This window comes from Agelaius phoeniceus, chromosome 3, assembly GCF_051311805.1.
Source record: "Agelaius phoeniceus isolate bAgePho1 chromosome 3, bAgePho1.hap1, whole genome shotgun sequence".
Classification (NCBI taxonomy): domain Eukaryota; kingdom Metazoa; phylum Chordata; class Aves; order Passeriformes; family Icteridae; genus Agelaius; species Agelaius phoeniceus.
The window spans coordinates 112,675,652-112,792,120 of NC_135267.1; the positions used below are offsets into that span (position 1 = coordinate 112,675,652).

At 43.3% G+C, this 116,469-nt stretch overlaps 1 protein-coding gene across 2 annotated transcripts; it reads right to left on the minus strand.

Annotated features, from left to right (window-relative positions):
- Positions 1-11,017: 11,017 nt before the first annotated feature.
- On the minus strand, positions 11,018-57,243 carry EFEMP1 (EGF-like fibulin extracellular matrix protein 1). Of its 2 annotated transcripts, none has more exons than XM_054629707.2 (11): positions 56,887-57,243; positions 56,343-56,430; positions 53,397-53,445; positions 52,958-53,218; positions 24,300-24,422; positions 20,759-20,878; positions 18,087-18,206; positions 16,504-16,623; positions 14,958-15,081; positions 14,644-14,839; positions 11,018-12,227 (listed from the first exon to the last, which is right to left on the minus strand). In XM_054629707.2, exons 2-11 carry the CDS (start codon positions 56,421-56,423, stop codon positions 12,069-12,071), a joined length of 1,353 nt encoding a protein of 450 aa, XP_054485682.1. In that variant the 5' UTR covers positions 56,424-56,430; positions 56,887-57,243; the 3' UTR covers positions 11,018-12,068. The 2 variants fall into 2 exon arrangements, with proteins under 2 accessions (XP_054485682.1, XP_054485683.1); XM_054629708.2 differs by lacking the exon at positions 56,887-57,243 and adding an exon at positions 56,546-56,688.
- Between the last annotated feature and the right edge of the window lie 59,226 nt (positions 57,244-116,469).

Genomic DNA, 116,469 nt, shown 5'->3' on the forward strand with positions numbered 1-116,469 from the left:
TGGTTCCATGCAAGAGGGAATATGCTTTTGAGGATTGCAGTACAGCACTGCTGAGAGTGCTTTTGTGCCATTTGGGGGCTGTTCAGCACCTGCCTTTAACTGGGTGGCAGTTAATGGATGCTTCCTTGTAGGGAAGGAAGGGGGGTGGGATGGTTTGGACTGACAGAGATGAGAGATCTCTGAAGCCAGGTTGTGGAACTTGGGGTTTATTGCCGAGGGCCTGGGTGCAGGGGCCTTTGGGAACTTGGGGTTTATTGCCAAGGGCCTGGGTGCAGGGGCCTTTGGGAACTTGGGGTTTATTGCCAAGGGCCTGGGTGCAGGGGCCTGCTGGGAGCTGCCAGCCACAGCTTGGAGCAGGCCCAGGAGAAGAGAGGGGTAGAGAGGATGAGAGGGTAAGAGTAAAAGGGCAAGAGAGTGAGGTTCCTGTTACAAAACAATACATCTTCTTCTGTGTTGAATATTCTGATTCTCACTAACCAATCTAATACAATATACAGATCCTATAGCATTTCCATACAGCCTGTAAGAATCACTACATTACCATACAGTGTTACATTTTAAACCCTAAAAACTCCTCTTTGGACCCCTTTTGCCAAGCTAGTGGGGTCTGCTCTGACCCTTGGGCCTGTCTGCAAGCAGAGGGAATTGTTTCATCAAAAGGGGATTACTTTCAGCCAGCCACACCATTGTTTTCCAGTTGTTCAGTAACTGAGGTATCTCAAAGCTTGCTTTCATTTCAATCTCACTTATAGTTTCTATATTCTCAAAATCTTTTGCCAGACAATGATATTTATAAGGCTTTCCTGTTTCATCTTCTCCTACACTTCCTGAAGGGGTTTCCCTTCTATAACCTGCCCATGGCACCTCCTGGGCTGACCCTTGGAGCTTGGCATGGCCGTGCTGCCATCCCTGAATCCCTGAGGAGCCTGCCTGTGTCCCCTGCCTGCTGGGCAGAAGGGAGGGCTGGGACACCCTGTGTGCCAACTTGAGCTGCTTTTGCCTGGGACAGAGTGGGCTCAACACCAAGCAAATGTCAGAGCAAAGCCTTGCACAGATTTATTCTCATTCAGGGAAATGTGCAAATCTTGGCTACGTGTTTAGGAGCACAAATATTTGAGGGAAGGAAAATGAAGGATTAGTGCACACTCATATCATAACTGTGCCTCCAAATGGAGTTAATTATGGATTTGCTTCCTCAGCCCTCCTGCTCCCCACAGGTTTTCCTTGACTAAATGAATTGTGAATCCTGTTCCTGTTGTCCGAGTTAAGTGGAGTGAAACCTGCCCTGAGTAATACTGGGGGGAAGTTTCAGTTTTAATTTTTTTATGATGAGCTTTGCCATTTAACATCATTAAACTCAGTTATCACAATTAAGTTTGCTCTAGGGCTTTTCTTGGTGCTTTTTTTGGATGGTTATTTAGTTGTTTTACTTCAGTTTCCTGAATATATAGAGTTTTAATGTTCCTGGTTTTGTCAGCCTTTTAAAAAAATTCAGCTTAAAAAAAAATGATTTCTGAGAACTTCCCAGATCAGAAAAGCAACACTCTTGATTTCAGCATGAAGAGTCTGGAGTTGTTAGTGATTAAACTAATGAGCTGTATAATTATAGCACAGATTGAGGTGCAGAGGTTTTGCAAACCATTCTTGCCCAGTTGCTGTAAAGCCAGTGCTTTCTGCCCTGCTGTTCCAGAGACTCTTTCCATGCAGGAATTGATTACACTTGCAAAATTTTCTTGTAAAATCTTTTCCCTTGTAAATCTATTCTTTCCACACATCCAATGCTGATTCAGTTAGAAATGGGTTTGCATTTAGAGGAAACTTTTTCCCTTGTTCCAGGTAGAGCCTTTCTCACAGGTCCCAGGCTGGATCTGGTAGGCAAAACCTGTGTATAACTATTGCCATCATCATGACTCCTGGTCTCCAACCCTTGTTGTCTCTGGATCATGGCAAACAGATGGTGTTCAAGTTTTATTTGAAGATCTGACTGCATTGGAAATGAGGCAAAATTCAGCCATCACTAATAGTAACAATGTCAAACCCTCAGGAAGTTTCTTTCCTCTTCTGCTTTTCCATGGTCTTCTTTATAACTCTGTTACACAACTGTTTCATGTGGATGGTTTAACCAATGGTTTTGGAGGTGCATCTGCAAAATGTTCTGGTGTTTTGTGAGCTGAATCAAGATGATTGTGGTTCCTGTGCACACAAGTGCCCTTTAGGTCTCTCCATCTTGTTAGTGTGTACAGAAATTGGATTTCATGCTGGAAAAAAAAAATTCTCTATTAAGTAGAATTACTGTTTACAGCCTTTTAATTACATTTATCATTTGAGCCCAACCATTTGTGTATTAGTAACTGCTTTCCTCACAGAGGTAACCAGCAACAACCACAGGCATTGAGCTTTGTTTGATCTAATTTTTGGAAAAATTGTTTAGCAATCACTGCTAATAGCTGGCTGATACTTGCATAGCATCCAAGTTCAACTGTACATTTGCCTTTCACAGGGCAGACTTGCAAACATGATCTGGCACCCAAACAGGCCTGTGCTAGACTAAAATTATTCATGTGTAGTTGGATAAATAAACAAATAAGGAATTTGGAGACTTTCAAGATTATTGAATATTTTTAATTGGGTATCTGCTTTTTTAACTTGGAACCACTCAAAATGGTCTTGAAACCAAGCTTTTAGGCTTCAAACAGCATTTATTTGTTTCTAGGTTGGGTATTTGTGGTTAATTAATGGATTTCATGAGCTCTGAGTAATCTTAAGAGGGGGAAACTCTTCTCCAGGATGATGGATATATCCAAGTGAACAGGTTCTGTACTCTTTACTGTCAGGTTGATGCCCCTGAAGTGTTATCTCTATGGCACTGATGGTTCTGTCCTGCTCTTCAGAAAAATGTTATTCCCTTGATGTCTGAAAATCTCAGAAAAGGTGTGAGCCCTTAAATGGGAGCAAGTGCTTTTGCAAAAGGTGACGTGAGGTGAAGAGGGGAAGTGGCAGCACAGGGGCTGTGCCTGCTCCTGAGCTGCAGAGCATAGCAAATGCTCCAAATATCAGATGTGTAAGTTGAAATTGCCTGGAGGCAGCTTAATCTTATAGGGGAGGAATTGGCATGGTGCATAAACCAAGCAGAAATGGGCCTTGGCAGCCGCAGAGCAGCAGCTCTGGGACAAGCTGTTCTGAACACTTTATTGCTTGTGGGCTCACGCTCGCTGCACTGCTGACCTGGGCAGCGTCTCCTGCTTTGATCTCTGCCTGATAGCCCCTCAACCAGGCCATCCTGTGCCTCATCCCAGCCTGAGCCAGCTTTCCAGGGAATTCTTCCTCGCTGCTGGGATTTGTGGTGCTGGGGAGTGCTGTGAAACCACCCCGGGGTGGTGCAGGGGGATGGCTGAAGCAGCTTAGAGCTGCTTCAGAGGAGGGAAGAAAACAGTGTCATGGAAATAATGCTTTCCCAAATAAAGGCCATTCCCTGCCTTTCCCAAATATAGGCCATCCCCTTTTTTGGGGATGGGGTGGGCAGGCTCTGCAGCACCTCTGTGTTCAAATCCACTTGGGCGGTTTGCTGCCTCAGGACTCGTTTCTGCTCTGTGCTGGGACAGTCTGGAGGGGTCACTGGGGCAGAATTAAAAGCTTTTTTGTTGTTCTTCTGCATGGTTTTTGGCACTGGGAAAACCTGTAGCTCTTGCAAAACGTTCAGCATCCCTGAGCTTGAACACTATCGTAACATCAGACCTCACTGGATTTTGGCTTGGGGCTTGCATCCGGAAGTATTAAAATGCTTGTGTTAGACAGGAATGCTACCCTCGATATAAATTTCCATATAAAAACCTCGACTTGTCATTTCTCCATATATTCCCCCTGATTGTCTCACCCTGATTTCTTTTTATTGCTGTTTCTGCTTGGCAAACACCGCTGTGGTCCTAGCTGCATGTCAGCCTTCCAGGGAGCTCCTACAGGGCAACGAGGCTTTAAAAATTAACAAAAATTAATATTTTAGGCTTCCCACGTGCTCTTTAAGGCTTGTCAGTGCCTGGTGAAGGAAATGTGTGAGCAATGAGTCGAGGGTGATGCAGGGGGAAGCCCACAGACTTCTCCCAGTGCCTGGGTGGCTACAGCTGTGGGCTTTCCCTGTGGGATGGGGCACCCTGTCCCTTTCCCTGCTCTCCCCTGGTGCTGCTGTGCTGGGTGGGATGGCATTTACACCTCTGAAGCCTCCTGAGCTCTGCACTGGCGAAGGGCTGTGTGGTTGTTGGCTCCAGCCTCGGTGCTGCAGGGCATGATTTCAACCATGTCTATGGAGACCAATTTTCAACATCAAAACAAACCAGCGTAAGTGGAATTTATATTACCTTTTAAAAAAGCAAGTCAACAGAGCTGAGGGCTCTGCTTCGAGGAAGCCTCTTGGGCTTGTTCGGGGAATTACTACAAATATTTTACATCCTTTTGGGGACTCCAGGCAACCTCAGCAAGCTTCTGCCCAGGACAGCTGTTGAAATACCCCAGGTTAAATAGCTGCTCACAGGGGGTTTGGGGCCTGTGGTGTGAGGCAGCACCCCTTCATCACCAAATACCTTCCACTGCTCGAAAGCATTGTCTAATTTTCAAAGCCAGGCTGATCATTCTAAATTTGCAGAAAATATTTCCCCCCCTGAAGCACAGTATTTTCATTTTGGGTGATGGTGGCCAGGAGCAAGCAGACCAAAAGCCTTGATTCTGAGTGTGTGCAAATCCAGGTGATCCTGGGGTGAAGAAATATTCTGCTGTGCAGAGCTAAAAAAAAAATCCCTGCAGCAGTATAACAGCAGTGGAAGGGTTAAATTCAAATAAGAATATGCTTTGGTGGAGGATGTGTTGTGGTGCTGCCCAAAGCCCATTGAAGAGGCAGAGTAAAGAAGGGCTGGGGGTGTTCCACCCGTCTCCAAAATGTGCTTGAACACTCAGTGCTCAAATTCAAAATAATCTTGTAAATTCAGTAATAGAGGCTAAAAACCAGAATCTGGAGATTTTATGAGTATGTTTTATTTTTTTTTTTCCTGAGCTAGTTAATGCTTATCCCAGTCTGGGGAAGAGAAACATACCAAGCTACTGGACTTAACATTTGCAAATAGCCTGGTTTAGGGATTTTGGCCTAGGTACAAGCATCAAATCATGACAAGATGAATAGTGACTTAAGTGCTTTCTTTTGTGCCAACAAGCTGCCAGCTTAGAGATGTGTTTCCATTACCTGGGTACCTGCAGGCAGGTGGATTTGGGTGGGATGTTGGTACTGAGTGGATCTTCATTTCTTTCAGTATCTTACACCTGTAGCTGGTGTGTGAGTAATCCTTCAGGAGAGCTTTATCTGCTGTGGTGTGAGTGTGGTGCCTCTCCAGCTTTGCTTTACACTCATATGCAAACAGCCATTGTGCAAAGTACAAAGTGAAGCTTCACAGGAATGGCACTGTGGCCTGCTAAGCTCTGTCACCCCAGAGAATGCAGGTACAAAAAAATTAAAACAAGTAAGGAAACATTCCTGCAAAATGTTTGCTTGTGTTAGAACTGAGTAGCTTTCAGCCTGGTATGGTTGATTGTCCATGGAATGTCAGTGCTTTATTGGACATGTTCACTGTACAATTCAAATCTTTCCTCCTCAGCATACCAGAGCAGAGGCAGAAATCTCCTGACCCCATTAAAGTTTCATGTTACTATTTTGATCCTTGTGATTTGGTTTTTAGTACAGAATCACAGGCCTTGCAGAGAGTTCTTGGCATGTTGGTTCATGTTCCTCTGCCTACCTTCCTCTGCCAACTTGTAGAGCTCTGCTGAAACAAAACAGCCCTACTAAATATTGGGGTGCAGTCTCTGCACTGATCCTGGGTTGCAAAATTGTCTGAAACCAGGTTTACTTTGGGGAGAGAAAGCAGCAAATGCCAATCTCTGTTTTAATCACTCCAAGGATCAATTCCTGCCTAATTAGTGTGTGCAGAAACAGCTTTCCTGGAAACACCATTGTCTGCGGTGCTCTGGTTCCTGCTGTCTTCCCCCAGGTAGTGCTTTTAAGCTGGGCAGAAGTGAAATTTTTCTCCCTTGAAGGTGACTTTTTTTGCAAACATTTGCTGCTGGCTGAGTTGGCTTTGATGCAGTTGTGGCCACTGCTGTGCTGGGTGTGATATTTGGGCACCGAAGCCGGTGCTGGCAGCAGCTACACAAAACCCTCAGTAATGCAGGCATGGAGGCAGCACCAACATGCTCTGTGCAGGCTGCTCCCCTCTGCTTTTGGTGACATTTCCAGGTTTTGGGCATTTGGCATCAAAAGGGCTGGTGCTGACGGCAGAGCTCCTGGCAAGGGCGTGCAGCAGCTCTGGAGCTGCTGATGGCAAACTGGAAATGCTTCCCTGTCAGGGGAAAGGCTCCTGTCCAGGACAGCCACGTATTTAATGGCTCTTGGGAGGCTTTGCTGTGGATGTGTGCACTTAAATCTCAGCCTGGTCTGGGCTTTAACATTCCCAGCATCCTGCTGTAAGAAGGGGACAGGACCCAAGCTCCAAGCTGTGTTTATGCTGCGGTGCATTTGCACAAGTGTACAAAGGTTCAGCTTCATTCCCTGCTCTGATCCCCAGTTATTCCTGATGCTGGATTAGCTTTGTGGAGTTGTGGTTTCCTCTTTGCATGGTCTGCCATAACCCTGATGCTCTCCTGGGAGGTGGTGGTCAGTCCAGAGGCCTTTGCTGTTCAAATAAAGCTGGGATGACTTCCTGCATGTGCATCACTTTGCATTTATTCCCTTTGGTTTTATTTGGCATTTCCTGCTCAATACTCAAAGCACTGTAAGGGCTCTGTTTTCCAGAGGATGCTCATCTTTACCTGAACAACTGGATATCATTAGCAAAATGTTCTGTTCCCCTTCTTTTATCCACTTCTTACTCTGGGGCAGGTCCTTTGATATGTTGCCTGTAAGAGCAGCTCTGGCACAGTGCTGTTGTGCCAAATTCCTCCTCCAGGCATGCAACAGAAAGTTTCACTTCATTATTTTTTGCCATGGCATTATTGTTTTTGCTTGTCCCCCTGATGTGTGGCCCCATGAGCCTCCTGGGATGTTGCTTTTGCTGTGACTGGGAGAGTTGTGATTTGCCAGTGCAGGCATTTGCAAGCTGCTCCTTTGGCCTGCCGTGTTTGTTTTCACCCCTGACCTTGCAGAGCTCAGGAACATTTCCATTTGCCGTGTTCATGTACAGCCTCAGCTTCTCAGAGAATGACTTATTGATTTTAATAATGCCTTTTACCCTGCTGTTTTGGTATGTTGGCTTCCCCTCTGCAGCCCTTGCTCCCAGCTTCCAAAATTTGTTTGTTTTCCTAGTTTCCATGCCGCCTGCAGGAATTTTGCTCTTTTGACTTCCCACTTGGGTGTTTGTTGTATATATTCTGTATAGGAAACATTCCTGTATGTTGCACAGAGATACTCCAGAAACACTCCAGTGCAAGAAGAAAATGTGACCCTCCAGAGGAGGTGGTCACAGGTTCAGATGTTTCTGAAGTGGCACTGGCAGGATTTAAACCTTGAGGTGCCTGTGTAACTTCCATGGCTGTGGTTTCAGAGTTTAACAGCATAAATATGTTGCTTTTGTCAACCCAGCTGGCAGGCTGCTCCATTTGAAAGCCTTTGTGTGCTTGTTCAGGTGTATGGATGGGGATGGGCCATGTCTTTGCTTTGGGAGTTTTTGTGGACCTGGAGAAGCTTTAGTGGGTGTCTTAAGGGTTGGGGGGAGAGAAAAAAGAGAATGTTTTAGTACAGCAATGCAATGAAGTGCAGGAGAGTGTGTTTGCAGGGCAGGGGCTGCTGGAGTGCTTAGCTGAGAGCTACACCTTTTGAATGTTTATCCTGTTTGAATATAAATGTACTTTGTGGTTAGGTAGAAGTTACAAAAATATTATTAACATTAAAAAATACTAATTATCTAGATGCATTTCTGTGAGGGAGCAGGGATGCAGGGTGCTGATGTTGCTTCTGGGACCACTGGGATTCTGGATCAGAAAGCAAAATAATTTATCTCATGAGAAAGGAGGTGACTGACAGAGTGAAGGTGTTTGTAAAAAAAACCTGGAGCTCACCTGAGTGTTTTGTCTGCAGGAAGTATTGCTGTGTGTCTTGGTCCCTCAGCCATGATCAAGGTGATTGCTGAGATAGCAGAGAATAAATCAGGGGGTGCCTTCAATGCTACCATGTTTCTGTGACATGATATTTGCAGTTTTTTCTGCTGAACAAATAGAATAAGTGTGAGACTTTAAGGAGTTAATTTTGAGGTCACTTAAAAAAATTACTTGTTCAATGCATATAATCAATATAAAACAGGATTTCATATCTTTTCCCATACAAAAATTACAAAAGCTGTTGTACTGCCCTTCAAATTTGCTTTGGCAACTCTAACCCAACCCTGTTTTATTAAACAGCTCTCTTTCCTCCTAATATATACAGAAATGTTTGCTGTATAAACATCTTAACTAGACATCTGCTTTTCCCCAGATATAGAGCACAGTTAACTTTTTGCCCTATTCACTGAGGCTGATCACTTTTTTCTGCTGGCCAGATGAAATAAAGTTGGGTTTTGCAGCAGATGCAGCCCAGTTCAGCTTTGCATGACGCAGGTGTTCCCCCAGCTGGGAAGTGTGGAATTGTGCCATTTTGCTGAGATGATGGGGAGGTTTAGATATGTGAGGGCGTTAAAAATAATTCTCTGTGTTAACAGTGGGCTTTGTCCCTGGTGGGCTCCATATGCTCAACAGCTGACTGGGGCAGCAGCTGTTCTATATTTTATTAGGAGACTTATAAAGTTAGAAACACGGATGATCATGCAAAACACAAGCAACTCTTTGCAGCCATGGAAACGGGGTTCAACAACAAACTTGCATTTGTGAGCCTTCCAAGCAAAATAATCCCACTGCACTGTGTTCAGGTGGTCCTGGGGAAGTGAGTGAACTTGCATTTTGATTTCCTTAAGTTCTGTTTACTCAGTCCCACTTTTCCCCTCTCTTTTCTGCCTGTTTTCTGTTTCTGAGAAGATATTAAACTTTGCATGTGATCCTGATTTAGACTTTTCTCCAACATTGATAGATTTATATGAGAATCCTTCCTGGAGTGTGCTCTTGGTAGTGGTCATGGCAATGGGATACAGAGAAGGCTGAGCAAACACTCTGCTCTCATATAATTTTTTGGGATTTTAGTGTCCCTTAGTGTCCCTAAGTAGCTTTTCAAACTCTTGTTGCATGTTTGCTGCACTTCCCTACAAATTGTAGGGAACAGGTGAAGCTCTGCTTGCCTGGAGAACTGGAGGACCTGTAGATTTCCCACCTAAAACTGTGCAGGATTTTTGGTGTACAAAAGCTCTCCTTGTTCAGGCTCTGAACCATCTTCTCATTCTGACTGTGGGCTCCTTTCAGGCTCAGTCATGTACCCCACCCCTACCCAAAACAAAACCAGCCACCCCCTGCCAGTTTCTGCTCAGCTCAGCTCCACTCCTGTTTTGCTTTGGAGGGGCTGCTGTTATTCCAGCTCCTGGCTCTCACAGAAGTGCTGCCCACACCCAGTGACCACCTTCAGGCTCAACCAGCCTGCAGAACAGTGACACATGGCTGGATCTGCACTCCTGAGCTGTGACAACCTCTGACTCGGCCCTTTGGGCTCTCAGTGGTCTGCTGGGCACATGGATATTGCAAACAGACAGGGAGTAGGGCAGTGGTGTGTAAATCAAGTGGTCTGAGCCAAGTATCCTGCACGGTGAGGTGTGCAGGACTGTGCAGGCTGAGCATGACTTGGGCAGCTGTGTGAGGTACAGCTGCCTCTGCTGCTTCTGCCCTTTGAGAGGTGTAGAAATATTTTTATATGTAATGATCAATTTTGAGTTACTGTCAGATGAGCAGAGTTTTAAAAGGAAGGCTTAAAAGAGCTGTTGGTAAAACTGATATAAAAACTAGTAGAGTAAGTCCTTGGGGCAGAGCTTGGCAGCTTGGAGACTTCAGGGATGATTTGTGGTTCCTTAATTTGCTCCAGAGACCAGCCTGGTGCCCTTCAAGTCTGGGGTCCTAAGGAGGCAAAGCCACTTGAGCCTCCTCTGGGCATCTCTCAAGAGAGAATTGCCCATAAAAGCACCAAAACTGATTTTCTTGGAGTGGGCAATGCTGAATTGCACAATTTGGAAGTTAAAAGTTGGTGTAAAAGAACAGTGCTGATGTTGAGGGTGGAGAGGGGTGTCTGAGGGGCAGCACAGCTCATGAGGACAGCCTGCATGGAGAGACAGAGTTAGTTAAAGGACCTGTAGAGGTGAGCATGTGCCATTTGCCATGGGAGTTGCATGGAGGAGCAGGAGGCTGGAGGCATCTTGCTCAGTGCTTGTGCGGTATGAAGAGTTGCCTTTCAGACAGAGTGGATTTGTAGCCATGACTGGGGAGGAAGGAGCTCCCTACAAGCCAAACTCTGTAGCAGAGACTCTTTACCATGGCAAACCCCAGTTAAATCCCACTGCAGAGCAACTGGACTTGTCCTGGGGAGCCCCTCCCTGCTGGGAGGGATGAGGAGTGCTGGGGGTCTCACCCCACTGCTTTGGGCCCCAGGCAGAGAACGTGACCCAGCACCAGCACCGTTTCCTGGCCTGTGCTGCAGCCACGTGCTCCGAGCCTTTTGGCAGATGAAGTGTTTGTTTAAAGCCACAAATGACTTCCTGCAGGAATGATCATTGGATAATGGGGTCCTGCTCTGCACTCTGCCCGGGCAGGGGGATGTGGTTGCCCTCAGCCACAGTGGTTGTGGCCTGCTCGAAGTTTTGTTCTGGAGTGAATTTTTGCTGTCAGTAAAACTAAATCTCAGTAGGCAGCAAGCTCGTTCTTCTACAAAGGAATTGTGTTGTGAGTCTTCCAAGAACTCATCCTGTACAGGCTGAGATCTGGATCCCTCTGACTGTTCAGACCTCAAAACAACTTTGCCAACTCCCACAGTACGTGACAATAGCAGCAGAAGTAACAAACTACCTCAAAAGAGACCAAATACAATATGGTAAGAGATCTTTATTAAAAATTTTGTACATCAAAGGATTAACTACTACATTTTAAACAAGAAATAAGATTTTACATATTACAAAAGATGTTATTAGTTCTTGAATTAGAAATAAATTTTATGAACACTGTACATGATACATCTGAGTTGTAAGAGCAAGAACAGGACCGAGTGCCTGAAAATGATATAACTTAATAAGAAAATGCACTCAATTCTTAGTATACAACATAATATTTCTGGAAAATAGTATGTTAACTTCAGTCTGAAAATGCTGCCTCCCTCTGAGCAGTAACTACCAACAGTGTTCTCATGGACATTTGTGCCTTGCCTGGTGATTTCCCATTTGGAGTTTCTTTCTTTGTTGGAGACATTTTCTTCCTATGGTCTATTTTTCTTGGAGAGAGCGTAATATTATTCCATGGTATGGTTAACACAATCTACATATAAAAACCCAATGCGAAGCATTTCTCACAATGTCGCTTTACCTCCAACCCAGATTAGAAAAACCAACTGTGATAGCGCATAAATGTCTACAGAAATAGATTTTTATTTACTGTTACCTTTTGGTACAAAGTAGTTAAAAATAAGAAATATATTTTAGCTTATCAGATAACCATTACTTTGTGTATCATTCGTACTACATAATTTTTTTCTTTTTTGAGATTCAGTGTAGCTGCATTAGAATTTAAAATGAAAACAAAACAGAAGATCACTTTTAAATTGCATGACCTATTTGGCTAGGAAGGGTGTGTGAAGCTTTACAGGATAGTATGAACATACAGTTCTCATATAAAAGCATAGTATGTATCTAGTCCAAGGAAGGTAATAAAAAAAAAGATTTAAATCTTTATACAGAAAGTGACAATGCCCATGTTATACTATGGAACACATCTACTAATTTGAAATTACAGGTGTAACGTGCGAATAAGAGAGATCAACTTACTAAACAAATTCTTTTAAAAAAGAGAGCAAAATCTATAAATAAAAATAGTAAGTGCTTTGTTTTGGGTACTACTCCTTGGCGGCGGGGTTGCTGCGGGCACTAGAAGGCGTAGGGGCCCACGATGATGGTTAGCCGCAGCACCGAGCTCGTGCGGTAGTTCAGGCTGTTCACCGTCAGCATCTCCAGGTCCACGATGTGCTCCCTGGGGCCCGACAGGGACTTCACCAGCACCAGCATGGCGCTCACCGTGCTGGTTTGCTGCAACAATAACAACAGCACAGCCCGGCTCAGCCCAGCCCATGGCAACTCCCTGCTGCTGTCACTGCTGTGTCTGACTGCCCTGCCTCAGCACAGGCCTGCACCAGGCAGCACAGCCCACAGCAACTCCCTGCTGCTGTCACTGCTGTGTCTGACTGCCCTGCCTCAGCACAGGCCTGCACCAGGCAGCACAGCCCAGCTCACAGCAACTCCCTGCTGCTGTCACTGCTGTGTCTGACTGCCCTGCCTCAGCACAGGCCTGCACCAGGCAGCACAGCTCACAGCAACTCCCTGCTGCTGTCACTGCTGTGTCTGACTGCCCTGCCTCAGCACAGGCCTGCACCGGGCAGCACAGCCCAGCTCACAGCAACTCCCTGCTGCTGTCACTGCTGTGTCTGACTGCCCTGCCTCAGCACAGGCCTGCACCAGGCAGCACAGCTCACAGCAACTCCCTGCTGCTGTCACTGCTGTGTCTGACTGCCCTGCCTCAGCACAGGCCTGCACCAGGCAGCACAACCCAGCTCACAGCAACTCCCTGCTGCTGTCACTGCTGTGTCTCACTGCCCTGCCTCAGCACAGGCCTGCACCAGGCAGCACAGCACAGCCCATAGCAACTCCCTGCTGCTGTCACTGCTGTGTCTCACTGCTCTGCCTCAGCACAGGCCTGCACCATGCAAGGGTGCTTTTAACACTTCCAAAGGGCCATGGCTAATCTCACACCTGGCTGTGCTGCAGGGATAACTTCACCTGACTGAGGCTCACAGGAATAAACTGTGCTGCAAAATCTGTTCCTGGTTATGCTGACTCCCCCAGAGGATGTGGGAAGTGGTAATCTATCCCAAGATGGGTTTTTGTTTTAACCCCATCTACCAGGTTTTAAAATAGAGAGAGAATAAGTGAAACAAGAGCCCTAATGTCTTTAACAGTGAGGTGGTTTGTTCAGTGGAGGGAAACTCAAAAATCTCTCTTGTGGCTCATGCTCCAGAAGTTGTGCTGTCCTTGTAAATGCTGGGATTTTTTTGTTACTGGTGTGTGCCTACTGCTGTCCCCATCTTGTTTTGTTTCAAAGTTTCTTTCCCAGTCTGGGGTTATGCTGCTGGTTTGTCAAACAGCTTTGCCTTTTCCAGATGATGATAAAAGGGTCAGCTTTGTCTCTCCCTTTGCCTACTACAAATATTTTCTCCCCATGTCATGTGAGTTGGGTGTACAGATGAATCCAATCCATTTGCTGCATCCAGGAGCCAGCTCAGCATTTCAGTACAACAGTAGGAATAACTTCCAAGCAAGCTTTTGTTTACCACAGTCCTCTGGCAGGAATAAACACGTGCTTCCTTATTTAAGGCCTGTGATTTCTTATTGGGTGGCAACAGGAGGTGGGAACTGTAACTCCCAGGGTCAGTCTGAGGGCCACACTGGGGTCTAACCCAAGTGGGACCTGCAGTGATCTTGCTGTTATTTTAAGCAAGTAGCTGTTTGTATTTTGGGGATAGTTAGGGGGTTTTGATGTGCAACCTGTAATCCAGTATTTTCCCCTGCATTTCTTAGGTCACAACAAATGATGTATGGGTGAGTAGTTCCCTGCTCCCACCTTGGGTAAACATGGTGTAAATGGCAATACCACAGCTTGGTACACTTGCTGTACTATCAAAAGCCCATAATCTCCTGATTTGAAGGAAAATAATGAAACATGAAAACCTCCCAATTACTGTATTTCTGATAGAAGGTTTTTGTGCTGAATCTGTTTTACTGAGTGTAAAGCCACATATGAAGGGAAGGATTTCCCAGGAATTTGTAAATATTATAGGGGTTCAAGAAAATGAGATTTCTTCCCAAAAAACATCTGCTTAAAAAGCAGATGTTTTAGACACTCCCATTTATGTGTATCTACTTGAATGTATCCCACTAACAGGAAATACTGCTATCCCAAGTATTTTGAACTTCCCTGGTTTTTCCTATGGGAAATAAAGGTTTAGTTATGTCTCAACACCACTCTAAGCTGGCCTGAGCTTAGCTTGGGATGGGGCACAGATTTCTAGAATGCTGTTATTGATTTCTTCTTTTGCAAAATGAGAAATGTAATTAATGTAATTGTACAAGCAATCTTTCTATAATTGTGTCCTAAACAGATTTATCTGAGGTGTTGGTACAGAGAGGGAAAGGTAGGGAGTTATTTTGTGTGAATCTGACATGGCTGTCCCAGGATTGCTAAATATTCCTGAGAGTTGGAGTCACAGTTTAGGCTCTTCAGGTAGAGGAGTTAAGGGCTTGTTGAAAACTGAAAACCAAGCACACTTGGTAAGGAAGCACCAAAAAGCTGCCAAACTTTGGGGTGTTGTGGAAGCCTTCTGGGGACCTTTGGGGTTGTCACACGGACAGGGCAGTGTCGAGACAGGGTCTGAGTGGCCCCAGTACTCACCCTCAGGTAGAACTCTCCGTTCTCATTGCCAGACTTGATCCTGAAGGTGTTGATGGTATTGGGGTAGATGCTGGTGGCCTGGATCTGGAAGATGTCGGAGGGCACGGTCCTGTCGGAGCGGATGCTCATGTACTTGTACACCACCGAGTAGGGCAGCTCCCGGCAAATGGCGTTGGACACCGGGCACACGCAGCGGCTGCCACACACACAGGGGGAGAGCACAGCAAAAGGCATTAGAACACAATGTTCTGCTTCGTTCCTTCATGGCCCTTCTTAGGATGAGCCTAAAACACAAGATTTAGTTTTTCCCTTACTTCTCCGAGGTAAGGATGTAGGGCTCTTGACAAGGATTTCTGGGGTAACAACGGAACCCTCCGTGGTAATTCCAGCAGATTTCATCCTCTCTGCATTCATTAGTGGTCTCACACTCATTTATATCTAGGAATAAGGAGGAAGGACTGTGTCAAAGCAGATGGAAACAGGGTTGCTACAAAGGTACTACAAAAAAAACCTGCTTGTCTGTTGAAACCCATCAGCTTTCCATGTCCTTGTCTAGATTTCTAGGACCTAACTAGAAAGGGTTTCTCTGTGCAGAAGTGGAATAAACTTGCTTATTGGCTGTTAAGCAAGACTGAATGTTTTTAGCTGACAGGAGATGCACATTAATCATATATAATGCAACTGTGGAAATGCTGTCAAGTTTATAATTAGCAAAGAATGGTTTTACAGCCAAAGGTGTCCTGGAGACAGAGGAAAAAGGTCTTAAGGAAGAATTGTGATTACCTGCCTTTTGCTGCTTCTCAGTTGTTATAACCTGGGTTTCATGGTCTAAAGTGCTTCATTAATGGCCACGTTTTCACCAAAATAGCTTTAGAAGGAATAGTGAAAACTCATTTATTGTGCAAAGTAGAGCTGCTTCTGCCTGAGAAAAGAGCCCTGAAGGGAGGAGACTGTGAGCCTTGCACTGTATTAATGCTCTATTTCCTGTCAGTGCCAGAGCCCCACTGTCTACCCACATGGGTTCCTAAATTTCATACAGGCACAGAAAGGCTTTATCCAAATGTAATCTCTTGGAAGGCACAAACAGGTTTTTAGATGCTTAAATCAACCATCCTGTAATGCTCAGTGTCAGCTGCTGATCTTCAGAAGGAAAAGAAACAGGATTTTGTAAGACAAAATACTGGTAAAGAAGAGTTATTTTCTCATGTTTTCTGGCCCTAATTATCACACCTCTTTATTTCTAAAAATACATTCTGTTAAATCTGGTTCTGCATTACAGAAGCAATAGTTCTTGCACTTAGAATATTGCTAATAAGATGTAGAGACTTTTAGCATCACTGAGAAAAAACCGCAAACTTGAAAATCCTGGCATTTGGTGGCACCTGGCCAGAACATTTATTTTTCTACACACGAATTATCCAAGCTGCTGAAGGCTTGCATTTTTCTCCTTTATCAGAAGAAACATATCTTTAATTTTTACTGTGACTGGATTTAGGAATCTCTCTGAAAAGAAACATGATATAAAGCCATGTTTCATGTCTGTAAAAAATGACCTGGATTTATTCAGGGACGTTGATCTCAAATTTAGAGCCACTACCTTGACATCCAAGACAAGCTTTACCTGAGGGCTGCAAAAACTGAAATTTTTGTCTTAGGAATCCAAAGGACTTGGAGTTTGAGCTGAAGGATTCAAATGAGATTAAAAGATATTTAATGAATCATCAAGTGCTTTATCAACACATCTTCTGCTATCAGCACAGTAATCCTGTCATGCAATACAACCATTTAGCCAGCAATCACCCTTAGCCTGAAGTGGTGTAAACAATGCAGGGCTGAGCCTGCCAAGGGGAGGGCACTTACCTTGGCATGTCCTGCCTCCTACTACCTGGTACCCTTCAGGGCACACGCAGGAGAACTTTCCTGGCTCGTTGACACACTGGTACTGACATAAGTAACTTGAGGTTCTGCATTCGTCAGTGTCTGCAGAGAGCAAAAGAGCTTTGTGTTATTGGCTTGTAAAATGTACCTTGTTGCAGAACTAAATATAATAGCTAAATGCTTGGGAAAAAAAAAATATCTAAAAAGAACTATCCAAAACCTGAAATGTGTTGCTTAATACCTTGAGAATGGAAGGGTGAGCTCTGCTGGGATTTTGTTAGTAATCCTCCAAAAGAAGAAGTTTGGATTTGAGGAAGCAGAAGCTAAATTAGACTTCAGAACAGGTTTGGGAAAATAACTCTTGAAATCGTGTGTACTTGCAGTATTCCAAAATATGATGACTTTGAGGAAAAAACCCACAGCTGTGAGATTAGTTACTAAGGCAAAAATGTTGCCTTTGTACTTGTGCCCTCCACTCGTGGAGTAGCTCTCTGGAAAGAGGGAAAAGTCTTTTTTTTTTTTTTTTTTTTTTGTCTTCTAATAATAATCAGTGGATACCATTCTCCTGCTTCTTTATCGTTGCGTATCCATCAGTCCCTCGTGAGGGAGGCCTGGTGTGAAACAGAACTGAAGAGTGCATGCCATCAACAGGAAATGAATTGAAACCCATCGAGAGGAGGGCTTGGCTTGGGAAGCACAGATCTCCCTCCTCCTACCTCTGAGCTGAGCCCAGCTCTTGGGCTGGGCTCAGGGTGTCCTTGGAGGCTGCATGCTTGCTGTTCCCTGCTCTGTTCAAATGGGATTAGGTTAAGCAGCTTGGTTAACCTATTATTATTATAATTATTATTATTATTAACCTAAGATTAGGTTAAGCAGAGGGAGCATCTGTAAGAGCTCTCCCAGCTCACTGGGGAGGGCAGTGCTGAAGCAGGGACCTCTCTGCCTGCAAGGCTGGTAGAAAGGATGTGGGCTCTAAGGGTGAGGTCATCATGTGTCCAAAAGGAGATTAGGGCACCCCTGTGGAGCCTCTGGCAGAGGAAATAAAGTGTTGATTGTGTAATTGTACAGGAGGCATGCTGTTTGTGTACACAGGCTGCAAAGCACCTCAAAAGCACACTTGTGGCCCCCTTAAAATCAGGAATTGGAGGTTTTGTTTTCAGAGGAGCCTAACAACACACAAAATTGCCCTTGTTTTTGCTGTGCATTCCTTTCCAATTCATTTAATAATCATCAGCATTAGACCACCCACAATTCCAGGGAGTTTGTGCCATCAGGGTTCAGAAATCTTTCTTCCCACTTGGGATCTGAAGTGCAGCAATCTGTGTCCTGTTTTGCACTTGCTATAGAGAGACCCATTCCTACCTGTACCTGAAAGCAGCTGCAGCTACTCAGGTGTGAATTAGCCTCCTTTGTACCATAAAAAATAAATATCTTAAGGGTTTTGGCTACAACTCTACCCACAGAATGTCTCCACTTCTATTCTGTCCTTTAATTCACAGAAAGGCTTCAGTGCAAACAAAAACAACAAAAAAAATTGCTTTTCCAAGACAAAACAAAAGTCTCACCTTCACAGTTGATTCTGTCACTGCTTAGCTCAAAGCCTGGATTACACTGGCAAATGAAAGAACCCAGGATATTGTAGCACTGCTGTGCACATGGGTTGTTGGCATCACATTCATTTATGTCTGAAAGGAAAAAGGAGATATTTTTCTTGTGTAGGTGGTAATTAGGCTTGGTGGATTAGTCCTTAGGCTGGGCCTGTTGCTCAGCAGAAGCTCAGTTGGCTCTCCCAATGCAGATCTGCAGACATTGGAGCAATGTTAGAGCTGTGCTTTACATTCCATGTAAAAACCAGTATTTTTCCAGGAATGAGAGTTATTCTAATGTGTGATGAATTCTCCCAAAAATGTTTAATGTGGCTATTAAGCTCCACATTCCAGTGCCTTTTTTTCAGGTATGAAATGCCAAGTCTCTATAAATAATTGATATAAGGAACACATACTGATAAGGCCTCTTAGCATGCAGTGGTTAAGATTTATTTGAGCTATTTATTACTCTGAAAATTTGTTCTTTTAAATTCCATTGCAATTATAACATAAGCCTTTGAGGCCAGTAGAGTTCTGCAGAGCTCTAAGGCCTAGACCATATTGGGGGAAGGTATTTTTCTGTGCTACATTTTTCATGGTGTTGCCCATCCCAAGAACATTTTGAGGACACTGGTATGAGAAGAGAAGCAATTTTTAATGGGAAGTTTATATAAGTCTAATCACCTCTGGAATCTATAGCCCTTGTTTGGCACAGACTGTTGATTAACTGCTGCTCCTGTCAGTCTGTGGATTTTAGTGTTTTCCCTTGTATTTCCATCCTGCATGTTTGCAATTCATGTTTGTGTTTATCAGATATCTCCATGAGCAGAGAGCTGTGCTTGGAGAAAAACCTTTGAGTTCATGGCTTATAAATGTCAGCAACACTGTAAATTTACAGATACACCTAAAAACTAACAAAGATGAGGCACTCAGAGAACTGAAACCAATGAAGAGAATATGAATTCTCTGCATAATGAACCTCCTAGTCCTGAAAATGAATGATAACAGGGAAAACTCATCACAAAGTCTTTTTTTTTCCCTCTGAGTTCATTTCTGGCAGCAGTGCAAAGGATACACATCATTCCTCCTCCAATGCTACCAGGAGGAATAAATTTGGTGGCCAAAGCCCCATTTCTGTTCGTTCCCCAAGAAATATTGACCCATTTTCAATAGAGGCAGAAGTCGTGACACAAATGTAAGAGCTACAGCTGTAAGTGCTGCTGGGGCAGATGGGAGAGTTTGTCTTGAGGCAGCAATCATCTATTCATAAATCTCCTCCTTAAGCTTTCCTCCCCTTCACCTGGCAGAAACGTGCCTGATGATGCTGGGAGGCTGGAAAGCCAGGAAAAGGGTGTTTGGTGAAGTGCTGAAAGAATCCACCTTCCATTTGAGCCATGGAAAGGGACAAGTCAGTGACTTTTGTCACCTGGCTCTGTTGTGTCCGTGGGCCATTTTTAAAATCCTATGATTTGGTGAGAACCAAGCAATTCCTGTCTCAGTGCAGAGCTGTGCAGTGTGCCAGGGTGCTTGATGAGGGTTGGCAATGCTTGGAAGGGATGGTGGAAGCTGGAAAACACAGCCTGATTTTTCTATGTATATAATATAGATTTTATATACACAAAAGAGCTGACCATCTGCATCACCAGTCTCTTGATTTTGTAGCCATTCTTTGTGCTTCTGCAGACAGTTACCTTTTATTATCACTTTCATCCTTCTAGAACAGATGTTGTGATTTCAAACTGCACATCAGTCTTTAAAATTCTACTGTGCAGCTTCCCTTAATGTTTTATTTCTAAGGGCAACATCACAGCTGAAAGGTCACTCTTCACAACCCTTGTTTAAATTTTTAACTTTTCTAGATATTCAAATGTGACCTAAAGACTTTCTTTACCACATGCTGAGGTAAATTACTTGTGATGGTGTTCACAGGGGTCCCAGGATGAGGGAAGAGATGAGAATGTTGACTATGTTTCAGAAGGCTGATTTATTATTTTATGATATATATTATATTAAAACTGTACTAAAAGAATAGAAGAAAGGATTTCAGCAGAAGGCTGGCTAAGAATAGAAAAGGAATGATTACAAAGACCTGTGACTGACTGAGACAGTCCAGACAGCTGGACTGTGATTGGCCATTAATTAGAGACAACCATGTGAGACCAATCAAAGATGCACCTGTTGCATTCCACAGCAGCAGATAATTATTGGTTACATTTTGTTTCTAAGGCCTCTTGGCTTCTCAGAAGAAAAAGTCCTAAGGAAAGGATTTTTCATAAATTGTGTCTGTGACAATTACCCTTAGCTGCAGAGGTAGAGTATTGATTGCTTCGATTCCCAGTTCTGGCCTGTGTTGTGTGAACTGGGAATAATATCAGGAAATAATAAAGCAGAACTGAAAGAACAATTCAATCTAGGATTAAATACTGAATATAAGGCTTTAGAATGTCTTTGGAAATCTGCTATGCCAACAAAAAAATTTAGAGCTTTCTTGAATGTCTGTTATTCTGCAACCCTCCTGTAACTCTCGGCTCACTCACAGAGGAGCCTTTCAGTGCAGTCTTTTCCTGGTTGGTGTTGGTTTCATTTCAGTTTGTTCGTGGCAGGTGTGTGCTGGTGTCTGGGGGGCTGTTGGGGTCCTCAGCAGTGCTTACCTACGCAGGTGTGGTTGTTGGATGCCAGCTGGAAGCCAGCGTTGCACTGGCAGTAGTAGGAGCCGGGCGTGTTCACGCAGCGGTGGTGGCAGTACGGGGGCAGGGTGCACTCGTCGATGTCTGGGGCACCAAAAACACCAGTTAGTTCACATGGAAGCACAGCACCTCCCTGCTGTTCTCGTGTCTGAGGAAAGGTAATTGCACTTGGTTAAAAGCAGGAGGAAAGCTTATGTGAGCTGGGCACTGCTTCCTTGGATATTACAAGATACACTTGAACTTTTCCTGTAAGTGACTGTTTTGTAACAAGCTTTTATGCTCCTTGTCTTCAGTGTGCATTCAAACTTTATTTTATTGACTCAGTCCTGCAGTAGTGCTTGATCTGGTTTATTTTGTGTAGGTAAAACTCAGTGTTTTGTTCAGCTTTCCCTGATCCCTCAGGATCAGACACGGTGCTGACCAACACAGCCAATGTGGCTTGGAGCTCATTTTCCCAAAAATTTGCATGCAGCACTCCTGGCACATACTAAATCTTTTCAGCTCCATTAGGAGCAGTCCAGATTTTCTGTGCAAGTACAGGGAAATGGCAAGGATAGATTAATGGACCTGAAAAGGAAACAGGTGGTTGTGCTTCCACAGGGATCCCCAGACCTTGCCTTGCTCTCCAAGTGTTTCCCATTGCTCCCATTCCCCCGGCTGCCTGTCCTGGATCCCTTCCCACCCAGCAGCACCACACCTGGCTGTGCATCTCGGGCACTGAGAGCCTTCCACAGCCTCTCCTTGCAGGTCAGCCCTGCTTTTGAGGTGGAGCAGTCTGTCTTTCCAAGAGTCAGCATTCCTGCTGTGCATCGGAGCAGGGCTTTCACCTGCCTGCCGCACAGAACATGCACCACCCCCTTCCCTTACCCCTCTGCATTTTAAAAGGCTTCCCTTCATTCTGGGGGAGCCAGTGGCTCTGGCTTTGCCTGGAAAACATGTTTTATTATTCCATTTTCATGTGTGTGTGTGTGCAGTGGCTGCCTTGAGCTGTGGTGGCTGGAGCTCGGTGAAGAAACCCAACGCTGTGCTCTGGGCTTGTACACAATGGGACATTTCAAAGGATCAACACTCACACAAATCAGAGCAGTATTCACTGGAACAAAGAAAGGCACTTCCCACATCCATGCCAGATCTTGCATTTCCCACCTCCAGCTGTTTCCACCATAGATGTGTTTAAAAAGAGGCCAAGACTTTTTTTTTTTTAATATAATGAGGAAAGTGTTTGTTTTAATATCAAGTGAAAAAATAATCTTTACAAGTTAACTCTTTCTTTGTCAAATTTAGGGCTGAACTTAGTGGAGTGTTGTGGGTGATTATGAATGGAAAGGCTTCTGCTGGAAAATTCCTGGCTATCCATACAGTAGCAATTGTCACTGTAACTCTTGTTGCAGAGAGAAATTTGAAAAGTGGAAATGGAATAAATTAAGGAGGCACAGTAGATTTCCATCCTTGACTTTTACAGGACTAAGCTCTTATAAGTAACTTTAAAAAAATAGGATTATCCATATGAGCAATGCATTGGTACATTTATACACATAAATGCTTTCAGGATCTGGCTCTTATTCAGTGGGAATTTTCCTTGTGGGATTAGGCACATCAGCTCTGGGCAGATCTAAGGGCTGAGATTCATCTGATCAATTAGGCCAAATCTGTTTGAAGTGATGCTGGAAAACAATTCATTCTCCCTGCAGTCATGCATTTCAGAAAAGACTCATTTGGCAATATGTGAACAAGCAAATTAAAAAAAAATTAGAAAAAAAGTCAGAAATTGTTAGTGAATTTAGATTAAAATCGACCAATTGTTAAAAATGTGTCTCTTTTTCTCCTTCTACCTTCAAGCCAAAATAGTCTGGAAAAATTTCTTTCAAATTTGAGAAACATTTCCTCCCATATGGAGAACCTCTATCAAGATCTGGCCCCAAGAACATTTTCTGGCTAAGCTGTTATAAAATCCCTAAAGACAGGCTTTATTCTGAAATGCTGACAGTACTAACTGTTGGGATGTACTTGTAATTTAGGTCAGTGTGTAATATGTAACACAGGTGTTATTCTTGGTTTTGACCTAAATAGGAGAAGGGAAATTTCACTTTCCAGACCTCTTCATGGATAGATTTAGATGCATAAATATGTTCACATTTAAGTATAAAGGTCTATCAGTCTCATTTCTTCTCACTTCTCCCATTTCTTTTCAGTCCTGTTTCCTGACTTTCATTTAGGACCATGGGTCTTGATATCAGAAGTGCTCTTGCATGGCAGTAATATAATTTACCTGCTATATAAAAAAATCCAAATAAACCCCAGATATTAAATAAAATAAATGCATGACCTTCCAAAACTATTCATCTACCTACATTCCAAATTAGTCATCCTACTCCTGCACAGAGAACTGAGAGATATCAGATACACCTGTGTTTACACCAATTTGACAGTTTGAGGCCTGATCTATGTCTCTTAGGAAAGAGATAAGAACTTTTATTCTTATTATTTCTACAGCCCTTGAATTGGAATCCTGAAGAAAGGGCCATGCCCAGAATAACTGAAATTATTCTAGGTGTGTACTAAAATCTTCTCAGTTTCTTACCTGTGGCCTTAGCAAGAAGAGAAGAGATTAAGAATAAAAATTAAAAAAAAAAAAAAAGAATAAAAATTTAAAAATTCTTATACAGTTTGAAATGCAGGATGCCTGAAAGAGGAAAAAACCCCAAGCCCAAATGCTCTTCTCCTAAGCTGCATGAAACCAGGGCAGTGTATTAGAAGAGGCTGTCTCAAATATCACCTCCTGATGTGTAGATGTGACTCTCTTCCTTCATAGTTGTTTTTATTATCTGACAAACCCAAGGCTTAAGGCTGGAGTGCCTCTAGAAGCATTTTATCCATTGAAATGGTGATTAAAGAGTGTCAAATGCAGGAACAGGGGGATGGCACTTTGGTGTGATGTCCCCACCCGAGGCTGGGACAGGAGAGACGTGGTGTGTGCCCTGCACTTGGATTTAATCCCATGCCATGCTTGCATGGCTCCCAAGGGTGCCAACAGCTTATCTTGGCATGGACAATAAAGCCTGGTGGGTTTTAGAGGCTGCAGCTCTCCTGTACCTGCATTCAGAGTTTCCATCTCTGTCATTTGTGCTCAGGAAGCCGAGTCCTGGAGCAGGGCTGGGGGCGCTGTGTCCCACGGACCTGGAGCTGGATCTCAGGGGAAGGTGCTTTGCTGCCATCAGGGACTCGTGGCAGTCTCTGGGACACTGGGCAATGCCCCAACACAAACAATCACACAATGGGAACTGTTAGCAGAACTCGGCCTGTGAACTCCAAGTGTTGATTATTCTTAAAATAGCTCCTCATCCCATGTTTTAGTGATTAATTACTGTGGTAAAGTGACTATTCCATTGCATTCCAAAGTGAGACAGCTGTTTCACACCACACATACCTGTCTGCTTTATGACCAGTATGAAGTTTGTAACTGTGGATAATGAAAGCAAACCATTGAATGGAAAGCAACACTCACCAACACACTGCTCCCCTCGTTTCTGGTAGCCTGGAAGGCACTGGCAGCTGAAGGAGCCTCTTAAATTGACACACACTTGGTCAGCTCTGCAAGTGTGGGTTCCAGTTGCACATTCATCTATATCTTTATAAAAAAGAAAACAAATGCAATATTAGTCATTACATTTACTTAAAGTATTTCCACAGGCTAAATACTTTACACATCTTCAAACTACTTAGGAGTGCAGGCAGAAAAGTTCAGATGCACTCCCAAGATGTCATCTCAACACGTGCAGCTATCAGGAATCTGGTAGTGTTTTAATTCTCATACACTGCCTTTGTAGATATTTTCAGATACGGTTATTTTAAACATTTGTTTGTCAAATACCATTAATATTTTGCACTTGTCAGTCTAGAATTTTCTGTGAACTTCTTGCAGCTTCATCATATTTGAATCATTTGCCTGTTTTGTTTTGCTTTGGTTTTTTTCCCACGCTGGTTGGATGTTTCATGCTGAATTACTCCAGAAAATTTCAGCAAATGTAGTTCAGCTCTTTCTCAAGAAGGAAAGGAGTCAGAAATATGTTGTTTTGCTGGTACTAAAAGGACTCTGCTGATCTCTTGCATGGTTCCCGTGCTCCATGCTTTGGACAGGGACTTGGAACTGGGTATGTGGTGGCCTTCTCATCAGGAAGAGATCTGCCTCTTGTCATTCCCATGAAAATTCTCCTAATTCAGTCAATCTGTTCAAGTCTCTGGAAACAGTTTATGTGTGTTTGTATTTGCTCAGTACAGCTAAAGCTGCAAGTTCTAGCCCGATGCTTTTCAGAGTAATTCAGGCAGCTTTTAGTTTGCACTCAATGCAGGTTTATACAAGTATAAAAACAGCATTTTCATTTTGCCTGCTCATTATGACTGCTGGAGGTACTTAATTATAATTAAACTGCATGTGCTGACAAATGAATTACAATTTGCTTTCTCATCTGAACATCCAAAATGTTGGAGAGCTTTTTATTGTAACATGACACAGTACAGTGAGATGAATTTTTAATTTTGGCATCGTACACAATTTGGAGACTCTAGGCTGAATAAACAAATTCCTTAAAACTTATGATCTCTAGTTTACAAATCTCAGCTGACCTCTCTATTTGTATAGGCACTGGGGATGTTAGAACATCACCAGTGGCAGATTCTGGGTGGTGCTTTGGAAAAAATGATGGATTCTTTCTCATAACAAATGAAAACAAATTCGACCACAAGATTCAATAAAAAATAAACCATCAACAGTTTGAATTAATTCTCAACGTTTACCCTCTCCCCAAATGTCCAAATATTTTACATACATCTTCCCTTTATTCTGCAGGGAAGTTAGGCTGCTCTTTGCATTTCTGCCCAGTGTCAGTCCTGAAGCTGCTGTGCTGGTGCAGGATTTGCTGAGCTCACTGCTGTGTCCTTACACTGCAAAGCACATTCCCAGGTGTGAAGAAGACTTTTGGGTCTGGCTACCTCCTGCCACCCCAACACCAGGCAGCTCAGGGCAAGTCTTTGCAGGGACCTCATGAGCTTTGTACTCCCAGTTCCTACAAAAGCTGGAAATAAAATACTTGTACGATTCCAGTCCTTTTTGTTGTAGACTGTGCTGGAACAAAGGAGGTTTATTTGATCTTTAGGAGCTTCATCTATGAGTAAACATGAAGTTGCCTTTTAAGATAGATTAGTTAAAATGCATTGGATAATAAGCTACTCAAGCTAAAATGATTCATAAATTTACTTCTGAACTCATGGTTTTTGGCTGTTCCTGATGGTAAGTTCAGCTGGACAGCAAAACAATTATTGCCTCTTGCTGCTTCCCCATCTGGAAACCCTTGGAGGGTTTTGATGTTCTGGCCAAGATGTGGGTTGGTAAAAGGTGTGGGAAGTGAGGCAGCCTCCTGCCTTCCCCAGGGAAGGGTGGTAAGGTTGCCATGCTTGGAGTGGGTCTGCTCCCACCTGAGCAGGGAACTCTGTGCTGGTAGAGCAAGGCTGGTGGCCTGAAGGTTGTGTTTGAGGGAAACAGGGTGGGAGGAGAACAGCAGGCACCTGGAAAGGTTTCAGTGCTGGCATCTGCAGTGTTGCAATAGTTACAGATGTGTCCTACTGCTGTGACTGATACTGGGGTGAGGAAGTGAGTGAGGATTTCCCTGCTGAAAGCAGAGCCAAATGTGGATTGTGTTGGTGCAATCCCAGAGCAGCCCAGCCCTTGTGGAGTATGGGAAGGAGCTCTGGTGAATTTAGCAGCAATGCTGCAGCTCTGCCTGTGAGTGAGGCCAGAGAGGAGGCTCCAGCTCTTGGCACTCAGTGTGACCCAGATCACTGTCCATTACAGAAATAGTCTGTTTCCCAACTGTCCAGAGAGTCACTGGAGAAATAGAGGTGTGGGAGTCATCAGAGGGAAGCAACAGCAATATTGGAGTTTCCTTGGCATGTGGCAGAGCAGCTCCATTTCTCTCTGAGGTGGCAGAGGCAGAGTTATTTATTTATCAAGGCACACCTACTTCTCTGCCCCTGGGAAATGGCACCACCCCACACTGGGGACTGGGGATTAATTTGGGATTCCCACAATTTGTTTGTGGCTCTTGAGTAGGCAGGTTGTCTCTCTGCAATTCTTCAAGGTCTGACCAAACTCAAGTTTCCAGATTGTTTTCCCAGTTACCTCCCCCCAGTAGGGAAATCATTCACTCCCAGATCTTCATTCCATAGTTGAAACCAGACTTTTCCAATCCATGGAATTCCTAGATTCACCATGACTCTCACAGTGCCCTCTGACCTGACAGTGATTTTGAGGGTCCATTAAATCCTGCTTTTAGTCTGTATCAAACATGGGAATGAGACAATCTTCCCTAAATTCTACCACCTCACTCCATTTGTTGTTTCTTGACAGAATCCCTGGTCTTGAGTGGGAACAGTAAATGAGGCATCAGGAATTCAAACTTTTGGTTTCTGCCTGGTGCAGACACTCATGGCCATGGTTTGGTTTCTGAGAAGACACTGCAATGTGGGGCAAGGGTGTGATACAGGAACACCACAGAGCTCACCCGCTCTAATCCTGAGAGCAAGATAAAATTATCTGACCTTTCCCCTCCAGCATGAATGTTTAATAATGTGTTACGTGCATGTGTATTTATAATAATTAAAGAAATTAAAACAAGGCTCTCCACTGCACACACTTGTCCCTCTGGGGAGAGTGTGAGAGAACAAACATGTGACAGATGTTTGTCATGTTGCTTAATGCACTACTGGAAAGCACTCAAGATACCACAGTGATGAGTGCAGTATAAGAAACAGATCTAGAAAGAAAATATGGGGCTTTTACAAGCTCATTCTTGAGCATCTTTCCTCTACATCCTCTTTTCCAAATTTAGTGTCATCATGATAAAGTTCATCTCCAGAACTGTTTCAGCAGCTCATTCCACAGTTGAGGCTTCTGCCTTAAGCAAATATCTTGCCTGATAAGAAAACACCTGAAAACCCTCCCAAATCATTCCTCATCACTTTGTTTAAATTTCATTTCTAGATGTTGTACAAGCATTTGTTTGTCTAGGTAAGCCACATAAATTACACCAGTAACTAGTAATGAAAGTGATCGCTCTTTTTTTTCTTTGTTTTCTAATCTCACTAACATTTCTCAAGGTTGTGCTGTTCACTACACATAAACAAGGGCTGTAAGTTTGTATTAGTTAAAAAACCTGAATGGTGTTTGATTATTGATGCATGCAACCTGTGAAATACAGGTTAGTTCTTAAACTCACTGTATCTCTGAGTCTGATTGATGAAGTTCTCAGATTTTTATTCCCAGACAGTTTTCCTCTGGACAGTTACATCCTGTGTAGGTGGAAAAACTTCTTTGAAATAGTCTGGGTGTCTTTAACAATCCTTTTGCAGATCAATCTTACTTAAAAATGGAGCTGGGTTACCTTCAGTGTCTTGATCACTGTACTGAGGGGATTATGTAGTCTTTCATTAAGCCACCCAAAATCATATTTATTAAGGGATTTATTTGTACTTTGGTTAGAAAAACTATTTGCAAAACTATTTGGGTTTAGATTGACTACTTTAATTTCTGTCTGTTGCTTGTAAGTTACATCCAGAATACTGCACTGGAAGGATGTGACAGTTCTGAAATTGAGGATTTTCAAAGCACAGAATTCAGGTTCCCTGAACACTTTGAGTTCAGATCCATAAAGCATCATAACAGAGTTTTTGGTCTCACTCTGTTTTTCCTGCAGGATTGTGCTTGGGCAAACCTTGCTGTGCCCAGAATGGGTTGGGTGGTGTGAGCCTTTATTAACTTGCTGTATAAAATCTTTGAATTAAAGTCAAGGTCAGAGTCTAAGGAGAAGTGGGGCAGAAACACAACAATTAGGGACACTATGTCTCAGTTAAGTGACATGTGAGCTCCACTGCCCCTCCAGAAATGTGAATGTAAATCCTCAGCTGTGCTGTGGTAAATAGGGCCTTCAGACCCCAGTGACTCACCCTGATGTAAATTCTGCCTTTGCAGCAATTTCCAGGGCTGTTCTAGGAAGCTCCTTCTGGAAGTCTGTGCCATCCATAACTCTGTGAGCTAAGAGAATGCTCTGAGTTGCACAGGCAAGTGTCTGAGGTTTGCAGGGTGCTACAGCCATGGTGTGAGAGCCATGGAGGGCAGCAGAGCTCCCTCCTGTATTCCTTCAAAATATAAATCAACTTGCATTTCATAGTTATAATTCCACAAGCCTCACTAATGGCTATACCCAGTGATTCCCTCATTTTGCAAAAATGTGCCCACACTGCCTCTTGAAGTGATTTGCACAATTCTGTCCCTCCACTGCTGACTTTGGCAGCCTGCTGTGGATTTCAACCACAGTTGTGTACAAAAATTTTGTTTGACCTGCTTTTTAGCTATAGCTTTCCCTATGTATGGCTTTTTAGCTATAGCTTTCCCTATGTATGGCTCCCTCTTTTAGAGATAGTTTTTCTGCTTCTCCCCTGCACTCCATTCTCTCAGGCTCTTATCTAGATCCTTAAAATTTTCTTGCTAGTCTCTCTTTCTCAGCTCCAGCCCTGGCTCCGTTCCCTTCCCTCTGTGACTCACATTTCCCAAACCCCCTGACTCATGTTGCTCACTCACTTATGCAACAGCTTAATCTCTGCAATTTGCTTCGTATCATTAGAAGCAGCACATAAAACCAGGAGATGCATTTCACCAGGGCTTTAGACTTTTGGAGAAGAAATGCTCTCCACATCCACCTTCATCTTACTTAGGCCACTTGAAGCTTTTCTCCTCCTTTCCAGCACATACCTGTATGTTGTGCTCAGAGCTGGAGAAATGTTTTCTTAACTAACTCAAGTGTGTCTTGCTCCTGTGACTGAAGTGTTCAGCTTCTTGCTGGCTCTCAAAACATTGCAGCATATATTACAGCATCTTCTTGCTCTCTGTGTACATCCTCCTCTGTCCAAACAAAATGTTTCCAGGTTGCTTTTCTCTATCCTGGTCCATAGCAACCTTAATATTCCACCACATAAAAAAGAAGGCTCTTAAAATACTTTATGGGATGGAAATTCTTATTTCTGTCCCCACTGAGGAGCATCAGTGGAGCAGCTCCTGAATGATTCATAGAAATCCAAATCCATGATGGTCCCACCAATGTCAGTGTTGCACTTGTCATGGGCTGCAGTGAACCTGTTCTCAATTTGTTTTGAATGTAAACCATAAATATTTTACTTAATGGGTTTAAATTTTTTGAGTTCTCAGTGTGAGTGAGGCCAGAAAATGACTTGGTCTGTTTTTCCAATGGATTCATCTGAAGAGCAAACATCAGCTCCCACGTCAGCAGTGGCACCAGACAGTCTGATATCAGCCACACAGTGATCTGCACGGGGCTGCAGCATCACTGACAATTTACTTAAACTCAGGCTTCTGTCAAAACTTTGCCTTTCTGACCACTTCATTAACTTCTATTCTGTCTGTAAGATGTTTCCCACTGGCATCTTTCAGAAAGAACCACCTGAAGATAACATACTTGGAGAAATTAGACCTCTACAGTTCATCCATGACTATGGACTTGTTTTATTTGACCAAATTAAGTATTCTGTCCCTTATTTATATTCCTTATATTCTTCTTGCAACTGAAGCCAGCCTCACTGCTATGTAGTTTCCTGGATCCTCCCTGATCCTTTCTTACACATAGGAACAACATTAGCAACCTCCAAATTCCCTGGTTCCCTCCCCAGCCTTAGCAAGCTATCAACAATTTCTGTCAAAGGCTTTTCTATTTCCCTTGCTACTTCCTTCAACATTTGCAATGTTATTCATCTGGGCTGGATGCCCAGACAGCTTTTAACTCATTGGTGTTGGGAGGTTGTGCTTTATGGTGGTAGAGCCCAGCATAAGATCTGTTACATAACATCAGGGCAGGAGGCAGCAGGAGATGAAATATCTTGAGAAATTTCCCATTTCTGGAGTGGCAAAACCTGCTCATGCAGAGACCATCACTCCAAGTGCTGTCACTTTCCAGTGGTGTCATGAGGGACCCTCTCTAATTCTGCACAGCTCTGCAGCAGCCCAAAACCTCCCCCTTTTTTGCTGGTTTTTCCCTTTTAAATTTTCCTTTGCCCTTTCATGTGAGGTATATTGGCCCGATTGCCCTGGTAACAAGTTTTCACAGTTGAGCGAAGGTAACCTGCACAAATACTTGTTTGCACAGGAAAAAGAGATGTGAGAGCCAAGACCTACATTTAAAGCAAATAGGTGAGGTAGAATGTTTAAATTAATGAGATTTTCCTGAAAAACTGTGTTTCATTTGGTGTGCTGAAACATTTCCCCTCTCCCATTTGAGAGTGAGTGCAGCAAAGCAAGTTCCTTGTGGATTCATCTCCTGCTCCTGGGGGTCATGGCAGAACACAAGAGAAGCAAAGGAAAGCATTGATGTGGTAAATCTGGTAAATTGATGTGGTAAATGTGCAAAAAGAGAATTGAATGCACCACAACTCATTGTGTGATTTTTGTATTTGGACTGCAAAAGTGTCCAGAGCAACCTCTGTGGATTTGGGCAAGTTACTCAAGCCCAGAGATTCCAGGAATAGGAAGGTACAGGAAAAGCATCCTTCTATGAACAGGCCAGAGTTAACAAGCTGGCCTAAGTGAGCCTGCCCTGCAGTTTTCTGTCACAATTATCTATTGTCTCTGGTATGTCCAAAGCAAATTAACTTATCACCCAGAACAGCTCAATAAAGGAGGGAACCATGGCTTTCAGCACTAGAACATCTCCCACATGCTTGTGAGAGGCAGGCAGCTGAGAAGGGAGAAAAAAATGAATGAAGCTATGAAGTGATGCATTTGAAAATGCTTTTCTTCCTTTCTCCTGCTCTTTCCCTCTGTGTGAGATGCTCCTTCCCTCTCCAGCACACACCAAGCACTCTGGGAGGTGCACTGCACACGGGAAATGGCTCCTAATTCCAAGATCCTTTGGAATTAGATGGATATTAGGTGGATACCTCATTATCTAACCACAGCCACAGTGAATTAATGTGCCACATAAAACATTGGTAACACATTAAAATGATCACTGCAAGTGAGAGTGGTGTGGCTGATATGGTGTTAGTCTGAGGCCACAAGGCCAAAAATTGTTCCCAAAAGGATTTCCTATCCAATGTTACTCCACTGTGTATTGTTAAAATAAGAACATGGACAATAATGTGTCCTTGTGCTTAAAGTTTCTCAAAGGGAAGAGCACTTTAATCCCCCATTAGAAGACCACATTGTTAACCATTAGTCTTCCCACTCATTGAAAACAAAAGTATTCCATGCTTTTGATGGATCTAAATTCATTTAAAATCTGTATTATTTGCTTTATTTTTGCTGGAACCATAAATGGAGTCATTACAATCCACTAATTCAGAGCAATGTATCTGCAAGTCTCTAAGTGCTTCAAAACATGAGTTGTCATAATGGTAAACTTTTTGATTTACATTTTGCAATAGCTTATTTTTACTTTCAGTAGAGTATTTCCTGCTGTTGCTTTCTTGTGATTTTATGCTAGAGGTCTAACAACTTGTGCTTTTTGGTTCATGCCTGCCCAAGTGGGGATCACCCACCCATGATGACCAATACACTTGGACTGTGCTCAAAAACAACAAGGGTGGATGAAACTATTCCATTATTGCAGATGAAAGAGTTCTCCCGACATCTGGCATATCATCTTCAAAACTGATATGGAACACTTCCATAAATTCAGCTTAACATTGTTTTTGTGAGTGTTCCAAAGTATTTTTAACATGAAGAAATAGCATGCAAACTAATTTCCTATTTGAAAGTAAATGTCTTGTTCTTATTTCTAATTCACACAGTTATTAAAAAAAGTAAAAAATAAAAAAGGATGTTCAGTTAACTTGAAACATACTGGTTTGTTTACTTAAGTTAATGGAAAAGCTAGTCAGTGTTTGATGTAAAGCTGCCCCCTTGCTTGAAAGAAAACCAAACAACTGCTTATGAATTATGAATATCTCCTAATACTTTCCAGAATTATCTGAAGGATGTATTTTTTTCTTAATTACGTACACTTGAAAGTTCCAAGTTCCCTCTTCATTTCCATTTTGTTTATTTCTCTCCTTGGAAACCTCGTAAGCATTTTCCTTTAGCTGGGCTTGACTGAACAAAATATCACTGCTACAACCTGTAATATTGGGGAAATCAAGGCCTGAAAGCTCATTGTGGTTTTTAATTAGGAAGTTGAAGCTCATTAAAGCTTTGCAAGCATTTTCACAGCACTTACACTGGCAGCTGCTGGATCCCTGCAAAGGAAAATAGGAATATCTACCCAAAAAGCGAGTTCAGGGCACACTTCAAAAATCAACTTTCATTCTGACTTAGCTCAGAAAACAGCTCCTGCAAAAAATGTTGGTTATCTTGTGTGCTGGCATGCCTTCCACTGGTTTAGTCCCAGTCAGAAGCACAGAACCTGATTTGGGGGGTTTTTTGGTAGTGGATGTGCTGCTGTCACAAGAAACAAGGGACCTTTAGAAGGAACTTCAGATGTAGGACAAGTGGCTTAGAATATTTGATATGAGCCCCATTTTATCAATACCATCTCATTCCCCTTCAGCTTTTGCAGGCTGAATGAGCCTTTTTAGGAATTCCAGTTTCCAAGCTGAGAACATTTAGGTTCAAGCTGAGTTCAATAGCAGCTCTCCAAAGGAGAGGGCTTATCTAAATGATGATATTGTTTTTAGCACTAATCATCCTATCTGTTGGCAGTACCAACATGCTGCAATCTCCACAGCTCCCCACGTAAATAAGCAGATTCCTGATGCTGTTCCAGCTTCAGAAATGCCTTTGAAGGCATTATTTAGTTCTAAATTTTTCTTATGTGGTTATGTGATACTTTTAGCACGTGGCTGGATGTACCCACAGATGCCTTGTTTTGAAGAAATGTATCTAAAACTTATTTAAAGTGTAATTGGCAGGCACTGGGCTGTGAAATAGAAATGGTTAAAAGAAATTCTCACTTTCACGCCTCCTACAGCTTCTGAATGATAGAAGAGTAAAAGCAAACTATGGAAATAGTACTTAAAAAAAGACACATCAGTTGATTTGGTCCAAAATATACTCTGGGGATGGGAGGGGACTGGAAGAGCTGGGATAGAAAAACACAATGTTCAGGTTGCACAGTTCAAGTGAAGTGAAAGGGTGTGCAGAAGTTAAGGTTTCTGTGGCAATATAAATTTGCCTATGCCAAAAACAAGCAGTGTTAGGCAGTTCTGATCTAACAAAACCATCAGGAACTGGATCTTATAAATTTTTGTTTGTCTGTTTTTCCCTAAGAATTCTTATTAACTGCCTCCTCCTTAGAACTTAAGTGGAAAATTCAATTTTCCTTGTAATTCTTCACAGGAAGAGGGCTCAAAATTGGGTTTGAAGTTTTAAAAATTCTTTGTTTGCAAGAGAATAGATACAAGAGGCAAAGCCAGGCAGGATCAAAAGTGAGGCAGAGGCATCAGGGGAAAAGAAATCAATCCTTTGAAGGTAAAAGAAAAAAAACCCAGAAAAAGCAGTATTGGTACGAATGAAGGAAGGAAAATGAACATGGGAAAAGCAAGACAGGAGCCCAGGGGAGGTTTTGGAAAAGGGGAGATGGATGAGAGGGGTAACTGAAATAAACTGAGGGTGTGCAGTCCACTGGAGTTAGTAAGTTACAGCAGTGCTTGGGAAGTATTTGTTGTTCTTTCAAAAACCTGACAAAAAAAATCTGAAAACTGAAAATTATTATTATTTTTGGCCCCACTCTAAGATTTTTCTGGGGTTTAGCCACATTTTTTTTCTGTGTTTGGGAACAAAAAAAAAAGGAAAAAAAAGACACCAAAAAATACTTTGTTCTTTCAATGAGTCAGTAATAAATAAAAATGAACATTCTAAAAACCAGAAGTTTCCTTGGGAAGAGAGAGCTATTTTTTCTTCCAAATTTCCTTTGCCTTAAAATTGGGATGTGCTCTGCTCTCAGGCTGAGGATCTGCCTTCCCAGCTGCCTTTAAGCAATCAAGTAGAAGTAGCAATTGGGACAGCTTTGCTCCTTTCTTTCTTTTATTTTTTTTTCCCCTGGTGTTTGGCTGGGAAGTTGCATGGGTTTGCCTCAGAATAGATGCTGTGCTACCATAATCCTGGCACTTTTCACTGCAAATGAGATTTCAGCAGTGTTTCCTAGAGTAAGTGGAGAACTCCTGAAGCATTCTGAACATCCAGCTGCAGGGCTGGAGGGAGGGGGAAGTGCAGCAACCTGCTTTGTTTGCCTGAGCATGTGATTTTTTTCTTTTTCTTTTTCTGTTTTTTTTTTTTTTTTTTAATACCTTGTGATCTTCACAGACTCCTGGCGAAGCTTAAAAGGTTAGCTTGAGAAGGGAGTGGCTATCATTTGTTTAGAAAATAAATAGCAAAAAGTAGGCCAAATACCAGTAAAGTTCCAGTTTTAAAATATTAAACTAACACACAACATTGCTGACCTGGAAAGGTCACATGAAGTGGGAGAAAGGATGTATTTAGAGTGATTGCCAGGCAGGACGTGGGATCTCTCACTGACTTGGCAGTAGATACTTCAGCTCTATTTGCTGTTTCTAATGCTCCTTATTTGCTAAGTTCTTAAGTTTGACAAGATCCATGCTTTATTTGTCAGTATTTACATGGTATTAAGCAAGTGTGGAAATCCATTCAGAGGGTAACCAAGGCCTACCCTGCCTGCTTTTCCTGCTTCATCTTTGGATATAGACAGGATGCTCAGAAACCTGGGAGAAGGGAGGCTTGGAGAGGTTTTCCTTTGGGGAGTGCTATCAGATAACAAGGTTACTTGTGACAAGTTTAAACTTGCTAAATCTGGTGGGATAGGTTCAGTGCTTCCAAATCTATCAGTGTGAGAGTGAGGAAAGAAATGACTGCTGAAATGACAATAGAGCTGTTAGAATTCCTTCAGAAGAAGCAGGAAGATTTAATGGAAATGTAAAGATGTCAGCATCCCTCTGTATGGCCTGACTTCAGGGCTCTTGGCAAGCGTGGAGGAGAAAACCCAACGCAGCAGATAAATAATTGCTGCCACATCATCCCAGCACATCATCATCACTGCTGGATGAGATGAAAGGTATTTACAAAGCAGAGGCTGCCAGCAGAACACAGGCAGCCCCAGCTTGATCCAGCTCCAGCTGTAATCAATAGGAGCCTTCAGCTAAAGCAGAGCCTGAAGAACAAACTGTGAGTGCCTTTTGAAATGTCTTCCACGGTGAGCTCTGGAGAGCCAGCCTGGAGCTCAGCAGGAGCTGGGCATAGAGGGGTGCAGAGGAGTTTTGCTCCACACATTGTTTGGTGGGCTTCAAAATTATACTTTCCTTCTCTCCCTTAAATCTCCCACCCTTCTGTTTTTCTTTCCCTGTTCCTTTGGGTTCTGCCCTTGTAATTTTTCAAGGCAGAGGATGTGCCTTTGTTTGTGAAGAGCAAGGCGAGTTTATGGCACCCTATTCATTATATTTATGAATCATATCTAACTGAATTTTTCCCATAGCCCAAAGGTGGCTGATTGCCCAAAGGCACTGCTCCTAATGCCTGTGTTTTCTATTTATAAGGTGCATTTTAGTTGACATCAGAAGCTGAGGGGAAGACTTCTGCTTGATATCACTTCTGCCAAATGAAACCCACAGAGAAACCGTGGCCAAAGGAATTCTGTACAAAAGTTGTCCGGGCTCTGTAATTTTGTTCACGTGGGTGCATGGTAGTATGCACCAGCTGCCAATAAAAACACTCTAAAATAGATACAGCCCTGTGCAAGTCTCCAGATGATCTTAAAATGTACAGAACACAGGTAAGGGAGCGTGGAGAGACAACCAGGCTTTGTCAGGACACAGCCCGGTGAGAAAATCAGCTTTTGCAAAGTGGTCATGAGAGAAAAGCAGCTCCTCCAACAATCTCTGCTAATCCCTGTTAGTTGATGAAATTCCTGAAAGAGCACTTTAGAACCAAATTAAAGAAAATTGTTGCTTTTGAAGCCATTTGTGGTTGTGACCAAGTGTGGGTGCTCCCCAGAACGTGTTGATGCTCCGTGAGCAGCAGAGCCAAGGACAGGCTCTGAGGAGGGAACATTGGTTTGGGCCATTGCTCCTCCTCAGGAGAGCCCTGGATCTCTGGCAGGGCTTGGAAAGCTCCAGGACACAGGGAGAAGCTCTGTGGGACAATCATTAGCACTGGTGCCCGTCCAAACCAAGCTTTTGCCTCCAGAGAACGGCAGGAATAAAAGGAATTGGCTTTGCAGCTACCAGGGGGAAGGGAAGGAACAAGCCTTGACAGATTCACTGGACAAGTTTTTTTAATACTTTGTGGCTTGAGATGCTTCTCTTGCTTCTGGCCCCAGGAAGAAAGATGAGTGGGAAGCTTTAGAAACATAGAAACATAGAATGCTGGAGGTGGAAGGAGTCTTAAAGCTCATCCAATTCCAACCCCATGTCATGGGCAGGGACAACTTCCACTGTCCCAGCTCGCTCCAAGCCCTGTCCAACCTGGCCTTGGACACTTCCAGGAATCCAGGGGCAGCCACAGCTTCTCTGGGCAACCTGTGCCAGGGCTCACCTCAAGCCAAGAATTTTTTTTTCCTGATATCTGATGTAAACCTACTCTCTCAATGCAAAGAAATTAATTGCAAAAATTTTCTCTCCATCTTTCTTGTAGCCATCCTTCCTGAAAAAACATTGAGGACCTTTTTAGTCCTTTTTTTTCTTTCCCCAAAGGGTTTTTGCTCAGTTCTTTGTGTGTTCTGTTCCCTTCTTAAAAAGGCATGAGATCCCAGATCTTTATGCTCTTGCAAATGGAATGTATGAGCCAAGTGCCAGGGATGCCTGTCTGCATCCAGGCACATCTGAGGGATGCCCAGGACATTGTCAGTACATTGTTTGGCACTGCCTGGCTGGCTGGAGCTCTAAGCAGACAGCCATCAATGTGTGATTAAAATCCACTGCAGAGGTTCATGGCTGGGCAGGATCCACAGGGAAACATGAGGGCCTCAGATGCTGCTGAACACAGGCCAGTGGTGGATGGTCAAAAGAAATTCTGCTCATAAATTCTTGCAGGATGGGAGAAGAGATTTCTCAATTTAGACTCTCATCAAAGCTATTGGAAAAAGCAGTCAATCACACTTAGGGTTCTCAGAGATGCCTGCCTGCCTCAAATGCCTTCCAGATGGATTTAATTCCAGTGCATTGATTGCCCACTCAGCTTTGTTGTGCAGCAGGTAAGGGCAGCTCCATGCCATCCTCATTGAGCTGCTGGATGGCAACAAAATTGCCTGGTGGCTCTTTCCTCCTGCAAGTGCTGCCTTCCAGGAACTGATGAGGCAAGAGGTGAACTGGCAAAAGATGAATCTAGGGGAGGTTAATTATATCCAAGTAATTAATGCCAAGAGCAAGGAATAGAATGAAAAGGTGAAGGCAGGAGAGATGTCGTGGAGTATTAGGAAGATAGTCTGTTTATAGTGGAGAAAGAATAAATGATCTATGAGCACATTCATTTCTTACCTATAAGATAAAGGGGGGGATTGCTTAAAATTCTGAAGTTGGAGTGTTTAAAAGTAATTTTTAAAAGTAATTTACTAATCCTATTATTTATGCAATTATAGTTGTTAGCTGGAATAACCCAAACCAATGTGTGCAGCACTAAGCCTTCTCCCAAGCTAATCAACCTCAAATTCATTGGGTGAGTTTGGGAGGTCCAGCCTGGATTTCTCTCTGCTCTTGGCTTTCAGAAGCTCTGGCTGTGGAGAAGGATTCCCTTGTTGTGCTGCTCCAAGCCCTGAACCAAAACCCAGGACAATGTTCAAGCAGCAAACAGAGAGGACAGCAAGAACCAGGTAATGAAAGTTGTGGGTTGTAAAGATTTTTTTTTTTTTAAACAGCTTTTTCAAGATATAAGTTTTTATAACAGGGACTACTGAAGAGGAGAGGAAGTTTTTAAGCAGGCTGAAAACACTGGGGCTTCAGTAGCTTGAAAACTTTTATAGATAGCATTTAACCAACTGCCCTGATTTAGAGGCTGGGTTTAATTATTCAGATGCTACCAATAAATATGCAAAACACCAGTAGAAGACTAATGACAAGATTGGTTTCTAGCAGTTAATTGAACATCCTCTGTAGTGAGATCTGTATCTAAATTTATTTAGGATCTAACAAACTGTTAGTTTGCTTTGGAGATTTCATGGACAGGCAAAAAAATGAGCCCGAAAGAAAAGAAATAATGTCTCAGCCAATAACCAGAGGGTCTTCTAAAGGGATTTCAGAGGTTCAAAAACACCTCTGACAAATGAAATCCAAGTCATGAAGGTTCTTGTACCCTGTTATTTTCTTGACTGGGAAGTGTTCATGTGTTTTAGGATCAAGTCCAAACAATTTTTAAGGAGTTAGGTCTTGTTTTCAATGAAAGGAAAATAAAAAGGAAGCAAAGCATAATAGATAAGTAAGGCTAAATACATATTAAAAACAAAAATCTTTTCAAAACAAAGAACAATGACCTCTTATCTAGAGAAGGTTCAGCAAACAGGTTAATTTTTCATATCGCCTTTAGACTCTTGGGCTTGATTTATTATTCCACTTATTTGTGCAGGAATTTTTATTTACCCCACAAGGCTCCACACTTATTACATGTACATGTACTTGCCCAAAATGTCCAGTGGTGGAGAGCAAGGCCCCTTGAGCCAGAAAAGCAACCTGAGAGGTTCCTGGAAAGATCTCTGGGGATGCACAGTTACATGTCACTCTGTCCCAAACCAGCCCCTGCATCCATCTGCTCCTCAGGAGGGACAAAACTGATCTGGTTTGCAGATCATCAACAAGCTGGAAATTCAGCTTCCAGAAGGGATAAGATTTTACAGAGAAGATACTGAGGAGCTGGTTCTTGTAACCAAGCCAGGCCTCATTTCCTAGAGAAGTGGCACGAGGTATTTAGTGAGTAGAAGTGACAGCATGGCCTCATCTGGCACTGCAAATTCACAGTCCTGTTTGAGTCACCATAAATCATCAGCTGTAAAGTATCTGGCTTCCTAAAGGAGCAGCTTTATTTCATTAACTTTTTGAAAGTGACGTTGCTAATTGTACCATAATTTATCCAGGACCACAGTGTGAACTGCTGTTTTCAGTCAGGTTTTGGCCCTCGTTGCCAAGAGCTTAATAAAGAAAAGAGGAGGGGAGAGTAAGGAATTGAAGAGAAACAAGACTTGAAGGGTATCTAAAAGGGGGGCAGCATTGGTAGAGGTGAGACAAGCTGGGATATTCAGCAGAGGGATCTGAAAAGTGTCCCAGCAATGGAGCTGCAAGCTGAGTAAACAGGCAATTCCTCCAGATCAAGGCTACTCCCTCCGATACTCTCAAGCATTTCCTACCCACCCATGAGCAGGATCAGCGTGTGCCTGGTATTGCAGGCTTGCTCTGGCAAGTTTTTAGTGAGGGGTTTTAAAATAAAAGTTCCTAGCAACAACCTGATTGAGGCCAGCAGTGAGCAGTTGTGTAAACTGAGGCATGTGCAAAGGTGTCAGGGAAAATACTGGGATCTAAATGTGTGCTTTAAATGCTGGAATGCAACTGAAGGTGTCTGAATGTGACACTTCAAAGTACAAACAGTGGTTTTGTTTATTAAAATCAGTCTTGATATTCTCTCAGTACTTTGAGAAGCTTGGTGGGCACTAGCTATGAAAATATCTGCAGTTATTCAGAGTTCAAGTAAGCACAGTCATGGATCAGTGAAACTTCCCTTCTTTCCTTGTTTGTGGATACACATTGATGCTATTATTTTTTTTTCTTGTTGTTTTTAACTGGAAATTAAAAAGCTGCAGAGATTCACTTGGAGTGGGAGTTGGGTCATGGGAGGTTGGGAATGACATTCAGCCAGTCTGCTCCTCAGGAAAATGTTTTCATTCAAACTCAGGGCTTACCTCCCCCTATGGAGAACACTCTTTCACTTACAACCTGCTTTCCCCCCAAGTCTGCATTTTAAGCACATCTCTTTTGTGTCTGTCAATCCTGGGTGAATTCTAAGGAGGGATTCTAGGTACAGGGAAAACTTTTTTCACCATTAGGGCAGTCAAGGTGTGGAACAGGTGCCCAGAAAAATTCTGTGCTCTACTTCCATGGGGTTTTTCAGGCCCTGACTGGATAAATCTCCCAGGTCTGATTGCAGAGAGCAGAGCAGGATGTCAGGCTGGAGACCTTCCAAGGCTCCTTCTCACCTGAATTGGGCTGCTGTAAACATACTCTAAGCTATTAACCAGAATGGAGAGCTTTGCTACCTTTCTTTCCTCTGACTTTTCAGGCAGGAATTGAGTGCAGTGAGGTTTCTGATTAAATCATGTGGAGACTGTCAAACAACTTCTTTTTTTTAATGCAACCTAACTAAGTTAGTTCAAACCTAGTAAGTAAGTTCAGCCCAGCTGTGAATTAAGAGAACTGTAAGGAAACCAGTTGGTCACCACTGGGCTAAACTGTGAAATTAGTACTAAGAACAGTTAACAATGGGACATAAGCATTTAATTTTTCAATTAAGGACAAATGATAGGAATGGAAAAACCTGCATATTATCATTCCAGTTTTTAAGGGCTGTTGTGTGTGCAGCCCATCCCAAGTGCATCCCAACGGGACAGTAATGCTGTCTGAAGCTGGCTGTGTGTGACAGAGGCAGCTCTGGAGCTCTGGAACAGCCGTGTGTGTGATGGTGCATTCCATGGGGATGGGCTCCATCCAGGCACATCCCACGGCTGTCCTGCTCTCCATGTTACAGCCAGATGAAAAACCACTTTTGGTTCCTGCTGCCTTTTTGCTGTTTTTCCTCTTCTTACACACTTGGGGTTTTTCTTGCTGGCTGAACTCCCCAGTGACAATTGAGTATGTGAAAATCCCAACCAGTGCCTTTGGTGTCTTTAATGCTTTGCTTCCAGCTTCCTGCTGGGGGCTGTGGCAGGAGTGGGACCCCACCCTGAGGACCAGGCTGTGCAGTGGCTCCTCAGCCCCTCCTGGTCACACATGAGGCATGTGAATGGAGCCCCCGGGGCTCCCTCAGCCTCACCAGCCAGAATGTGCTGAGGCCACTTTTTGGCTGGCTCGGACGTGACAGATACTAAAACAAAGAATCAAATGCAAGGAATGATATAAGCTGCTCCTGCTGCTGCTTTTGTCCCAAATGCACCACTGAACACAGCAACTGTGGGGTGTGATGTGCTGGCTGAGTCACACACCATGGAATACTCTGAGTTAAAAGGGATCATCAAGTCCAGCCCTAAAGGTAGGAGGTGCATGTCCCATGAGGCTGGTTGTAGTGAAGGACAGTTCCTTCTCCATGCACATGTTGCTCAGGAGAGTGGGACCTTGGAGGCCCCTGGAAGCTGTGCCAGTACTCAGTGTCACTGAATCTCAGTATTGCTTGCTCTCCCCCACAATAACAAACCCCAGTTCCTGTGATGACAAAGTTCTGATATCAATACCTGATTTCTTTTTGATATAGAAATTGCATTTGACAGCTAACAATCAAAATATTTATACACCACTTTGTCAGAATTACAGAAACTTTTGTCTGCATTTCCCAGTGGTTTTAATTTTTAACAAACTACACTGATCTGTGCTCTCCAAAAAAGGCTCAACCTTCTGCAGCCTGTAGGGCCAGGTGTGGCTCCATTATGGGACTGAACATCTGATGTCCACCAGGCTGATTAGGCAGAGCTTTGGGGAATTGGCTTGGTGTTCAGCCACAGATAACAGCCACCAAATGCAGAGAGATGGAAAACATACTGACTCTGCTTTCTCAAAGTGGGCACTGGGACATACCTCAGAGAAGTACAGATATCACCAGTCTGCTCCTCAACAATCAAACTCATCCTGACATTCATTAAGAATTGAGGACTGCCCTAAGCATAAATTAGATTTGTTAACCTTTTCAAAAGTTGCTGCTTTTTAACTTCTGCTCTCACTGTATAAAATGTCCAGATCTTTGTTTGATCAAGTTCCTAAACTGTTGGCCTCACTCCCATCCCATGGCAGAGATTTTGGGAAGCAATTCCTTCTCCAACCATGCCACCTTCCAGCATCACAAATACTCAAAGTGTGAATTTCAAAGTGGGAAAAAGCAGCTACAAGCCTGCCTTGATTATTTCTGTATGGTTTTGCTATCTACTGTTAAAACCTCTCTTCATGCCCAAGCTGCTGCTCTCTCCTGCTGCTCCTATTTTTCAGTATCCCCCTGTCCCAGGCTCTGCAAACAGCTGCCCTGTTCCTGAGCTGTTTGAGAGGGAAGGAAACCAAGCAAGTGAATTATTCCTGCATCCCAAACAGCCCCTGCATGGCTCTGGAGCTGGGGAATCCCCCAGGAAGCTTTTAGGAGGGTGGAGAAAGCAGAGACAAGATCAAGACCAGCACTCTAAAGCTGTGCTTAGGGGAAGAGCTGAGGGTGTTCGAGGGTGTTGCTGGGTGGATCTCCTTGGCTGGTTTTGGGGTTTGGCTCTATTACATGGCTGTGCTTTCAATTTATTTCAAAGGTGCCTGGAGCCTTATAAATCTGCATACATAGTAAGGAAGAGATTCTCCTCACAGTGGATACTGAACTCTAAATGTAACCAGAATGGAGAGAATGTTTGGATTTAAATACATAATGAAGCAATTTTTGTAAAAATGTCTTGTCTAGAAATGGGAAATTTTCCCTTTTTATAGGCATAGAGAGCCACAGTTTCTAACAGAGGAATACTTTGTCTTGGAACACACACAAAAAAGTTTTCTCTTCCCCAAAATCATCCTTTTTCACATGCTGATTAATAGATTAAAATCTATGAATACAGTTTCTGGATTGTTTAAATAATGGTCAGTGTTCGCAATGGGGAAATGGGTGGGTGTTTTTCCTTCAGCCAAATTTTCCTGCACCCAACTTTTCCTGCACAAATGCTCTCAGGAGTGTGGTTCTAACTCTCTTCCACCTCGTGTTAATTCAAGCTGGAAAGTTCTGCTGCTCCTGCAAACACCAGAAAGCCAAGAGGTGCTCAGTGGTGTTAAGTCTATAATTTTTATCTGCTTGTACAGTGGTTTCTGCTCCAGGGAAAAAGTGCTGGAAATGTCAGCAGTATCTTTGGGTATTGCAACCATCCCCAAATTATTTTCTACTCCAGTAACACATAAGGAGAGAGTGGGAAAGAAAATCTCTCTTGATGCTTCAAGTTAAGCCAGATAAGTCTGAGGAAGGTCTGGATGCAGAGTACATACAGGCAGGATGATGTCAGGGAAGAACACGATTTTTCTTTCCCCTTGGGAAATGGGAATGACTTTTGGATTCTGCTCTCTTTCCTGATTTAGTCTCCAACAACTTCTGGGAGGAATGAAGTCAGGTGTCATCCACAGCCCACAGGGGCAGAGCAGGGGTTGCTCCAAAGCCCTGCTTATTTCTGATGTGATTCTGTGCTCACTGCCCTGTGAAATATTCCTGCATTCCTGCTCTTAACTCACCCAAGGTGTGACACACAAGTCCTTGTTTTACCCAGTCCTTGTTTTGTCATCTCCAAGTTCTGTGGAGAACTGGCTCCTGATAAGAAAGTCCCTTGAGAGCAAATTAATTTATGAAGAAAGTGCTTTAAAAACTACAAGCAAGTATTTGTTGCTTCCAAAAGGGTATTTAATTCTACCTACTCTGTATCCCAGACACTTAAAATTCTCCCCAGTGTAAGTTTAGACAGGAGAGAGATTGTTTGTCCTGGTTTTTATTTATATAAGATAGGTCACATCAGCTAAAATCACACTTAAATTTCTGCTCACTTTGCCTGGTTTGATTTCTTTGCTCTGTGTAAGATTGTTATTAAATGTTAACTTGTTGGCAACCTCTTTAAAACCACACAGAACATTGTTAGCTGTCAAAAGTCCTTGTATTTCCCAATTCTAAGTACTTCTGACAACAGTAGGCTGTTACAGTATTGATAAGGATTTCTTTCTAAATTTATAAAGCTGCAAGATATTCAGAAATCAGTTGTCCAAATTACTGCTTTTCTGGAATTATGGGGGTTTATATCCCATAAGATGCTCAAGTGCAGGGTCAGATTTGCTTAAATCATCTCACACTGGGTCATGCACCAGACCAGAGTTTCCTTCTGGTTAAATCCAGCTCGTAAAGGAAGGCTTAGCAATATCTTCTCCTGCTCAGAGCTCATCAGAACAGGCTTAATTAATGTCCACCCAAAGGCATGAATTTTGTAAATCAGGAGTTAATAAAGCCAGATTGAGAGTTTCCCAAAGTAAACATCTCTTCCCGGAGCCAGACCTTCACACACTGAATCCTTTGTCATTCCATTGAAGAATTTCCCTTTGGAGTTATTTATTTAAGCCATTCAGCAACAGCAACAGACAAGGGGCTACTGAATATCTAATTTTAAAAATGCTTAATTAAGAGCTTGGGATGTATTTTGCCAGGAAAGCTCTAATTAATTTCTGAGCCTCAAGGACTTTTTCTTAGCACTGTAGCTTATAAAAGTGTGTGCAACAAATGTTTTCTTAGTCACTTTTTCAGCTTTGATCATATAATTATACCTAACAAAAACTAGACATTTCTCTACTCTGCTTACAACAGGACCAACCTTTAACATGGTTTCAGATTAACAAATGAGACACAAATGGGAATGAGCATTAAAGGTATTTTATAATAACTACATGTGTGCTAAAATAGTTCAGAGCTCTGTAATTTGCAAGTCCCTCTTGTATTTTTAGAAAAGTTAAGAGGTAGATGAAAGAAGGTACACACAGCATTCCTGTATATTTAGTATAGGTTTTTTTTCAGGTTACATTTTGCTGTCTATTGAATTATGGCAAATAACTTTCTCTCCAAAACTGTTGCTAGCTGGCTGCTATGAAAACAAAATTTAGCAAATTAAAGATGAAACAGATATTTCTTTGTGAAATTTTGTACTTTTTACTCATGAACTTTATATATTTGATTACCTATTCCATTGTCATAGAGAGAAGAACAGAGATCTTACAAGCCCAGTTCAGATCTTCCAACCTTGTGGACAGAAGCATCTAAATCCTTTGACAGGTATGTGGCAAAATTCCCTTTGATAAGAACCTTTAGCCCAAAGGAGGCTTACATTTCACATGACTTATTCTAGACCATGCATAAATGATGATAGCCCAGAAAAAGCAGCTCAAAAAGCATCACAGAGGGGAAAGAAAAGAATAAATATTCTTTAAGTACAATGAAAGGAGCTGGTCAAGCTCAGCTTCCATTAATCCCAGTTAACACAGACACAGCACAAAGGGGTTGCCATGACAAAGTGCTGCACAAGAGCAGTTGACTACACCACAAAAAATGTGGAATGTTTAAGATGCAACCTGGTAGGTGAAACTCAAAAATTACACTCTCCTTGTGGTTTCTACCAGACCAAAAATATCTCGCTAGGAGGGAGTCCTGTAACACTCCCACTGGTTTTGACAGTAGGAAAATGGCAAAACAGCAAGTCTGACCACCACTGAACGAATTCCTGCAGTGCTGGACACTGCTGGGCTTGGCTGCAGGGCAGCAGATGGGATTCCCTAGCAAAGGACAGGGAGAGCAGCACAGGCATCATCCCTGGGTGGTGCAGGGAGCAATCAAAGAGGCTCTGCTGCCTTTGCAGGAAGCTTTGTTCTTCCTGTAGGGCTGTTTTGGCACACAGAAACAGCAGCTATCATCTTCCCTGGCCAGCATGGGAAGGGAGATAGCACTTGGAAAGAGAATAAAATGAGGAAAATAAGCTTCCAATTTCAGCTCTTGAACTAGTTTTTCAGCTTCCTAAATTTGTGTTCCATCACTAGGGATGCTCAAGAAAAATCTTGGACCTTTGAAAAATGTGTCTGTAATGCTGAGATCCTTCAGAAACGTTCTAGCAAATGTGACTCAGTAACCCCAACTACAAGAGTGAAAATAAAACACAGGTAAGAGCACTTCCTTTATACACTAATCTGAAGTAGGAACCAGGTTAGAAAATGGAGGAAAAAAGTGGTGGTTGAGAGAAAATCATCCTGAGCAAAAAACTGGGGAGAGGAGGAGCACAGAGCCTTTCTCAGGAGGCTGAGGAGTGACAGTGCAGGAGACTGGGAGGAAACAAATGCTCAGAGCAAGCACAGTGACAACACCCCAGTGGCAATAGTGTCACCATACAATTACCTGAGAGAGGTGCTACAAGCAGCTGCCAGGGTGCCTTGGCACTGGTGGGGGAAGTGCCTGTGTCACTGGGATGCTGTGGAATGTATTCCTTTGAGAGCAGGTTTTGGCACAGGGAGCACAGCCTGTGCTGCCCCAAGTCCTGTTCTGTGCCCTCTGCTGCAGCAGGTGACAGCCCTCACTCCTGGTGTGGCTTTCCTGCCTTGTGGGATGCACAGATCTGAGTGTCTGCAACAGGTACAGGGAATTCCTCAAGAGAGAAAAAAGTGCTCTGAGCTGTTTAAAGGGGTGCCAAGTACTCTGGGGTGCCAAGTCAGGACCAGGCATGAGCACATTCTTCCCCTTTGCTATCTGGTGTTATTCCTGATTGCATTGTGAAAAAGACCTCCGGCTTAGAGAGAGGAATTCTGAAGGAGGACAGATGGCTGGAGTTTGGACTTTCTTCAGGCCATGTGCCTCCTGAATCCATTTGCTGTGTTTTGTCTGTCAAAACATGAGCCTCCTCTGAGCTACTAAGGCAACAGGCTTTAAAATCAACAAATGCAGCCCACAAGGATGACAGCCGAGGTGACTACTGTGTGATCCCATTCTCCTGCTGCAGGAAGCCATGAGAACTGCTAATGAGTTTACTTCAACTTGAAGTCCAGTGCTTGCCTGCATAATCCCAATTCAGGAAGCTAAGGTAAATACAACTCAGGGAAGCTTGCTTGCCTCTAGCACACTTAGCACGATGAGCAAATGGGAGGAATCTTTAACTGTAACACACTGAGTGTATTCCTGCAGGGGTCAGGACAATGGGAAAGCAGTAACTGACTCAGGAAAGGAAAGCAGCTGCTAGTATTTATGCTTGTGATGGATGTTCACAGTAAAATGGTCAGACAGAACAGAGAATATCTCTCCAAGGTCTTGACTTGACACCCACAGCTGTGCAAATAGCACAGATGGGAAGATGATTCAGAGTGGCCCGATTTCAAAAATGCCCAAAACCAGGCCCTCAAAACAAGATGGGTTTTTGTGAACGCCCCTGTGGACCCTGAGGGCTGCTAAAGAGATGCTGCTTTGCAGCAGAATGCAGCAGTTTCACAGATTAACAGCTTGAACAGTTGGTTGGGGATGGGCTGATGAAAGATGATCTCTGCATGATGTATCCAAATGTACAAGGAATTAATTGGAAGCTATGAACAGAGAGCTGTGTGAAAGTGTCAGCTTGTGTCCTTCTGTGGATCCTCTTAGACCTGCAGAATTCCTATGGCTTGTCCCAGTAATTAGCACTGAAGTGGCACATGCAACCAGGTCAGACTCACAGTGGCTACAACTGGCAACAAGTGTTCCCCACTCACTGGAGTGCTGCAAACACACGGCCTGAGGGAGCTCTTGGAGCTACTGCCATCCTAAACCACCCAATCAGGCCTTATTTTTCCTGCCATAGGCTCTGTCCTCACCCTATCCTCAGACTCAACAGGCCTAGTGCTGTTCACAGAATCACAAAATAGTTTGGGTTGGAAGGGGACCTTGAGGATCAGCTTGTTCCCCCTCTTTCACTTTCCACTGTCCCAGGTTGCTCCAAGCCCCATCCAAGCTGGCCCTGGACACTTCCAGGGATGGGGCAGCCACAAGGAGCCCTGAAGCATTTTTAAAAGCACTCCTTACCTACAGGAAGAGGGCAAACTTGGGCTGATACAATATCTTACAAAAAGCTCTCAAAACCATTTCCATGGCTAGGGAACATCTGTGGCTGTATTTGAGGCTGTGTCTGTATTAGGAAATGGGTTGAGCCCATAGGAGCAGATCCCAGCTTCGTGCAGAGGCTCCAAAATCCCAGTGCATGCACTTCTGAGGCTCCCTGGAGTCTGGCCCTGAGGGCTGAGTGCTCATTAGTGGCTGTGGCACATTAGTGGCACCCCTGGGGTGCATTCCAGGTTGAGTTTCAGCTGGGCTGGATGTGGCTGCACGTTCCAGGAGCTCTCAGGGAGGGGAATCAAAGCACACTGAGTGGAGCTCATTAGGAGCTGCAGTGCCCCAGCCAAAATGCCAGGGAGGAGCCTCCTGCCAGGGCACAGCCAGGCTCTGCCAAGGGCAGCCAAGTGCACCTGCACTCACACACCTTTAATGTTCTTTATGTGCCAGCTGCACATCCCTGACATATGTAAATATATATAATATAAAGTGATTTTTCTATGGCAAACATCATGAACTGCTCCCCCTTGTCCCTCCCTCCTTAACAGGACAACAACCAAAAGGATTCTACAGATGCAAAATTTAGCCTTTTTTGACTTACTCACAATTAACTTCTTGAGTCAAAAGCATAGCTTGAGTATGATAAGTTACTTTGAAAAGTACCAAAAAACCAAACAAAAAAACCCCTTAACCTCTACCAGTGCAAGGATACCTAAGGTGATTTTGCAGGGGGAAGAATAACCACAGCACAGAAAACAAATCCATTTTTTTCCTCCTTCCACAGAGGAGGAAAAAAGAAATCAATGTCCACCAAGTCTGGACAGAACTCTGGAAAAATGTCATTCTCCCACAGAAGCAAGCACTGATCTCTCATATTGCAATCTGTCTCCCTCCTGAATTTGACATTGCAGCAGCACAAAGGGTTACAAACAGGCTGGAGAAATAGCAAAAGCTAATCTAGCTGAGGAGCAGAAATGTTTGCTTGCCTTATTGCTTGTATTGCCAACATGATGGGAATTAAGGAAAATGAGTTCTTTTCCCTTCTCAAGTGTACAGGTTATTGGTACCTTTTTTGGTCCCTTTTTGCATTCAAGTGTCATTAACATTCTAGGAGAAGCCAGTACTTTCTTGCAGACTAGGTTTGACAAAATTGAATTAATTGGGTGATTTTCTTTTGAATTCAATAGGAGCAGACTCAAATCACAGAGAGCCTAACAACAGTAAAATAAAACTCAGGCCTGAGTGCAGGCACAGAGTGCAGCTATTCATGGTTTTTATCAGGGAAAAAATGTCTGGGAACCTGAGTTAACTCAGTAATTTGTTTCAAATTATTTCTTACTCTGTTTTTTGCTCTTCCCCATTACAGTGATACCCTCGGAGGAACAGGGCTGAACATCCAAGTGGCTTCCTGAAGGTGTGACCAGGTGCCACATATGGGAATCTCCCTTAGGGACCAAATTTAGGAGTGACAGTGAAGTGGGAACTGCTTGGGATGGGGATGGAGGGGATTAGGTAAGGTCAGAAACTCAAAATTTAAAGCACAGTTCAAGTCTTTATGTTGAAGCACAACTTTTTGCACATCAGAGACCTTTCTCCAGAATAACCTCCCTCATCTTTGCTTCAATTTGGGGGTTCCTTCATTACTGCTCATAAAGAATATCTTAAGAATGTCCCAGGAAATGTTTGCTACCCCCACTTCTAACATCAGTGTGGTCAGACTAGAAGATGTTTCTGCTCACTAGTACTTATACTACTAGTTTATAACCAGTAGTTATACAAATGTGTATCAGCACATCACTGGAGTGAAGTCCACCAGGACCAGGTCGTTTATGGGCATTTATTCCAAGCCCAGGAAGCACTGCAGTGTGTTTGGCCTGTCATTCCCACACTGCTCCATGCTTGAAAAGGGAGTGGACACTTGTGTTAAAACAGAAGGCCCCTCACACTGCAGCATGATGTCAGTAATTCAGCTCCTTGGAGCATGTTATTGTTTGAAACAGAGGTCTCCACACTTTCACATTGGTTATAAAATACTTAGTGCTGCTGGACTGGAAGGAAAATGTCATACATCTGCAAACAATTAGAAGGAGCTGGACTTCATATTTGATTTACTAAACAATAAAACAAGCTTAAGTGTGACTATATCTGTAAGTTAAACTCCCTAGGAGCCTCGAGCAGTTATCATAGCAAAGTCTTTTAACCATAATTAAATAAATCCGCAGCGGGACCATTGCTGATCAAGATTATCTTTTATAAGATATTTTCAGCAGTGAAAAGCATGAAGATCATGAAGCTGAATGCATGCTTTAAGTGCTCCAAAACTCTTTTATCCTTCATTTCAAGCACACTGTCCACTACACTTTTTCCAGCTGGAATGCATTCAATCCAATACATTTCAGCTTTTAAACACTAATATTTCCATGCTTTCTGCATTTAGATTGAAATGTTGGCATGAGGAAAGGAGTAGCTTGCTGCAGTCAAGCCCAAGATTTCACCATAGCTTGTGTGCCTGCTGGTTAAAACTTCTGGTACTGGAACAACACTTAGTTGTTGTTATAAATTAACCAAAGATTTGGGAATGGAATAGAAATATTTAGTTGCAAGTTACAGGAAGCCAGAGCATGGAGTAAAGTAATAGTAATCTATCACCACCAATTTCTCCTCAAAAAAACAGGAACCTTAACCAGTTGTCAGTCTCTCAGTTAAACCCCAACCTTTGTTTTTAGCACAAACTATGGGTACTAAATGCTGTCAAACTGCCCTACTGTATCCCAAATTTACACATCTAAAGCCAGCATAACAAAAGGGATAGTCATGTTTTGACATTTTCTAGCATGACTTGCATTTTTTATCAAAATAAAAATGTTATGTGCTGAAGTTGGAACAGTTTATTACAGTTCACCAGTGAAGAGTAGTGCCAGCAGCATCACCTGAAGGAGGGAGTACCAGGCCAAACCCAGCAGTTCTTCTCCTGGTTTTGCTGCTGCTTTGTCATGTTAAACTAAGTTTCCATCTAAGGAAAATTTTGATTTTCCCCTGATGACCCCCAGTGAACGCCCAGGGTTAAGGAGATCTGACCTCCTGTGGTAGGTTCTGTACTTGACATTCTTGAATCAGAGTGACAGAAATGTTGGACATGAGCAGATAAGCCAGAAATGCAACTCTGAGGCTTTGCCTACAAAAATAACTCCTCCAGCCTCCATGATGATTACTGTGGTCCAGAATGACAGGGAATTTACTTACTAGTGATAAATAATGTCCTGTGTACATGAATACCAGGGAGAAGGAAACTACCACTGTGTATTACAGCCTGCCCTGATTACAGTCCCTAAAGTACTATTTTATGTGATTATACTGCTACAGGCCACAAAGTGGAAAAGATGAACCATGGGGGGGTCAAGTTTTGCCCTCTCTTTGCACGGGTGTCCCTCCAATGTGCTTGAAAAGCAAGTTTGTGAGCAAGGGCTAGAATATATTTCTATGAAAGAAAACAAAACAATGGCCAAAACATTTGTTACTTCAGCAAGTAGAAGAGTAAACTGTTTATATAAAATAATAAATGAAACAGTCTTAGTTTACAGAAGTGCTTGTGAGGCTGGTTCCTGAATGCATACAATTAACATTGCTAATGCCCTGAGAATTTTTGGCACTGTGTGTGGTGTATGTACACTCAGATGAAAGCTCTTCATTGCCATAGTTTCAAAGAGTGGCAAGGCTGGGACTGGGAGTCAACTGGCAGGGTCTGCCTAGGGCTACTTCCACAGAGATCACAAGAGCACAGGCTGTTCAGAAGTTGGGTTCCTACTGCAGGAGGAATATTCCTCATCCACAGTAAAAACACAGGACCCTTCTGCACTGCAGCCTGCTCTAAGCAAAAGTTCATCCTGTGGTTATTTTTTGTTCATTCAGCATTCACTTACTGAAAAATACAGAGTTCTGCAAACCTTTCCAAATTGCTTATGCCTTGCTGCATTGCCCATTCATTTCAGAGCACTTTCTTTCCTAGACATACTTAATACAACACAAAATGCTCCACTTGAGTAGTTTTAAGACTTTTTTTAGGAGCTACAGACAACAGAATTAATTTCAAGTTTTTAGATGGAACAGACTGTAAAGGCTGCAACAAACTGCACATTCTGATGCCTTGAACAACAACAGTGACATTTCTGTATTTTATTTTTGTATCTTTAAAGGTGTTCATGGAGCACCGGCCCCTTGCAGCCAGCGCAAGGGCTACAGGCTGGCATCCCCTGGCTCTGTGGTCACCCCCACTGCAGCTGCACTGGAGCAGAGGGAGGTAAGCAGGCCTGGCTTACCTTGGCACACGTTGTGGTCACTTTGCTCATACCCAGCTGCACACTGGATTTGGTGGCTTGGGTTGGGAGTGGCGCGCTGGGGGTCGGCCGGGGTCCGGCGAATGACGCTGTTCCGACCACTTGTGGATTCAGCTGCTGCTTCTTCTCGCTCATTTACAATAATTTGCGCTGTTCTGGGTAGACAGAGGTATCCTCCATAGTGGTTAACACATTTCATCCCACCTTTACATGCATCTGGGACTATTTCACATTCATCAATATCTGTGGTTAGCAACAACACAAGTCATGCTTTTAACAGTCGAACCTTCTGCAACAGCCATTAACACAAAGAACACGACGAGGCATGCACGCACACCTCCGTGTCCAAAACAGGGGTGTGCAGTGAGAATACTTAAAGAATACCAGTGACAAGTCTGTCTTTGAAAATTATTTACTGTACCTTTGCACCGTTGCCTAACAGGATCCCATTCATAGCCATCTGTGCATTGCTGTGGAGAAAAAAAATAATAATTTGGTTACTTGGGATTCTTTGTTTTGGAAAAACAGTTGAGCGTATTCAGTGAGCTCAAAGTGTGACACAAAGGGAAATGCAATACCTTGGTAGGCTAGAAAAATGGCAATTGGTACATCACTGCTGTGCAGGAGCAGTAAAACCTGTGGTTCCTTCCCACTCAGAATGCTCTGTGACACACAGAGAGCACCTCTGTCTCGGGAAGTTCCCAAGATATTGTTTGTTGTGAGCAGGTTGGGGAGCAAAGTGAGAAAACCATTGCTTTCTCCTTCCCTTGTTCCTGTGCCCTGTGTTATACCATCTCTCCTTGGCTGAACCCTTGGATGATCTTTGGAGTGACCAAGCTGACCAGAACGAAAATCTTTTTATGAAAAGCAACAAGTTTTTCTGAATTTGGATCCCATTGCCTGCCTTCCAACAGGTGAACCTCTTTCATATTCAGGCTCTGTTTGCCAGAGGGACCAAGAGGACTCTGTGCCCCTGGACTTCATCCTCTCTCCCATTAGCACTCTAGCAATGGGGAAGGATCCCATGACAGCTGGAAATTCATTCACATGCTTTTTAATCATATGACTCCAGGAACTGCAGTCTAGGAAGGACAATTTATATTGTGAGACACACAATAAACGGTCAGAGTTTATAACAGCAGGACTACTTATTTATACAAGACTTTGCAGAATTCAAACAAGGCTATACTCAGCAGCTATTCATATCAATGCACACCAGCAAGTTCAGGAAAGATTTTATATAGTCTGCTCTGCATCTTCATTATTCCTCTGCCCAAAAACATTAAATTATCCAGAGGGCAGTTGCTTTAATCGCAGGTCACAGTTACAGAGACTGATTAGCAAAGTATCATGGTGCTACCAACTGCAGCAGGAACATTTTAAATATTAAAATATCATTGAATCAACCACACTGTGCTGTGTAGGTGCATCTAGGGCTGCTCAGGGTATTACTTTAATGGCTCCATACAAAAAAGGAATGGAGTTGACTAATGTAATTAGTGACAGTCAAGCAAGCTAAATCTTATTGCAACTCCTCTGCTGCTGAGGGACTTACAAGTGGCAAACTTGACTTTTTGATGCCAAGATCCACTTGTTGAAGGTCCTATCCTGAAGTTATTTTAAGGGACTTGTTACTGACAGACTCTGACTCAGCAGGAGGATTGAAAATATTTTCTTCTCTTGCAGGTGACACCAGTGATTTGTCAAATGTGGCAGCGAGTTGTAGCTTGGAAGGGTTTTTCTCCCCAAGGGGTAAGTGGACACTCTCTAAAGGATTGACTACATGCTGAGTTGACAACTCCAAAGTTACTGTAGCTATGAAAAGGCAAACCCAAAGGAAAACAGCTAATTCATGCATTTACTGAATCACCCAATTCCTGTTAATGCACAACAGAAGTACTGTCTGTTTAACTGCAAGGAGCCAAGTCCATCTATTACTGCAGCCAAAGGCTTTTACAATAGCAAAGGATTTGGCCCTCCATGGATACAATGTGTGCATGAGAAACAGTAGCATCCCAAGAGCAAAATCTCCCAAAGCTGGGTTTTTTGTTTCATTTGACATGATCAGCATTTAACCTTCAGTGAAGCACCTAAGGGCTAAGACCTTGAAAATGGAGCATAGGTGCCCAAGTCACATAGGCTTACTAGAAATGTTCAATTGGTATAACCAGAATTATGTGAAATGCTGCATAATTAACCCCCCCTCCATATAATAACTGTGGGAAAGGAGGAGGGTGGGATCCCTGTTTAGTCCAGATTTTCAAAAGGTACCTACATCTTCAGTTTCCACTTATATACAGGGACTTTAAAACAAAAGTAAATCACAGAAGCCTCTAAATAAAACTACTCCCAGCCTTCAAACCCTTCTAAAGCCCAGTGTTAAAGTATTTTATTACTGACTTCCTGATGCTCACTAGAGGCTTCTTTAAGCCCTGATTTCTACAAGAAGGTCCAACTTTGCAATATTTACTTGCTTGAGCCATCCCACTGACTTCAGTGGGATTACTTGTATAAGACACAATCCTGGGCTTTGGCTGTGGTTCTCTAACTTTTTGCATGTGTGCAGAATTTTCTGCTTGTGTGGCATTGGGCTGATGTGTGTGCACATATCCAGAGGTCCACCCATATGAAGCAAGTTGCAGGGATTACAGCTGTAATCAGATGTGAAAATGTGGGTTTTTCCCCAGCCCAAGCTGGGGTAATTGCCACTCCTTCCATGACAGGCATTATGCAAGCCAAGCACTGAACACAAGCAGATTGAAAAGAAAAAGCCTGACAAAAAGGCCTTTAAATCTCTTAGCCTGCCACTTGCTTGCAAGCAGAACCTATTTCCAGTATTCTTGAACAATTTTATCAAGCCATGCAAAGCCACTGCTCAAATCCAGCTCAGAAAAGAACAGTCCCATGATCACTCCAGGATTCAGATGCTTCATTAAGAGCCCCAAATTTGGAAGTACTTACATTTTGTTAAAAACAGCTTGAAACATCCATAAGAAAACACAAAAGAATGTTTGACCTAATTATCTGTCAAACTCCATATATTTCAAATTAAAGTCCTAGGGACCCTGTCTTTATGAAAATAGATTAAAAAATATCAAAACCTCCTAATTTTGTTCAGTCCCTCAAACTGAGTACACAGATAAACTTTTCCAAACAAGCAGTTGTAATGTATTTTGCTCAATCTTGTCATCTTGAACTTTTAAACACTGCTTGAGTGCAGGAACAGCTTATTTTATGGTTAACATTCAAACTCAGCGACCTCTGTAGCACATGCTATACATTGGCAAGAAATTCGGTTTTTCTTAAGGGTCATTTAGCAAAGAATCCCCGCAAAGCAGTAATTATCTCCGAGTCTATTAAACCTTACCGTGTACGTTATGGTTTCCTCAGTTTCCTGCGAATGTACTGTAGTAAGAACCAGCGCAGCCAAGAACATAGCTGTCAACATCGTGAACCTTGAAAGAAAGGAAAAACAAATCAAGCAGGAATGCTTTTAGCGGTCTGCCTTGCAGGGAGAGGCTGCAGCACCCCTGGGACCGCGTCCTGCCGGGGGAGCCCACCCAGCCCTACCTGGGACAGGCGGCCCGGGCTGCCCGCTCGCTCCCGCAAGGAGAGGGTGAGGCTTGGCCGCGCTTCCCAGCGCGGGGATTTTATCCAGCTGGGAGCGAGGGGCGGAAATAACCAGTCAATGGAGTTTAAAACACCCCAGCGCTCACCGGCAGCAGCGCCGGACGAGGCGCGGGCAGCGGTACTGCCCGCCCGCCGCACGCTTTAGGGCGGAACAGTAATTTTTCGGTCAAAGAGAGGCTTGGGGGACACCCCCCACCTGCCGGGCTCTGCCAGGGACCCGCTGGGTCAGAGCCGAGCCCGGGGGGCGGCGGGCACGGAGCCGCTGAGCTGCCCGCTCCTACCTGCGGGACCGGGCGAGCGCCGGTCTCTGCTCCCGTCCACCGCCCCCGCTGCGCTGCCGGGAGCCGCTCGCTCCCCTTGCCACGCTGCGCTGCCGGCGGCCGCTCGTTCCCTTTTCCCCGGTGCCGGTGCGGTGCCGGCGGCCGCTCGTTCCGTTTCCCGCGGCGTCGGTGCGGTGCCGGCGGCCGCTCGCTATCCTTCCCCCCGGTGCCGTGCGGCGCCGGCGGCCGGCGATGCCCGTTCTCCCGCTGCCGTCTGCCGCTGTCTGTCCGTCCGTGCCCGGCGGCCGCGGTTTCCCCGCCGCTGTCGGTGCGTGCCCGGTGCCGGCCCCGGGCTAAATAGAACGGGCGCCTGTCCCGCCGGCGCCGCGCGCGCCCCCTGCCGGCGCCGCGGGAGCGCGCGGGGCAGGTGCGGCCCCGCCGCCATGTTGGGGCCGTGAGGGCAGCCCCGGGCGCGGCCCCGGCGCGGGCAGCGAGAGCGCGGGAAGCCGTGAGGGGAGGGCGGCCGCGGCCCCGGGAGCCGCTCCCTCACGCCGGTCCGGTACCCCGGCCCCGGGAGCCGCTCCCTCACGCCGGCCCGGTACCCCGGCCCCGGGAGCCGCTCCCTCACGCCGGCCCGGTACCCCGGCCCCGGGGGCCGCTCCCTCACGCCGGCCCGGTACCCCGGCCCCGGGGGCCGCTCCCTCACGCCTGTCCCGTACCCCGGCCCCGGGAGCCGCTCCCTCACGCCGGCCCGGTACCCCGGCCCCGGGGGCCGCTCCCTCACGCCTGTCCCGTACCCCGGCCCCGGGAGCCGCTCCCTCACGCCGCTCCGGTGCCCCAGCCGTGTCCCGGTTGGGATACTCGAGGAAGCGCAGCACGGCCATCGTTTTGGTGTCTGTCGTGAGTCATGGAACTGTAGAATCCTTAAGGTTGGGAAAAAAGAGTTTTGAGGTTATCGGGCCCATCGCTACCATGTTCTTAATTGCAGATGTGACCAGATGTGGAAATGAGACTGGAAAACTGGGTTTTTCCCCAGTCCAAGCTTGTGTAATTTCCTTTCCTTCCATGACATGCATTATGCAAGGCAAACACTGAACAAAAGCAGATCTAAAAGAAAATAGACTCACAAAAAAGGCCATTAGATCTCTTACCCTTCACTTGATTGCAAACAGAACTTCCAATATTCTTGCCCTCATGTCCCACATCCACACATCTTTGAACGTTTCCATGGGTGGTGACTCCACCACTGCAATGCTGTTCCTGAGACACCATCTAAGTTCAGCAATCATCACTTCTAAAAATCTTTCCAGGCCATGAAATGCTGTTGTTTCCCCACCCAGGGGGAAAGCTCATGGACAGAAAGAAGGATGAGGAGGCTTTGCAGGGGTTTAGAAGCTTTGGTGGGTTTGGGTGAGGAGAAGGTGTCCAGGAACGTGTTCTCTGGATCTTTATTTAATTCCCCAGTTTTGCTTCTGGGGGACCTGTGGCACAGTAGAGCAGCTCTGTTCTGTTCTTGCAGTTCAACAGGAGGTCTTTAGTTTTAAAATAAGTTTTTGCCTCCTTAATGTAGACCTTGAAGGGCCTGGAGAACTGGAAATCTGAAAAAATGTCTTACACTGCTGGCCTAGAGATTGGCTTTCCTATACAACCCCATAATTCTTAACATTCAATTATGGTTGATCTTACCCAAAGCATGAGTTCTTTTTTGGACAGCCATACAGTGCTCATTAATTTTGTCTCTGAATCAAATCACTTCTTATCTGCTCTAGAATCAGCCAAGCTGGTAGTTTTAGAATACTTGGAGCTGCAACCATATGCTGCCTATCTTCTGTTTTTTAGGTGAGAGAAGGTAGGATTTTCCCTCCCTCATTGCAGTTTCTGTGCTTACAGGTAAGTGGGACTCCTGAAAATGTACTTACAATCCACACACCTCACTGGTAAATAAAGAACAGAAGCAACAACATGGTGGAATAAAGAAAATCCAAGTTGACTGCATTATAGGACATTTTGCATGTACTTTTGTGTACATATTAATTTCATATTTAACAGGCTGTCTTTTGACATGTGTTCTCCTGCTCCAAAATGATTCTTTTAAGGTCTACATTCCATTATTTAGGAATACAGCTTCACAGTGTTAGATTGACTCTGAGTTGTTCACTTCTGTTGGTGTAAATTGGATTCCTGTTTGTGATGTGGTCCCTCATATATTTCAAACTTTACTGTTTCTTGCTTACAGAAAGAAATGCAGGTGTTTCTAATAATCTAATGACTGCAAAATAACATCATAATTGCTTTTATCTACTATGGCTATACTAATTGGTGAGTATTGAATTGTCATTTCAATTGTGGCATTGTCATCCATGCCGTGCAAAGAGAGCAAAATTTAAGTTGTTGGGTTCTGGATTAAGTAAAAAATTTAAAAAGTCTTGTCCTAAGCTACCACATAGGAAAACACTGCCTGTATTACAGGACTGCAGTTGGTTTTTTTCCCTCTGGAAAGATGTTCTGCAGAGCAGAGAAGAGCAGGAACATCATTTTGGAGGGTGTCTGAGCGCTGGCTGAGCAGGGACCCCCTTCCCTTGGCTTCAGCCAGTGTCACACATGTGCTGAAATGCCCTGCTCTGCCAAGGATGGTTGTCAGTCCTTTAAATGGAGGTGGGAGACTCAGGCCATGATTTGGTAGTTCAGATATTCCCTGCTGAGACAACTGGAAACGTGTGTGATGTGGGAGAGCAGAACTTAAACGCTTGGAAGTGCTGATGGGAGTGTGAGGTACGTGAATGAGCTGAAGGACAACTTATTTACAAATCTGGGGTGTCTGAGGATGTCCCTGTGGTCAAACCTCCCTCCTTCCATGCTGACCACCAGCAGCTTGGCACTGCTGAGGCCAACCCCTACAACAATTGAACAAATCCTGTCAGGCTGGTCCCTAATTTTCCTATTTTTCCTTACTTTTGGCTCCTTCTGAAAATTGTGCACTCTATTCCCTACTGTTTTAGTGAACTCTTTGTCACAGCTCAGTTTTTCCTTTCTTTAAACCCCACAGTTTTCATAAATTCTTCAGCTCAAATGTGTTTATGACTTCAATGTTCACATTTTTTCTTCCTGGCAGGATGTGTTGCCACCCCCCATTGTCCTCAAAAACCCAAGGATAGGTAGGCTGAAGGAATTCTGTGTGTGGTTAAAATGTCACTGCACTCCCAACTCATTCTGGCTGCTAGAATTGTCCCTGGGGGGAGCAGACAGCTGGACATAATTTAGAGCAGGCTGAGATTGATACTAGAGGCTAGCCCAAAAAGGAGGAAAACAAAATTGCAGTTTAATCTCTTCTACTCCCAGCTCTGACCCCCTTTTCCTGTTTCAAACATCCCTCCCTAGAACAGAAAATGAAGCACATGGAGAATTTCAACAACTTGTGTTTGTCAGCTCAGGGGACCATCAGTGTCAATTGAAGAGGTTTCTGTCCCTGAGTGTGTCACATCGAGTGACACTGGAGTTGTCTAAACTCAGAGCTGGAGTGCTGGAGATGCTATTTTCATCTTGGACTCACAGGAATTCTAGAACATAAATTATTTTGATAACATGGCAGGCTGCCTTTCTGCCACGCTGCCTGCAAATGTCAATTTTTTTTCCATGTTTCAACTTGGAAGTGACATAATGTTGGTGAAGGATAAACTGTGAAGAATTAGGTGTCTGATTTTTTATTGCTGATTAAACATGACAAATGTTAAACTTTTATTTGAGGTAATATTTTACAAGTTTATTTATCTTCAAGGGAGGCATCCTGAGTATATTGTATGTGCCATGAAGTGTTACTGACCTCTAAACTTGATTTGAAAGAAGGTCTGTGTTAGGAAATTACTCTCACTTTTCATATGGCAAAAATTCACCGTATCAGTTTCTTATCACAGGTGTTGAAATGACAAAAATTTAATAAGGACCAGAATGTCAGTAGCAAGGGACAGAGAACAAATTCTCTCCTTCTGCTTAATCCTCCCATTCAATCTAAACATATATTTATTGTTGTTCTTTGTTTATTGCTTTGCAGTAGAGTTCAAAGGTGACAGATGATGCCAACACAGAATTAGAGAAAACTGACAGAGAAAAGATACAAGAGTTGGATTAGAAAAATCTAGTAGTAGAATTCCAGCCTTTATTTTCTTCAAGTTTTCTCCTGTATGAGAGATCTTGCAGGAGTTTTGTTATGCTGAGACCTCTGGCTAACTTGGGCAAACCAGTGCTTTCATTTTTAAATGTCTAACAATGCTCTGAGGATATTAAAGTATAATGTTGTTGCCATTTTTTATTTTGATTTTTGCTAAAGATCAAGCCTGTGGTCTGCATACAATTTGTCAAGCATGCAATTTGCTTGTCTGCTGCATTTTATGGGGATGTGATCCTGTGTTTTGTGTGTTTCTGTGGACTCCAGCAGAAATCTGGATGCCCAGATAAGGTGGTGACTATTCCCACTGGAGTCCTTTGTCAGTAAAAGAAACAAGAGGGAGAGAGAGAGTGAGTGAGTGAGTGAGTGAGTGAGTGGGAAAGGCATTTCCCAGAGGTTTTCCATCTTTTTTGTTGGTGCAGTTGTGCAGCCCTAATAGATTGGGAATTGAAGGGCTTTGGAAGGATGAGTGATTTGCAGATACAGCTGAAAACAGCACAAGAAATGAGGGGGTGGTGGTGTGTGGGAAGGATGAGCCCATTTCACTTTCCACGTGAGGTTCATCACCTCTTGCATCTCAGGGAATGAGGATTTTCCAGGGCTGCAAACCTCTCCTGGTGATGCTCCTGTGATATGGTTAATGGGTGTTTTCCCAGCTTTTTCAAGGTTGTAACTTTGAGGTCCATCTTACACAAGTTTACTCACAACCCCAGAATATCTGTTTTTATGGATTAACCCTACAGGTAAAGACCCTTTGATGTGGTAAGAATTTCAGATATGGCAAATCTGGGCTGTAACTTAAATGGTACTGTGATGATCTGCAATTTAAATATTCCTCCTCTCTGTAGCTTGTATTTCTGACTTCTTCCATTTTTATACTGTGCATTTTTAACTCTTTGCCATTCTCTAGCAGTGATTTTCTTTCTCTTTTTTTGTCTTTCTCATGCAAGATAAGAGAAACAGCAGCCCAGAAAACATTCATCAGTGTCAATGTGTGGTTTTTGTGACACTGGAGTTGTCATTTCTTCTCCTTTTTCTTCTGGAAAATCAGCATTGCTGCACATAGGAGTTGAAGTTTGATCTGTACTAGGTTTCAACCAATTTGGTTAAAATGAGAACTTTTTCCCAGAAATATAACCCAGCTCATGAGCAGACAGCTTTTCTGATACTCAAAATCTTAGCTGGAATATATACTGATTGTTGTTCTGATTAAGCTGTGCCAGTGCAGTTCCTTGCTCTGGCTGAGAGACAACATAGAAATGCCAGAATTCAAATCCAGTATCACCCAGAATATCTTGGAGACAGCTTTCAACTCTAGTTTTGGCTTCCTGTGAAGCTTTGTGCAAATCATTTCATCTATTTCTTGGTGCACTCTCTCTGAAATGAGGAAAAGATGTGACTCTTGCCCAGGGAAGCAGGGTGGGTGCATTCACTTACCTGTGCAGCATTTCCAAAGACAGGGATTGGCTTGGATGCTCAGATCCCGTTCCAAGTCCAGGAGTTTGGATGTTTGTCTGTGAGGCTGTGGGCACCCCAGCATCCCCTCAGCTGAAAGGAGAATCAGGCAGAACTCATCCACTGCAACGTTCGTGGCTGTGGATGAGAAAAAACTCTGTGCCCTCTCTTTATCCTCCCTCCATGCAGGGAATCCATTTCCCTTCCTCTGTCACTTCTGAGAAGGGCAGGTGTGGGTTGATATGAGTGGGACACCTTTGTGTGACCAGCATGAATTTCTGACTGGCAGCTCAACTCCAGCCCTAGTTTTCATTTTTGCAATTTCCCAGCATTGTATTTAGGTCCAGATTCTGGGAAATAATGTGAGTAGTTTAACCTTTCTTAAGAGGATTTAGAGTATTCCTGATGGTCAGAAAGTGCTAAAGGCCTTCAAGGCAGACATTCATGTTTGAAACCCTTAACACAAAACTTTCTGCAGAGCCTCGTGGGCCTAAACCTGAGTGTGACAGTGCTGTGGTCTTTCAGCACAACCAAACTGTGACCTCTCAGAAATGCTGTGCTGAAGGAGAGCCTTAGAGAAACAGATTTGTGAGGCAGAGCTCTTGCTAAGGACCATTTTGCTTTTTACAATTCAGGAACATCAGGATCAGTAGATATATTAAACCATAATTTGGTTCCATAAGCATCTTCTGAACTTTCTGAATTTTCCTTTATTTCTCTTTTGAGAAAAAAGTTAGTAATAGGGGAAAAGCAGGAATATTTCTTGTTTATATTGTGTGGGGGTGAACTTGGCAAACAATCTGCCTAGTTAACCTATTAATTATTGTCCAGAGACACAACTTTTCTGCTCAGTATCTGCATGTTAATACTACAGGATGTATATCAGAGCATTTGATTTCCCTGGAATATTAACCTTAGTGTCACACAGAAAGCAGAATTCAAATGCCAGTGGGGATTTTCCTCTCTGTGAGATTGATGGGGTTATCCTCTCACCCCTCTTTGCAGATACCTGTGGTTGAAAGGGATCAAACTTCTGGAAAAGGCTGGAGGATGATACCACAAAAAGCTGGCACAGAAACGCCCATAACCCTGTATGCTCCCAAAATATGCTCTGTAGGAGTTTACCCACATCAGAGAACAATTCAGTTTTGGGAGTGAGGCAGTGGGAACACCACATCTCCAAGTTATTGAGGTGGAGAGGCTGCAGAACAACCCCAACGTGTCATTTGTGTCATAGACTAACACATCACTTACTGTACATTCATTTTAAGTCATGTGTAACACAGGGATTCTTCTTTTCATTAATTGGTTCAAGTTCTCATTCTCTGGAAGCCCAAAGCCCTGGCAAATTAATTCCTGCTCATTCACCCATTACTGTGCTTGAACTGTTGTCATTTAGAAGTGATAAAGGCCCAAAATAACCTGATGGATACAAAAATCCCCCAATTCCCCTCTCCACCGCAGTGCAGAGCAGCTCAGCCTCTCCTGTGTCACTCCAGAGACCCTGGAGCTCCCTTTGGCCACCAATGCTCTCAGTGTCTCAGGGGCCATGGGCCTCTGTGGCACCACAGCTGCAGCTCCTAAATGCACTTCTGGAGATTAAGATACTCAAATGTGCCTCTCTGGGGGCTGCACAGCCCAGCAGGGCCTGAGGTGATGCCTTGTGTCCCCTGGTGGCTCCCAGGGCTGGCAGGTGCTGCACGGAGCGTACACCAAGAGCTTCCCGGGAGGATTTGTCCTCAGCTGTGGTGTGGTTTGCATTTCCTCTGCCAGCCAGGGAGTCTTTGCTGCTCCAGCCTCCCACTTCCTGCAGAAGGCTCCACAAGGTTGGTGCCAGAGTTTGCTGAGCAGGAATTCAGTGAACATCAGGCAAAGGAGATGTAGATGCTTGAAGAAAAGCACTGGATGCTTTGTGCAGGAGCACTGCTCTGTCCCATGGCTTTCCATGCATTTATAGAATCCCAACTAAAAGAGCAAGAGGCATGTGGCAAAAACCACTTACATCAGTGCAGAGGAGTGGACTGGATTTACCTACTCACTGTTTTTACTTCCAGACTTCCTATTTATTACTTTTTATCCCATTTTGTGTAGAAAAGCTTTTTGATTTTCAGCTCCCTTACTCTTGGAAAAAAATGCCTTTCTCACTGTAATGTTTGACAGCATATTAAACAGTGAGCTGTGGTTGAAAAAAATTTTGACTTCTAGAGGCAATACTTAGAATGTGTCAGAGTTTGAGAGCTTGGTCATTTCTGCTCACGTTCATCCTTCATTTTTTAGATGTAGATCTCTTAATAGAGCTTTTACCATAGAAATTCCACTTCTGCAAGAAAACACTGGAGCAGAAAAAGCAGAATTGATTGAGCTTAAATCAAAGGAGAGTCCTTGGTTCAACATTGTGTCAGCAAATTGTGGCTGAGTTATTAATTATCTGTCTCAGTTTGTAAGTACCTGGAATCTGTAAATCTTTCAGGAAGGCCTTTAATATACAAATCTCTACATGTTACTGGAGCTCCTGACTGCTATCTCTGAGGAAGCTGTGGACACACAGAACTATGTCATCCTGAAGATGGATGATTTAAGTCTGTTGAAGCAGATTGTTAGATTGTGTGATTGTAAAATAGCTTTTTTGGCACTTGCTGCTGTAGGACTAAGGGTCAGATTCTTTCTCTGCCTTGCACTGGAGATGCATCAAAACTTGTGTGGTCTGACTGCAGTGGGCTGGGAGCCTGTTCCATTTCTGTGGGTAGCTGTGCATGTGGCTTTTGGGGACAGCTCCTGTAGTTGCTGGTAAATTCCTCCTTGCTGCTTTAAAAGGAATGGCACAAAACCAGAGGAGGTGGCTTTGGCCTCAGGACTGTGGCACTGCAGTTGTTAAGAAGGACCTTTCCATGTTTTTCCCATGCTTTCCTTCAGTGGATTCAAAAGGACATTAGCTAAAAGCACAGAGAGAAATATAATTTTGTTTCTCTGAAGGTGGAGGATTGAGGAGGTTTGCCACCTTCCTTTGGAGCTAATAATGATTCCAAGTTAACAGTCATATAGTGTGTATACAAAACACTTCCATGTGGAGAATGTCAGTGGCATTTTTTGGATGGAATTACTCCAGATTCCTCATTCAATTGACTTTCACCTCCAGCAGGGCTGTCATTATTTACTTAAACCCTTCTACAGTGCAGGAAATGTACCTGTGAGGAAGGCCTGAAGTGTGGCAAGGTGTGGTGTTCAAAATGGGTTTCGAGTGCTAGAACTTCATTTAGCATTGGTAGGTGAAGGGGAAGGACAGGATCCTCTGCACTGCAAAACACATCTTTACTTGGTGTGGATTAACAGTTTCCCACTGTTAGAAATTTGGGGTTTTAGTGTGAATCTCAGGAAGGGAAAGAAGTGCTGTCACAATACTTCATTTAGAGTCAGGAGGCCTTCTTGCACTGCACTGCTGCCTTTTCAGAATGACTTCCAGTGTCAGACAAAAATATCATGGAGGCATGGAAGAAAGTGGAGTGGATTTATTTGCAGTAATCTTTAGTAGAGAAAAACTCCTAATTTCCCAGGAGGAAATGAAGCTCACACACATTTCCTTCACAAAAAGGTAGGGCTGGTTTTTGGCCACCTTGAGATCTGAATGAAATCCTTATTCCCAGCTGGCAGTGTGTGACAAAGCATCCCTTTGGTGCCAGGCTGCAAAAGGGATTAATCATCTGGTGAATTTATTAACAGCAGTAATAAATTAGAGCTCTCAGGGATCCTCAGTGATTTACCAGCCTGAATTTAAAAATATGTGAATGGTGTAAGTGAATTGCAAGATAATACTAACTAGAGATGTTTGCTCACAATTGAACTTCTGCTTCTCAAGCTATCAGTTGTTTACTGGTCTGGACCAATGAAGTGCTAAAAGCTAAATACTGTAAAATGTTAAACTTTGATGAAAGATATGAAGACAGAAACTGTTTCTTTTGCCAACGCTGTGGTCAACAGCAGTGCCCTGACCTGATTACTTAAGCTGATGTTTTTCCTAAATCTGTCATGAATCAGTAATTATCAAGTTTTGCAATACTCAATGATTCTCTTGTGAATAACAAAATTATTTGTTATTGTAGGTTGGTATTTTCTAAAAAGAAGTGTTCAACTCTTGCATCTGCAGCCTCTATACAGTATGCTTGGGTTTTTTTTTTTCTTTTTTTTTTTTTTTTTTTTTTTTTGCCTGGAGAACTGTGGAATGCCACAACAAATCTCCTGAAGAGTTTCACAAAATGTGAGGAGAATTCAATCTGGTCTAATCTGGAAGTGACCCCTCTGGTGTCTTATAAAATAAACTTTGGTGTCAGCGTGTTTTTCCAGTCACGGTTGGAAGATTTCCAGTACAAGTATTTAGTTATGGGGCTTGACTTGTAGGGCTTCTAATAGGAAAAGGAACTTGTACAACATATTGTTTTTATTAGTGGGTTGTTCTCATAGAAATTTAATATGGCAGTGCCAGAAAAAATTCCCTCTTGCCTTGCACCGAGTGCCATGTAGTTGTGTGAGGTGGGTGTGCATGGGGACAGAAGTGGGACCAGGTCCCTGAGTGAGGCTGGAAATTCAATCCATGCTTCCCAAGATTGTGGTGGCATAATACTAACAGCTGGCCTTGGAGCCCTAGTAATCCTTGCAGGCTGGCAGAGTTTTCTGAGAAATAAGAGACCAGAATTAGGGGAACTTATCAGATAAACTGAGTGAGAGATATGGTAAGTGATGCATTGTCTGTTTAGTCATTTCAGCAGAAAAGGTGGGGTGGCAAAACCTCTGTGTGGGGCTTATTTGGGGGATGTTTTGGGCTCTGCCCATGCACATGTGTGGCTAATCCCCCATGGAAATTGCACTTCAAGCCATGTGTGAGGGCACTGTGGAGCTGCCGTCCCTGGATCCTTGTCTGGGAATGCCACCGAGGATGTGGTGAGTGGGACTGTGCTCCCCCCTGGCAGCAGGCAGGGAGAACGTGCAAAGGAGCAAATCTAAATGCAAATGTTCGCATCTAACGCTGGTGGAGATTTATCCTAATGATAGGGGAGTTGATAGCAGGAAAATGGAAAAAAAGAAAAAAACGAGGAAATTTGAGCCATCCAGTTATTTTCGGGTGAAAATTGCTTCACTTAGATTTGTGGTTTTAAGTAAACGTGCACATTAAAAGAATGCTGACCTTTAAAAACGTGAGTTGAGATGATTTGCTATTGTTGCATATACACTTACAGGCAGCAGAAAATACCATAAGCCTTTGAGATTGGGAATGCACCATGGAAACAAACAGCACCCTGGCAAAATAAAGAGATGTTTCCTCAATGGAGCCCCATTAAAAAGCTCAGCTGAGTTCCTTCTGAACCCTGCACGAAGGGATACTCCAAACTTCTCAAAGAAAAATGCACAGCGAAGTGGGGAATTAAACGGTATCACCGTGCTTTGCTGTAAAACAAAGAAGGCTTTTATGAGAGTCTTGAGTCGAAGTGTAAGTTGTGGATCCATTGTGTTGGAATGCGATGAAACTCATTCCTCTGGGAGATCAGGAAAAGGATCTGGAAATGTGGTGCTGCCCTCCAGTGGCGCCGTGAGCGGGTCTGTCTCCAGTGCTCGCAGGATGTTGGCTGGAGGGCAAACAGAAACGTGCAAATATTTCCGAGAGGACTGGGTAGTTACAGCTCAAATGTCAGGGCAGCGGTGGAGAAGAGGGGATGTGAGCCACAGCCCAACTTGCCCTAGTCTGGAACTGCTGAATTGGTGGTTTGTCCAAGGTTATTGCAGCCAGAGGAAAGAACTCTTCCCTGCATGCTGCATTATTCCTCTTCACTTTTAGCTTGCAAAGTCTTCTGCTCTAGTTCACGAAGGAAGGAGTTCATGGATGAAATGGGCTAAAATGGTGAATTGTCTGAGCAGACTCACCTTAAAAAGTGGGATAATGTCTTTGTGGAGAGTGCCAGCAGAGTCTAACATATGCAATTAAACTAATTTTCCTCTTGCTTAAACTGTGGTAATAACTCCCCTCCACACCCCTTAAGTCAGTTTGCCTCTTTAACATAGCTTGAAGGAGAAAAGAATAAGTTATATAAGCCATGTAGCAAGCTGCCACCTACAAACATTGTGTCCTGTGTGAGGCTTCAGCAGCTGCCTTTCCAAAGGAATTCCCAGTCCCTGTATGATATTAGGGAGAGCACAGGAAGCACAATGTTAGGGAATGCCTACAGAGGTGTCTTTCCTTGGGATCTTAGCAGCAGCAGGGCTGCTTAGCGAGGGTTAAACTTTTCTGTCCTGGTGTGGTGTTTCTGAGGTTCCTGCTCTATCTTCATCTTCTGTGCAAAAGATGGTTTCTGTTTCCATTTGGTTAAAGTTGTGTAAGACAAATTCAGGAAAAGAATCTGAGTCTGGCAAGACTAGGAATCCTAAATACAACCACTTGTCTTCAGGTTCAGGTTCTGGGAATACCAGAGTGTTTCAGATTCCCAGAGGGCACCACAAGGGACTCTAGGAGGGGCTGTGTTACTCCAGTGTGTACCTTGAGATGACAATGGATATGTGTGAGGGGAAAGAGTGAGATCCAGAGGGGAAGGGTGTGAAAGGCTCTTGCTGAAAAGTTTCTTTGTGTGTATTAATATCAGTGCAGATAAAAGGAGAAGTAAAGACAACATTGATGGCAAAGAGTTTTCATCAATGTTTGTTGTCTGTGCAGAGTCTTCAAAGACACAACTGAGAGGTTGGACTTCTGCTGGGGAAGTCAGTGTAATAGGCAGAGTCTAAGGAACACTGAGGAATCAAGCTTCCCTTTATCCATGCTTATGGGGCACATCTTCCTGTTCATGTTTCCTGCAGTCTCTTTTGTTCTGCTCTTAGTGAAAGCACTTCTGCCTGGAAGACAAAAATCAGTTCTGGTGGGTGCAGAAGCCTTGGAAGTGTGGACAGACCTGTGAACACACACATACCTGCACACACACACACACAGAGCCATTGCAGCTGTGTGAGGGCCTTTCTGGTGGCACCTGCTCTGCTTCCGTGGCTTCTGCAGAGGCTTCTCTGTCAGCTGCACAAAGCAGGTGCTGCAGGTTATCTCTGGGATTAGGAGGTAGGAGGAGCCCCTCTGAATATGAACCAGCAACTCAGAGCATGGTGCTGGAGTTCACAGTTAGAGACCTCACTCCAGAAAATCCTGGCCTTCTCTAAGTTGCTGTGAATGAGGCAAAGTCTTTTCCTTGGTGGGCTGATGTTTGACTCCATGGCTGTTTCCCTCCAAGGAATACTCCCTTCTGTTAAGGTAAGATTAGACATTGTGGCTCAGTTCTATTGGTCAGGGTATTCTTTGGTATTCCATTGGTCAGGGTCTGTCCTGAATCAGGTTGAATTCAGAGGCTGACTGTAGTGTCTGATGCTGGTTTTTGATGTAGAGAGAGATGCAGATACTCTGCAGAAGCTGCTTAGTGATTTTATAGACACTTGGAGGCAAGTTGGATGGAAACTTCCAGGGATAACGAAGTCCAGTTCCAGGGATACTTCTAGGGAAACTTCCAAGGATAACTAAGTCCAGTTATCCAGTTATGGGCAGGGAGTAAAATATCATGTCAATTCATATAGTTGTTAATTAATATAGATGTTAACTCATAATCCACTACACTGATGTACGTGTAATGTTCTTATAATGACAGCCTGAGGCTTTAAACCTTATCAGACTTCTGAGCATAGAGGATTAGACTGAAGCACACAACAGCTGAAGCTGCTACATATGAAACAACAGTGAAACAGTAATTTGTTAATATTTTGTTACATCTGTCCCTTTATGTGGGATATTTTGTCCCACATCACACAGTACAACATATCCAGGGGTAGGTGTTGTTTTCCTGAATATTTTGTTACAGCTGTCCTTTTATGTGGGATGTTTTGTCCCACATCACACAGTACAGCATATCCAGGAGTAGGTGTTGTTTTCCTTGCTTTTCCCATCTGTCCCATCCCCCTAACCCCACCTGGCTCTCCAGGGTTGTCCCTGTGTTACTTTGGTTCAGCGCTTCTCATTTAGATTTTAGTTTAGCAGGTGGTGTGGGATATCTCAAACAGAAGAACACTCAACAGAGGAGCAAACAACTGCTCTGTGCTTAGGGCCATCTTCACCTTTCATCAAGCCTTGCAGAACCGCTCTAGGCTGGAATGTGAAGTAATTGCTGGCTCCTCTGGTGTCTGTTTTATTTTGTGTGAGATACAATCTGTGTCACGGATGTTCCCAGACTACCTGTGGAGGTTAATTGGCTTGAGAACCACACTTGCAGCATCCTTCAGGCACGGCATGGAGGGCAGAGCAGTTGGATCTCTCAGGAAGTTCTGCTGCCCTGTAGCCACAGAGCCAGGAACATCACTTTGCTTCCAGCACAGCCGTTCCCTCTCCTGCCCCAGGGGGAGTGTAACCCCCGCAGTGGAGCTCTCTGCCGCTGCGGCAGCGCGGAGCTGCAGGAGCCGGGAGCTGTTTCCCGACGGCCTTGGCAGATCCCCACGAACACCAGGTATCTGTCGAAGTGAATTTGCCAGTTCCTCCGGCTGCCCTGGGGAGCTGGGAAGTTCCTTGAGCCTCATTCCTGCCCACATGGAAGTTACAAGACGTGACTGCCCTGCCAGCAGGGCTGGTAAATTCCAAGAAGCCCAGATACTGGATTCACAGAAATTACAGCCCTGCTGACCACACTGGTCGAAGCAGAAATGTTTTGGAGTTTCATGAGCCTTAGCTGTTTCTCCATGTAATTTACAAGTTCCAATTGTGCATCTGCGTAAGGGCTTTGGCACAGGCAGCCGGGGCTGTCGTTGGCTGCAGCTGCAGCCAGCACAGTGCACAGGCAGCTCCTGCAGCCCTTCAGTGCTGATGGGTTCCCAGCACAGCTTCTAAACCTGGTGGTCTCTGGCCAGGGTGATTTGGAGCATGTCCTTCCTGTTGATTTAGCAGCTTTGGGGATGGGATATAATCTAGCACATCACTGATGACCTTGTGCTTTTATTGGAGCCTAAAATGAATGATTTGGGGAGATAATAAATTCTGCTTCCCAACCAGTGAGTTTGGAAAGCTCTCTGTAGTATCTTGATGTGGAGGGAGATTGGAAGTAAAGTCAAGTTATCAAATAATGAGAATATGATTTTTAGGCTTTTTCTACAGAAATATTTAGATGACAGTTTCTAAATTCTGTTAGTGTTTTCCTCTGGTGAGACACCAGACATGATGTATTTAGATGGCAAAGAGGGAGGATTTTAGTTTTATAAAGTCAGGGTAAATTGGCTAAAACCATGTCTTATCATCATGTTTTGTCTCTCAGAATTTACAAGTGTCCTATCGACTGTAGGTACTGCACTGAGAAAGAAAAAACACTCCAGTTTTCTCAAAATATCTGACATTGGGAGAATTTGTTAGGAAAAAAAATGTGAAAGTGTGGATTTTTTTTTAATGGATAGTGGGCATTATATTGCACCAGCTATTTGGATCAAAGGGTTCTAAATAACCTTGATGTCTTTCCCCTTCATGTTCTGTAGACACCATTGAGGTAGAAACAACTTTTTTCCTAATTGTGTAAAATGTACAAGTTGAATCTTGCTACTTCATGACATTTGGAGCCTGGACTTTGCAACTTTAACATTCTTTCAGCACTGTTTTTAGGGGTGTAGTTAGAAATGTGAGTGTTCATCTATAATATACATTGATGAGAACCAATAGAATATGTGATATATATTTAAAAATAACATGGCTGCCACAATAGATTGGAAAATGGCAGGAGGAAAAAATAAGTTTGTATTTGGTATTTAGATGGTGTATGTACCAAATAAGCAGAATAAGAAAAATTTATCCAGATGGGATATTACTTATGTCTCTGTCCATTACCACCCAAAACTGTGTCTGTGTCATCAGGCAAACAACAGTAATGATGGAAAAGGAGATTTCTAGTTGGGTCTGCATTTCCAGTGCCTTCCTTTGTGCTCCCTTTGCAAACACGAGCAGTTTTGCTCCGAGGGTATCTCAGTACGGTGGGGAGGTCAAAGAAGCTGATCAATCATAGAAAATATTCTGGAAATGCTTCCCTTGGTAGCTGACACATGGGTTGTTAATCATTCTCCTTTCCCTGAAAAAGGGAGTGTGGCAATCTATCTTTATGTCAGAGCAGTTTTCTGTGTCCAGGGTGTCTCACTCTGGCTCTGCACAGCACAGGAGCTGTGCCAGTGTGGCGTCGTCCCTGCTGATGTAACTCTTCCTTCAGGATGTTGTGGGCAGCTCCTCTTCTGGGTGCCTGCTCTGCACATGTTTTTTCCATTATATTAGTAGCAAAATGAACTGGCACTTGTGAATTTTCTTGCACCCTTCCCCCCCTTGACTCTGCCTCTCGTAATTGGGCATTGAATAGAATTTGCTGGAAGGAGCAGAGGGCAGATTCTGCTGATTTGGAAGTAGGCCTTGATGTGTGTGACTCTGAAGTTAATTTTGTCAAAGCCATTGATGAATAAAACTTTCCTCATGTTTTCCCTTTTGTTTAAAGTTAACTCCTACTTTACAACCTTATTACCTTGTATATATATCTCCAGTATAATGGTTGCAGCTGCTAAGAGAGTAATTAAACTTCAAAGCTTTGTTATTAAAGACTCAGCAAGGACACCCCAAAGCAGAAGAATTTGCAGTTTAGACTTTACAAATCCATCCTTAACAAGTCCTTAGTGAGTAGGGATTATGTAGCACAGGAAGAGCATTTTCTGTACGGAGGATCCTTGCAAAATCTGAACACAGTGAACTGCATGGGGTACAGTACACAGCCGAACGTTCCAGGATTATGATTTTGGGATTTTCTGTATTTCTTTTAATAGATATGGCTTTGCCTTGAAGGGCGTAGCTGAATATAATTTCAGATAAGCAGGACTCTGCAGTCCAGGATTTTGCCTGACAGTCATCTGTAAAAAATGTTAGTTGATGTTTCATTCCAAAATAATGAACAAAAGCCTTGATTCTGCTCTTAGATCTGGGTTTATGAATCATCAAAAAGTGCATTAACCTATGTGTGTGGGTGGCTAAGCTGCAGTGTGTGCCCCGAGCTGTTGCTCCATCAGGACTGTGGAGTCATCCAAAAGGGTGGACAGCTTTGTGCTCTTCCCTGTCTGTGCTGAGGAATGGGACAAGTGGGAGGTGCATTAACCAAAACTGGGAGCCCGTGGACCTCCGTGCTCGTTACTCAGAGCCTGCAGCCTGCACTGGGCATCTCTGGAGCACAGCTTTGGGTGGGACTGATTGCATGAGCCTGATGGAATAAATATGGCATCTGAACATTTCCAAGCATGCAGTCAGGGGACAGGGGGGCTGTCATTTAGAACGTCCATTTAGAACATCCTTTACTTGCTGAGATACTTGAGCCAAAATTCAGAGGATGTGTAAAGTTATCTGGAAGTCTTTTTTGGGTCCTTAAAGGAGGAATTACAAATTCTTTCTTTTGATACCATAACCTGTTTCACCACAGTCACCTTATTTTCTTTCCTCATTGCCAAGGCTTCATCCTTCACCAATGTTTTGTTGTTTCTGTGTTATTTCTCCCATTTCAAGCAGTAATTGTGGAATAGTGTGGTGAAATGTACATGATTTTTGGGAGGAATTACTGTTTTTTGTGAGCACACTCAGTGAATAGATTTTCAGCTAAGGTAAAGCTTGAAGGAAACCCCCCTGAGCAGAGGTACAAAAAGAAATGAATCTGTAGAACTCCTTGCCTCAGCCTTTATGGACACTGCAATTTATGTGGGTTTGGGGGGATATTGGACAGGTTGGTGAACAAAACAATTTTTTAGGGATGCTAAATGCATGGAAACATATGTCTAGGGAGTTCATGAGCTACAAATTGTTGGAGAGTATTTGGGAGAATACCTGTGATTTTACCTTGTACTTGCACCTTGTTTTAGTTGCTGCCAGGTGAACTAGTTGGATCTTTGGTCTATTATCATTAAGATAAGTTTTGTTGTAAGGAATGCCTACCTCACATTATTTTTTGTTTGTATAGAGATTCCTAGGAAATACCAGTCTAGTTTCTATTGCTTCAAAAGCAGTGAGAGCAGAGGGGGAGATTAAACACATTAGTATTTAATTAATGCCTTATCAAATGCTTCCTCCTTGTTCTCTCTTCATTTTTCTCCCAGGTTGTCCTGTTGTAAGTGGATGTGGTGCTCTGTAGTTCAAGTGCAGCATCTCATCTGCACACTGTGCTCTGGGAAAGGCTGAACCAGGGAGTGGCAGCAAGTGATGGAAAGGTTCCTTTCCTTCTGGGGTGGCAAAGGAGTCCCAGGGCAAGAACTGCTGAATACTCTCTTGGCAGTGAGAATAAGGGGAATAAGGAGAAATACAGTTAATGTCATTTTTTTGTGGCTCTCACTGCAGTAGCTGAACTGGGATAGAAGTGTGAAAGGGGAGGAAAAAATAGGAAGGAGTAAATGGTTAGGCTTTTTTGCCTCTATCCTTTTTTCCAGAGAGGCTTCAGAGAGGGAACTCTGAAGCTGGCCATGAGCACTCAGCAGGGAGGAGGGAGGCAAAAAAATTGTGGAAAAATGAAATGTGAGGACCCCATCACCTTCTGCACCACTCTGCCCTGACATTTCGCTGTGAAATGTCATTTTCAAGTGGCGTTTCCAACCACACATCTTTCTGTTTATGTTTCTTCCCATCTTTCTGAAAATCCTCCCTGGAGGACGCATGGCCATTATTGGGGTTCTGAGAAGCTCATGGTTTGTTTTCCCTGCGAAGCTGTTCCCCTCCCTCCCTGAATCAGCTGCATTCCCCCGGGAGGAGGCTCCTTCCTCCCCCTTCCCCGGGCTGATCTCTTTGGGCTGTGGCTGCTCTCAGCCGATGCCGTGTGCTGCAGCAGCCGTGGCTCTTCTCTGCTGCAGCAAGTGCTGCCTCCTGACACTGCCTCCCCTGGGGGATCATTAGCAGGGTGGAGGCTCTTTGCTTTCCTAGAAACAGGAAGAGAAGAAGAGCCTGAGAGATGGGAGGCCTAAACAATCTAGAATTAGATTACAGTATGAACTCCATGACATCAGCTCCCTTCAGTCTTCCCACCCATTGGCTTTCTCACGGCATTTCTGCTTAGGCTGATCTGCATCTGAAGATATCCATAATAAAATGCTAATTTCTTTTGTGGTCAAAGGGTCAGAGCTGCCTGTCCCATTCCCCATGATTGACAAGTCAGGAGTATGGAGAGCTGCACATTGAACCACACAGGTAACTGCATGTATCTAACAGGCCAAAATTCAGAGCACTTCAGAACTATTGTCAAGTGATATAGTCACCTTCAAGTGTTGTAAATTTAAATAAAACCTACAAGGAGTAATGAGGTTTTTCAATCCTTTGGAATTGGACTGCTAGGTCCTTTCTACAACAATTATTCCTCACACTTTATGTGTGCTTGGTCTGTGGAACGATGCCATTCACTCATCAATGATGTGCTGGATGCAGTTTTGGCAGTAGTAAAGGTCAAAATAAGTAAAGCAATACATAAAAATCTTTGGTATATTTCCCCTTTAATACAACTGTTTAAAAATGATAGGTAATAGCAAGGAAAAAAAATTAGTGCAAGACCAGTGTTTCTAAGTCTTGGTAGCTTTGAATTATTTTCCCAGGAAGGAGGAAAAAAGGGGCTAAGAAACCACTTTGGTTTCCTCTGGAGCCTTAGTGCCAGCTGGAGACAATGTGGATCTCCATGTGCAGGAATCCAGGTTCTGTATGGATGTTGTGGATCTCTGTGTGCAGGAATCCAGGTTCTGTATGGATGTTGTGGATCTCTGTGTGCAGGAATCCAGGTTCTGTATGGATGTTGTGGATGTGCGTGTGCAGGAATCCAGGTTCTGTATGGATGTTGTGGATGTCCGTGTGCAGGAATCCAGGTTCTGTATGGATGTTGTGGATGTCCGTGTGCAGGAATCCAGGTTCTGTACGGATGTTGTGGATCTCTGTGTGCAGGAATCCAGGTTCTGTATGGATGTTGTGGATGTCCGTGTGCAGGAATCCAGGTTCTGTACGGATGTTGTGGATGTCCGTGTGCAGGAATCCAGGTTCTGTACGGATGTTGTGGATGTCCGTGTGCAGGAATCCAGGTTCTGTACGGATGTTGTGGATGTCCGTGTGCAGGAATCCAGGTTCTGTATGGATGTTGTGGATCTCTGTGTGCAGGAATCCAGGTTCTGTATGGATGTTGTGGATGTGCGTGTGCAGGAATCCAGGTTCTGTATGGATGTTGTGGATGTCCGTGTGCAGGAATCCAGGTTCTGTGTGGATGTCCGTGTGCAGGAATCCAGGTTCTGTATGGATGTTGTGGATCTCCGTGTGCAGGAATCCAGGTTCTGTATGGATGTTGTGGATGTGCGTGTGCAGGAATCCAGGTTCTGTATGGATGTTGTGGATCTCTGTGTGCAGGAATCCAGGTTCTGTATGGATGTTGTGGATGTCTGTGTGCAGGGATCCAGGTTCTGTATGGATGTTGTGGATCTCTGTGTGCAGGAATCCAGGTTCTGTATGGATGTTGTGGATCCCCGTGTGCAGGAATCCAGGTTCTGTACAGATGTTGTGGATGTCCGTGTGCAGGAATCCAGGTTCTGTACGGATGTTGTGGATGTCCGTGTGCAGGAATCCAGGTTCTGTATGGATGTTGTGGAGGTCTGTGTGCAGGAATCCAGGTTCTGTACGGATGTTGTGGATGTCCGTGTGCAGGAATCCAGGTTCTGTATGGATGTTGTGGATGTGCGTGTGCAGGAATCCAGGTTCTGTATGGATGTTGTGGATGTCCATGTGCAGGAATCCAGGTTCTGTATGGATGTTGTGGATGTCCGTGTGCAGGAATCCAGGTTCTGTATGGATGTTGTGGATCTCCATCTGCAGGAATCCAGGTTCTGCATGGATGTTGTAGGTCCCATTTCATGTGCTCCCAGACAAAGCAAGGTGTGGATTCTCCAGAGGGGCTGGAATGAGTTCAGAGTCACTGCATGAGCTGCAGTGCTGTGGAACTGGCACTTACCTCTCCAACCTTGCAGACAATATCTGCTTACTCAGGCTCCTTGTCTCACTCCTGGAATTCCTCTTGCCCCCAGCCATGTTTCCTGCTCTGGAAGGTGCTCCATGTCTCTGCACGTTCAGAGGCACCTTCAGACAGCTTGGGATATGCAAATTCCTCTCTCTGGGGAATGGTTCACTCTGAGGATTTAACCTGTGCACCTGTGCCAGCACTTCTCATCTCCAAACACATGGATTGAGGATCTGAATACCCATTTAACTTCCTACCAATGGAACATAATGAAACATGCCTTTGGTTAAAAAATAATGACAATTTGTGGGATGGAGATGAGTTCCAGATCCTCATTCTTATTCAAAGCTTGTGGCCAGACTCATCTCTGTGTAGAAGAAATGGGTAAAACTCACATGGAGACAGCCAGGAGGTTGCATTTAATTTTTGAGCTTCAGGTCTGAATAGGAATAGTGAATAAAACAACGTCTTTGACTCTGCTATGTGCTAATTACATGCTGAGACATCCCCTTGCCCCTCAGAGAGCTGTGGAGGTGATGTTCTGTCTGTCAGACTGCAGGGAAGATTTGCCAGGTTGTCTTTTGGAGCAGTAGATTACCAGCGGGTTCTCTGATAGAGTTGATATCTTGCTGCTTCCTTCAGCTTCAAGGTCACAAATTCATGTGGGCTGGGATGCTCGGAATGGAGATACAAAACCTCCAACATATCCCTGGATGTACTGGAGGGTCCAAATGCTGTGCTCTGAGCCAATCTTAGCTGGAAAATTGTGCTATGAATAGAAACTGTGGTGGTGAGAGCTGTGCTCTGCAGGTGAGGAGGCTCAGATTTCTTTTGGAGACACAAGAAGCCAAAGGGCCATAAAGTTTGTCAAATGAATATCTTGCACTTGCCCAGGTGTCCCAGCCTATTGAAATGGGCTAGCTTTGTTCAGTCCCTGAGGGAATTGGTGCATATTAATGTTACACACTGCCCTTTGCTGTGCTCCAGTTCCACATGGCTTCTGCTCCATCAGCAAACACAGCCTTCCTCTCTGCTTTTTCATTTGTCTCATGGGAACATACGTACAAATCCATAGGTGTATTTTTGTGCACGTGTTATAATAATACAAAGCAGATTGTAAATAATTGTAATACTTTGAAATCATTTCAAGTAATTTGGAAATCCTTTGGACAGAAGTGATTCTTGCCATTATCACTATCTTTAAATTTTAGTTATGTCTTGTATGAAGAGAATACATTGTTGAAGTAACCACCTGAGTAAAGGATGGAACTCTTTTCCTTCCATTTTTTTTCTCCCACCCTGGTTCCAGGTCTGGCAGCACCTTACTCTGGGAGGGACTGAGGTGTCACTCAACAACACCAGTTGATTTAGATTTCCCACTTGAGCTAAGGCTGTGTTTTTGTAGGAGAGCTGTCAAGGTTTGGTGGGATGACATTTGGCTCCTGTGTCACCATCATGATATTGCAGCTGCTCCTGTTAGGAGCTCCTGGATGCTTGTTTAGATGCTGAAGGCAATGCATTAGGAACTGATGGTGAGTGATTATTATCCAATCAGTTCCTGATGCAGTATCTGCGACATCAAAAGCTCTGCAGTGGTTTTGGTTGCCATTTTTTAATTTTAAATTTCAAATGTTGAATCATAACAAGGTCAGTGTACTAGGAAGAAAAAAACTCCAACTTAATTGCACTGCTCAGTTTTTTAAGGAAATTGATACCTTTATCTAAGAAATGCTAAGTACAAATATTACCAAGAATGACTCTGGGTAGCACTGCTGGAGAGCATTATACATCTTGTGCAAATTTTACTTTTAAGCTCTTCAAACCTGTTGTTTGGTGGTTGAATAGTTGAGCACAAATTAGTCAGCAAGTGTGTTCTGCTTCTCAAAAGGGCAGGAAATGATGCAGGCCTGCAGCAGGGCGAGTCTGCAAATTCACTGTGTGTGAGCTGTGAAATTCAGAGGAAGCTCCAACCCAGTGCCAGCGTGGGTGGGCTTTCAAATGCAGCCTTTGGCACTGAGAACTACAGGCCTAATGTTACTGCCCCATTTCTCACACTTGTGCTGGGGCTGGAGAAAACACTGCCTTGGAAAGGAATCATCTACTTCCAGACCTGAGCCTTGATAGTCCTGCTGTGTCCTCTGGGTGGGTGTGTGCCAGGGATGTTTGTCCATTTGCTGTAGGTCTGGCTGTACTGAGAGCAAATTGCACACCCCACTTTAGCAGCATATGGTCATCCCAGGCCTCAGGCATCAGCACTTCTGCTTCTGCCCACTTCCATTGGGAAGTCAATGATTTTGGAGACAGTTGAGGTTTGTATTTCTGTTTCAGGCCTAAAAACAAATAATCTGAAATGTATCAGACTGATTTAGTGAAGCTGCTCTTCCCACAGGGGTGCCCTGGTTGTGTTGCTTGTTCTGTTACTGCTTTTGTGGCACACGTGGTCTGTCCTAAAATACTCTGCAGTCACAGATATTTTCACTAACTTCAACTTTGGGTATGGAAGACAGATAATTACAGTGTACAGGGGAGTGTCAGGTGGCTAATGAGAATGAGATTAAATCCATACAAATGTTCTGCTCAAGCAGCACTTATACATCAGGGCTTCTTCTCTTAGCAGTTCCTGAGGCAGCAGTGGTGTCCCTGCACCAGGGCTGTTTCAGACAGGGAATTTTATCTCAGAACAAATTTCTTCCAAAATTCTGCAGGACTAAAAAGAAGTCGGATCATACCTGGTCTTGTTGAGCATCAACTTCTGTACATCAGAGTGTGCCATTTTTTAGCAGGTTCCTTTGATCCCTAGTATAAAACAGGAAGATTTTCTGGCAGGCTACAGATGCTCCCTGGAATCTCACACATAAATAAAACTTAGGGATGTATCTCTAAGGATTGGGCATCTGGAGCTTTCAGCCACAAAACTGGGGTGTAATAAATATATTTTATGTGCTCTGGCTATATATAATATTTTTTTCTGCTATGTATCCATAGGCTGACTAGAGCCATCTAATGTTAATGGGAATCTTGTATTGATTTCTGCATCTTTGGATTGTTCCTCTCGAGCAGGGAATCTTCAACTGCAGGCAAGTTGCAAGAATCCTGACTGGTTTGAATTGGGATGTTACCAAGGTCATAAACATGGGGAAAATGGATTGTAATTGTTTTGGGTAATGGAAAATTCAGCACAGAGGGTGGTTCTGGTGGAACAACAGCCTTTGAACTGGTGAAAAGTCTGGACACAGAACTGTGTGTATCCTAAAAAAGTTGCAGATGAAAAGGATTGAACACAGAAAAGTCATTGCCAGCCCTATGGTTCAGGGCTAAATCAGTGGCTTCAGGAGATATTTTGACAAGTAACAGTTTCAGGGTGGGCAAAATGAGATGTGATTTCAGAAAGAGCTGTGAGCACAGTTAATGAACCCAGGTAATGAAGAGATTGTTCTGCTGCTGCAGGATGCTCCACCAGGGAAGCTGGGAGAGGCAGGAGGTAGCAAGGCAAGGCCTGGAGGTCAGTGTATGGTCTGGATAAAGCCATGAGGTTCATCCTGTGTGTGTGGTGTGTCTGGGGTTTGTGCACTGCAGAAGTGTCCCCGGGGTCTGTACTGAAGGTGCCATGCAGGTCTGCTAATCCATTAGAGCCAAGAAATTGCTGTGTTTAGCATAATCCCAGCTACAACTGTGAGAGAGTTATTAACTGCTCACAGTTGCCAGCTGAGATTAAGCCAACTCACAGCCATCCAGGTTAGGCCTGCAAGTGGGTTCATGTCAGCTAAATTTCTTCCCTGAATGTCCTACACAGGAAAAAATGGCAAAATTCCACAGACAACACCTGGTGCTGTGGATATCTGTCATTAAAGCATTTAGGTTCTCTCTGCATCTTCTCTCAGAGAACTGTTATTAAGCAACTTGCTGAATAACCCTGGTTTATTTGGTGATCTTTGGCATGCTCCAGACTGGGTGTGAACTGATAAAGCAGACTTGTTCTTTCTGGTTCAGCTTATTTGGCTCCCCTTGAATAATAAGGAATACAATAAAATCCCCATTCAAGGGAGTTCTCTGACTTCTGAACAAAAACCATTTATGTAAAACATCTGAAAATGATGTGCCTGTTTCTTCAGCTCCTTCACTTACCTCCTTCACTGCTCCTGGAACTCTGCTGAGCAGCACCCTCAAGCCAGGGTGGCACACCTGGGTAGGGAGCTCTAACCAAACCCTGCTTTCCTGCTGGGCACTAAATCTTGTATGTTTAGGGATAAAGTGCCAGAACTGCAAACAAGAAAAGAATCAAAAAAGTTGGATGTACTGGAGACAGCTGATAAAATTAGGAAAAAAGCAGGTATTGAGAGATTGTTGTGGACAAAAGCTGCACAAAAGTTTTCTGGGAGATGAAGTAGAACATGAAGTTGTTTCCTGGAGGTGTTTCCCTGCAGGACACAATAACAAGACCCTTCCTTGGGTGTTTCATCGTGCTTTGCTGCAAGCACAGCACACTGAAGCCAGGAGAACCAACTGTTCATTCCCTGCAGGAAGCCTCTGGCTGCTGGAGGGGCAGCTGTGGGCCCACAGGCAATTCCAGGGAAATGCTTGCCCTGCCTGAGCCCTCCAGCAAGCACCAGGGCATGTGCTGGGATCAGGGTTTGTACAAGGCTCAGCTGCTCTCCTTACCTTGCCGCTAAAGCCACAGAGCACAGCCCTGCCCATCACTGCTGGGGAGCTGCTGGATTATCTCTGCAATCAATCCCAGCAGCTTTGGGGGGTACTGACAGAGGAGCAGCTCAGGAGCACCGAGCTGCTGCTGCTGGAACAAACCAGAGGCAGGCCTGGCAGGTGGGCTCATTATGTTTGCTCAGCCACTTCCACAGTATTTGCCAGACAAAAGAAGGCATCAGGTGGTACAGAAAGTCCTGAACAAAGCTCCAGATGAACACAGACATGAGCAGACTTCATCTGTTGCAGATCTGGGAAGGTGAAGGGGAAGGAGAAGGCACAAGGAGCAGGAGATGCATAATTTCTGCTGGTTCATGTGTGGCAGGCTACAAAACGCTGCAGTGGGGAGAATTCTGATTTCTTTGTGTTTCTCATGTAGTGCTTCAGTTGCTTTCCATTGGTGACAGAAGAGTTACAACTGTGTGGGTCAGTTCCTGTAGCTGCCCTTCTTGTTTGGTGGTTTTTGGCCAGTGCCCTTTCCTTGCTGCCAGCCCTGCATGCAGTGCTGGCTCTCAGGAAAATGCCATTTTGGCACAGCACTGAAAGCAGTCAGTTGCTGTGGGTGGAAGATGGCTCTTAGATTAGGATTCCTTCAAATTTAGGCCTCCAAATGTGTGCTTGTGGAACTTCTGTGGAAGCAGAGGCTCCTAAGGAGTAGGAGACCATTTCTAGCCAGGAATTTAGACAAGCCCTACAACACATTGGTAAATAGATGTAGATTAATAGTACAGAAGGTCCCTGCACAGGTCAGGTGTTTTTCTGCCTCATAGCTTCCCTGTGAGTGAGAAGGTGCTCCAAGTTCCTGAAAGGCTGAACTGTCCTTCTCTTATCTCTGGTGCATAAAAGCCTTGTGGTAAAAGAATGTTAATCTTGCTCTAACACGTGTAATCCTGTAATTTAAACTCTCTTATGCTGCAGAGGCACAGAGGGGACACAGCAATTGCACCCGAGCAACCTCAGCCCTGGCACTTGAACTTTTAATTGCTTGATGGACACAAGTGCACTGCTTTTTGCTTTTTTCTTTTATTTTACATGCATATAATAAGATTATGGAGTGAGTGCAAGATTGATTCAAAGAGAATTTAGAACTTTCAGCTCGAAGATCAAATTATAAATCTTCAATCTTTTTTTTTTTTTGTCTTGTAATTTTCAGGGCAAACCTTCAATGAAAAGTTCAGACATAATGGAGTTTTGCTTACATTTGGAGCTGATTAAATAGAAGGTGGTGCTCCAGCTTTACATGTTGCTTAAACTAAAGATTCTGGTTTTTTTTTATTAGCAATGAAGAGATAATGAATCTTTGAAACCTGTGCAGCTCACCAGGAAAAGAGCTCTCCATTTCCTGGTGACTTGCTGCAGCTTCAGATTTGTGTTACCAGTTTGCATGCTCTCCTTACTGGTGGAGAGTGTTTAAGAATTTTCTTTCTCTTCTGCAAAAAGGTTTTTTTTTTATTCTGTGCTATTTAATTTTCCACTTTTGCAGCATGATGGGTTCCAACTAGTTCCCTAGCTTTAGTGCTCATTTGTATGTCTTGTTTAAAAAGATTTGCTCGTAAATAGGAGATGGAAAGAAGTCATTAGAGGAAGGATGAAAGGCTTCTGGAATAATCCCATGGAAGATAATGCAAAAACTTGTCTTGATTTCACTGAGGCAAGATTTTATCCAGCAAATAATAAATGCACATTATTGTCATTGGTGTAATTACTACAGTTTTTTGAAACTTGCTGAAAAAATTTGTTTTTCTTTTATTTTCTCTTGTTTTGGTTAATGCAATGGTAGCATTCTGAAGGTGAAGGTGTGAAGGGTAATTCTGGCAGGATGAAGAGAAGAAGAAGGATTGAAAATGGTGTCAGAAACTTAAAGCATACAAGATGAACCAAAAAAGCCTCTTAACCAGAACAGTCATAAGAAGAAAATCATATAAAATAATCAAGGGATTAAAATTTGAGATTAGCCTGGAGTGATTCTAGCACTGATTTGAGTCAGTGCTTGGAATGAAGCTTTGCTTTCTTTCTCAGGACTGGATTTGCCAGCACAGCTTCTTTTTGGGGCATTTTTTATCAATCCAAATGGAAGGACAGGTTCCATCTCATTCATCAGCAGCAGTTTGGGAATGTGTGGTACTCTGTTGATGTCTCTGCATGGCTTGGGCTGGCTGAATAATTGAAGAGAGATTTAAAATATTTGAGTGGAGTCATCAGATAAATTTTTCAAAATCATAGAAGGTAACTGATGATTTTATTGCACAGCATTTTATGACCTACTCAAGCAGTGAAGACTCAGTAGACAAGAACAAGTTGGCTCAATAAAAACAAGGATAAATTGTAAGGGTCTGATTGGGGACAATGCATTTGTTCCAAGTGCACTTTTGCTCCAGTCCAGAACTAATACATAAAGCTTATGTTGAAACAAACTTGGTATTGAAATGAGTGGGGCTTTGCCATTGTTTGGAGTTATTCTGGGATGTCACCACAGGTTTTATTTGCAGATGCTGACAAGTCAGTTGTACCCACATGCACAATTATCAGCTGTAATCATGGTATTGCAAATGCTTGCCCTCGTCATTTGTCAATTAACACTTGCTTGAGAAGAACAGATTAAATTCATGGCCTTATTTCAGTCTTTATGTACATTCCAATCTAGAATAAAGGTGCTGACTCCTCTGGAGGGGTAGTGGTTTGCTGGCAAGTGCTGGGAAACTGGGAATGTAGCAAGGGTGTGCAGACTAAGGATATATTTCTTGTAAACAGGGAGAACAGAGGAGATGTAAAACGAGGAAGTAATAAAAAGTGTGGAAATCACTGATCCTTTACAGTAAGGGGTGGAGCACAGCTGCTGAATTTTGTAGAGTTTTGTAATGAGAGCCCAAACCCTTCCAAAAGGTCCTGTCTGTTGTACTCAAGTAGAATGAGGTTTCTGTGTTTTCCTCCCCCTGGAATAACACTCCTGCACTGGAAAACACCCACCCCTTCTGCACTGCTCCCTGCTCCTGCAGCTGCTGGCAGAGCTGCAGCCCTGAGGAAGAGGCAGCTTGGCTTCTTCCCCTGTGCCTGCAGGAGCTGAGGCACAGCCTGAGTGGCAGCTTTTCATCCCAGGGAGATGAAAATGTGATATTGGACTGATATATGATGCTATTGGACTGATATTTGATGCTATTTGACTTCTCAGCAGGAAGCAAGTGGATATGAGGGCTCTTCAAAGGGCCAAGTGATGTCTGAGAGTCCTCCAGCAGAGCATTAACTGAGAAGGTCCAGGTCTGTCACTTGCAGCTTGGTGAAATTGTGATCCTGCCTCCTCTGTCTTCTTGCACAAAAAGCTCAGCATCACCACTGGTGTCCCTTCATGCCAAATTGTCCTTCCAGCCAAATTTTGTGTAAGGGTTGGGCAGGTGGAGTGAGTTTCCTGGAGTGTGTAGGCACAGGTTCTAGTGCAGTGACTGGGAGCTGAGCTGGGAATGAATTTCTGAGCAGGATGAACGCCTGGATGTCTCACAAACATCTTTCTGAGCCCTGATAAATATTTGTCCAATTAATTTGTTCAATATCATTGCAGTATGATGAGCTAAAATGGCACAAATATCAGTTCTAGGAACGTTTTAAATGACAAAAAGAAAAGTTATTTTATTCTTCCCATGAAGGCTTGCATTGCTGGGTATTCTCTTCTTTCAAAGGGGCTAATTCTTGCTTCCACTGTGTTCAGAGCTTGGGATGAGAATATTCATCAGCTGAGCAGGTCTTCAGAGCATCATCACTTTAAAAAAGCTGAACTCATCTAGTGCTGCATGAACTGGTCACCCATGAAAACCCAGCTGTGATTCAGCTCAGGTAACAGCAGGTGTAGCCTAGTAATGGAATATTAAGGCCTCATAGCTGAAAAATAGCCTATAATAACTTTGTCCTTTAGTATTTTTTCCAGTGTCCAGTTGGTTAATTTATGTAGGTTTGATGCTTTTTTTCAATTTTTGACTCATGAAAATGATGAAGCCAAAAGCTTGCAGTCAGCTCCATGCTACTTGGGCAATTTGGATGGAATTCAGCTCAGCTCAGCAGAGGTGCAGAGGCTGAAGAAATGAATAGTTTATAATTAATGTGCACAAAGATGCCAGATTGTAGAATCTCTACAGGTAATTGTGAGATTGCTATAAAGACATCACACTTGCCTGCAGAGATTTCCCAGTCTGTGACTTCTATCCAGGTTGAAGAAGAGAGAGAAATGTTTCCTTTCTGCTCTTCTGTGTAATATTTTAAATTGAATTTAGAGTAAGAAGTTGAAGAAGATTCTGTCTTAAAAAGATCAGCTATACCTCAAGGAAACTAGATAATAATATTGATCATTTCAATATTGTTTGGATCTGACACTCTGCATTCCCAGTAGAACCCTGGCCTCCAAAGGTTGCATTTTGGATGCCTCCCAGTCAGCTGGGACTGAGAACAGCACCTTTCCTCTGAATTTCTGTGGTTGGGTACTTCTTGCCCAACCAACTCTTTTACTTTTGTTTGGTCTCTACTGGAACAACTGTAATTTTCCCCTTCTCAATACACATTCTATTTGTAATCAAGTGGCAATGATCTATTTTCTATAACCTCTTCTCTCTGTCCCTTTTTTTTTTGTCTAATTGCTGGTGTTGGGAAAGAAAGGAGAGAAAATGGAAGTGTTCTCCAGTGGCCATCACCATCCCTTTGGCTGCAGCCACCAGCAGTTCCTCTGGTACAAACCTCTCTCCTTCAGTCCATGGAATTCTCACCTCATTTATGACTCTCTCACTTGTTATGTCTTGTTGTGCATTTTTACATTTAAATTGGGCATTCTTTGAGGCACAGGTTATGAATAGACTTGTACTGTGCAGAGCTTTAAAAAAGGGGAAAAATTACAAATGAATGAGAGGACTGTAGAGTTTCTAACCTTCTTCTAAGTCCAAACAGTAAGTACAGGAAATAAAGAAAGGAAAAAATACCCTACTTTAACCTACTTTAATACTCTTTTTGTGAGCAGCAAAGAAGGCTATAAAAGCCTCAGATTAATTTACTCAGTTCTGGTGTGGAGCTTTCATTGTAAAAGATTTGTTTTTGCCAACACTAAGCGATCCAAAGAATTTGAAGGATGAGGAACAAATCTTTAGTGTCTTTTGCTGTGAAAAATCTTTAATGTGCTTTAGAAGGGAACTAAAGCCCACTATTTGTTTCCCTTTGTCTTTTGGAAGTGAAAGGATGTTTTGTAGCAAATTCTTGAAAAATCCATGCAAAAAAAAAAAAAGTCTCCCTGAGATGTGACTCACTGTGACTGCTTGTACAGTATAAACAAATGAGAAACAGCTTGTGTCCTTGCTAAGCAGATTATCAGGAGAGGTTGAAAAGGTTCTTTCTAGAGAACAACTCATTCTCGTCATTTTTTGTAATGCTCATGGAGCACTAGGGAAGGGGAAATGAACACCCAGAGCCACATTTTCCCCTCACCACACCCTGCAGCACCAGAGGAATCAGCTTGTATTTAGGAGAAAGAAATTTAGGGTATGGAATATCTCAGTTTCTGTGGCTTCTGTGTGTTTCATGTGCTCAGCCCATCAGTCACCTCATCCTGCCCGTGCTGGTAAGGGACTGCACCATTAATGGAGCTGTGCTGCACCTTCTGCATGCTCCCTTTCAGCACAGTAGCCTTTAACACAGCCAGCAATAATCCTTGTAGGGTGAGCAAATAGATAAATATATGAGGGAGAAACTCTCCTAAATACAGAAGGAAATTTTGCTGCTCTTACTGAGAGCTCTGCCCTGGCTGCTGGGATCGAGGGTTTGACTCTCCCTGTTTCAAACAAAACCTGCAGAACACCCTTGTTAAATGATGTACTCTGTTCTGCAAATTAATGAGTGTAGTCAGCCAAATTCCATGTTCAAGGGAATGAAAATTTGCACTGCAAACTCTGCTGCTGTGTTTCCAGACAATGAAATTAACTATTGTGTGGCTCTGGAAAACCCTGTAATGAGCGGGAGACCAATCTGTTGCTGCATCCCTTTGATGTAAGGAACAAAAAATGGGCTGTATGTGCTGATTCACTTCTAAGCACAAAGAGTAACTCCATCCCCAGGCTCTGAAACTTTGAGTTTCTAACTAAGTTTTTTATAGTTAATTACTCATTTTAATATTTGCCACTAGTGACCTGAGGGGATGTTGCATTAGAAAAATCCTAAAGTCCACCATCCTGAAAGTGCACAAGGCAACACATTTGTGTGTATTTAACCAGGAGCTGGGTTTAGTATCTTTCCTGTCCCTATATTTTGGTTTATGTTGTTCTTCTGTCCTTCCACTCCCATGTACCTCTGGCAGCGAGGAAAATAAAACTTCCACAGGGCTTCTCTGGTGCCCTGACTGTTATTTCCCAATGATCTACAACAATGGTTATTCAGTAACAGCTGGGCCATGTCTTCTTTAGACAAAGCCACTGTGGGGCTGAAACCTCCCATTGCTGGAGCATAACTGTTTCCCTGGAAACGGTTAACTAGCACGTGTTTTATTGTTTCCAACTGCTTTCCTGGGGTATTTGCAGGTGGTAGAAGATGCTTTCTTAAAGAGGGGTCATAACCTCGTGAACTTTCAGATGTTGCAACAAATTGGGGGACAAAACCATTTTTTTTTCTTTCAAATGGATTAAGTAAATCTTATTATCCAGCCTTTGCGAGACAGACGTAACTCGCAGTTTGATTTTTAGCATTATATCCAGATGCTGATACAAGCATTTCTGCTGTCAAAATTGTGTCTTGGGAATGGGAATCAAGACCCCATTCCAATAAGATTTCAAATAAAACCAGTGAGAACATGCAGACACTAAGATTACTGTGACTTTCTTTTGTCCTGGGTTTTTGTCAGCTGTGGTTTCTTTGCCTGGATGTATTTCTGGTGGATTTGATATTTCAGGGATGTATCTTAAAAATGAACTTGGATCTAACAGAACTTTTAGGTTGATAAATCTCAGGATTAATACAAAATTATCTGTGAATATGGAAAGGATGGTAACCATGAAAAAATAACTTGCTTGGTATTTTAAGTTGAAAAATATGATAGTATAACTATAATGCAGACACACATGCATTTATGTGACTGTCAGTACATAGGGAAGCAGAATTTCATCAGTAGGAATTACATCTTCATTTTTTTACTGTACTAAAATGAAATGTGCCTTAGGGATGTATTGAATTTATAAACATTTTTCTGTGGTACCCAGGAATGTTTGAGCCTAGGGTGGTTTGCTAAGGGGAGACAGTCCCAGGACAAAAGAGGGGCAAGTAACATGTGACACAGAGTAAAAATGTGGTTAGATTTTAATAAATTTAGCAAAATCCATTCCTAATCGAGTGGGATGAAGAGAGAGCTCCCTCTCCTGTCTGTTTGATAAAATTTATAGTGGCTGTTTGTATGTTTACTTTGAGGTATAAATAAAGATAATGTTTCAGTGACATGCTGGGAAGCTTGTAATAAAAGGTTTCATCTTTCTGGAAAGAGTGAGGAGGCAGTTAAAGCTGACCTATCCTTATTTTGGGGCATTCTGAAGCTTTTCTGTTGCACTGGTAGAGGAAGTCTTGTTTTGAACAAGGTGCTGGATGTGTAACCTGATTTTGTAGTATGCTCTGAACTAGGCACAAAACAAAGCTCCCCAATGTTGGATGAGAAACTGTCCCAGTTTTCCTGAAATTAACTCTCAGCCAGTGGCAGGTTCAAGCCCTCAGGATTGTGGTTAATAATTATTTTTATATTTTTTGTTATCTGGAGAACAATGCAAGTATTCAGGGCCTTCCTTCATGGAATTTGTTTAATGGCACATTTTTGAGATAGGGTTTTCTCAAAGGTACAGCCCTGGTAGGTGTTGCTGGGCCGGCCCATCTGCTGCCTTTGTTACAGAGCACATACCTCATTTGTAGCTTAGATACCCCTGGGCCTGAGCTGGATCCCAGGCAGATGTGGAGAGGGTGAGGACAAAGTTTCTGCCCCTCACAGCTGAGCTTTTCCCAAAGATTTGCAACAGATCCAAGCAAGGAAGGATTAAAGCCTACTGGTGACTGAGTTATGTCATGAGAAGAATGTAAATAAGTCATATCATGGCTGAAATGCACCTGTGAATATCACTGTGCATCTTCTAGGAGTGATTTTACAGACTGTAAAGTTTTTCTCTGAGAAATGGGCATTCCTGTGTGGATCAGTGACCAGTGTGACTTGGTTGCAAGCTCATTTTATATGGAAGCTTAATGCAAGTTGCCTCCTGAATCTGTCCATCAGTGCTTTGCTTCCCTTCCCTCTGTGCCATCACTGCTATGGCCTCTGATTTTGATGGGTTGCTCAGTCCCATGACAGCAAAGATCATCATCAGTTACCCATGGATGCATCCAGGGGTTAAACCCAAAGGTCAGGCTGCTAAGTGACCACAGGACTGGACAGTGTGTCCCTGCCCTGAGCCTTGGCTGGCAAGGTCCCTCTCTGGGCCCTGCCTTGGAACAGCAGAAAGAGCAGGAAAATGGCTCCTGGGCCAGGGATGTGCCAAATCCCAAGGGATTTTTAGGCAGCACCTGGAGGAGACTTTGCTGGGAGCTGTGGGAGCTCAGTACCTGTCTGCACTGAGCCCAGGTGACAGGGACAATTGTCTGTTCCCTGAGATGGCTGTGTGGGGCTGGCTCTGTGCTGAACAGGGCTGTGGGAATGCCACCTTCTGCAGGGATACATCGTGTGTGCCCTGAAGTGCTGGGTGAGAAATCTGCTCATTTTTCACATGTGTTTCAGAGCTATATTGATGGATGGCTTCCTTTGCTTGGGCTCATGGCTGACTGCATGAAAATGAACTCAAACTCAGTTTTTGGACAGATCCATTTCCTGTTGTGATCTCTACATGATCTGGTAGAAGATACTTGGGCTGGGAAAGGGAAACTGAGCTGAGGCAAGAAAAGGAGGGAGAAAAGCAACAGGTTGTACACTCAGCCTATTCCCCCTCCCTTTTTTGAAGGGGAACAGCTTTAAATAAATTAGCCACTTTTCAGGCTAGAATGTCAGCATTATCCTAATTTTTTAATCCACAAACCAGGTAAAACCTTTCTGACACACAGCCTGCCTCATGCATGCCCTGAGCTGTGTTCTTCAGGAGCATCACACTGGTTATGGCTTTTCCTTGAGACTGATGTGATATCAAATAATAAATAACTATGATATAGTTTTTGCCCACTCACTTGTTCTGCTGGAGGTTTTGTGGCAGCACAGTAACTCGGGCTAATCATCTGTGTGCAGTCACCCCACTCTGCTGCTCTGCAAAGCAGCACTGATTCCTCCCCCTGCCCTCCTTGGTACCAAACTAGTTTTAAGTCTGTTCTAAAGCAGCTTGGATTCCAGACACAGCAATGAACCCACATTGAATTAATTATATTCTGTGAACGTCAGAACTCAGTTAAGTCGTTTCATTTTTCATGGTTCTGAACAAAAAGCAAACGAGGCAATGACAGAGGCTTGAGTGTTGGCAATAATAAGATTGTATTTTGCTGTATAATTACTATCTCATTAATTCTAGCTGTTGAAGAGAAGCTGCTGACTGTTGGTACCAATTTACTTTATGACTAAACCAATGGTCTTGTTCAACAAATGAATTGACATTATTTTCAGGAAGAAAGCATTAGGAATATTTACAGAGCTCGAGCACTGATTAACAACAGGAGTTATTTACCAGCTCCCCCCACCCTGAATTTAAAAGTCCATACTCACCAGAGACCATGGCTACTAGCTGTTCACCTTTCAGCTGTGTTTCTGCAGACTCCAGTGCTGCTCACTAACATTTGCAGCCACTTCAGCCACCCTGTGCTGGGATGGATGCTGCCTGATGGGAGCTCGATCTCACGAAATCACTTAAAAAGAAAAGCCTGGTGAGCGCTGCCTTTGCTCCCAGTTTGCCACAATTACTTTGCTACAGCGATTCCTCAGGCTGGGGCAGTAATCTAAGAGCAGATGAATTTGTCACTGGCTGCAAAGGGAGGCCAGGGGAGAGGAGGAAGGGTTCTCTCCGTGCTCTCAAATCCCCTGTGAGCTGCCCAAAGCGCGGCACGGGGGCACAGCTCCCTCAGGCAGGCCTGCCGTCCTGCTGGCTGCTCCCGCCATGGCAGCTCCCGGCTCGCTCCTCTAACACTACAGCATCTGCTCCTCCACAAGTTTCAGAAGCACCACAGAGATAGCTGAGAATTACAAGGAAAAGACAAGTTTTCTATAGGAAACAGCCTGGCAGTCCACACTTTGTTATTCACTTGATAAGCAGAGTCTTTTTGACAGTCCTAACCTTCTAAACTATAGGTCCTGCTGAGCCCAGCATGAGTCAAACGCTGGGTACCATCTGTCAGAGCTTTAGGGAGGGCTTTTTTTCCCCCCCTCTCTCCTCTTTTGCCACAATCTGCTAAGAGGGGTGTGGAATAGAAGTTGCTTTCCTACCCTTAAATGAGAAAGTGGGGAAATTCAATCAGAAGCATTAAAGAAATCCTGCTGTTTGCAAAAAACTCGGGAGGCGCTGGGCAGGAGAACAGATTATTCTATGTTCTTAAAGTTTTTAAAAACAACTATATGACATGTATGCCTTGGTAAGTGGGGAGAAAATCTGAGCCCCCAAACTGAGCAGATGATTTTCAAAAATGAGTTTATGTGAACCGTGGTATTAACAGGAGTTTTGAAGGGATGCACAGTTCAGAGGTTTCAGCTGTTTTCCTAAAGGAACATTTTGAAAGGACACTCCAAATTTCCCATTGATGGACATTTAATAAGAGGAGCTGGCAGAGAAGAAATGCCCCCCTGCTGCATTGGAAAAGAATTACCAAAGGGACATTTTTATGTCTCATTAATTTATATTCAGCCCTAAATTAGCACCTGTTCTGAACTCTGTCAAAGTTTGCTGGGACTTTGGAGACACAAATGAGTTTTTCTCTTTAACATGTTGCTAACAGAGGGGTTTGGAGTTATTACAATACAGGCAGAAATGAGAAAATAACAAATGCAGTGTCCTGATTTTCCAGGATTTTTTGATTTTTCTGATGTCCAGGGCTGTGTGGGATGACGTATCTGCAGTCACCTGTGTTGCTTTGCAAGGTGCAGCCCAGGTTTTGCCTTCTCCTGCCTGTACAAGTGGCTATTTGAGAAGCAAGTCCCCAAGAACCACAGCAGTTGCTAATACTTGGAATAAAGAATTGGAAAATTTTTCAAGTCAGGGATTTTTGTTGTGCACCATCCTGTGTTTTCTAGGGTAGTGTGGGACTGAAGCTGTTTTGTGTTGGGCACTGCAGTGTCAGCAGGGTTAGCTCCACACCAGTAACACAGCCCTGGGTGTCACAGCCGCTCCTTGGGGGACATTTAGTGCCTTTCTTGTCTTTTCTCCCTCAGCTTTAGAAACTGGAGGAAATGTTTAGCCTTTACAACTGGCTTTGTGATTCCACCTGGACATTTGTGTCAGCAGTGCTGAGTTTTCACTTGCAATGATTGTAATCAGCTGCAGAAATTCAGGATATAATTGTACATGAAGTTTTTGTTTAAGGTCTGAATTCTAGAATGCAGAAATTCTTAATTATCTTTACCAACATGCTTAGGTCTCCTTTTACTATATCATATTCTACCTCTGCTGAGTTGCATCACATCATTTCAATTTGTTAATTTAGCAGAAGAGATCTGTGGCTAACTGTGAGCACAGATTGAAAAAGTTCCAATGCAATTTTATTGTTTCTTCAGTCACAGCAATCTATATTGCCATTATGAAAGGTCAGCAGTGTGATTTTAATGAGCAATTCTGGTCTCCTGCAATTTTGCTTAATGCATGCAAGCCCTTGTGCTGGTAATACAGGTGGGGAGGGAATCAGTGAGATTCAGAACCTGGTGTTTTCTTTGTCTCTTCTTGTGAGCAGAGGTGTTAAAATGTACAATTTGGGCACAAGCAGGTGGTTACAAAAGTTGTGGTGTGTGGCAGAAGCAATTTGCATGGAGAAATGGCTTTAAAGACTTCTTTGTGGGCAGTTGTACCTGTGGTTGTTGTCTTTGGGTTTGAACATAGGATTTGAACAAAGGTGATGTAGTGACTGTCCCTATATTAGGAGGCAATTGTATGTTCAGTACATATTTGTCCAGATTCCCTTTTCATCCTCCCTGCCTGTGTTTGCTGTGGCAATGGGCAGGGTGAAAGCAGAGCTGAGCTCTTTGTCCCTGGTGCAGGGAGCACTGCTCGGTGGGAAGCTCCCTCCTGAGGGCCTTCAGGCCGTGCAGTGCAGCCAGGGTGCAAGGGAGGCAGAAAAGGTGGCAGGAAAGAGAACCAAAACTGCCCACTGAAAGCTGATATTTTTAATTGCTGGCTCACTAATCATCTGTAATTTTGCAGGCAGTGTAAAGGGTTTGTTTCTCACTGTGTTGCTGCCAGACAGGGTGGTTCTGTGACCCCTTATTCTGTTCAATGTCCTGCTGAGCAACATTTAAATCCACATGCTTCTTTTGGGGATGAATACTTTTGATTTACTGCTAGATTCTGGATTGTGGATGTGTTCCAGGAGCCTGCCTGGTGTTAGGTGTGCAGGAGCAGAGCCTGCCCCAGTCCAGGGAGGGCAGCAGAGCTCGCAGGTCCATCCCTGCTTCCAGGGGAGCCCAGCCCTGGCAGGTCCATCCCTGCTTCCAGGGGAGCACAGCCCAGCCCTGGCAGGTCCATCCCTGCTTCCAGGGGAGCACAGCCCAGCCCTGGCAGGTCCATCCCTGCTTCCAGGGGAGCACAGCCCAGCCCTGGCAGGTCCATCCCCGCTTCCAGGGGAGCACAGCCCTGGCAGGTCCATCCCTGCTTCCAGGGGAGCAGAGCCCTGGCAGGTCCATCCCTGCTTCCAGGGGGAGCACAGCCCTGGCAGGTCCATCCCTGCTTCCAGGGGAGCACAGCCCTGGCAGGTCCATCCCTGCTTCCAGGGGAGCACAGCCCAGCCCTCTCAGGTCCATCCCTGCTTCCAGGGGAGCACAGCACAGCCCTTTCAGGTCCATCCCTGCTTCCAGGGGAGCACAGCCCTCTCAGGTACCTTCCCCCTTCCAGGGGAGCACAGCCCAGCCCTCTCAGGTCCATCCCTGCTTCCAGGGGAGCCCAGCCCTTTCAGGTCCATCCCTGCTTCCAGGGGAGCACAGCCCAGCCCTCTCAGGTCCATCCCTGCTTCCAGGGGGAGCACAGCTCTCGCTGCTCCGCCCCACTTGCTCCACAAAGAGCCCAAGCAGGAGCACCTGCTCTGAGCACGCTCCTGCTGGGCTCTGCTGTTCGTGTCTGTGCCGCTGGGGTCCCACGAGGGGAGCGGAGCTGTTTAATGGAACAAGGAAAGCTGCGAGTGCATCAGATGTGCACTTTCACAGCAGTTGTCTCTCTCTTCTTGAAAAGATCACAGTTGTGAGGTCAAATCGCATCCTTTGAATATAATTAATAAAACTGCACGAGAATTAGTTGCACTTCATCTTGCCAGGCTCCATGTGTGAATCTGAAGGGCTTTTGTGGTTAAACTGCTGGACTTTGTGGATGTCACATTATTCAATTTGTAACAAATTGTGAGAGGGCTTTGAAGCATTTAGACAGAGCAGCAGTCACTCCAGGATATCTGGTACTTTATGGATATTTAGGAAGTGCCATGGACTTTAATAAAATAACATTTATGTTCCATCAGTGTCACTGCTGGTGATGGAGATATGCATGAAGTGCTGCTTATTTTCCTCTCTTTAATTTAAAAGGGTTATTTAAATCAGTGCCTTGTGGTGGTAAAAAGGAGGACGTTCACAACACAGAATAATTTTTTTCTGTGTTGTATCTCAGGTGATACAAATACTATCGTGTCTAACATTTTATCTGAACTAACTAAAAATGAGCAAATAGACAGGAGTTTTACACCAGCTTATTCTCTCCTTTGTTACATGAAAAAAACTTTCTACACCCTTTTGCTTCATAAACTTACTGGCTGAAATGACTGGTTTGACACAGACCTATTTAGTGGATATTATTTATTACTATTATATTAGAATTGTGGAAGAATCTTAGGCTTCTCTTTAAATTTTAAATACTGTAGGAAAACCTAAGTCAGTCCTGATCCCAGAGCCATTAATTCTAGATGCATAACTGCCATTAATTTAGTGAGCCCTGAGGCTTTGTGCTATAGATATCAAGTGATGTTTTTAGAAATTGCAGAGTGAAAATATCTTTTCAGGAAAAAACCACAAATGTGCCTTCCTCTTTTCAAAGCTAAAATTATGCCTCAGTGTTGCCACGAGTTTTTGTGTAAATATAAATATTTCTGAAGTGCACTGCAAAGAAAGGGCATTTTTCCATTCATAAAAATCATTGAATGTGTAGTTAACAGCACCTTAAAATTTGCTGCCAGAGTAAAATATGTTTTCATGGCATTTGCACAGCACAGATGTTTGTCATGTAGTGTCTTGTGTTACTTATATCCCTAAGCCCAACGTGCTTGATGGGATTCCTCTACATTTTTCATGCTGGCTGACATAAAACTGCTGTTAGAGGCACGGGGTGATTACATTTGCATATGACTGGGGGAATTTACACTGATATTTGACTTTCAGTCTTATGCAAATTACTGGCATCCAATTTGACAGAAGTAAAATTCCTGACCTTTGAAATGTTCATTTTCAAGTGTCCAATGGGATCATTATAGGCATTGCTGTCTGTGTTTTATATTTAACACTTTGGAATAGTTGGAGTTCCTCAGTTCCTTCCTATGGATACTGGTAGATATTTTCCACTGCGTATTAGAGTTGCTGATTTGTGATAGCATTTTACAATTTTTGATGCTTTCTGTTTCATGAGTAGCTCAGCCTCTCTTTTCCTTGTGAATGTCCCTAATTAAATAATGCTGAGATAATTTTATTTGCATATAACTTTTGATCTTGTGATCTACTCTGGAGAGATCTCAAAAATTGAATGGTTTTGAGAAGGGACTTCTTCAAGTGGTCCCCTCCCAACAGCCTGAAATTCTTCCTAATAGTCTAAAAATAAGCAGAAAATAGGAGCCCATTCTGCCTCACTGGAAAATAAGGGACTGCAGTCATTCCAAATGCAGTTTCAGTGACAAACCTGTCACACACTCCCTCTTGGAAATTAGGGATAAGAAGGAATGAGAGGCTATATGTGTCCGACAATATTTAATAAAAACAAAGTTAATAGAGCTGAATCTTTCCAGAACTTTTTGTTTCAACAATCTCTGCTGCCCAGTTTTAGTTCTGTGAGCATCAATTTGCTGTTGGGAGCCCTGTTACCTGCTGGAGCACAGGATGTGCCCCAGCAAAACAACAGGAGCCAGTTAATAACACTTCAAGGTTGACCTGCCCTTTATCCCAGAATTCGTTTTGTATGTCTTTCTATTGATCTGATTCGTGCAGCTTTTTGTCACTTGGGAATTAACAATTCAATGTTTTATTTGACCATTTATCTCTTTAGCAAAATTGTTGCAATCTCTTTGACCTTTTGCAATGTTTATGACAAGGTGTTTGCAGTTAATTGCACTCGTAAAAGAGTAAAGCTCAGACCAGGTCTAATATGTGCAAGGAGCCAACCAATATTCCTTACAAAACCATTCTAAGCTCTGATGTGAGCATTTAGTTAGTTTTCAGTATTATTCTTATTTAAAGAAATAAAATGTCACTTCAGGCACTCCACTGAATTGTTAATCTGGTATAAATCTTATCCTGCCAGTGGAATTCAGGTGGTGCCCCTGATTTCCTCAGCTGCTGCACTGAAAATTGCTAATCTGGAAATGACTGCCCTCACAAAGCCTTACAATTATTTAGTAAGGAACTGGGAAAAAATTACTTCAGTGTCACCATGGTGTGAAATTTCACAAAGCAGGACCAAAACCTCACTAATACCAACACTGTGTAAATCAACCATTCACTGGAGAATTCTTGAATTATTTCCTTAACTAGTGAAATCTTTTTCTGTCTGTTCATGAATGAGTGTGAAAAATGCATATTTTATGATTGCCTTTTTGCAAATATTAAAATGAATATTATATGTGTTGTGTTAGAAAGTAATGCTGTATTAATTCTCTTAAGTACTGTGTTAAATATAGTTTTAGGTTATAACAAAATGTTAAAATAGAAACTGTGCTATGTAGGATCCTTTTTTTCTAAAGAAAGGACTTGTACTGAGATAGCAGCCACAGGACACCTGAATCTTTCAGAGAAAGGGAATTTATTGCTCCATTATCAGAAGAAATGAACTTCTTCCTGCCTCTAAGGCGCTGTCAGGATTCAGAGGAAGAAGTTGAGGATGACCAGACAGAATTCTGTGTTTGAATGGAATTTATACATCATGTATGAGGTGTATGAATGTGCAACAGGCTGCTACTTTTAAGGGTTAATCCTCTGTTAACATGGGTCCTTTTCTGTGTGTCCTTTTTCAGGCTTATGCTATCCAGAAAAAGGTACCTATACGTCCATAACTCTGTCTCTGTTGTCTCATATTGTCCTAATTCAAATTGTCCAAATTATTATTTCTCTAATTGTATTACGATTTTTATAACCATTTTATTACTATAAAACTTTTAAAATTTTAAAAACAAGTGACTGGCGTTTTTCACAGTGAGTAACTCCCAAAATCTCTTCTTTCCCTGTGAGTCCCACTGCTGTGCCCTTATCAGAGCCCAGAGCAGGTTTGCTGCTTTTCCAGCTGTGCCTTTCCCAGAGCTCTGAGCACGTTCCCTGCGCTCCCTGGCATTTCCAAGGCCTCTCCTGAAGCGATAAGGCCCGAGGTGCTTGGTTTATTCACATCTGCTGCTTTCCTGGAGGTCAATCAAACACTTCTGCATTCAAGGAGTAATGGGCTCTTACAAAGGAAAACAATTATTTCACTTGAGATCTATTGATCTGGTTTCTGTGGTTCATGTGGTGTTTTGGGTGCAGAACAGTTGCTTGAAACAATTTGAGATCAATTCAAGTGTAACTGAATCAATAGATAACCATAACTGAAATGCAGCTCTTGGTTTTTATAAGAATAGAGTTTTTGCTTCTGACAGTAAAATAAGAATGCTAAGAGTGAGCAAAACAGTTGGAATTGGAAGCTCTTGTGTATTAGTGACAAATAACTTTTAGTAGTATTCACCCACATTTCAGTCTAAAGGAAAGCTTGGACATGGACAGCAGCAGGAAACCAGGGATTTGTTATTTTAAAGGTAATTTTTATAAATGTTTCCCAAAGAGCTTGGAAGAGTTAATTCCTGCTCTGAGTATCAAATCATCCAAAGATAAATTTACAAGGTTTATGATAGCGTTCAGAATGTTGTTACCATTATATAATTTTGCTTCAAGGAGTAAAATTTACATTTTTAAAGGAGCTTACTTTCACAATAAATGCTGGTGCTAGAAATTGGTGATTTTATAACCAGGTCTCCTTTCTATATTGCCCACAGAGTTTGGTTTTATTTTATTCATTTTTCTGTTTGCTCCAGTTCTTTTTTCTGTTGAGAGTTTATTCAGGCAGAAAATTTCTGACCATTCAAAGGAAGTTTGAAAACAATGGATGGGGAAAGGCAATCGGGGTATCAGAAGATGTATTTTGACATTAACTCTTTGTCTGCTGCTGGAGCACAGCCTGGCAACTAAATTAATGGAACAGGGGAAGCTTTTGTTAAAGCAGTTATTAAATACAATCACTTCATCCCGCACATGGAAAATGTTGTTTTGGAAATCTTTCCTGTAAAATGTTCAGTGCTGCTAGAAATCTGATGGACACTAAAATAGGCAAGGTTCTTTCAGCTCTGTGGAATCTGCAAATTATGTTTTCTGCAGGGCTAGGAACATTTTGGGATCCACAGGATGAGGATCATAACTAATTTTTGGGTTCTTCTATTTTTGTGGGCAAGGGCAGCAACTGTCACACAGTAATACCTAGTTAGCAATGAATAAAAAGTGGCAGGCAAAAAGTATAAAAGTCTTTTTATGCCTTTCTGAAATTTATTTCAATTGAGAAATTTGTTTCAGTTGTTCTTTTGCGTCTTGCTAGTTTGCTTTCCTAAAAAAGCGATTTGACAAATGGTTGGTAGTGGATATTAGGACAAATCTGCCCCATTACAAATATACATAACAAGGGATTTCCACAAAGCACCATTAAAATTGCAGTGCAGTTCAAGCAGCTTTGGAATGTTCAATTGTCCCTGGAAAGGGCATTTTGGGTGTGTGTGGTGCTGAAATGTTCAGATAAACCTGCTGGTTTTGCAGAGGTGCCTTTTGTGGGCAGAAATACATAAACCACAGCACAAAGAGCTGAGCTGGATTCAGTCCCCTGAGTCTGGGTGGTGTGAACTGCCCTGAGCAAATTCAGTGAGACACCTCAGATACTCTGATATGAGTTTAGTTGTTAGGTCTTGCCTAAAATTACTGATTCCAGTAGAATATTCTAATAACAATAGCAGCAAGAAGAAACTCTAATAAATACTTTTTTAGAGTCTTCTGGATCTTCAGTCTGCTGACTGTCTGATTACACAGAGAATTTGGTCTTTTTTAAAAACCTCTCTTGACAGGTGTTGGTGCAGCAGCCAGTGAAGGCTTTTTACTCTTGTGCCCCAAAATGAGGAGATGTGAGAGTGCACAGTCTGCTAACAACCACTGCAGGAGTTGTGCTGTGCCTGGGCTGCATCAGATGATGCAACCTGCAGGAGATTGAAAGAACTTTTTATAATGCAATAAATGGCACAAAGAGGTTAAAACTTAGTTCATCTTAAAATTGGAAATTGCAAACCAAGCTCAGCCTTTCTGCTGCACTGGATGAAGATGGAGGTAAATAATATTTATGATTTGCTGTTCTGTTGCTAAAGAACATCACCCTGTCCAAGCTGTTGGTGCTCTTTCCCAGAAAGGTCAGTGGGAACAACAGACAGAACTTCTGGGTTTTTTGCAAAGCAGATACTGTTCAAAGCCTCTGTCAGAGTCCAGCATTGCAGACTGAGCAGCTCCAGAGTCACTTTTACATCAGAGCTTCTGCTGGACAACCCTGGGCTATTGATCAGCTCAGGACCTGGAGGGTGCCCATGCTCAGAAACCAGCCCTCAGCACCCTACAGCTCATAGCCCAACCTGCCTCTGCAGGGATCTCCTGAATTTGGGGAGAATCCTCGTTCATCTCTTACCTCTGGGGTGCTCTGCTGGGGCCTCCTCAGCTGCCGCGGCGCGGGACGGAGCCGAGCTCTGCACATGAGGCTGTCCCACAACCTGCCTGGCTGTGCCTATCTCTGTGCAGACCTTCAGCCCTATCTCTAGGGAACAGATCTTCCCCATCAGGGCTCCTAATCTGAGGGATTGTTTTGGAAAAGGGACTTGGAGTTAATGTTCAACCTGCCTTTTTTTTTTTTTCCTTCCACCTTTCTTCATTTGAATGTCGAAGTTAAAACGTGCTGTCCTCAGAACTAAATTACTGTGAGGTAAATAATGCTAAGGAGAAAATGTAATGTTTGTTGGTGACTCTCATTTAACACACCAAGTGGAATATCACAATTCATTTAGGTAACAGACTGCTGCAGAGACTAATTAGAAACTGTGAAAGTCAGGAATCATAAGGAGTAGTGAATCTTCTAATTAGCTGGGCTTTAAAAGCTGACAGGAAATCAAGATGCAGAGGGTCACAGCATGGAAGGGAGGACTTGTCACAGGTGAACAGATAAATGCTGTGCCAGGGGTGTGCTTTTCTCATGTGTGACATCCAAAGAAACACTGATCCCACAGCCCACTTGGACCTGCCCTTATGGCACAAGGGGTGAAGTGGAAAAGGTGATTTAGAGTAACACTGGTGTCTTTCTTTAGGAAGAGAGTTACCCAGCCTGGACATTCCAGCTCTCACCTGGCTTAAGGGACAGCCCTGAAGGGATGAGGTGGGATTGGTGTTTATCCTCTTGCTAGTCTTCCCATGAAATGGGAAATTAGGCAAGATTGTGCAGTTCTGAGATAAAGTGGACTTGCCAGCTTGTTGTATTTGCACACTTTCCAGTTTTATTATTTGGGAAACCTCTTTACCTTTGCTTTGTGATACTTGGGGTGCTGCAGGTTTTCTGCCAGCTCCAGGATAGGTTTCCTAGTGGTTTTTCCCCCCCTGTGCTATCTGTGATCACCTGCAGAGGTGTGTGCAGGTGGAGCTGTGTTTTTCTGGTTAAGCACTCTGATATCTAAAATGTTTCTTTTGCTTCAAGCATCATTAATTGTACTTTTTAAAAGCCCATGTTAAAAACATCAGCTCTACACTACAGGTGGAAAATGCTTCTCTTTGTGTGGCTAATCCTGAGACCAGGAATTCTAAGAAAACTGAAGGAAGTGGATAAACCATCAGGAAGCAGCTTCAATATTTTGGGTTTTCAGTTGTTCTCTTCACCTAAACCCCCTATAATTTTGGAGCTCCATGGGCACAGAGTGACCAAGGCAGGCTGAACTTTGGAGATATGAGCATGATTTTGAAGCCTTGGTGGTTTTCAGAGTCTGTTTTACAGAGTCTGTTCATTACAAAACAAAAGGAACCCAAGAGGAAGATTCCAAAGCAGCCAAATTCCTGTGCAGTTGGAGTTCTGCAAGTCTGTGCCATTATCAGTCAGGGTTTGTAGATGCAAAGTGTACCCAAAGGACCATGATTTACAAATCATTAGTAATTGGGGTACCCTGCCATAGATTTACTCAAGTAAAAATTAGCTAAAATTTGTATTTTAATCCTCGGGTTTGTTATTTCTGGCTTTTAAATCTATAAAAATGCTTGTTAGGTGTAGCATGTCACTGTGGCTTTTAATGATTCAATGGCAATCAGAAAGCCTGCATTTGGCTCTAAGAATGTTTTGGGGATGAAATTATATGGACTATATTGTAAATATGATGGAAAATGGTGGATAAATGTTCCTAAATGTTCCTCTGACCTGCCAATATCAGCACCTTGTGGCTCTTGTCATTGTTTACAAGTCCAAAGGAAGCAGGTTAACCCAGGACAGTGTCTGAATTTCCTTGGGGCTTCCTTGGATCTTTTAGTCTTGTCCTGGATGTTTGTAAGTTCTCCTGAAAGCCCAATTTTCCCAAAACAGATGGGACAGAAGGAATTCTGCTATTACACGGGTTCCACCCATGGCAGTAGGTGAAACTGGATCTAAGATCCCTTCCAGCCCAAATGATTCCCTGGTTCTGTGGTTCAGGTAGGAGCAATGTGCTGTCAGTGGCCCCTGACCATTGGTTGTCTGTGCTTTTTGCTGCCTGGGGCTGACACCCTTCCAAGTGAAAGTTCCCTTTCCAAATGTAGCATCTTAATTAATTTAGTGATGTGTAAGACTGCAAGTTCAGAACAAACTGTAACTGGGTGGTTGCTGTATAGGATCATTTAATAATGAAATGAGGCTTGAGAGCCTTTAAACCAGCCTTTCCTAGCACAGTGTGTTTGATTCCCTTACATGTTGCAGATGCAAGTTACACCTGACACTGCAGCTCTTGGATTGCTGTGTTTGGAGCTCTTTCTTAGGGGGTGCCATGATGATACCCTAAATTTGATCTTGTCTGCACTGCTGGTTAACAGGATTTCTGTTTGGGAATTGGTATTTAAACTCTGAGACAGCAGTGGCTGTCCCTAGGAAAAGGGAAACTTCTGAGCAGACAGATCTGCCCTGTTCATTAGGATCATTTTCTGTGTTGCAGATTCACTCGTTTCTGTGATCTTTTCCTAATTATAACACCCTGGTTCAATTTCTGAAGTTCTAGTATTTTATATGTCAGCTTTTAAAAATTCAGCTGTGGATTTCACTACAGTTCTCTTCAACTTCAGGGTATTTTCAAATGGCAATTTGCAAAGAGAACATCATGTGCTGGAATTTATTGGTACATGTGAAACATTAGGATAATTTTCTGTATTGCAGATTCCCTAATTTCTGTAATCTTTTCCTAATTATAACACTCTGGTTCAATTTCTGAAGTTCGGGCTGGAGAGAAGAAAGTTTCTGTGGCCCTTTGGCCGTGTCCCACACGTGCTTAAACAGAGCCTGATAATTTCATTTTATGAGCATGTTTGTCCACCAGCCCTTTGATGTGACAGTACTGTAGCAACTGCTCAATAATTTACATACTGTACAACACAGCCAAGTATAAATGATGCATTATTCTTCCATTTAGCCCCATTTGAATTGATTGATTACCAAATCTTCCATTTGTCATCTATCAGCTTTGGGATTATTTATAACTCGTGCTGAGCTTACACCGTAATGCATCAATCAAGAAGTTGAGTTGCACTTCCCTGACTCATAATGGATATTTTAATGATCAGGACCTGGTCCTTATATTATTTATTTATTTTATATTATTTATTTATTTTATTTTGTCAGCATTGAGCTTGAGAAGCCAGCCAACAGAAAACTGAAATTAAGGTTGAGAAAGACAACCCCCTCTTCTTCTTTCCCCCCTTGCTTTGCATTATTGACTTTCCCTGCTGCAATATTTACTTTCAGGTGTAGCACAAAAAGTAACCCAGGGCTGTTAATTTTGGAAATGAGAGCAGTGGTGCCTGGGGAGCCACAGGGGAAGTTCAGTTTGTGGCAGGGAAAGGAGCAGAGCAGTGCCTGGCTGTGAGTGCTGTGAGCAGGGACTCCCAGAGCTCCAGGTGCCACCTGGACCTGTCACCAGCCACCAGCCTGAGATGCAGCTGGATTTGCACTCACACAGGGGATTTTCTATGGACTGGGTCTCTGTTGTTGGCAGGTTCACAGTGTGAGTGCATTTCCACTTTGTGTACCATGCTGGTGTGCTACCAGCCCATTTTCCTTGCCCCAAACCCATGTTAACCCCTCATTTACCCAAACCCTCTCCCTGGCTCTCCCTGCAGGTCAGGTCAGTCTCTCCTCCATCCCCACCAGGCTCCTGCCTTGCTGGCTGTTCCATGGGAAGCTGAAAGAGGGAGCCAGGCCTGAGACACTGAGCACTAAAATCTTGCCTAGTTAAACCTGCAATTCCAGCTTGGTTTTTGAGTGGAAGGAAGTGACATTATTGGTGTAATGGAGGCCACTGAAACAGAATGTGGGGGTGCTGGCTCTCCTAAAAATTTCTTACTTGAGTTGGAATATTGTTAATTGACTGGAGAAGGTCCTTTTTGGCTATTGATAGCTTTCCCACTTAATCACTGTGCAACCTTTTGTGGTCTGGGCTCACCTAAGGGCATTTTATCCCCAAACTGCTCAACCAGTCAGGAGCAGAACTGCAGAGTGTGGAGCTGCAGAGTGTCCAGCTAACCAGGCTCTTACCCTCTCTGCTTCCTTATTAACATTTGCTGTGCTGAAAGAAAGGAAGATTGAACAGAAAATCCTGAAGGTCGTGCATACAGTTGTCTCAATAGCAATCTGTGTGACTTTAACCCTGTTGAGGAAAAGTAATTACCCTTTGGCTTCTGGTGACCTCAACTAACCTTTGCTGAAGGACCAGAGAAAATAAAAGCTGACCAACAGCCTGCCCTTCCTGCCCTGTGGTTAACCTGCTCTGGGAATGAAGAACACCCTCAACAATAGAACCTGAAAATGTTGCCATGGAAATATCATTGGAAGAAGAAACAAAAATCTATTACAATTAATAGTGTTTTATTAGGTGACTGCTATAGAACTGTTTAATCCATGGAAGTTGCTCTAGCTGAGGATGTGGGGTCAGAAAATTTCAGGCAGAGTAAAAGAGGGGAGGGAAAGGTACCTGTTTAAAAATTCAGGAGCTGTTGACAGAGCTGGGGTGGTTTGCATGAGATAAAAGAATCAGATGTTGTGCCCTGTAAGTAGGGGAAATGATAGCAAGGAATGAATGCAATTACAGTAATTGCAAATGATCACTGCCAGCTCTCCAACTGCTCAGGGGGCATTGATACACCAATATTTGGGGCTTGTTATGTGGCAAATATCAGGGCTCAGTTTCCCCCTCAGATTTTTTTCCCAGAGCTGAGGCCATGCCTGGAAACACTGGGTTGTTTTCAGAGTGGGTGCTGCTTTTGTGATCCAAGCACTTCCAAAATCAGGGCCTACAATGCTCTTGAGTTGATTTTTTTTTTCCCTTTTTACTGTGGATTAAATTTGACACCTTGCAGACGTTGCATTTTTGTTAAATTCTCTCTGCTTTTTGTTAGGCAGGATCTTGGGCTGTTCATTTCCCCAGGAACTGGCTTTAGTTTAGTGCTGCTATTTGCAGAAGTACTTTAGCAGTTTCCAACAAATATTGATATCCTTTGACCACACCAGGGCAAAAAATTATGAAGACATCAAAAATCCAGATGTTGCTGCTCCACAGTGTCCCAGTTTTTACAGCATGATAAGGCATTTCAATCTGTGACATTATGTGACATTTCCTTATTCATGAGACAAACTACAATATTTTAATGTCAGAAAAAATTGTAAATGTGTTTCTGTAGATGTGTCCTTAAATAATTTAAAATTATCCTGCTGCTTTTAGAGGAATGAGAAATTTCTGCATGTTCATTTGAAAACAAATTAACACACAGTTGTAGACATTCATTTCCTGGTATAAAAAGTGAATTTAAAACTACACATTTATTAAAGTCACACACCCACTTCCTTTTTTTTAGTTGCTTCCAAAGCACAAATATTAAAAATGCTAAGAAGATATCAACAAGAATAATTCCATTTTACTGATAATCTCACCAGCAGTGTAAATGGGAACAAGCCTAACTGTGTATTTCTCTAATAAAAGCTGGAAATCATGCTAAAGAAATGAATTGCAGTAAACATCAGATTAAAATATTTTCATTTAAAAATGATAAATAAGATTTTTTTCCTCTAGTATTTTATATATCAGCTTTTAAAAATTCAGCTGTGGATTTCACCACATTCTCTTCAACTTCAGGGTATTTTCAAATGGTGATTTGCAAAGAGAGCATCATGTGCTGGATAGAAACAGACATTTGTTGGTACATGTGAAACATTAGGATAATTTTCTGTATTGCAGATTCAGTAATTTCTGTAATCTTTTCCTAATTATAACACTCTGGTTCAATTTCTGAAGTTCTTTGCCAGTCAGAACCTCTGAGGTGAGGGAGCAGTGCAGGGCTGCAGGAGTGGCAGTGCACCTCTCCTTTTGTTTATGGAACGTGCACCTGGGTGTTGTTGCTTTAAAATGAACTCTGCTGCTCTGTCCAAACCCCAAACCAGGCTTTGCTCAGGTGCTTTAACTGCATAACCTTGTGCTTAAGTTACCAAAGCAGTGCAGGGCCAGCAGAAAGGAAAATGCTGGCATTCATTTTCAACCCAAATTCCCCCATCCCTGCCTCCAAGGCTTTGTTTGTGTGACTCACCTGGCCCTGGTGCTGTGCAGGAGCGGTGCCTGTTCCTCTGGCTCTTCCCTTCTTCCCTCTGCTCTTCCAAGGGGTCCATGGCCTTATGGCTGCAGCCAAACTAAACTCAAGGAAGTCCAGCATCATCTGTGCAGTTTCTGTTCTGTTCATTGAGAGAGAGAAAGCAGGAGGAGAATTACAATTATTGCTTCAAGGTAAGACTCTCCATGCCCTGTTCTGTTCCAGGACTTTGGGCAGTTGGGAAAATCCCCTTGAATCGTGCACATTTCATTTCTACAGCAGAAGTTGCTGCTGCTGTGTCTTCTCTTGTGGATAGTGTTCTGTTGTGCTTTGTTTGGCTCATGGGCTGCATCTTTGTCCATTGTATCCTAACATAACTCTAAAAGGTTTAAATTTATCAAGATTTTAATCTGTGGGATGAATAAAAAGAGAGGAATGAGGAACAGATAGTTGTTACTGCTGTTGAGTGTTTGCCACCAGAAGGATTTTCTAACTGAATTAAGAATGAGCTGTTTATACTTACTCTGCTTTAGAACATGTTTCATACTTTCATTCTCTGAAATTTATTGTTGTTTGCCGTTGTCAGCTGACTGGGAAATCAAATACCAACTCTGTTTTCAGGGTTTTATTTTCCTGCTTTTTTGCTATGCCCATACAGGTGTATGCTCTGTTATGCTAAGCACAGTATAGGTAGGTAATAGCAAAGCAAAATACTCTGAATTTTTATAATTCAAGTGCAAAGTCTGGTGACATACAACCACATTATTTAGAAAACAAAAATCTATTTATACTTAAACTAATTTTGTTCTTTATATTCATTGATATTTTTGCCGTAAAACAGAATTGTTTGGGAGCTGGTGATAAATCTCGCCAGCAGATTGTCATAATATGGTGTGGGAAGGCAGAATGGAAATGATTTTTATTCTATTCTGACCTGATAAATTCCCAGACATCTATAAAATTCAAGGCTTTCAAACATCCCCCAATTCTTAAAGCTGTAATTGGTCTAACATTGCCTCACTGGTGTATGTAACTGGTGGCCTCCTATTGTTCTATAGCATTATCTGAAATATTTTACCTTTCAAGAGAGAGACTGAAAATACCAAGATCTAAATGTTGTCTAAATATTATAGAAAGAAAAGAGAATTGATTCAGTGGTAATTGTGGCAGAAATATGAATTATAGCAAATTACTTCATGGCAAACTAAGACATTGAAAGTCCTGAACCAACATCTGATTCTGCAAAATGTAAATGCAGCCTGGATCCGAGCAGGAATGCTTATGGGTTATTTTACACTTGGCACAAACTACACAGGAGGTATTTTTAATAAAATACTATGACATTTCTGCAGCAAATTACTCTCACTTTAAAGTCATTCCCAAGCTATTTATTAACAGTACAGCAATAAAGCATTGAATATAGTTTGGATAAGTGTTTATTGCTAGCCTACATCACACAAACAGACAAGTAAATCTTTAGCATGATGCTTTTGTTTCTAAAGCAGCAGCAGTATTAGATATCCTAAAAGTTACCACAGTCATTAAATACCTTATGGTGCTGTGTCCCTGGTAATCCAATTTACAAAACTCTATTCTCAGCAGAAACTCCTGGGGTATAAGTAGTTCTCTTCAGTGAGCCCTTCCTGCTTTTCCTTGTCATGAAGCAGTGATGGTACATTTTTATCCTGTTGATAATTTGACTCTCTTTAAACTATTTCTTGTTGCCCCAGTGGGCTGCTCTTTATTAGGGTGGAGGTAGCTGGAAGCTTGAAGGACTGCAGCCCGTGTACCGTTCTTCCTTTTTTACTGTACCTCAATATTCAACACAGCATCATTATTCTGAGGCAAAAAGAGAAAAGCTGGTCCAGCATATATTCCACACATTGCTAGTCCTTCCTCCACATCCTGCAGCGCCAGCGAGGGGGATTATTGCTGCAGAAAAAAAAATCTGGCCATAGTGGAGGAATAATCACTGCAGTCCAGCTCACCCCCACACCTCTCTTTCTCTCTGGCTCCTTCTCTGTGTGCCTGTGTTTGAGGCCCCAGCTGATTCAGTCTGCATCCATCCATACATAAATCATTGCCCTTATTCTATTGGTTACATGGTACATGGCAAGTATTGATTTTTTCCGTTGCCTCGTTGCTGGAGAACCCATGGTTTTTGTGAGACTGAAAATGCAAAAATTATTTTTTTTTTACTGGAGATCTTGTCAAGGGACAAAAATGACAAGCAAGGAGGGTGCTATTTTAAGGTGTGTGTGAGTTAAAAAATCTTTGCCTTCTCTGTTCTACTCTCTGTTTGCCTGGGTCCCAAAAAGTCGTGGCTTGTTTTATCCCTGCTGCTCTAGGTAGGGATACTGCCTAAGCAGCAAGGGAATAAGGGAACAGAAACAGGGCCTGGCCATTCTCAGGAAGGCATTGCTGCTTAATTATTGAAAGTTTAATTATCACCTGAAACATTAAAAAAAAAAAAAAGATAAAGAATTTATTGAAAATAATGCCATTTTAAGGGAAGAAATGACTCCTAGGTACATGATGATATATATGCTGTGGAAGACTGAACATTTGCTTCCTTTCTGCATAACACAGATATAATATTGTGCTTAATTCTTGAGCCAGGTCTTTGTAGCATTTCAAAACCTATTTAATAACCATTTATCAGTGAGATTTCTGTATCAAAGTAATTTTGCTCAGCATTCAAAACTGCCTGAAAACATCTCACAAAAGATGACACCTTGTTTCCTCAAAAAAGTATTTTTGAGGATCAGAAAGAAAATTCTGAGGCAGAATCGGAGGTGTTCTCCTTCTGCCATAGAAAATTCCCTGGTATAAGACTCTCTCTTACAAGGAGCCTGATCCAAACCACACTGGAGTCAACAGGAATGTTTTCATTGACTCTGCAGTTGCTGGAGCAGCCTCAGATCACACAGAAACAGATATTTTTGTGCCTCTTTATTTGGATGCAGTTGCTTTCCCCTGGTTGGAAGAAGCAGTGAAATGGGTTAGGATGGTTGGTTTATAGATGGGTATAGAATATTACTATATTTTATCTGATCTGATTTTCAGACCTTTAAATAAGATGTATTGAAATATTTATTTCCTTTACTCTCTGTAGTGTGAAATGTGACCATCCCTTCCCTGTGCCATTCCCAGTTACTGGATTTTGTTTCTGTGCTTTTCTGTGTGTTTGAAAGCCACTGCCCATTCTTCCTTGGTTAGACCCCAGTCTTTCACTGGATTTTGACTCTGTGTGTCATTTTACCTGACTTCTAGAGCAGGTGGTATTTTCTCTGTGCTTGCATGCAAACCTAATACCTTGAACAACAATGCAGCTTTAGAGCTTTGGTGTTCCTGGGGCTGTAGAAATTGAGCATCAAGCTAAAATCATCAATAAGAAATCCCAGCCAGACTCCTCTACTTGCCATATGGCACATAAAGGAGTGGAAAACACAACTTGCACTGGCCCTTCAGTGGAGAACCAGGGCTTGACCAATCCATCAGCATTTCCCTGAGCAGCCTGCAAGGATCAAACCTTGGCTCATCCTGGAGTGGGTCATTTTCCCCAGGTGTGAGGGCAAACATCAGCAAATGGGCTTCCTCCTTCACCAGAAATACAGCCTCTGAAAAATGTGCTTTTTGTCTCACTGGAAATCATAATTTTTCTCCTGTTTATTTTTTTTTTTCTCCCAGGTCTTCCTTCTCCTCAACAGTAATTTTTGTAGTGATTGAAAGGGGAGCAGGTCTGTGATCTTTGTGACGAAAGAGTTTGTTACATATCAGTGTGTTTGTCATTCAAACCAATTCTCTGGTTCCAGTTCACTCCTTTAACATTTATTAGTAGAACAGGAGGGTTCCTTGGTCAGCTGGGGTGTCCTTAGGTTCTTAGTGTGGCTCAAGGAGTTCACTTCTTCCTGGTCAAGGGAATAAGGTGAAGTTCCTGTCAGTGGGGCAAGAATTGGTCTTGCTCACTGGGATTTTGTAGAGCTGGCAGCAGAAATCCTCCCTGAAGGTTCCTGCTGTCAGCTCAGCAGCTCTTTAGAGCTTGGTTGTTCCCAGATCACAGGTTATGGTCCAAGAGTCTGGGCACAGATGCACCTTTGATTTCTTCCTCTTGGAAGGAACGGGAGAGAATTCTGCCAAGTCCTTCTGGGGTGTGTGGGAAGTGAAGTGGCAGAGACAGCCTGATCCTGGGGCAGGGACCAACATCCTCCTTCAGATCCACAGGGAGAGCAAGATGGGATGTTAGAGGAATTGGGATGGAATTGTCTTTGTGCTGGCCAGAGGCCCCCAAAAATGGAACTGGGCTGGTGCCTGCCCTTGGTGGGTGCTGCTGCTGGCTGAGACACACAGGGGTGGCTGCACAGATCCTTTGGGAAGCTCCACCTGGCTCCCAGCCTGGAGCCAATGCTGGACCCTCCATCCATCCATCCTGAGCCTGTCCTGCCCTGTACCAGCAGGATGGGGTTAGTGCAGCCAACTCAGCCAAATTCTGTTTGCACATCTCTTCTGGAGGGAGGCAGGTGTTGATTCATTGTAATTTCCTTGAAAATGGACATGAGAATTACTCAATAATGATAAGGTGGCAACCAATAAAAATACCTTTGTTGGAAATGAAGATTGAGGATTTCACCCTCTAAGGCTTTCAGAAATAAGGTTGCCATGCAGAAAAATAAGTCTTACCAGTGTCTGTTTCAGAGGTGAAGAAATTACAGAGCACTGAGAGCTGAGATTCTGTTTGAGCTCCTGCTTGTGACACACACATGGGGAAACTGCTGAAGGACTTTGTGTCCATGTGGGAGTTTGACCCCTACGATGCTGCCAAGGGCAGGGGGGGCTGCAGTGCTTTGCTCAGCGAGCCTCAGGCACAAAAGCATCTGGCTCAGCTCAAACCTGCATGCTGCAGTTTCTTAAAAATAAGTAAATAAAAAAAATTCCTACCCCCAAAAAGGGAAATAGGAACAGCAAATCCTTTTTGGAGCAGCACCTGCCCCTTTCTCTGTTTTGCTCAGTTTGTTGTTGTGTGAATCTCTCTTCTGCACCCAGCAAATAAACAGCACGTGCTGCAATGTGCTGTAGAAGCCTTGTGGATTTATCCTTTTAAATAGCAGTAGAATATTGTGCCACCTCATTTAACCCATGCTGAATGCTGCATGAGATCCCAGAAAAGTTATTCAGCAATAATTTTAAATCCCATCCCTAGGAAGAAAGGAAAAAAAAAAAAAGCACAGGACTATTCAGTTGGAGCCTGTAGTTGCAATAAAATCCAGGAAAAGGTTATTTTACCTGAATTTATCGCTTAGCAACCAAGAATCCACCTCCTGAGATTGCCTTTCCTGGGTTACCAAGTAACTGCCTGTGACAATTACCAAACAGCTGTCCCAGGAATCTACATAGCCTTTAACCCCCGTCAGCTGAAGGATGGGCTGATGACAGCCAACAAACAATAGAAACACACCCTAATATTTTATTTAAGAGCTGAGGGAAGCCACAGCTGTATGGATCATGCAGCCAGCTGGATTTAACTGCTTCAAACTGCGTGGCCTCACTTCAGGAAACTGCTCTGTGTGTTTAAAGATGCATTTGGGTCTTCATCCACCAAACTTGGGGTCAAATAATTGAGTCCAAACTCTCAAGACAGGGTTTGCTGTTGTGCAGGAGTGGGAAGTGGCTAATTAGAGAGTATGACAGTGATTTACAAATTTTTCTTATTAATTAATTGAGTTCATCTTGGGTTTTTCTGGATGCAACTGCTTCATTGATTATCACTGAGAAGGAGAGCATTAATATATCCAAGTGATAAAGGAGTGATTTAGAATGGGGGGAAAAGCATGATCGAGGCTGGTAAGATAAAAGTAGTGAAAAAAGAATACTGAGCTTGGATATTGAGAAGATCTTCCTGATAATGAGCTGGATTATGTCTGGGGATGGTATCCCAAAGGAAACCAGGGAAACTCCCATCCACAATGTATGAAAGTGAGCTGGAAACAGAGTCTTGCACTGGAAATGGTTGATACATTGGCTTGGGTGTCTGATTTGAGCTGTGCCAATTGCAGTTTTTTCCTCCTTCTTCCACTTCCACTTTTTGTATTTGAAAAGAAAATTACAAATTTTGTTAACAGAGTTGCAAAGAGCAGCAGCAACAATTTACAAGCACAACATCTTCTGTGGCTGCTTCAGATGCCCCTGGCCTGGAGAGCTTTAGGGCTGTGCCTTCTCCTGCAAGTTCTGAGTGGCTCCTTTTAGTTTAAAATAGAAACAGGAAGAAGGGTTTTGGAAGTTAAGGGTCCCGTTCACATTTCCAAATCCCAGGCATGGAGCTGGCTGATGGCAGCAGCTCCTTTCTCCCTGGGAGGGAGCACTGGGAACTCAGCTGTCCTGCTCCTGCAGTTTCAGTGTAGCATCTTCTTCTGAGATAGCAGAAACTGGTCTGCTGCACTCTTGTTTTCTTTCTTTTTTCTTCTTTCTTTTCTTTTTCCCTGGCACGTTCCATGTGCCACAATAGTAAGAAGTGGCTCAGAAATGTCTCCACCACCTTTCCACTGGCAGCAAGTTCACAAAAGAATTTTTTCCCTGGCCACTTGTGGCCAGAAACCACCTCTTTGGCACTGGAGGATTCTTTAACCATCTGGGCAAATCCAACTGCATTAATTTATCTCCCTCTGCTTTTTCTACATAAGTTTAAAAGCAAAATTGGTAACTGCACACAAGTGTAATAACTTCTCAGGCACTCAGGCTGTAGAGGAATTTCTGGCTCCTGAAAAAGGTTAAAACCCCCACAGCCACATCAGCATCATTTCCACTGATAAATGACATCTCTCGTGGATGGCAGTGTCCCACTGCACATCCAAACAGCTTTCAGTGAGTCCCTGCAGGCAGGAAGGGCTGAGGGCTGGGACACACCTGCAGGGACAGCACACACCTGTGCAATGGGCTGTCAGCAGCAACACCTTTTCCCTTGGAATTGAAATGAAACTTTTTTGGTATCAGTGATTCCCTGTGAATGACAAGGAATGTGTGATCACTTAGAAAATGAGCAAAGACCTTGGAAATTCTTATTAAAAAAGCAGAATTTCTTGTGAACATTAATATTGTCATTGCTATCACTGCAATGCCTGTACATGTCTGCTGGGGGGGGTTTGGCCAGGCTGGTGACTCTGTCAATGAGATATCTGAGGGAAGCAGCTCCATGGTCATAAGCAACTGATTTTTTGGGGAGAACAGAACTGTCTCCACGTGTCACTGCCTGGAGGGTGCTTCCTTTGCTAAGTACCAATGGGGCTTCCAGTCCTAAGCTGGAGATTGGCTTATTGTGTAGGAAGGGAAGGGTGAGAGATCACAGGAGCCCTTCCTTGCACCCCATCCTGCTCATCTTTTGTATCCATGTGGAATTTGGTGCAGGGAGGCTGTGCTGGGGCATTGGTTCTGTCTCTGATGACAGATGATGGTTGTCCTATTTTCTGGCTGGAAGTTGGTTACGTTGACAGATTTTGCAATGATTCCTTTGGCAATGTTCTGTTGTGCTGACTGTTCAAACAGGAAATTCATCTTTTAGTATTTGCACATGTTAAATGTTTGTTTTAGTAGGAATTGGTCTGACAGCAGACTGGTCAAACTGTGTGTTTTTGGAGCAGCAAACTCAAATTCTCAAAATCCCTGTTAGGGTTTGGAGCCCTGCTCCCTGAAGTCCTACAGGACTGACTTTTGAGGAAAGAAGACTTGAGCTCCAGCTTGCTGCTGTGTCACTCTTTGGGTGCCTGTGAGTTCTTGGTGGCACTGGGTCCAAATCATCCCCTGGGGTGGCATTTGCAAGGTTTGTATGGCAGAGCCTGGGCTGTCTTTGGTTTTCCTTCAGTTTCTGCAGAGTTGGTTGCTGAGCTGGCCTCATGTCTGTGACAAGGGAAGAGCACGGTGCCTGTGGCTGGTGCTCAGGGAGAAATGCTTCCCTCCACACCAAAACCACCTGGAGAACCTGATCTGAGAAAGATGAATTTCCATCTGAATCTCTGGCTGGTTGATCCCTTTTCAGGTGACTGCTTTTTGACTTTGGCAGGCAAATTCTTCAAAGGACAACTTGCTAATGCTGGTGTGATTTTTTGCTTCTTGAATTTTCATTAAGCAAAATTCTATGAGTTATTTATTTGAGGGATAACAGTGTTTCCTGTGTGCTTGGCCCCTGACCAAGATCTGTCCTACTGTCCTTCAGGAAAAGCTCATCAGACATCAGAAATTACAAAATTCACTTCTGTAAGTCTGGTACCAAGCACATTATAGGATGCAGCTCTGTAGAGATTTCTGGTACATGTGTGGGGCAAAGGCTTAATCAGGTCTAAACTTCCCCAGACCCCTCCTCTGTCATGAAGTAGGTAAGAAACAAGAGGCTCCAAGCCACATGTGAAAGTTGCTTTGTGTCTTGATGGCCTTTTGGAAATTCTTCAGAGCTATTTTGAGTAATGGAGGTGGAAAAAGTCTTTGTGGCAAGGCTGGCAGATGCATTTCTGAGAAACACATTTGGTTCCTAGAGGGTTATTTTTGTGTCATTTGTCAGGACAGAGCTCCTGTGGAGGAGAGCTTGCTCAGGTGAGGCAGATGAGAACTCACAGATGTGTTTGCACACAATTCCATGAACAATGTGTGCTTATAGGGCACAAATGTTTCCTGATGTCTTCTTACACAAAATACCACTCCTGAGTTTCTAAGGAAATCAGAGCAGTGAGGTAGCAAAGGGATCCTTGAAAATGTTACATCTGCAATAAGGGAGAAGAATCCTTGAGAGCCCAGTGCTGATCAGCATTGATGAAATAAAGGAAATCTAGTGAAATATATCCTTCAAAACCTGACATTTGGGTATCCTGGTGTTCAGAGTGATGTTATCACTTTGGAACTTGCACTGATTGTTCACCAATTAGTTGCAGTTTGAACATGTGGGGTTTTTGAAGATTGAGTGCCATGCATGTTTTAATGGTTTACTGATCTCC

Excerpts from the sequence above, each read along its gene's own strand:
- EFEMP1 (XM_054629707.2), bottom strand. The coding sequence starts at position 56,423 with ATGTTGACAGCTATGTTCTTGGCTGCGCTGGTTCTTACTACAGTACAT. Across the intron at positions 18,207-20,758 it reads CAACAACCACACCTGCGTAG|ACATAAATGAATGTGATGCC; the intron begins GTAAGCACTGCT and ends TTTTCCTTTCAG. Across the intron at positions 15,082-16,503 it reads AGGAGGCAGGACATGCCAAG|ATATAAATGAGTGTGAGACC; the intron begins GTAAGTGCCCTC and ends CCTTATTCCTAG.